This window comes from Peromyscus eremicus, chromosome 2 (genome assembly GCF_949786415.1).
Source record: "Peromyscus eremicus chromosome 2, PerEre_H2_v1, whole genome shotgun sequence".
Lineage (NCBI taxonomy): Eukaryota > Metazoa > Chordata > Mammalia > Rodentia > Cricetidae > Peromyscus > Peromyscus eremicus.
The window spans coordinates 23530543-23659436 of NC_081417.1; the positions used below are offsets into that span (position 1 = coordinate 23530543).

The 128894-nt window shown below is 39.0% G+C and overlaps 3 protein-coding genes and 1 pseudogene across 9 annotated transcripts; 1 reads left to right on the plus strand and 3 right to left on the minus strand.

Annotated features, from left to right (window-relative positions):
* Positions 1-23524: 23524 nt before the first annotated feature.
* On the plus strand, positions 23525-28243 carry Rbis (ribosomal biogenesis factor). 5 transcript variants are annotated; one of them, XM_059253923.1, is made up of 4 exons: positions 23525-23677; positions 25227-25343; positions 27745-27861; positions 28120-28243. In XM_059253923.1, the coding sequence occupies exons 2-4, from the start codon at positions 25230-25232 to the stop codon at positions 28180-28182; spliced, it is 294 nt and encodes a 97-aa protein (XP_059109906.1). In that variant the 5' UTR covers positions 23525-23677; positions 25227-25229; the 3' UTR covers positions 28183-28243. The 5 variants fall into 5 exon arrangements, with proteins under 5 accessions (XP_059109906.1, XP_059109907.1, XP_059109910.1 ...); XM_059253924.1 differs by lacking the exon at positions 23525-23677 and adding an exon at positions 23684-23805; XM_059253927.1 differs by lacking the exon at positions 23525-23677 and adding an exon at positions 23812-24018.
* Positions 28244-28735: 492 nt separating this feature from the next.
* Positions 28736-49334, minus strand: E2f5 (E2F transcription factor 5). The gene is made up of 8 exons (XM_059253921.1): positions 49125-49334; positions 36622-36731; positions 35544-35705; positions 33883-33926; positions 31969-32033; positions 30811-31078; positions 29383-29427; positions 28736-28934 (listed from the first exon to the last, which is right to left on the minus strand). Exons 1-8 carry the CDS (start codon positions 49332-49334, stop codon positions 28825-28827), a joined length of 1014 nt encoding a protein of 337 aa, XP_059109904.1. The 3' UTR covers positions 28736-28824.
* A 1781-nt stretch (positions 49335-51115) lies between these two features.
* Lrrcc1 (leucine rich repeat and coiled-coil centrosomal protein 1) lies at positions 51116-83982 on the minus strand. Of its 3 annotated transcripts, none has more exons than XM_059253929.1 (19): positions 83768-83981; positions 80260-80465; positions 79898-79963; positions 79027-79194; positions 77241-77416; positions 76928-77137; positions 75503-75696; positions 73812-73959; positions 72880-73028; positions 70214-70418; positions 68926-69065; positions 68051-68252; positions 66695-66880; positions 65658-65832; positions 64647-64810; positions 63981-64189; positions 63754-63891; positions 62711-62846; positions 51116-51367 (listed from the first exon to the last, which is right to left on the minus strand). In XM_059253929.1, the coding sequence occupies exons 1-19, from the start codon at positions 83854-83856 to the stop codon at positions 51344-51346; spliced, it is 2985 nt and encodes a 994-aa protein (XP_059109912.1). In that variant the 5' UTR covers positions 83857-83981; the 3' UTR covers positions 51116-51343. The 3 variants fall into 3 exon arrangements, with proteins under 3 accessions (XP_059109912.1, XP_059109911.1, XP_059109913.1); XM_059253928.1 differs by lacking the exon at positions 51116-51367 and adding an exon at positions 59727-60039; XM_059253930.1 differs by lacking the exons at positions 51116-51367; positions 66695-66880 and adding an exon at positions 59727-60039 and having other exon boundaries at positions 83768-83982.
* A 6160-nt stretch (positions 83983-90142) lies between these two features.
* On the minus strand, positions 90143-103431 carry LOC131904482 (solute carrier family 7 member 13-like; annotated as a pseudogene).
* Between the last annotated feature and the right edge of the window lie 25463 nt (positions 103432-128894).

The window sequence follows — 128894 nt, forward strand, 5'->3', positions numbered from 1 at the left end:
AAAACACACACCACTAAATAATAATCCATTAACTGTTGCATATTGCTACCCTCGTTAAATACCAAATACCACAGCCTGTCCCTCAGCATAAAAAGCAGCAGAACAAGTTTTCAATATAGCATTAAGTATAGTTAGCTTAACATGCTCCCTCTGTGTCAGCAGAGTGCTAGCTTCCTTTTTTCTCCATTTTCTGGAAGAATTAAGTTCAGTTGTGGTGTGCAATTTTTAAGAATAAAAGTTAACTCTTATTTAAAAATATATAAATAAAATATAAAATACTCACTTTTATCAGAGAGGAATACATAGAGTTTGTGCGGGCCTGAGAGATGGCTCAGTACTTGCCTTTCAAGCCTGATCACCTGAGTTCAATTCCTGACTCTACTCAAATGTGGAAGGAGAGAATTGATTCTACAAAGTTGTTCTCTGACATTGACATGCATGCCCTGCCATGAAAGTACACACACACAAACACACACACCAGCATACACACACCAGCACACACACACCAGCACACATACATACCAGCACATACACACCAACACACACACAATAACAACAACAACAACAATAATAATAAATACTTTAAAAATACATTAGGGCTGGAGAGATTGCTCAGTAGTTAAGGGCACCTTTTTCTCATGCAGAGGACTTGGGCTCATTTGTCAGCATCTGCAGAGTAGCTTACAAACATCCATAACTCTAGTTCCAGGGAATCTGTTACCCTCTCCTGACCTCTCTGGATACCAGGCATGCATGCACATAAGGCACATACATAGATATAGGCGAAATATTCATGCATATAAAATAAATGAATCTAAAAAAATTTAAAAGAATGTATATACATTTTCCCCTCAGTATGTATAGGACCTTTAGCAGACACATTTTCATATTTTCAAGTAGACTACACACAACCTCCCATATACTTTAAGATCATTTCTAGATTCCTTTTAATGCCTAATATATGTAAACATTTTGTAAAAGATGGTTAGGGTATTTTTTAAGGGATTAATGACAAAGGGGAAAAGTCTTTGCATGTTCTGTACAGATATGATTATTTTTTTTCTGTTTTTATATGAAATTGTTTGAATTCACACATCTCACGGATAAAGAGAACAGACTATGTGTTATATGTGCACACATATACATTATGAATGTGAATGTATTATGTGCCCTATATGTATTTAAGATTATCAACATAAAAAAGTAAACCTAGGTGTGTGGTTGTCAACTTGACACATCTGGGAAGATGGAACCTCAAACGAAAAATTGTCCCCATCAGATTGGTGATCTGACCTTGTCTGTGGTGGTATTTTCTTGATTGCTAATTGATCTAGATGAGTCCAGTTTACTGTGTGCAGTACCAACCCTAAGCTGGTGGAATTGGGCTGTTATAAGAAAAGTAGTCTGGGAGCAAGCCAGGAATCACATTTCTCCAGGGTCTCTGCTTCAAGTTTCTGCCTTGAAATCCTACTTTGTCTCTGCTCGGTGATGGGCTGCAAACTGCATGCTGAAGTTTCCTCCTTGATTTGCTTTTGGTCATGGTGTTTATCACAGCAACAAAAAGAGAAGTAGGGCACTAGGTTACCCAGATAAGTAAGTCCTCCAGTTCTGCCTCAGACCTGTGGGCACAGACTTTAATTATCGGTGACATAATTATTCATCATGTCTGTCCTCGTTTGCTTTCTCTTGCTGTGATAAACACAACTAAAGACAACTTGGAGAGGAAAGATTTATTTTTAACTTACACGTCCAGACACAGCCTACCATTGAGGGAAACTAAGGCAGGATCTCAAGTCCAGAATCTGGAGTCATGAACTGAAGCAGAGACCACAGGGAATGCTGCTTACTGGTTTGTTCTGCATTGCTCATTCAGCCTGCTGTCTTATACATCCCGGGACCACCTGCCAAAGGTTAGCACTGTCCACGATAGGCTGGGCCCTCCCACATCAATCACTAATTAAGAAATTGCCACCACAGAGTTTGCATACACAACAGTCTGGTGGAGGCATTTTCTCAGTTGAGGTTCTTTCTTCCTGTATGTCCCAAGCTTGTGTCAAGTTGTCAGAAACTAATGAGCACAGTGTCTGTGCAGTCAAAGAGGTGATAAAAACTCAATTTCCTGAAACACTCTCCCCAGTATCCTTACTTCACGTCAACTGCCTATGCCTCATAAATCCAGACAACTTCTCTAGGAGGGAACCCATGTTTGTTAACTCAAGTGATTTAACACATCATGGTGACTAGTGTTCTAATATTAGTTTCCAATACCCAATAATTGTTGTCTAATGAATGGATCAATGAATTAAAAAAAAAAAAAAGAAAACTGATTTTGAACTCTTGTGCTTTGAATTCTTCGGGCAGTCTGTTTACTTTTCCAAAACTGCAGTGTGCATAATGAGAAAAAAATCCAAAGTACCACTCACAGGAGACTGGTTAGATATCCCAAAGAACATCTGTGCAGTAGTCAGCCATCCATGAAAGGAGCAAACAACTCCATGAACAATATGGAGCAATTCCTGGGCCTTACTAGCTGAGAGAAAGAAGAGAAAAAGCAAAAGAGTGTAGTAAACATTTGTTTTATGGAAAAAGAGAAATAAAAAGGTACATACATTAGCAACTTTTTGACAAAAAACCTCATAAGATTTATTTAGTTTTATTACATGTATGAGTGTCTGCCTGCCTGCCTGCCTGCCTGCCTGTGTGTGTGGACCACATGCGTGCCTGGTGCCTGGGAAGGCTGGAAGGGGATGTTGGGTCTCCTGGAACTTCAGTTACAGGTAGTTTTGAGCTACCATGTGAGTGCTGAAAACAGAACTCAGGTCCTCTGCAAGAGCAGTAAGCGCTCTTAAACTCTGAGCCATCTCTCCAGCACTGACCAAAAACCTTTGGAAAGATAAAGCCACAAATTAGAAAAACTTGTTTCTCAGATGAAGCAGGTGTGAATGGAATGGATGATGGATTAGGAAAGAGTGCAATTGTCCAATATCTTCTTGCTATTTTATGTTTTGCATTTTTCAAATAAAATGAAATCAGTGAGGAATTGTAGCTCATGCCTGTATTTCTAGCATATGGAAGGCTGGACAAGGTGGTTCTAAATTTAAGGACATCTGGGTAAGCCAGTGAGTTCGAGGCCACTGGGAATATCATGACATTTTGCTTCAATAAAATAAAAATATACAAATAAAATGAAGGCAGGTAAGGTGTTTCAGTGGGTAAAGGAACTTGCTGCCAAGCCTGATCATCTGAGTTGAATCTCCAGAACTCACATGGTTAAAGGAAAGAATTGACTCCCTCAAGCTGACTTCACAAGTGTGCTGTGGCACAGACACACACATACACACACACACACACACACACACACACACACAAATATGTAAGTGTAAAAAATAAATAAAATGAAAGAGATTTTAAAACTCTAAAATTGACTTAAAAGAGAAACAAATAAAATGAATTTATATTGAACTGATTATAATAATACGGAAAAAATATTTTAATGTCATAGCTCTAAGTGTCCAAATCATCAGTAGAAAATACACTAAGAACACCTACAAGAACAACTGGAACATTACTATTAGGCTATTTTTGGTAGAAATATTGGTTGTGTGATCCAGAAAATATGTTTTCTCTATTATAAGAAAGAAAAAATGAACAAGAATATTGATGCAGAACTGTGATGGTCACTGTGGCTCCTAAAAACATGAAGTTGTAGAAGCTAAGAAAGGCTCGTACATGTGGAAAATTCTGTTCACTGTAAGATATCAAAAGTGAAGCAGGACAGAGAGATGCAGGAAATTAAAGGGACATAGTCAGGAACAGGAGCCGCTTACTCTGAGGTCTGATTGCAATCTCTAGCTGGGAGGAAAGAAGCAAGCCTAGCATGGCTAAACAGTCTTCACCATGAAGGTTGCCTGCATAAAGACATTCCTTTTACGTAGAGATCACAGAGAAGTCCGCTATAATAACAGTGAACCATGCTCAAAGCCTAAGTGTGTATGGCCACACACTGCCTTTTTTGCTTCCCCACTGTAAGCCTACAATTTTCTAGGAAGCTCACAAACAAAACAAGGAACTCCATTTACATAAAAGCTATGAACTAACTCCCTGGAACTTTTTGTTAAGCAACTAGACAAGTGATATAAAGTATCCCTGGTTTGTAGAAATTTTATACTATTCTCCAGCTGTAGTAATTTTATAAAATCAAAAATGATAGATATATTCTGTGTATAGACTTGTATAGTTTAAAAAAAAATAAAGCTCAACTTACATCAAGAATTTTGTAAAAGAAAATGAGACAAAAAGCCAACAAACATGAGAAGGAGATGTAGTATGTGTATACAGATATGATAAGAAGAAAATCCTTTTAGACTAGAAAGTATTTTATATGATAAAATAGAATTGTGTTCTACAAATAAAAAATTGTCCCAAACTAGAAATAGAGGCAAAGATAAAACCAGATGCTTAAAGTCTGTTAGCTTGTAAAACTGAATAAAAGTTTGTGAAAAATAAAACCTAAATATTTCATAGATATGACTAATTAACTATTAAAAATTCTTAAGGTCAAAATTAAATACAACAATGTAAAATTAAAGCCTAATTCTCTATATACAGCAATAAGATTGTCTTAAAAATGCTGATTTGTTCCTAATGACATTTACCAAAAACAGACAGACTGTCAACTACTCAAGAAACAGATGCTTCAAAGTCATGATATATTTTAAAGTCTTTGCTTTTTTTCTAAGCTTTAAGTCTATACTATCAACAATTAAAATTAAAATACTCTTCCTTCTTCAAATCTGATAACTGACCTTATGTACATTTAACACTCATTCTCAGAAGCTGAAGTCAGTGAGGATAGAGACTAAGAAGATAGCTAGCCAATATTATGGCCTTTGACTCAAGTCATTCAGGTACCAGGCCTTACAGCTCAGGGCATTTACTCCTCAGAGAGGTCATGGAGACCAAGTTGGACTCTAGCCATTCTGCAAAGAAAAGGTCACTGCAGAGAAAAATGTCCTTGGTGCTTACATGGAAGTCACATGGTTAGCAAGACCCTGACCTATCCCAGTAGATTACACAACTGGTTGTGAAAAACTAAAGGACCCCAGAGGCTCCTCATAAGTCCCTCCAACTAACCTTTAAGGAGGTGCTGCGAACTTAACAGTAAAAAAAAAAAAAAAGGTAACTTTTGACTATCTACTTGGTTTAAACACACAACAGGGAAGCAAAGTTCAAGGACTGGAGTAATTAGAAGTGACACAAAACAAACTGAGCTAGAATTTTTAAAGGACTCTGAATACTATTCTAGCTGTTATGGAATCTCTTCATGGTGTGATCATGTAGCTTCCATTTTTATGTTATCTGTAGAGCTATTATAGGGCTTCAGTTGTCATGTTAAAATTCTTACTAAATATTCTTAAAAGGCTTAATTTAAATGACACAGCCCAGGGAATTTCACATAAGTGTAAAGGAAAAATGAAATGGTACAATTATACAGAATCGTACGGCTTTAAATACCCCTGCTTTGGGGAACACTTTTAGTAATGCTAAGGTGGAATGCTGCATGTATATTCCGGATAAATTCACTAATTTCTCATCTGCTTTACACAATCTACAAAACCAAACTCAAACCTGTTAGTTTTGGATGGAATGGGCTGACTCAAAAGGACACTGAGACATTACCACAGCCTACATAGTTCATTAAAAGAGCTATTATTATCATAGACAGACAGAAGAGGAGCAACAGCCTGCAAGGGATCCAAGGAGAATTCAGGCCCCTGCACCAGAGAGAGACAGTACACGTGACAGAGGAGGTATTGTCTTCTGATACCTTTTGAGGATGAGGAGTGGGGTTCACAGCCAGACCCTGCAGCCAGGCTCTCTGATTTCTAGCCAAGATGCAGCACCTCTTTGATGTAATCCCACTCTCCAGGGGACATGTCAAGGAACCGACAAGCCAGCTGAGTCAGGACTCAGACAATGCTCCAGTAAGTGCCTGTTAACATCTCTGAGAGTAGGTCTGAGGAGGGTTTGGATGCTAACAGTACGTTCTTACAAATCCCATCAGGCACCACTATCTTTTTAATGTTAGAATTAGATCTCCATATCTTCGTGAGCAAATGTCTTACCCCTTTTGTAATCTTAGTAGTAATTCTATCAGTCTTGGAACTTTATGTGCTTAACTGCCATCCTAGTTTTATCTCTTCTCATTTATAACCTAACTACTCTCAGATGATCCTAGAGCATTCATTTCATATACCTGGGTCCATTCACTTATTCTCTGAATTCTAAAAGTCAACAAGAGTGAAACTCTATGTCCCATTTGACCCATAAATACTCAGACCAACCCAATGCCCATCTCAGAAATTATTTTAGGGTTTCATCTCTTGAGAAAGGACTGTTTGGTAACAAATTAAATATTAGCAGGCTGGGAGCTTAACTGAGACTGGGACCCTCTTTCATAATCAAAAGTATGTAAAGCTGAGAACAGAAACTTTAGGATAATGATTGCTAGTCAGTTATTTGGATCCTGAGTCCTATCTCTGGCGCTAGGCAGGGGTGAGGCAGGGGATCCTCATTTCTTTGAAGTTCATTATTAGATAATAACTATATAAACAACTATCTAAATTAGTGAATTTATCTGGAACTTCCTTTGTATTATTTCTGTGTAGCAGGATGTATTTCAATAAAGAACAAAGATCTAGCATGGTCCCCTACTAGCAAACCAAGCAGGCTTGCTGACCACCTGGACAGAGCAAGTCCCTCAGGAAAACGTGCTCCTTCTAAAGACTGGAAATAGGAAGAGGCTTGGCTAAAGTGAAGATTGGCAGAATGGTCCCTTTCGCAATTGTCCTCTTGTTCTAGCTTGCTTTCTATTGCTGTGATAGGACACCATAATCAAAATCGACTTAGGGAGGAAAGGGTTTATTTAATCTTATAACTTTATAGTCCTTCATGAAGATATGCCAGGGAAGGAATTCAAGGTAAGAACTAGAGCAGAGACAGTGGAGGAATGCTGCTTACTGGTTTGCTCTCCATGACTTGCTCAGCTTACTTTTTAGTACAACCCAAAACTACTTTTCCAGGAGTAGAACCACCCACAGTCATTAGTCAAGACAATTCTTCCAGGTTTGCCTATAGACCAATCTAATGAGGCATTTTCTCAACTGAAGGTCCTTTTTTTTTTTTTATTTCCAGAACATAGCTGATGTCAAGCTGACCAAAAACTAATACACAACTCTCACCTTTCTACAAGCAATATTTTCAAATAAAGGATGAATATTTACTGATGGCTCCAACAGAAGGGTCCCTTTGGCCATTGTGTGTTCTTGTCTCTTGAAAGTGCTTTACAGAACGTGCTGGAGGGATGGCTCAGCAGTTAAGGGCACTTGCCTGTCTTGCAGGAGACTGGATTCGGTTCCAAGAATCCACATGGCTGTAACTCCAGTCCCATCACCATCTTCTGGCCTCTATGGGCACTACATGCATGTAGAGCATATACATGTGTTCAGGCAAAGCACCCATACAAGTGAAATAAAAATAAATCTTTAAAAATAAAAAGGAGCCTTCTACTTAAATCCATGATAAATTATGCCTATCCTCTATAGTATATATTTATATGTCTCATCTGAATTCTCTTGAAGCAGATCATAAGAAATAAGGAGCAGAGAGTAGTCTAGACCAAGATCCTAGTGACACAAGGTGCCCTTCAATTTGTACCTTGTTTCCTTCACTCATTAAGACCCATGATTTATTAACCATCTATCTTATTGTTCATTTTATGGCACCAATATTGTATAGAATTTCAATTTCTTTAATTTTTACATTTCTAAAATTATCCTAAGAGTAGGATTGCAAAATGCAATCTCTCAAGGGAAAATTTAAGTCTACCAAAGTTTAAAGGCTTGCTCAAGTGACCTAGATGCCATGCCAAGATGAGGATTCTCAAGCCAGAATTGAAAGGGTAGCTTCAATGAGTCATTTATTTGTCAAGTTTAGGGTTGTAGCTTTCACAAGCTAGAGTCAAAAATTTCAACTTATAACTTAAATTCAACAATTTAAGTCTTTTATCAAATCACACAACTAATAGAAACATACCCATATCCTATTTTACAATATTTCATACCATGTATTGTAAAAGTAAGTAAAATATGAATGAGAAAAAGAGGAAGATAAGAGTGTCATAAATGGAAATTAATTCATTTAAGTGTTGAATCAAGGTTGAACAGCACAGGTAATCTAGGACAAAATAATTAGTTACCAAAAGGTAGATAATAGTCCCTTGAATCAGATCAGGTAAGTCAGTATTGCTTATTGCTATCCTTTCAAGTATGATAGAAAAAAAAATAAAGGTTGCTTTGAACGTTCTCTCATCAACTCATATAATAGTATCTACTTGTTTCTGTCCTCTAGAACAGGGTAGGCTGTTCTCTGGAGGAAGGAGATATTGCCTTCATTCCAAGAAGTTTGCCATTGGATATGACCTTCCTAGCACTGAAGACTTGCTGCACTAGCCCTAAACACCTAGCAATGCCCCAGGTTCTCACCAACATACCTACACATCTTGTGTAGCCTACATCACCAACTCGCCCCCTATGTACCACCATTCCCATTATCCTTTGTTGTGTTCTATGTTCTCCTCACTAGGGGAGAAATCACTTCCTGAAAATATATACGTCTCCCATTTGCTAACCCCCCCATTTTCCATGGCTTTCCTGGGGTTAATCCTTCTATTCAACTGTATTTGCTAAAGTTCTCTAAAGAAATGTAGTGTGAGTGAGAAAAAGGAGAAAAGAAAAGGGAGGGAGGAAAGAGGGAAATGAAGGAAAGAGAGAGGAAGTGAGGGAGAAAGAGGAGAGAGGAAGGGAGGGAATATGAGGGAGGGAGGGGAGGAGAGGGGAGAGGGAGAGGGGTGTATGTGTCTAAAGTATCAGTCCACATTATTACAGAGGCCAGCAAGTCCCAGCACATGCAGGATGAGTATTTAGGTTGGAGGCTTGATCAGGTTGGCACTCTCAAGACTTAGACAGGAGGAACCAGCATTTCAGTTTATATATATGCCAGGGTAGGAAAATGACAAAGCCCATCTTCAAAGCAACCAAGAGAAGGGATTTTCTCTTACTCAGAAGGTCATCCTTGTTAAAACAGTCATGCTTTCAACTTCAGAGGCCCATCCACACTAAGGAAAACAGCCTACTCACTCACTCTACTGAATCAAGCATCAGTTTCATCCCAACCACTCATACAAAGGTCTTTGTACCTCATGTCCCATCCAAACTGATAAATAATATCAATCATCACACCAACCATTGCATTTAGGAGATGAGAGTTGGGTCTCTTTTCTCACTGTTTCTTCTTCAGCACTGTCATCAATTTCTATGTTCACAATCTCCCTCACTTTGATATTTGTTACAGAAATACCCAAAGGAAATAACTTGTGTTATGAATGCAAGACATATATACATCTTTAAATTTTCACTAGTTACAATTTTGAAAGTAAACAGAGAGAGGAATGAAATTAGTCCTAATGGTAAGTGTTATTTAACCCAATAGATCCAAAATATTATTACTCCAACATGAATCCATATTTTAAAAACACTGACTGTGTCACCTAGCAACTCACCTCTCAGCTCAGCTCTGGCCTCACCACACATTAGTGGCTCTGTGGTGATAAAACTTGGAGACATTTTCTTCAAGCAAGCAAAATGCTCAACTTTCTTCAGCAGAAGGGGGTTGCAGGCAAAAGGAACAGCTCTTTCTGGTTGCAGAATGCTGCTGCCTTCATATTTTCTTCTTGTCCTTACCAGAGATTTTAAGATCAAAGTCTGGACCCTCATAGACTTTACAAGACAGATGCATCTTCGATATACCAGTTAAAGAGATGAGTACTAATGAAAACAGAGAAAAGACATTTCCTCATTGTCCAGTGGCCTGCTGTCTTCAAGGCAATGGCATATGATTTAGGTTTAGATACTGCACAGATTATAACACATTAGTGATTAACTCTAAATTACCAACAATGCATTCACCTCACATTAAAGAAAGAAATCAAAGCACTTCCCCTTTGAGTCATTTAACCAAGAGCAATTCCAGATTTGAATTCTCTGCTTCACTGCGTCTTTGGTCCTCTGTCTGGTGTATCAATCTGAATCTGTGCCTGCCTAAATGCCGTCACATTAATTTGTTTGTCCCTGTGTCTGTGTGTCTACCCCTATGTGGCTCTGTCTTGTGTGTGACTGCTGGGTGACTACTGTGTGACTATATGTGCATCTATGAGCATGAGTGGTTTCTGTCTGTCACGAAGGACTTCTCTCTGTATTTATTAAACAGTACAGAAGCATCACATGGGGAAGGAATGGGGTACTTTACAGAAATCTTTTCCAGGGTGTTACAAGGGATCATGTCACTGGCTCCAACTTATCTCAACTGACCCAAAAGACAAACATCATTGTTTATCAACCAATATCCATAACGTTGTTTTCAATCTGTGTGGTAGATTTTTAGGAACTTACTCTCAACTTCCGTGTTTACTGATTTCAGCAAATGATACATGTGCATTATTCTGGGTCAGGGGCATAGAAGAGTACATAACTTACGATTGCAGCTATGCATTAACTTAGGTAGTAAAAATTGATTACATGGGAAATCCAAGGCAAGTAAGGCTGGTTGTTACATTTTTTCCCTTAAAGGCAGGTTAAACAAAGTTTGAGTACACAGCAGGCTAGCTGTCTTCAGTGACTTCAAGGTGTATTATTAACTTTGAATGTGAGGCCCAGCAAAAGTTCCATTCTCTCAGAGTGTAAGAGATATTTTCAGAATATTTGCATAGCCACAAAATATAAGGATAGAAAGAAGTATGCATAGCTAAATAGTCCCATCAAGTGTAGTCCTGTCCATCACTGACTCATCATTTTCTTATTAGCTGCAGTTTCTCCTGCAAAGTGGGCTGGTATTGTCAGATCTCTGTGAAAACCTCATCCTCAGAGACAAGCTTCTCCTCTAGCTGACACCAGGCTTTATCCCTTCCCTTCCCTAGCAAGAGATTCTCAGGAGAAATTCCAATTCCTTGAGGACCATTATTGTCTGCCAGCCAACGGGAGGAGCTCAAGTGCCTCTTTACAGAATCTTTGTTATTGTAAGGACAGTTACATGGCTCCTTCTGAGTTATTATCAGCATCTGCTGCCCCCAGCACACTCATTTTGCATTAGCAGGTTCAGAACCCTACATCAAACCTCCTGGGCAGCTCTACCACTTCTCCATACAGTCCACCCTCATGCCACCATCCTGATAAGCAGATTCCTAGCCTCCCTCCACATGCTATTCACCACCTTGGCCTTCCTGACAGGGACCCTGTGTAGTCAGTGCCACATTTTACATAGCCTATGGTTTGTAGCCTTCAGCACACCTGTGTGCCGGCCCACCAGCCCTCGCCCTCCTGTTCCCCACAGTGGTACTTGCTGATTCCTTGACAAGCTGTGGGGCAGCTCTTGGCCATGCAATCCATTGGGCTACAACCACACCTTCCTCAAGAGTGTGAATCCAGCCTTTGAGAGTAGGCTAACTTCCAAATGTGCTCCTCTTTAGAAACTTCTGTAGCTACTGAATATTTATTCCCACTGTCTTTACATACTCACCATAGGTTATAGTTAATAAATCTTTACAGTGAACCTTTACTGCACCATGTAATATCTGCCTCCTCAGTGGACCTTGCAATCAATAACTATTATGTCCTTTTTCTCATACAATGTGTTTTAAAATTTAGTGTTTACTTTGATTGCATATCTCAGTTCAGACAAGAGGTTGCTGGCTCCAGTTACTGATTAACTAGCACAGTTCCGAGATTTGTCTTTATTTTGTGTGTATATGTACCACGTTCATGCATGTGCCCACAGAGAGCTGAAGAGACAGTCAGTTTCTCTGGAACTAGATTTACACACAGTTGTGAGATGTCAGTATGGGTGCTGAAAATCAAACCCAGGCCCCTTGCAATGGCAGCAAGTGTTCTTAATCACTAAACTATCCCCCCAGCTCTGGCAGCATAGTTCTAGTTCCATTGAATTCTTCTCGACTACTCCAACATAGTATATCTAAATGGAGTCTGTGGTAGTTTGAATGTGATTGGCCCCTATAAGCTCACAATTAGGAGGTATGGCTTTGTTGGAGTAGGTGTGTTGCCTTGTTGGAGGAAGTGTGTTACTGGAGGGATGGGCTTTGAGGTCTCCTATGCTCAATTGTAACACATAGTGTTACAATTCACTTCCTGTTGCCTGCAGATCAAGATGTATGACTATCCAGCACCATGTCTGCCCGTCTGCCTTTCATGTCCCATGTAATGATAATAGACTAAACCTCCGAAACTGTAAGCCATCCCATTAAATGTTTTCCTTTATAAGAGTTGTCTTATATGGTCATAGTGTCTCTTCACAGAAATAGAAACCCTAACAAAGACAGAGTTGAATTATTTCATTCATGATTTAACTTTCCTTCAGTTTTCTCTTCTTTACTACATGGTGCTGAGAAATAGAGCTATGTGGAAATGTATCAAAATAAGCTGAGTGGTGGAACTCACTCATTTGTTTAAAAAGCTTGCACACTAGTTACGTGCCAGACACTGTTTCAGCATGGTGACCTAGAAGCTGCACTGGCCAGCCTCCTACATAATTCACAATGCTCTCTTAGTTTCAGTTCTTTGTGAATCATCTTCCTCACTGAATTGGGGCTGGTACGTGTGCTGAATGAAAGAAAGGAATAGAAGTGATGGTGGTGATTCCAAGTCCCAGTCATAAAAAGGTCAGCTTTCCCTGACTCTCTTGGAACACTGGGTCTGAAGGACACCAGCTGCCCTGTCATGAGCACATGAGATAGCTCTGTAAAAAGGTTCACTTGGGAAGGGGCCTGGGGCATCATGGGTTTAGTGGGGACCAGCTTGCAGCTGTTCATGAAGATCCTTGGAAGCAAAGGCTCCAGCTGCAACCAAGCCATATCTGACTGTGACATCTAACTCAAAACTTTCAGAGGACCCTGAGCCAGAACATTTAGCCTACTGTTACTGCTCTATTGGCAGCATGAACCTGGGAGAGTGGAGCCTAAAAGTAAATCAAACTAAAGTCTCATGCAATAGTCAACTTTTTTCAGGGCATCAGACAATTTATATTCTGAGGGTATTCTGATGGTTAAGCAAGGTCATGAGCACAGTTCACATGAATTTGTCCTGTATACAGGACAACCCATGCTTGTAAACATTTTTAAATAACAAAGTAAAATGATAGAAAATCTGAAGCAAAATCTACTTGTATTTATTATACTTGGGAGGGCCACAAAAGCACATGTCAAGAGCAACCCATGCTATGGAGGAACAGAGGTTACAAGACTCTTCTCATGGTTACCTGGAGCTTTCTCGAAAGCTCTCAGAAATCTCCCCACACAGTTTTATTCATGGACTGTGTTAAGACAGCCTAGCTCTTGCCAAACTCTAGCCCAGAGACTGTAAGATAGAAAATGATGATTGGTGTTTTGAGCCACTAAATTTTTGATGATTTGCTATGCAACCTTAGAAAACTAAAATAGTATCAAACAAAACAAGATGAAAAGACATGCTTGTATAAAACATTCTAGCAAGAGACACCAACACAATTCAGCCAGGCATGGCAATTATCGCCTTTAATTCCAACACTCAAGAGACACAGACAGAAAAATCCCTCTGAGTTTGAAGCTAGTCTGGTCTACATAGAGTGTTCCAGGCCATTGTGAATGACAGTGTAATTGTGGATGACAGGGTTTTTGTTTGTTTGTTAGTTTTTGTTTGCTTGTTTGGTCAACTTACTACCCACTAGGGTCATCTGGAAAGAGAAAACCTCATTTGAGAAAATGCTCTGTAAGACTGGCCTGTAAGGAAGTCTGTGGGATGTTTTCTTGACAAATGATTGATATAAGAGGACTCAGCTTTCTGTGGGTTGTACCACCCCTGTACAGGAAGTCCTGAGCTGTAAAAACAGCAAACCAATAAAGAGCAAGCCAGGAAGCATCATTCCTCCGTGACCTCTGATTCAAGTCTTGCCTCCAGATTCTGTCTTGTTCCTACCCTGATTTCCTTTCACTATGGACTATAAACTTTGGCTAACGTAGACCCTTTCATCTCTGAGCTGCTTTTGGTGTGGTGTGGTTTGTGACTATGTCGTGAGGGAGTGTTCTAGACAGAGAGGCCAAAGAACAGAAACATATCAGGTGGATTAATGAGCAATAAGGAAGTAGCAGAGGCCAAAAGACCTTCTGAAAGGCTTGGCTGTCTTCTGGATGCTGTGAGGAGAGCAGGATGAGGAGCGATGGGTTCGGCCAGCACGTTAGCACTAATCCTTCTGTCTACTAAACTGAGCAGACCAGTTAGAAGAGATTTAATAAAAACAGAGAAAGAAATGTAGACTAGGTTAGAATGTGGTTATGGCTGGTTGCCCGTCTTCATACTCCTCTGAATTATTAAAAGTGTCAAATATTATTGAGTCTGTCTTAGCTTGAGAGTTTACTGTCTCAGCTAAACTTGGTAATTATAAAGCACTGCATGATCCCTTAAAAAAAAAAACCCTTTGGTATGCTAAAATTTAAAATGTCAAAATGTAATTTGATAGTACACTGCCTTCTTTGCTTTTGACAGTTTTCTGTTTGCAACATGTATCTGCTAAGCATTGGACAATTCCTCTAATTTTAAACCATTACCTGAATTTTAATTCAGTACCTCAAAAATATGAAAGGACTTCATCTACCTCTTGGGTATTTTCTATCATTTTTGTGATATATATTTGAGTATTCTTTTTTTGTTGTTGTTGTTTTTTGTTTTTTGAGACAGGGTTTCTCTGTGTAGCTTTGCACCTTTCCTGGATCTCGCTCTGTAGACCAGGCTGGCCTTGAACTCACAGAGATTCACCTGCCTCTGCCTCCCGAGTGCTGGGATTAAAGGCGTGCGCCACCACCGCCCGGCTATTTGAGTATTCTTAATCTTTATTTATTTTATAATCAAGCCCTTCTTAATTGTTATAGTGAGTTCAGATTCAAGATTTCTGGGCATTTGACTGGTGAACAGCTCTGGATAAAAATTTTTAGTTAAATTAGAAGTGTTGTCGCATACCTATTATTTCCAAAGGCATGCTACAATGGTGCTACAAGAAGATAAATTTTTCTTCTAGGTACGTCTTTATCATAACAATGAAAGTGCTTGAAAATAATATGTAATGTGTGGTGATACATTGTGCCCCCCAATATATTGTGTTCCCTAATAAAACCTATCTGGGGTCAGAGAACTGAACAGCCACTAGATTAGACAAAGAGGCCAGACAGTGGTGGCACACCCTTAATTCTAGCATTCTGAAGGCAGAGATCCATCTGGATCTCTTTAGTTCAAGGCCACACTGGAAGAAGAGCCAGGCATGATGGCACACACCTTTAATCCCAGGACTTGAGCTCTCATGTCTTGCTTGGGAGACACATGCCTTTAATCCTGGGAAGTGATGGCAGGAAGCAGAAAGGTGTATAAGGCGTGAGGACCAGGAGCTAGAGGCTTTTTAAGCTTTTAGGCTTCTAAGCAGTTCAGCTGAGATCCCTTCCTGATGAGGACTCAGGAGGCTTCCAGTCTGAGGAAACAGGATCAGCTGAGGAGTTGGCAAGGTGAGGTTGGTTATGACTTGTTCTGTTTCTCTGATCTTTCAGAATTCACCCCAATATCTGGCTCCAGGTTTTTTCTATTAATAAGATTGTTTAGAAATTCGTGTTACAGTCATGCATTGTCATTAAAAACTCTTTGCTTTTCACACTGCAGAGAATTTTATTTCTTTAAGCCAAAGCTCATGCCATGTGATGGAGATACAGTAATCTGAATGGAAATCTAAAAGTGAAGAGTGCAGGAGAGAGATAAATAAACACAAGTAATATGGTGTTTTAAAATAGGAAACATGAGCCAGGTGGTGGTGGTGCACACTCTTAATCCCAATACTCAGGAGGTAGAGGCAAGTAGGTGGATCTCTGTGAGTTCAAGTCCAGCTTGGTCTATAGAGCAAGTTTAGGACAGCCAATGCTACAACAGAGAAACCCTGTCTGGAAAACCAATAAATAAATAGATAAATAAAATAGGAAAGACACAGTGAGAAGTAAGCCTGTGATCTATTTCCTATGGCTTTTTATCAGTCAGCTGAAGTGTGTCACTTTACATTCAGTTACAAAATGTTAGTAAACTGGTGCAAAACGTTTGAGTTTTGCAACTCTGTGGAGTTGGTGTCCCAGGTTTCGGCACCAAAATTGTAGGTAAATTGGTTGCAACAACTCTGGGAAAGGTGTCCTGACCACCTGGGGAGTCAGGCAACACCCTGAGCTGCTTAGGACAACTCTGGTGGCTGAACTGCAAGGAGACAGTTCAGCCCTGGAGGGCGAGGTATCCTGGACACCTCGAGCTGCTCAGAACAACAGCTCGCCCTGAAGGTGTCCCGGACACCTTGAGCTGTTTAGCATAGCTATGACGGCTGGAACTGCAAAGAAGCAGCCCAACCCTGAAAGGGAAATTTTTCTGACTTCTCAGGAGAGACAGGCCTAGAACTGCTTCAGCAGGAAAAGGTATCCTGACTCTTCAGGAAAGTCAAGGTATACGTGGTGTGATGGGGGATGGTCTCCCTGCAGGATATAGCAATCCTGCTCCTCTCCTGGAGAGCCTCTACAGCTGAGCTTTACTCAGCCTCCAGTTAAGGGGACTTCCTAGCAGAGATCTGCTTCTCCGGCCTAAGATGTTGCTTCTTTTGCTTCACTCTGTGAAAGGGGAAAACCCTGCAGAAATGTAGCAATCTCCTCCGGCTCAGGAGAAAAGTGTTAATTTATTCTCTCTCATTCTCTCTCTCATTCTCTCTCTCCCCCCCCCCCTTTCTCTGTCCACCGAGTGATGTCTCAGCAAAGATCTTCTCTATGCCAGTGAATGAAGATCGTCACACCCAAAAAACTCTTTTGAGAAAGAGATTTATTTGGGAAGGAAGAGTCCAGGAGAGTAGCTGCCTCTACCAGGGTGGAGAGAACAGCCTTTTTTTCCTAACTGACTAGGCAGGACAGTTTTTCACAGGAAGTCTTGGGAGTGGAGTCAACCCTGGGTCCAGGGTTCTACTATAATGCTCTATGATTGGTTGGTTTCACAAGTCATTTGGTCAGGGCCAGAGATGGCTCTGATCTGACTGAGCCAAACTGTTTCTTTCTGCCCTGATCTGAGCCATCTTTCCCTAGTTCTGGGCTCCAGGGTCAGTGTGAGTTTCTTTAGCCAGCCCCTTTTCCCTACACAAAGAGTTAACCATCTCTTTTTATTAACTCATCTTTAACTTCCAGATATTTCTAGGAATATTTGACCTAGAATACAAGGTTGAAGATCCTATATAAATTATGTAATAAATGTTCATTCATTGACTAGAAATAAATACCTCTGTCAATGAGAACATTAAAACAAGGCTCATTATTTCCACAATAAATAATAAACCTTTTCATGCGCCAATTTCAGATTTCTAAGAGGAAGGTAGAATTTGCTGGACAGGTAGTTTTACTGTTTATTATCTCATATCTCCCCAAAACAAAACAAAACAAAAATGGATCCAAAAACCAAACAAAACATAAAACAACAAAAACTACAGAGATTAAGATTATGTACGATTTATACTGACTATTCTTCATACAATGGATACTAAGAGAAGCCATTGTTACTGCACAGTCATCCAAGGGCCTCCTTTGCCTCCTTAGGTTTCATCATTTGTGTCCTTAGCCACGATCTCCTTACCTGCAACCACAGAGTAAAACTCCCCCCACCACCACCCTGAGACAGTTTCCTCTGTGTAGCTTTGGTGCCTGTCCTAGATCTCTCTGTGTAGGCCAGGCTGGCCTCAAACTCACAACTCATAGAGATCCGCCTGGCTCTGCCTTCCGAGTGCTGGGATTAAAGGCCTGTGCCACCACCGCCCAGCTAAAGTAAAATCTTAAACTCTGCTTCTCTTCCTCCTTACTCCCTCCATCTCTTCCTTCTTTCCTTTCCCCATTCCTTCTCAACTCAGTCTACAAAACATTACTCTTAGATTAGGAAGAGAAAAAGATGGCCACAGCCCAGGGCAAGTTAGAGTCTGAACAGGGTGTGGAAATCATCTATGCTGGTGGCAGCACATGCCAATGACAGAAGCCCAGGAGCCTGATGGGAGCCTAACAGAGGTGAAGAGGCACCTGCAAGGGGTGGGATAAAGGAACTACATGGGAATAGTTAAGGAAAGGAACTAAATGGGTGTATAAATGAACAATAATGGAAACCACGCCACTTACCTGTGAAGAAGGAAATAGTAGGTCAGTTAGAAAGTTTAAACTTTATGGCATCCAATTGAAAGTGTATTGGCATGAACCCATACTTTGAACATATAGTATCAAAGACAATTGCTGAGTTGTGTTGTGTTTATTAACAAGTATACCAGAGTTTTAATATGTACACACAGGCATATATTGGCCAGCTCAATCCACTGAGATGTGGGTGTGACATACCTCTGTTCTTGGCTTTTAAATATTCTTAACTAAAGGAAGTCAGGGCTCTACAAATACATGATTGATTCTAGGATTGGGAAAGCACAGATCCGGGATGAGCCTAGAACGCTTTGTTACACTAGAAAGTAAGAGGTGGTCAAAGAATGTAGGTGAGGTCATGATGACACAGTTATTTGAATGCTTGTTTAGAGGTACACCCATTGACCCAAACTGAGCGGCTTACAGCATTAGTTATAATAAAAAGACCACAATCTACTGCATAAGACGGGAACTCACAATCCCATACTGATATAAACAAAAGGAGAAGCAATGGAATGCAGACTAGAGGAGGGTGGTAATAATTAACTTGGCATAGTCTAAGTCCATTGGAAGACAAAAGATCACTTTGTGGCTGTAATAGTGTAGAGATTTTAGGCTACTGCTCCCAAGGCAAGAGCAGTGAATGGCAGAAGACACTGAGCTTACACACTCTCATAAGGTCCTTAGCCACGTCTTTTCATTTCCCCAGTTTCCAGGGAAACTCACCTTCTTCCCTAGTTTGACATCACTCTCTAAGAAAGTGTCTTCCACTCATCTGAGATCTTCCATTTTCAGCCCAGAGCATGAACATCATCATTAATCATCAGAGGGAAGGTGACTCAAATTCATGACACAAATGTTTACCTGTCTTCATGGAATTTTGTGATGGAATATGCCTTGAGTTCTCTGAAACTGCCTATAGCTTAAAGTGCAAATTTTAAATAATTCAACCATTTATACTACCGGGCTGTTCATCCTCAACTATGGTGGTGGATGAAGGGTTTTAAAAGCTTTAAAGTTGGTGAAGGGACAGGTAGAAGGTATTTTAGGCTTTTTATGCTGTGTGGTCCTGAAGGAACTCAGCTTTATCATTATACAGTTGACCGCAGGCAGCACAATGAGCTTAGTTGTGTGCCATGAAACACTAGCTACCGACATATGAGGTTCATAGAACCCTCATATGATAGAGGGTGGTGTTCTCACTTTCACTCTGCTCCATTTGGAAATGCAAAATTATTTTTAGTGTGTGGACTGTGTAAAAATGAACACTGGTCTATATCTGTCCCTCTCGATGTAGTTGGTAAATTTCTGCTTGAAGACAATCAGATCACAATATTAACAGGCTTCCAGAATTTCTTTCATAAATGGCATACTTTTGCGCACTCATTATCGGTTTTACAGATATTACTAAGAATCATTATTCTTGTGCATCTATACTCTAGGTTATGGTGACCTCTTAAAGTGAATAAATGTGCTGTTACCTTCTTTTGAGGTCCCATAGAGCCTGGATGTTCACTATTTTAGGAGAATGAAGCTGGCGGGGAGAATAAGACTTGGTAGATTAATGGGTTTATTTTAGATTATCATTTGTACCAGGCTGGCTTTGTTCCTGCGGTAGTTGCAAGAAAATGCCCCCAAAAGGAGTGGCACTATTAGGGGGTGTGGCCTTTTTGGAGTGGGTGTGATGTTGTAGGGGGAAGTATATCATTGTGGAAGCCAACTTTGAGGTCTCATATATGCTCATGGCACCGCCCAGAGTCTCAGAGACCGCTTCCTCTTGCCTGCCTATAAAGACGTAAGGATTCCCAGCTCCAGCACCATGCCTGCCTTGTTTCCAGGCATGACGATAATGGACTAAACCTCTGAATTGTAAGCAAGCCACCCCAATCAATTTTTTTTTCTCTATAAGAGTTGCCGTGGTCATGGTGTCTCTTCACAGCAATAGAAACCTAACTAAGACATTTCCCTATAATGACTTTAGTTATAGGTAGTTATTAATTGTGTGTGGTCTCTTTTTCCTTATTTCCTTTATTTGACTCTTGAATTGCTCCCAAGATAGTTGTTTTAGAATGGGCCTGTAGGAATGAAGCATTGGTGAATCTCAGAAGGAGAACTAAAGTTTTTGAAAGATGGGACAGTCAATCTTAGTCAACTTGATACAATGTAGAATCACCATGAAAATGAACCACTGGGCATGTTTATGAGGGCTATTTTAGATTTGGTTAATTGAGGAGTCAAGGTCTACCACGAATATGAGATACTATTCCCCGACCTAGACTCTCAGACTGAATAAAATGGGGAAAGGATACGGGTGGGTGCATTCATCTCTCCTGCTTTCTTACTGTGGGTGCAATGCGATCAGCTGCTTCGAGGTCCTGCTGTGATGACTTCTCACCACATTGGACTCTGAGTGGAAATAACCCTTTCCTTGAGTTGTATTTGTCAGGTATTTTGTTGAAGCAACAAGACAAATAACTAAAATAGGCATGTATTGCATATATGGTTTTATTCATTTCTAAAGTTGCCGGAAAAAAAGTGCAAGCCAGCCAGGTGTGGTGGAATATGCCTATAATCCCAGCAACTAGGGAAGGCAAGCCAGTAAGCCTGAAAGTTTGAGCCAGATTGTGCTAACAACAAATCCTGGCAATATGATCTTTGTAAATGTTTTTAAAGACTTTCAAAAGTCACCAAGTATGTTTTTTCTATACTTAACAGGTCATATAGTTCACTGAATAAAATGGCATTTGGAAAGTTAACATGTTCCTTATCTTTATCAGAGTTATATCCCATTCTTGTTTTAGACTTAGCTGTGGTGGTATTGTGTTCCCCAAAATATTGTGTACCTTAATAAACTTATCTGGGGTCAGAGAACAGAAAAGCCACAAGATACTTAGGCTAGAAAATGTTAGCACACACCTTTAATCCTAGCATTTCAGAGACAGAAATCCCTCTGGATCTCTGTGAGTTCAAGGCCGCATTGGAAACAGCCAGGCATGGTGACTCATGCCTTTAATCCCAGAAAGCAGCCTTTAATCCCAGGGAGTGGTGATAGAAAGCAGAAAGGTTTATAAGGCGTGAGGACCAGAAACTAGAAGCATTTGCCTGGTTAAGCATTTGGCTGGTTAAGCATTCAGGCTTCTAGAGCAGTTCAGCTGAGAGCCATTGGGATGAGGACACAGAAGCTTCCAATCTGAGGAAACAAGATCAGCTGAGAAGTTGGCCAGGTGAGGTTAGCTGTGGCTTGTTCTATCTCTCTGACCTTCCAGCATTCATCCCAATAACTGGCCTCGGGTTTGATTTTATTATAAGACTCTTTAAGATTCCTGCTCCACTTAGCTAACTTGTACAATAATCCTATGAAGTAAGTAGGAGAGTCAAAACTCAGGTACAAATGGAAAAAAAAAAAAAAAGGTCCAAGTTAGGTCTGGTCTCTCCAATGTAATCTTGTACCTCTGATAATTGAGGAGGATTGTTCTTTTAGCCACGAGTGAATCCAGGGAATCAAACGGTATCTTGAGTTCTCGGGTTACAATACTTACACCAGTTGTACTGCCAGGCCGTTTTTCAAAAGCCCAGTTTCCCCTTTGTGGTCCCTTCCTTTTCTTCCCAGTTTCACAGCATTCCCAGGAAACATCACTGAGCCCAAGTAGCAACATTCCCCCTGGTCCTAGTTGGGAAGGCCTTAGAGAAGGATGTCATTACCCACCAGGACCCGTTGATGTAATAAAAGTGGTTATCCAGAAAGGGATGCTGAGCAAATAATCAATAGCCTTCTACAAAGGAGGCATAGGGAAATAAATTTTTCCTAGGTTGCACTGTTGGCTGGTAGAAAATAAAACAGAAACTAATGTCTCCTTGCCTTTGTTAATGCCTCTGTTTTTACTTGTATAACTATGCTATTTCCTTGGTAGATGTAGCCTTATGCCACCATTTTAGACTAAAAGCTACCCTCCACAGATTTTACCACTATAATGCCATTCTTTTACATATATTGCTTTGTCTTGCACAAACATGTCAATTACTTCCCATTTAAGGAACATAATTATGTCCCTCTCATTTGCGTCCGTATTTATAACTCTGGTTTTGCAAAATAATTTAATGTAGCTTTGATGTCACTCGACAAAGCAGACTTATTTGTTTTTATTTTTGCCTTGCTTGGGGAAAGGAGGCTCTGATCCAAGGGCATCATCACATACGAGCTTCACAGGTATTTTGAAATGCATTTTATGGTACTTAGAAGTGGATCTTTAGAAAGAATACAAAATACAAATAAATGTGTGTTAACAGGCAATTATGTTTCTTTTCGGAATTTATTCCTTACTTTTCTGTGACAGGTATAATATAAAATGCTGATTCGTTTTAAGGGTTGACCATCTTTCTACAAGCAGATGAAGGGCTGATTTAGTTGAAAGAGGACTTGAGAGGATGCCAGCTGTGGTGGACCGTTAGAAGTGGCATCCGCTCTGGGCCTCAGTGGTGCCCTCGCTTGTCAAAGGCGGTGGTATCTATCATTGCTTTATTTTGGTATAGAGCAAAAAGCAGTCAGAGTGCTTCTAAGATACAAAATTACATATAAATGCCAACATTTCATTTATTTGAAAACTGTTTTCCCCGTGACGTCTACGAAATAAGTAGAAACATGTGGAAACAGCTATGTAAACGGCTTCTTGGAAAATGTGAACGAATTTTTCTGAAATGCCCTAACGTGAAAAGTGCAGATCCCACAAAGAGCGACTGTGAAGAGGCTTCTCCTGAGTTTTCTCAAAGGTTCCTGATGAACTCTTTTGCACATATATACTATTGTGAATAATTTCTTGTACATCTGCAGTGTTGTAAGAAGTTTTCTTTTGGAACAAGAAAGTAACAAAGTGAAAAGAACGTGAACTTTTTCTTCCGTGTACTGCTGGCCCAGCCCGGACGCCGCCGCGGTCGCAGCGCCGCCTGCCGGACATCCCAGTCCGCAGCTAGTGACTCCGGGCTTCTCAACCTTAGGGCGAGGCCTCGTCCCCAAGCACCAGCTTAAGCCTGTGTGAAAGGTCCACCACAGCCGGTTAAAGCCAGCTCCGCGCTGGATTAACCCCTCCCCTTCGAGGGCGGCTCCTCCAGGGTGGGCGGGGCCACGGCCACGGGGGCTGGGCTCCGCTGAGAGGGCAGCGCGTGAAGGGCGTGGCTAAGAGGGACGAGGACGGTACGTGGTGGGCGTAGCCCGACTCGGGGCGGCCCTTGCCGTGGGTGGGGTTACGGCTGGAAAGCGCTCACCTAACTGGCTGCTTCTTCCCGGAACTTCCTGTGTCTTGACTTTGTGGATGGCGTCACTGGGAACCTGAGCAGCCGCGTGCGTTTTGCAGTTTGGTGAGAAGCTTACGAGGTTTTTCGGCGCGCTGGGGTGAACTGTTTGGGGCCCAGGCAGGGCGTGCTGGGACTTCTGGCTGCGGCGGCCCCGAGGGCGCTGTTGTACGGACTGCTCCGCCCGCTGCCTGGTACTCGTGGGCTATGGACCCACCCGCCCAGGCGGGCCTGAAACCTTGGGGCCACCCCTTGGCAGGTTCCCTGTATTTGAACCGTCTTCATCACAATTTTCAAGCTGTCAGCTTTCCCAATCCTGGCCTCCGTTAGGTTGTTTGTCTTCTCGAACCATTCTGTTTCTGGCTTAAGCATCTCTCTTGTCTTTGGAGTTAGAAACACCTTTGCCTGTATATGCTTTATGTTGATGTTAGTATTTGTGTATATAAAATGCCTGTTTGCTTGGCGTATGTGTACTTAAATACTTATCGATTCTTTATTACTTCAGGCTTAGTAACTGATAAGTAGATAAGAGGTTAGATAGGGATTTTAGAGAAATTGACTAACTTTTTAGTTTTGTTTACTCTTGTAATCATGTATTATCTACTGCCTATTTTATTTATTTATTCATTCATTTATTTATTTATTTATTTATTTATTTATTTATTTATTTATTTATTTATTTATTTATTCTTGTTTTTTTCGAGACAGGGTTTCTTTGTGTAGCCCTGGCTACAGGCTGGCCTTGAACTTACAGAGAAATTCCGCCTGCCTCTGCCTCTTGAGAGCTGGGATTAAAGGTGTGCACCAACACCACCGCCAGGCTTTTTTTTTTTTTTTTAAACAAACAAACAACAAAAAATAAATCTTGGCAGACTGCATCATTTCTTTCTTTAATCTGTAAAACTGGGATAATAGTACCTACCACAAAGGGATGTGGTGAGGAATAACCGAGTTAAATCACATAAAACATTAGTCTAGTGACTATATATAGTAAAAGCTCAATAAATGTTAATTATTATTATTTTAAAAATTGCTCTTTAGATGAATTATTAAATGGATTTGACAGAAATTTCTAAGGTAGAATTTAAATTTTTATTTAGCCTGAGCAAAGAAAACAAGGCTTCAATGTAAAAACCATTTGTATTGAAATATCAGGGAAGTTGTTGAAAGGCATATGAGGGAGGTAGGAAGTACAAGATTAAGGAATGTTTTTGATAGGGAGTACCAGACAAAAGAATGTACAGTAAAAAGGGAGAAGAAATCAACAAGTATTTAGTACCTAATATATAATGGGAACCAGAATCGTGTATTAGTGTGTGAACTTGCAGAATTGTTCCAGTTACTACTATAAGATGCTGAAGAGAAAAAATTGTTGCTGTGTGTGTTGATGGTACCAAATTCAACCAATAGATATTAATTAACTGGGCATCTCAGGCCTGGGCTGGGGACATTGGAAGACTGAGATATATGTGCCTCATTCATAAAGCAAAACGTCTAGGAGTGGAAGACATGGTATTTATGTAGCAACTTTTAAAATAATCAAAACTAAGATGGACATAAAAGTTAAAATTATTTGTAGTTCAAAATATAAGCAGTTTAACCCTTTCTTTTCCAGACAATGGCCAAGAACAAATTAAAAGGGCAGAAGTCCAGGAATGTATTTCACATAGCCAGCCAAAGAACCTTCAAAGCTAAAAATAAGGCAAAACCAGTTACTACTAATCTTAAGAAGGTAAGTATTCTGTCTGACTTTATTATTTACAAGCAAAATGTACTTAGAAACTACTGAATAATGGAATTTTATTATTTAAACCAGAAATTCTCAGCATTTTTTACTAGGCAAGATTAATTTTAAAATATTAAGATAAATAACCTCCCTTTTAAATTACAAATTAAAGAGGGGGGGCAAAAACAAAGAAACTGCACGTATGAGGTCCCACACAACAGCCTAATAGCTGTATGAGACCACAGAAATTACTATTAAGACAGTATGCAGGACAGAAGTTCTTATGAGCTCACTTTGAAGTGTATTCAAGATTCCACTAGCAAAGGTGTACAATGTCCACCAGCAGCTTGCTAACTAGAAACTTGGAACTTAAAAGCCTATAAAATGGAGCCAGGCTGTGGTGTTACACCCCTTTAACACCAGCACTCAGGAGGCAGAGGCAGGTGAGTCTCTGAGTTTGAGGCCAGCCTGGTCTATAGAGCGAGTTCCAGGACAGCCAGGGGTACACAAAAAAACCTGGTCTAATCCCCCCCCCCCCAAAAAAAAAAGCCTGTAAAATGAAGAAAACAAAATTTGAAAAGGTTTGTCTTTATTCTTCAAAATAGGTGCTGGAGAGATGGCTTAGCAATTAGAGCATTTATTGCTTTTGCAGAGGACTAAGGTTGAGTTCCAAGCACCCCATAAGGGCTTACACCTAATTCCAGTTCTAGGGGATCTGATATCCTTTTCTGGCTTCTGTGGCTCCCTGCATCCACATGGTGCACATAAACTTATGCAGGTGCATACACATATAAATAAAAATAGTAAATCTTTATACTTCAAAATGCCTGAGAAATTGTTTTCATGGCTAAGTAGATTATGTATACTCTTAGAAAGTTTCTTAGCTTAAGTACTAAGTGAGCCGGCTCTCCAGGATGTAATAGTTGTCATAAAAGTCCACTAAAAACTGACTTATCTCTCTTAAGAACTGGGATACACTTTCTAAAGGAGATTTGTGATTGCATAATTATAAAGGAAGTAAAGTTGGGTAAGACAGGAGTTTGGAGTTTTCCACTGGGTTTTCTTTGTAGTTGCAGAGACCTGAATGAAAAAGAGCTAATACTGCAGAGTGGGGAACCCAAGGGCAGCATGTTCATAGTCTATGAGGAATATTACTTTCTTGAGCTATAAGACAGTAGAACTTTTACATAAGTGTAGGATCAGAGAAAGGGCATATCTAAATAGGTAGTTGGAGTTAATATCAAGTAATTTCTTCAGAAAGTAGCTTTATTAAATTTTACATAAATGACAGCTTTAAATTTGTGACAATGAATTTAATGAAGCCAGTCAGTGAGTTATGACTTTAGTCAGATTAAGATCTGGACTCAGAATGGGTGCTTAGCCAGGTTACCAAGCAAATTTTGTCAAGGTATGAGAGGCGAGAGAGGTGACGGGGTGGGGGAGCGTGGGGAGGAGAAGGGGGTGGTAGAAGGAGGAGCTATGTTGTCTCATAGGGGCAGACGGTAGAGGTCCATTGTTAAAAAGATCCTGCAGAACAGGACCTTAAGACAAGAGACCATTAGACTAGATTTATTGAACTCACTGAGCAGAGATTTTTTGGTCAGAGTTTTTGAATTCACAAAGCAGCAGATAATTGTGGTATTTCTGGATGACAATAGGGAATATTGGTGTTCTCAAGAAGAATGTGGTACAAAGGAGCCAAAGGCTTTTAAGGAGACACTGGTGGCAGCATTGAATACACCATTTCTTCTCTGTGCTTAGACTGAAGAGGGCTAATGTTCATTCATTAAAAGAAGGTGTCCAGAAAAGGGCTCAAGAGTTTACTATTTGAAAGGACTAAAAGCATTTGATCCAGGTTTGTTTTTTATGAATGAGTTAAACACCATAGCCAGGATTTGTCACATAACTTTTTAAAAAAATGTATGTGTATCATATGCCACTTCTATGTAGGCCTGCAGAGTCCAGAAGAGGGTGTCAGATCCCCTAGAAATAGAGGTGGTTGAGCCACATGATGTGGTTGCTGAAAACTCAACTCCAGCTCCAGATCACACATTTTGATCTGTTTATGTCAGACTCTTTAAGCATGAGGCAAATCCATATTTTTTAAAAGTCCAAACTTTGACTAAATTTCCTTATAAGACAACAGTAGTTTTTGTGTAAAATATCTACTTGGTAGAGTCAAGAGTTTATAGATTTCTTTTTTAAAAACTTTTTTTTTTAAATTTTGTGTCTGTGCCACATGCAGACAGGAGTAGGAGAGGGTGTCTGAGGTCAGAGGACAGCTGCATGTGTTCAGGATGAAATCTAAGTTGCCACGCTTGCACAGCAAATGCCTTTACCTGCTAAGACATTTAGACAGTGCAGTACTCTAACAGTTATGAGATTCTAAGATTTTTTGTTTTTACAGATAAACATTATGAATGATGAAAAAGTCAACAGAATGAACACAGCTTTTGTAAATATACAGAAAGAACTTGCAAACTTTTCGAAAAGCCTTTCTCTTAAATCTGTGCAGAAAGAGCTGGTAAGTAGAAATTAGTTGCTTTCATGACTGATAAACTGAAGGCTAACACACTTGAATAAGTAATTTTTACCTGATGTTTTGGTATATATAGCACTGTAAGTCATATTCAGGCTCAAACACTAAGTCTGATATAGAATTTATTGTATTTCCTAAGGGACTCTAGAAGAGTTAAACTAGGTAACAGTTTGTAGTCACAGTGGTTTAGTTTGCTGTTACTTAAGTTTTTGTTTTTAAACTTTCTTCCCTTTGATTCCTCAGAAGCCCCGTGAAAATGAACCGGCTAATGTTGATGAAGCGACGAGACTAATGGCTCAGTTGTAATCTAGTGACAGAATATCACATTCCCCCAAAGGTCAATAAACCGAATGCTCATACAACTTTATTTTTTAATCTTGTTAATGTACAGGCATTGGCACATTTTAAAAACAACTACATAACAGATCTTTCCTATACTCTAGGAAAGTGGAATGTCAGAAGTCAGCAAACTGATAAGACTTAAAGTGCTAAAACAGAAGGCACTTCACAAAGTCTGTTCACGCAACAGTGATGTCCTTCACTCTCTATGTGGCAGTGAATGTCTGAAGGACACATAGATAGAACTTTGTGGCAGTAAAAACATAAAGACAAGTAAGTGATCTTCTGGGCAATCTTTTGTCGTGATGACCTGAAGCCTGCTTTAACTTTCCTCAGCAGAGGAAGCTACAGCAGAATTCAGCATTGAAAGAAACTGAATATAATCACGGGAGGGGCATGCTGGTAGACAGTTAATAATCACCTCCCCCCCCCAAAAGCAGTCAGAGCCCTTTCAAGTTTTGTGAAGTAAAAAATAAAATGTTAGGGAAGAACATTTCAGAATCAGCGAACTAAAACGGTGTTACATTCATAATTTTAAATACTTAGGTTATTAAGAATTCTACAATGTTACAGTTAGAGGTAGATAACAGTCCCAAGTTTCCATGGAATCTAATAATTTAGTATCTGAACATCAAACAAATCACAAACTCCTTCATTATCATCTAAATTAAAATTGTAGTCATCTGCTGGGGTAGGAGAAAGCCGTAAGAGAGGAAAGACTGCAAAGGAAAAACAGATTCATTGTTACAGTTGGTTTCCACAGGCGTTATGATGATTAGCATAAAATTTCTCACAATTCTGAATCCAAACTTACACAAAAGCCCAGCAAAATTATTAATTAGCATACTACAGATGATTTTTTTAATAATTATTTCATATGACACCCTGGCTAATGTTAGTAATAGTTCAAAGTGATTCAGGTGGGCAGCTTGAAATTGCCTGTGATGGAATATGTAGAAAACTTCATTGTGACATACTATTCAACTACTCCTAGGCCAGTATGTGAACAGTTTTCAATGAAAGTGGTAAGTATTCCTTTTGGGGTCTTTCCCTAAAAATGCAAGTAAATAAAAATTCTAAAAGATGCCTAGTTTAATCTTGAGTCACATGGCTTTTACACTCTAGGATAGTGATATATATCCAGTAGTAAAATCTTCAACTACTTACCATCAGAAGACATCAGTTCATCAATGATGTCTCCACTAATAGATCCTGTTGAAAACACAAATGTGATAGAGGCAATTACATTTCAATAGTGGTAGTCACATCACTAGTTTGATTGGCAGAATTAAGTTAAAGACTCCCCATTCTTCTAAAACTGAATCTGTCACAAGTGTGATATCATTCTACTCAACAACACTTCATTTCTCCTGTTCATTTCTCCATATCTTATACATCAAAATGTACCTGCTTTACCTAAACAGTATTTCTCCTATCTGCTCATTACTTCTCTTTCCTATCTCCCTGGTGGGACCCTATTCTAGTCTTACATTGTCTCTGCTGTGGCAACTGCAAACATCTCATCTTCAATCTCTGAAGCTTCTGAAAAGCTATCCTCTGCTTCCCAGAAGCACATTGTTTCCAAGTCACCCTACCCTCAAGCTCACCACTGCACAGCTAACTTCTATTTTCCCTTGTACAAATCTTAGCTGGTTTATTAGCTAACATTTTCATCTGCTACTCCAAACCTGTAATGTGGCCCCAAGTAACTTCTCTCACTTTCCCAAATGGTACACAGAAAGGAATCAATTACTATTTTTTAAAATGCTCTTTGGAAGCCAAGGTACCAATTAGGTTTAAGCTAAAGCATATACAGTTTGTTTACCTCGTGTATCCCAATTAAATTGGAATTAGTACTTTTTTAAAGACTATACTTGTGCATCTCTTCAGCTATAGTGTATAAACTTATAGGAAGAAGCAAGGCATATGTGACACAAAGCTAAAAACTAACCTATGTCCAATTAAAATCTAGCTTCACTGTTACTGATTATGAAATTTCAGTAGATGCAATGAGATATATCCCATTAGCAAACAATACAAATTATATAATACAGCTTTTTATATCTGCAGTGACTTCTGTATTTGCTTAGAAACAAAAGTTCTATATAGTCTAAACATTGTAACTGATTAGATAGATACTCCTGTAATGTGCATATACACATTCATGCATACAAATAGGGATTTCATATGACATCCTGGCTAATATTAGTAATAGTTGAGTGATTTGGGTGGTAGCTTGAAATTGCCTGTGGTGGGAGTACGTACAAAACTGTTGATTGTGACACACTGTTCAATTACTCCTGAGCCAGTGTGTAAATAGTTTTCAGTAAAAGTGGTTAAGTATTCCTTATAGGTTCTTTCCCTCAAAATTCATATACATATGCATACCCATATATGTACTATGTCTAGAAAAACATAAAGACAGAATTTGCTTTAAAATCTTCCTTTGTAATACCTATTCTAGTAACAGGTATATAGAATATAGAGGATACTAAATTAAAACATTGAATAAGCTTATTTTGCCTTTTATCTAAAGCTCTCTGATCTGTTTGAGGTAGTCACCTGAAATTTTTAGATCAAAGACTTTCTACCAACCTGAAGATATTTCTGTAGCTGGTGTCTGCTGGAAACTCTGGCTTCTTTCAGAAACTTGCTGCTCAGGCAGGTTCTGAGCAGCCATGGTGGATTTCTGTGGAGTCATTGATGTTGAGGACTGGGAGGAAGGCTGTGTGAGGTCATCAGGTGGGGGGACAGGAAAAACCACCGGCTTAGATGAACTGGACTCTTTATTTATAAGCAGCACATGGATAGGTCCTGAGTGACTCTTTAAATTTATCTGGTATTTCTTTTGTCCATTCTGACCCTTTGAAGTTATTGGGCATAAACAAATAAGTATTATCACTGCTAGCTAACTTGACACATTAAGACAAAGGCAAAGTCATTAGAATCTAACAACTAAACTCACATGAAAAAGTCACTGGGTTACAACACAGGAGAAAAGACCAAGTAGAATAGAATTCTGAGGTCTGTAAGCCACTTGCCCCTAAGAGGAACTTTGTTAAAATGGCTATCAGTTATAAAATTCTAAATAATCAATCTGCCCTGTCCTTTCCTCTTTCCTTGTCCCTGATGTTCCCTTTGTTTTCTTTCCCTTCCCTTCCACTTCTTTCCCGTCCCTCACTTTCATCTTCACTGGACAGACTTTTACTATGTAGTCCAGGTTGGTTTCCAAACGGTCTCTCACATGCTGGGATGATTACTACATGCATACACCACCATCCATTTTACTATCTGTAATGTTACCTGGTTGTGCTCAGTAATGTACAAAGTGGCCACATGCATGAACTCCAATCTCTGGAGTAAGCTACCACGACTGTGGTCATCTACATCCTATTTGAATTTACAGATTGCACAAACCAAAACTTTTCCAAGACAATTGACTTGACTTCCTACATAGATAACAAAATTCTTCCTTTTCCAAAAGGTAATTTATTTCGTAAAGCTTTAAAATAGTTATATAAATTCCTAAATGCTTTGAGAACAGGGGAGAAGGGAAGTACAGATTCATTCAGCTACTTTTACCAAAGTATTGAAGATACCCACATTTAGATATCAGTGCTTTCAGATATATAAATACCAATAACTGAAAAGTGTCCACACACTGTTTGTTCTTGTTTAGTTCAAGAAAATACATTTGTTTCTCTTGAGACAGTAGATCTATTTCTTCACTTGTATAAAAGCTATCCTACATACCATTTCTGGAATAGGTACTTCAAGCTGTGTGCCAGAAGGTGCCTGAATGGCCAATAGTGTATCACCTGGTAAAATAAAATTAATAAATACTTAACAACTGTAGAATGCTATAGATCATAAAAGACAAGGTAAGAATGAGACAAAAGTATAGAATCAAAAGTGTAGATTTAGTCACAGGCTTCCAGGTGTGGTGGTACATGGTTTTAATCCTAGCACTTGGGAAGTGAAGGCAGGAAAATTAAGAATTTCTTTGCTACAAAGTGAGTTCTAGGCCAGCATTGGCTAATTGAGAATCTATCTCAGAAGTTAAATAAACAGAGGCTAGAGGTGTAGCTGAGTTGGTAGAGTGCCAGCCTATAAAAAAGGCCCGGGTTCTATCCCCAACACTGCAAAAATCAGGGGTGATGGCACATGCCTATAATCCCAGCACCAAAGAGGAAGAGGCAGGAGGGATCAGAAGGTCATCCTTAGCTATATAGTGAGATTGAGGCCAACCTGATACCCTGTCTTAAAAACAAAAAAAAAAACCCTAGGCCAGATGACGTCAGTGTCAATAAAATGAAGGCCATAACAACATGGCTGTGCCCTGGATATTAAATAAGGACAGGGCATACATGTTATAAGTAGCTTTTATAAGTCTCAAGCATTCTCAGGGTTGGCTGCTACTCTCACTGAACAATTCAGGTCCTTAACTTTTCTTTTACTTGTGTTCTGTAAAGTCAGACTGTGCAACCCTTTAGCCTCATATAAATATTGGTTACTTAGACCAGTCAAACCATTAAAACAACAGGACACTAGAAGCTAAGTATAATAGAGTAACTGGTTATCCTTAGGCAAATTTATTTTTTGTTTGTTTGTTTTTTTTTGGTTTTTCGAGACAGGGTTTCTCTGTGTAGCTTTGCGCCTTTCCTGGAACTCACTTGGTAGCCCAGGCTGGCCTCGAACTCACAGAGATCCGCCCGGCTCTGCCTCCCGAGTGCTGGGATTAAAGGCGTGCGCCACCACCGCCCGGCGGCAAATTTATTTTTGAAGCCTATTTTGCAACAGAACTTTTATGTAATTCAGGTTAATAAAGCTCTCCCTAAACTTCACTAGAATGTATAAGAACTATGCTGGCAAAATAGGACCATAAAGTTATATGTATTTTCAACAGTCTTTACATGGAAATTCAGTTTGCATTAAAAAAGAATTTGACAAACTGATTACTCTGTGTGGGCAATACACATGCTATCCTTTTAGTAAACATGCATAATACAAATATGCACAGAATTTTAGTTTATAATTTTGGAAATAGTCTCATCCACTTTAGCTAATATATCATATTGTCATTTCAAGCTTTAAACATGGGAAGCAGAAGCTGGAACAGGATTAGGAATAAGATTCCTGGTTATAAAACAGATTTACCTAACTTTCCTCAAGAGTTCTCTGCGTTCCACCTGTGACTAGTACCTGCTGTATACAGTTGCATGAAACAATGCTTATGTTTCAAGTTCCAATGCTCCTGTGACTTTGAAAAGGCTGCTAAATCCTGCTGACTTAAGTTCCTCTTCCCTTGGCTCCTGTGCCCTAACACACATAAAGTAAAAGCTGTGAAAAAGGTTACTGCCATGAAAACAGAAATGTAAGGAGCCTATCAACACTCCACTACTGAGAAAGACAAAAATATTCACAACTCCTAAAAATACTGTCAGGCTGAGTGTGTATGGAGAATTGTGAGAAACTACAGTCAACAGGTTGCTGAGAGGAAGAATGTGATGGCTCATGCCTTTAAATCCCAGCACTTGGGAGGTAGAGGCAGGTGGATCTCTAAATTAGAGGACAGCCAGGTCTACACAGAGAAACCCTGTCTTGAAAAACCAAATTAACAGATAAACAAATAAATGGAAAAATGTAAAAAAGGCTGACAGTACTCACCATTAAAGCAATTGCAGATGTCTTCGTGAGTTACATAGGAAAACGTACTGTCATAAGAGTTAAGGAACAACATTTATATCAAGGCCTGCACACTTAAGTTAATCAAATTGAAATCAAATGAGTGAAGGTGCTGCCACTTGGTCAGACAAAAGTGCAAGTCTTTAGAAAGACAAAGCCAAAGGTCTGTAGGCAGAGTTTCTATGTTTTGCTCTAATAAGCAGCTGTTCTGATTTGTGACATCTGAGGACTTTTGGGGTATGATGGAAAATGGTACATATACTAGAGATGTGTGTGCATACAGAATGGATGGGAAAGAGCATTATCACTGTGAGTGGAGAGCAGCCATACAGGTTAAATCTTCTTGGGTAACTGTTTATCTTTAATGCATTGCATGACAATAGAAAGAAAGAGAGGAAGCTCTGGAAAACAAAATATATTACACTTATAGCTCTTAGAGACTAAAGTGTCACAGGCCACATAAAATAGAACAGTGTGTTTAGAAGGCAGGACAAAGCACTAGTCCAGAATCTTTATTTGAGTCTTAATATAAAAAGCAAGGCAGGGAAGGGAAAACACTTCAGAATTGGTTAGTCTGAATAATTTTGACCAACTCTTTTCTATAGGATCCCAGGTTGCCTTTTCCTGGCCCTGGGATGAGGAAGTCAGAGGAATATTGCCTCCTGGATGTGTGGGCCAGATGGAGGTGGTATGGTACAACTCCGTTCCTGGCTGAGCCCTTGCCACTTCTAACAATTAGCTAAATCCAGGGCAGTCATTTCCCAGACAGAAATATTTTTTGACACACCAAAATATCACAACTATGTAAGGTATACAGCATATGTACAGTCATGGTTTAAGAGAGTTGTAAATGGCCAAAATCTTGTAAAGCTATATAAAGCAGGACAACAAACTCTAGATCACTTCACTGGTTTCTGAATCTTCAGGTTCCACAGGACACAGCTTGAAAATTCCCATTGTTCTCACATGATTATGGAGCTCTGACCCCCACACAAAAGTAACAAGTAAGACAACATGATGAATGCATTGTATACATTACTCAAATATTTCTGTGAGGTGGGGAAAAACTGCGAAGTTTCTGTAAAAGTACAGGTAAACAAATACAAAAGAAATCTCCAAGGTTTCTAAGCATAGACAGTGATGTGTAAGGAACACATGGCCTGCATTATTAATATCCCTCTATGTAGTAGGAGAAACCATTCTTGGGTTAATATTAGGCAGGACTATAATACTAATATCAAGGACTATAAACTTTTGATAGTCCTTTAAACTCAAATTATTTTTTCAAAACTGAAAGCTGATAGGTTTTGATTGCCCTACAACTGGACATAATTATTTAAAGCACCCTTACATACTTAGCAATAATATTCAGACCCTCATACTAAGCTACAATGCTGCATCCTGTTAGTCAGTATGCTGAAGGAACATATATCTTTCCCCCTCACTACAACACGAGAATGTTAATAATACAACTTAAAATGATAGTATTTTTAAAATACCAGTCTAAGTTATTAGAAAATTATAAAATATTATGTTCATTTGTAAAACTTAACTGCATAAGCATCAGGTAACTGACTTGAGACTAACAAAGCACTGCATGTATACATTCTGCAGCTATGTATATAACTTACTCAGAAGGATATTTGTTATTAATGGAGTCTTCCATCACATTTTTGATGCTTTGCTGTAGCCACAATTTCTGCTGGTCGAGTTCTCTTTCCTTCAGTTCTAGATCTTCAATTTCAGCTTTAAGAAATCTTAATCTATCTATAACTTCTTTAGTATTACAGCCAGCACCTACACCCCTTAAAAGCATGAGAATAAATACCCACAGGTTCAGACACCCATTTAATATCATTTAATTTTTATAGTAATAAAATAGACTTATACATTAATCAAGATGAGTTTACACTCTTCTGAAAACCACACATTAAAATCCTTACAAAACTTAAACATCAAAGCTCTATACATACTTGCTTGGAAAATTTACTGACAGGGGCTGTAGAGATGACTCAGTACTTAAGAGCACTGGCTGCTCTTTCAGAGGACCCGAGATTCAATTCCCAGCACCTACATGGCAGCTTACAACTGTCTGTAACTCCAGTTCCAAGGAATCTAGCATCCTCACACAGACATACATACAGGCAAAATACCAATGCACATAAAAAGTAAAAACAAAACAAAACAAAAAATTAAAGAAGACAAAAAAAAAAACCCACCACCACCACCAACAAAAAAACACCTTTCAAATAACAACAACAAAAAAATTTGATGAAAAGAACCATGTTTTAGAAATGCTTAGTATGTGCTAGAGTGGCTTTTATCACTTGGAAGGCCAAGCTAGTGACCAAGGTGCCAAAATCACATAAAAGCTAAACAGTTATATTTAAGTCTCCTGGTGTACCCTGAGGTGCTGGTAAAGCTAACTTGTAAACATCTGGTTTGGGATAGAATTCTAACAAAACAAAAAACTAAGACTGAAGGAAGTACTCTAAAAACAGAACATATTTGTCAGAAGCACACAATCATGTCCTAGCTAATACATGAAAGAGTGGAGAGAGCAAGGAAAATATCCAACACATAATGAACAGATAGGCAAGCCCAGGGAGCCTGTCCGGGGGAAGAGAAGTTTGGTGTGATTGGCCAGCTAAAACTGAGCATTTAAAGAAAGGTTTAAAGCTCGATATCTGTCTAGTATTGGGTAGGGTTTGTGTGACTTACTTCCACTGGATACTGTTCTTTGATTTTTTTTCAATTAGATCAATTCCTTCTAAGACATTGGTGATATCATAAATTCTTCGCTTTTGCCTCACAGCCAAAGTATCTGCAGCCTGTTTAGGACAAAGAGAACAGAAAGCACAGTGTATATTTTAAAGTCAGAGAGAGAGTTGACTATCAAGGTCAAAACACGAGAGTCCAATCCCAAATTTGACCCACTCAGTATCTTGAGAACATTAGCTAGATATATTTGAAGCATTTCCCAGACTTTGCAAATACCAGAGAAATTATCCCATCTAAACACTAGCAGATGCTGGAGAGAAGAAAAAAATATGGACACAACATATGGCCCCCAAAATAAAACACAGTAGTAATTTCTGTCACCTTACAGACTAAGCTGAGGAGGAACTACTAATTGTTAATCTGTCACTTCCTATTTCTCATCAAAAGACAGCCTTACTCTATGTATCTGGACCTTTTGGCAATTAAGGAATAAGGGTAGTTAGAATTATATGCACAAATTATAAATCTGTTTAATAATGATCTGCATTTTTAAAGCTTTATTGCATGGATGAATTATCCCACCCAACAGTATTAATCAACAAGAAATAAAAATCTCTAACACAGTGGTGATTCTAGCAATGATTTTTAAAAAGCATGGTGGTTTCTTTCCTAGAAGGTAAGAGTAACACAAATATTATTGAATATGATAAGATAAAAAGGTCAATTTTTGAATCTACTTTTAAAAAAGGAACTACTTGTTTTATATAGGATAAGTAATGAAAATTTTTTGTCTGAGTTTATCAAATGTTACTGGACTGGACATTGTTAATATATTAATGGAGTTTTTGTCTGAATAATGGACTAGACATCTTAATGTAATCTTGACTGTGTATATTGTATATACTTATTGGATATAATTTTTCTTGTATTAGTTATAAGCTTTAATTTTAGATGAAAAAAGGGGAAATGTGGTGGTATTGTGTTCCCCAAAATATTGTGCACCCTAATAAACTTATCTGGGGTCAGAGAACAGGACAACCACTAGATACAGAGGCTAGAAAATGGTGGCACTCACACCTTTAATCCTAGCACTCCAGAGGCAGAAATCCCTCTGGATCTCTGAGTTCAAGGCCACATTGGAAACAGCCAGGCATGGTGACACACGCCTTTAATCCCAGGGAGTGATGGCAGAAAGCAGAAAGATATATAAGGCGTGAGGACCAGAAACTAGAAGCATTTGGCTGGTTAAGCTTTTAGGCTTCTAGCAGCAGTTCAGCTGAGATCCATTCGGATGAGGACACAGAGGTTTCCAGTCTGAGGAAACAGGATCAGCTGAGGAACTGGCAAGGTGAGGTAGCTGTGGCTTGTTCTGCTTCTCTGATCTTCACATTCACCCCAATATCTGGCCTCAGGTTTGATTTTATTAATAAGACCTGTTAAGATTCCTGCTACATATTATCATGTTAAGAACTGAATGAACATTATGAAGAACACCATGTAGTTCCTATGATCAGTTCCCCACTATGAAAGAACTTCAGAAAAGAGGTTACCCAACAGTTCCACTTCCAGTCCACAGCCTATATCATTAATGTAGGGTCCCACTACACAATTCATGGCACTAATGAAAAAGTAGTTAAATGGCCCTCCTGACAATTTCCAGCACATTATCTAAATTAACAAATGTGATTTACAGCTAAAGACATGGTTACCAGCTCTTGAAGTGGTAGTCAGCACTACTTGCTTGACTCACCAACCTGTCTTCATTAGGGTTTCTACTGTTGTGATAAGACACTATCACCAAAAGCAATGGGGAGGGAAGGGTTCATTTGATTTATCTGTCCCAATCCCAGTTACTCATTGAGGGAAGTCAAGCAAGAACTGAAACAGACCATGGAGGAGTGCTGCTTATGAGGTAATCCTCAGAGCTTCTGCCTGCTTTCTTATATAACCCAGGACCACCAGCCTAAGGGTGGCACCATCCAGTGGTCTGGGCCCTCCTACATTAATCATTAATCCAGAAAATGCTCTACAGATTTGCTTACAGTCCAGTCTGGTGGAGGAATTTTCTCCATTGAGGTTCCCTCTTAGGTGGTATCCCTACCTGTGCAAAGTGACAAAAAAAACCCAACCAGGATGCCCCACATCCAGGTCTCTCTGGAATGGGACTCGTGTCTCCAACAATAGACCAGGAGAACAGGATGTGCAGTGATGGGAGCAACAGGTTTTTTAGTATCGTCAACTCTGAGTTGTCACTGTCTGAATTCTACAGAATGTCTAGAATCTCCTAATCTCCAGAAGACTCTTGATTCTAGGGAATCAAAACTTAAACAGGACTGGGACTAGCCACGGTCACACAGTACTCAGCAGAATCTTTACCATCTCACTTTCCTTCACAGAATTTCTGTTCTTGAGTTTGACTTTATTCTGAAGAACAGCAGCCTACTGCAAAGTAGCCATTAAAAAAAATTCTAAAATTAAGAATGTTCTTGCTTCTTTCTGAAAAGGATCTCAAGAAGTGACCCAAGAGTTCTGCCAGCCATGGTTCCGTGTTTTCAGTATCTAAGTACACATGCACCACATCATTCACAGCCATAGCAACAGCTCCTGGTATCTGGTGTTGCACTGTACACATAGGATCCAGACCATAAGAGTGTAGCTAGAGTTTTCCTGCCTGGCCCACAGTCAGGACAAATCTCTCTCAACTGCTAGACCCACAGCCGCTCAGACCCGACCAAGTAAACAGAGACTTATATTGGTTACAAACTGTATGGCTGTGGCAGGCTTCTTGCTAACTGTTCTTACAGCTTAAATTAATCCATTTCTATAAATCTATACCTTGCCACATGGCTCGTGGCTTACCGGGATCTTCACATGCGGCTTGTCATGGTGGCGGCTGGCAGTGTCTCTCTGACTCAGCCTTCCACTTCCCAGCTTTATTCTCCTCCTTGTCCTGCCTACACTTCCTGCCTGGCCAATGGCCAATCAGTGTTTTATTTATTGACTAATCAGCAACACATTTGCCATACAGAACATTCCACAGCACTTGTGTAAAGGTTAAAACCTTCCTTTTTAAGAAAAGAAAAGGGGAAGTGCTGTGGGATGGTCTGTATGTCAAATGTGTTGCTGATTGGTCAATAAATAAATCACTGATTGGCCAGTGGCCAGGCAGGAAGTATAGGTGGGACTAACAGAGAGGAGAATTGAGAGATCAGGAAGCTGGGTGCGAGAGACACTGCCAGCCGCCACGATGAGAAACAGCATGTGAAGATGCCGGTAAGCCACGAGCCATGTGGCAAGGTATAGATTAATAGAAATGGATTAATTTAAGCTGTAAGAACAGTTAGCAAGAAGCCTGCCACGGCCATACAGTTTGTAACCAATGTAAGTCTCTGTGTTTACTTGGTTGGGTGTGAGAGGCTGTGGGACTGGCGGGTGAGAGAGATTTGTCCTGACTGTGGGCCAGGCAGGAAAACTCTAGCTACATAAGAGCTGTCTTTTTATGACAGATTATACTTACATTTCTTCCTTCCTTTTCTCTTTTCTTCCCTCCAAACCCTCCCATGTGTCCCTCCCACTTGCCTTCAAATTCATGACCTCTTTATTCACTGTTATTGCATGTATGTATGTATGTGTCAGTATGTATATATATTCCTAAATATAACCTGTTCAGAGCTCACCACTTGGCACTGGATAACCAACTGGTGTGCTCTTCCCTAGGGAGGACCAACTCTCCTATTCCCAACTTTCCTCAGTTGCCTATAGTTCTTTGTGTAGGGCTGAATCCTAGTGGGCTTTTTCTTGTCCACTCTGGAATATTCACTGGTGTCCTCCTTGTTCAGCTCATGTTTGAGCATTCATGTATGTGAGACTTTATGGGTTCTGATATCACTAGGAGAGAGACAGCAGACCTTCTCGGTCATTGTGAAGGTTTCAAGGTTTCAGCTTTTAATTTTAGTGACATGGAAAGCCACCAGGCAGCTTTAAGCACAGGGATGATGTGACTTCATGTTTCAAAATGTCCTCTCTGTTTGCTATAAGGAGAATCTTGTTGAGAAGAAAACAGAAGAAAGGAGATCAATGAGAAAGGCAATGGCAACAATCCACTATAGGTAGGAATACAGATGGAGTAAACTAAGAAGGTGATGATCAGCAGGGACAGTCTGAGTAGAATCTGAAGGCTCTGCAAGGAGCAGTTCCTGGCAGAGAGGAGCCAAGGATCACTCAAGGTTTTGTTTGTTTTTTAAAGTTATATTTATTGGGGGGTGGAGCATATGTGCCACAGCTCATGCATGTAAGACGGGACAGTTTTGTAGAGCTGGTGTTCTTCTTCCATAGGCCTGGCAACAAATGCCTTTGTCATCTCCTTGGCTCAAAAAAGAGTTTTTGACTTGAACAGCTGCAAGTGAGGAACACCACTGTAGGAACAGGTTTGAAGCAATGGAAGTCAGGAACTTAACCTTGGAGACTGTGACATCCCAAAGGAGATCACTGGGCATGAGAATGTAGGCCATGAAGGAGACGCCAAAGCTAGAAGGGAGGCACGGGCTAGACATCAATTTGATTGTCCTCAGGAGACAGACATCTCAGGAACAGTGGAATCCACAAGATCCACCTAGCAAGGGAACAAAGAGTGTGAGAAATGAAGAACAACCTGACACTAACACATGGGGCACGAACGCAGGAGTTGTGGGATCCAAAGGAAAGGAGTGTAAGGAGAGGCCGAACTTGCCATGCACTGCAGTGAGAGAAGGTTCAGAGATGCCCAGGCACCTGGGAAAGAACTAGTTTGGCAGGGGAGGAGGGATCTCCTGGAGGAACAGAAGGAAAGCTAGCATAGACAGCGTATTTGAAGTGGCATGCTTATAAGGAGGAACACAGACAGAAGACCATATCTGTAAGAGCTATGGGGTTTTCAAGAATTTTTTTCTTCTTCCTCTTTCTTTTTTCTTTTGAAGATAAGTGCTATTTCAACCTGTAAGTATGCTGATAGGAATGATCTGGCAAACATAAATAATTAACAACACAGAAGAGCATTAAAGAGACCGTTAGGACCAGCGGGAAGGCATATTAGGAACTGAAGTCCAGCACTGGGTGAGTGCAAATACTGTTACATTAGTAGACAAAACAGCAGATGTTTCCTTCCTAGTATGTTTGATTTTCTCATCAGCTTTGGGGTAGACGCATGGAAGGAGAAAAGAAAAATACTGACATAAAATAGTGGACAGTACAGAAGGTGTTGTGCAAATCCTAAATGGTCTTATTAATGAGAAACCCGGAGCCAGATACTGGAGTAAATACTGAAAGATCAGACAGACAAAGGAACAAGCCACTAGAGAAACTTCTCATCACCACCAAATCCTCAGGCTGAATGGAAGGCGAGATCCTATCTCCAGGAATCCTGACTGAAAGCCTGAGTCCTCAGCCGAAAAGGCTTTAGTTCCTGTCTCCTCACACCTTATATACCTTTCTCCACCCAGCCATTTCACTTCCTTCCTAGTGCTGGGATTAATGGCTTGTGTGCTTCCCAAATATTGGTAGCAAAGGCATGAGATCTCACGTGCTAGGGTTAAAGGCATGTGACTCCCAAGTACTGAGGTTAAAGGTGTGTGCCACCACTGCCTGGCTCTGCTTCTCTCCTAGACTGGATCAATCTCATGTAGCCCAGTGTGGCTTTGAACTCACAGAGATCCAGACAGATCTCTGCCTCCAAAGTGCTAGGATTAAAGGTGTGTGTCACCACTGCCTGGCCTCTTTGTTTAATCTAGTGGCTGGCTCTGTCCTCTGATCTTCAGGCAAATTTTATTAATAAGTAAAACAAAATATCACCACATGAGGAGTGTAGATAGTACTTTCAAAGTTAGTGGTCATGAATTTGAAGGGAGACTCAATATATTAGTTATTTTTCTGATGCTGAGATAAAACACTATGACCAAAGCAACTTAAGGAAGAATTTATTTTGTCTTATGGTTCCAAAGGAATAAGATCTATCATGGCAAGAAGACAGGGTAGCAGACAGGCACACTGACCAGCACAGAAAGCTGAGGGCTCACATCTTGAAACACAAGCACAAAGTAGAGAGCATCTGCCACTGGAAGTGGCAGAGGCCTTGTACTCTCATATGCAGTAATATACTTCCTCCAGCAAGGCCACTCCCCCTAAACTTCCCAAACAGTGCCACCAACTTGGGCCCACATGTTCAACTCTTTGAGCCTGTGGAGGGCATTCTCATTCAAACAACTATATGCAACAGCACTGCATTTTTCTCCAGCCCTTGAACTGCTCAGGTATACCAAGGAGGTGGGCAGGGATTAGAATCACCACCCTCATCTCAAGCTTTCTACTGTGACTAGTAGATAGGGCATCAAGTTTATTTTTAAAATATTGCAATTCTATAGTGTGAAAGTCAATAAAGGGAACTATAAAGAAATCCATAAAAGTTGCATCTAACTATCATACAACCAGTTTATAGCAAAAATAAGCAAACCTTAAGAAAATCCCCTGGGGGGAAAAACTATCTCCCAGATAAGTATTAGATGTTTTCCACTCACAAATGGGAGATAATGTCTACAGGCAGAACAGTATTCAAGCTTCAGATGCTGTTACCAGGTGGGCAAGCCAAATGAATTATAAACTAGGACCAAGGAGGCAGGATCTAAGTGCCACAATGTTGCATTTAAAGAGGTAACATAAAAACAAGTTCAGATAACTTCCTGTACTTCAAAGCAAGTTCTTTATTCTCTTCCAGGTCACAACAGTTAACATACAAGTATTCAGTATTCTAGTGACAGAGATTTAGAAATTTACATTAAGACAGGAGTCAGAATCCAAAGTCAAAGCAGTGTAACAGCAACGCTAGCTATATAAAACCAAAGAAATTCCACCTAAAATCAAGGTTGAGGAGGGCTGAAGTAATGGCTCAGCTGTTAAAGAGTGCTGGAGGACCTGAGTTCAATACCCAGCACCCATGTGGAGCAATTCACAATGCCCTCTTCTGATCTCCAAAGGCACCTGTATAAACAGGGCAGACACCCACAAAACCACGCAGACATATAAAGAAGAAAGGAAAAATATATCTCAAAGTATTAAGGGGGAAGGTTCTCAAGTGATGCACCAAGGTAGTCTAGAAAATATTTTAATGAGAGTAAAAAAAACTTCAGATGTGACACATGGTATGGTGGTTTGAAAGAAAATGGCCCCTAAAGGGAGTGGCACTATTAGGAGTTTTGGTCTTGTGGAGTAGGTGAGGTCTTGTTGGAGGAAATGTGTCATTGTAGAGGCAGGCTTTGAGGTCTCATACATGCTCAAGATACTGCCTAGTGTCTTATACCACTTCCTGCAAGATGTAGAACTCTCAGCTACCTCTCCCGCACCATGTCTGCCTACATGCTGCCATGTCCCACCATGATGATAATGGACTGAACCTCTAAACTGTAAGCCACCCAAGAACATGCTTTTCTTTATAAGAGTTGTCATTGTCATGATGTCTCACAGCAATAGAAACCCTAAGACACATGGCATTTCATGCTAACCCATTTCCTTAAGTTAATTATTACCTAATTTGAAACACAACTCATTATAATTAACATGTAAAATGCTTGATTTTAACCTACAGCAATAGGGTAACTGAGGACTTTACAGATGTTATCTAATGTAAAGCTCACAATAACTCTGCAAAGTAAGTGTTCTCATTTCATAGAGAAGCCCAGAAAGCTAAAGAATAAAAAATAAGGACAGCATTTGACATTAGTCCTATATTCATGAAACAAAACTGTGACAAAACATTTTATACAACTTAAAAGATTTTAAATAATTTGGGCATACGAATTCAGTATATGCTTGTACTGAACAGGGAATTCAAGTAAAACTTGAGTATAGGTTCCATAAAGGGTAGATAAAAATGGCAGAAAAGCAGAAATTTAAATTTCCACTTATTTGCTTACTGAAAATAAAAAAACTCATAGATATTTAAGTCTATGCCTATGCAGATAGTATCTCATAAAATGGTGCTTAAAACATCAAACTGTAGGGGCTGAAGAAATGGCTTAGCTGTTAAGAGCACTTGTTGCTCTTTCAGAGGACCTGGGTTTGGTTCCTAGCACCCACATGGAGGCTCATAAGCATGAGTAACTCCAGTTCCAAGGGATCCAAGCACCTCTTTGGACTTCCACTGGCTCTGCATGCAGGTGGTGCACATAGATACACATGAGGCAAAGCAGCAGTGCAAATAAATAAATCTTAAAAAAAAAAAAAAAAGAGTAACTTGTGCAAATCCCTAGTTAAATCCCTAGCACAAAAAAGAGAGGATCATTTGCCCTAGAGATGTTTGTTAAAATGCTATAAACCTTTGAAGAAGTGGGAGTACTTAAGGGCAACAAAGAAAATTCCTGGGAGAGGCTGACCTGTTTTCAGTGGGTCTGGAGGGGCCATAAATCAACAAGGAAATGAAATACCAAAGAACTGCTGACTCTAAGAACAGAAGGGCCCCTCCAGAAGCAGCCCCGTTTATTTATACAGTAAGTGTTTCAATCCCACATCAATGCTCTGCCTCAAAGAAACTGCACCTAAACATACCCTCTGTGTTTGGTTACTCTGACTGCTACTGTACTTATGTATTTTGAAATAGATAAGCTTTGAATATTTTTCTGATGCTATTTTTAGTAAACTCTGTACAAGTTTTTTTTTTAAAAAAGTTTATTTCTATTTTTCTTACACAGGTCACTAAAGAATAATCAAAAGAGGAGGAAAAAAGGTATTTGATAGGGTCTAGGAAAATCAGTGATCTTCTGAAATCTATAAACGGAAATCTCTAGAGATTGTGTGCCTGCATCCACCAGCTGTATAGTTTGAAAATCCTTTTCTAGAACTATTATTATTTTGGCTGGCATACAGAGATTTCACTGTGACATCTGTCATTATAGTTAATCTGTTCCTAACTGACACCCCCGCCCCACTGCCCTCCCTCATCTCCCATCTCTTGCCCTCTTGCTGTGTTCTCACATGGTCTTTTTATGTGTGAACTGCCCTGCTGGTTCTGTGTCTCCAAATTTGCTGTCACAAGGAAACTGATGAGATTTCCTTAGGCCACATCCTGATAGTGTCATTTAACTCAGCCTTCCTTTTAAGAAACTACCTTCAAATGTAGTTCCATATTAATGAATGAGGTGGAGGGCACTAGTTTTGACAATTCAGCCTATATCCCCATTAACCAATTTTTGTTCTATATTACCATATCTTCTGGCAGACATTTTCCTGCCTTGTTTCTAAGAATCTGAGTACTCTTAAATACTTCAAATAAAAATCATATAATAGGGTCTGGGGAGATAGATCAGCAGTTAATAAGAGTACTGGCTGCTCTTCCAGAGGACCTAGGTTCAATCCCCAGGACCCACATGATGGCTTTCAACCATCTGTAACTCCAATTCCAGGGGTCTGATGCCCTCTTCTGGCCTCTGCAGGCTCCAGGCACACATGTAGTGCAGACATACATGCAGGCAAAACACTCATACACATAAAATAAAAAAATTAAAAAAAAAAAAAAAAGAATTGTATAGCATGTTTGTTTACTCATGTAAAATCTTCAAGGATCATCTCCGCAGTACAGAATTTCTTTCTAAAACAGAAAAACTCCCCACTGTGCCATCTGAGTTGCCCATCTTTTGACTATTTGAGTAATACCGACATGAACATGGATTTTACAAATACCTCCTATTCCAGACCTCACTTTCAATTCTGCAGGCATATACTCAGGAGTGATGCTGTCCTAAAGCAAGTACCGAAACCTCCCTTGCTCCATACATACCTCCCTATGTCAATTACCTCAAACTCTAGTTACCTACTGAAGCCTGAGGTTGAATATGTCCCATCTGGGTGTGTGTGTATCAGTTAGGTCCTTTTTTTGTGTCTGGATCTGGGAGAGAAGAGGCACCAATACTTAGGTGTCATTCAGGTAATTGTAACTTAAGTAACCATAATGCACAACATACACAATCCAGATTATGTTTGCAAAGTTCAAGATGGCAGCAAAATGGTAAATAAAATATTGTAAAGTATACTGAACAGGAATTTTCAGAACACACACCCACACTCTTTAACAGTTCAGTTATTAAGCTACAGAAAAATAAAACACTATTTCTACAGACTCTGCCATCAGTGTCCTCCTTTTTAGACAGATGCCCACTGCCTACCATGTTAGTTTTATTCCAGAGAAGTAAAATTTTGTATTTTTCTTTACAAAAAGGAATCCATGATACAGAGAGTCACATGAAAACTTAAATTTTTAAGGACTACTAAAACGACAGTACAGCACAGAAAATAAGTCTACCCTCTAATGACCAATCTCACTCGACAGACCTAACCCAGAACTTTCCTAAATTTAGTGTATCAGGCTCACAACAGGGTGAGAATATTATGCTTACCATCTACACAGTCCTGATTATTTTACAGCCACTCAGGATATTTCATGGGAAAGTTAATATATTTTTATATTTGTGATTTTCACAAAATTGGATTCTTTTATTAAAAAAATTAGGTGCAAAACCTGTATCAGTAGCTTATACAGAAAAATGTTCTTTCTTCAGAGTTAGAATAAAAAAATAATGAATGAGTTTTTTAATTTTCAGATAGAAATGTATTATTATCAGAATAAGTCGATCTTCAACATATATTATCAGGATATCTTAATGATATTTCATAATAATGTACTATGAGAAACATCACTAGGAATGCCTCACTGTAAGTTGTTTTATATATAAGATTTTATTTTTTATTAAGAAATTTTTTATTCATTTTACATAACCAATCACAGATCCCCCTCTTCCCGCCCCCATATATAAGACTTTATGTGTATTTATATATGTGTGTATTTATGTGTATGTATAAATAAAATGTTCTTCTACTTAGGAAATAGAATACTACACTTGTCTCTATAAGTCATCAACCCTTATTAGTACAGAAATCTATGAACTTTTCTTTAGGACAGATCCAAGATAACCGAAATAAGACTCTTGAATATCAAACTTGTGCTATTGGATGCCTGAGCCTGCTGCCACACAGGGGAAGGAAGCCACATGACAAAGTCTGGAAGGGCAGACAGAGTTCATCTTATTCTGAGTTTTGAGCATGTTTCAGGACCAAATCATCAAACCCCAGCTTTACTCGGAAAGCCCCGGAATTCCCTGATTTTTTTTTTTTTCATTGACAATCACTGGCTACAGCTGAATTTAATTCTGAACAGCAGATTTCAATGGATGTTTTGTAACATCAGGGGTTTCTCTGCTGACCTCATTACTCCTGGTGAAATTGGAAACCATACCGTTTGAATTCATTACAATTTGAATACTGTAGAAGCCCATTAAAGTACTTTTAAGGAGGTAAAGAGGTTGAGAGAGGGGAAGGGGGAGGGAGAAGGAAGGCAGAGAGAGACTATATGAATGAGAATACAAGTAATTTCAAAAGTGGCAAAAAAAAAAGTCCCAGGAATAACATTTCCAAGTAAAAACGGACACTCATAGGCATCTATACTCAGGAAGAGGGGGAGGGGGCAATCCCAATGCCACCAAGCCAGTGCCTCCCACTGGGCCACCAAGAGGAGGACACTCAACATGAAAGTTCTGGAAGGCAGGCTTCTCGAGCTCAGACACTATTCCCATTGCCTTGGGCACACAAGTGAGGATGGTAATGGCTTCAAGCCAGGAAGGTGACATGGTACTTAGTCCCTGGGTGCTACGAGTTTTCCCAGGACAGCCAGGTAAAGGAGTCACAGAGGCGATCCGCTGTGATTGTAGACTCCTTAGTAATTTTGTTTTTTAAAGTATTGGCTCGCTCTTAACTTCAGTGGCTGATTTTTAATTCACATGATCACATGCTTCTTTTTCCCCCTCTGTGCTGTGGATACAAATCCTGCCAGGAACGGTTAAATCACTGTATGACTGAACAGCTTCTGGTGAACGTTGTTTGAAAAAACCTGAACCGAAGCAAACATTCTTATAAAACCAGATTATGTTTACTAAGCAATTCCACCGCTTAGTCTGGAAGTCACAAAACTCTTCGTGCGACTGCAAATCTCCCATCTAGAAACCCGTAAGATTCCAAATTAAGTCAACAAATCGCCTGTCGATGTAGAGTTTTCCCTTCTAAAAACTATGATTTTAGCGGGGAAGTGTGGGAAGTTTTCCTTTCCTTCAGAAGAACTGGCACTAAGTTCTTCAAACAGTAATAAAGTCCTACAAAGCCGTCCATTAACGCATCAGTTTCCAACACCAAACCAACCCTGAGTGAGTCCAGAGCAAAGCGCGAATTTCTGGGTGCTCGGGCCTCGGCCGCCGCGCTCAGGGTGCTCCTTTGTGGCCAGGGCCGCGCGGCTACCCGCCGGTGGGGGCCCCGCGTCCAGCCCCCCTCTTCCACGCTTCCCGGAGGGCCCCGACGCCTGTCCGCGTCCGGGTCGGCGTGTGGGCGGTGGACCCAGCTCCCCGAGGCCTCGCCCCCCCATCTCCGCCCCCGCTCACCGCTTTGAGATCCAGGACGCCGTCCTGCGCCTCCTGCAGCAACGACACGAACTTGGTGGTGAGCAGCCCCAGGCTCTTCTCGTGCCGGCTGCTGCCCGCCGAGAGCGCCGCGGGCGGCTGCGAGGATGGCGCCCCAGGCGGCGGCGGCGGCGGCTGGGCCTGGGCCTGCGGCGTGGGCTGAGCAGAGCTCGCGGGCTCCGCCGCCGCCATCGCCGCCGCCCGCCCGCCGGGAGCCGCGGGGCCGCAGCGCAGACGAGGGGCGCGGACTCCGCTCCCGGCCCTCGGCGCCCCTCGCGTCCACCAGCCGCCCGCCCGGAGCCGCGAAGAAGGCGCGCGGGACCACAGAGCGCGCGGACTCGGGCGAGCGCCGCGAGGGTGGGCCTGAGTTTAAATGGCAGGAAGTGACGCCGCCCGGCGTTGCCTAGAAACGCACTCTCCGCGGAGGGGTGTCCAGCGAGCGGTGCCCAGGACTGTGGTCCCGCCGACTCCCGCGCCCGCAGTCAGGCCTGCGGCTCTCGCGTCCCTGGTGTCTCTTTGGCACCTACATCAGGTGCAAGTGTTGTTAAGGCTCGTCTTCGCGGGAATAGGAGAACGCGGCGGGCGTCAATCCTCAGTCCTTTGCAAAGCCTGTTGAAGGCGGTAGATTCCCAACTCTTGCCTTACCTGCCTTTAATAGTGTTCTTTACCCAATTATATTGCTTTGTTTCCCAGTAATCGCATTATTTAGGCACTCGCAGCCCCATCGTGTGCTTAGTGATATCCTAAACTACGGATGGTTAGTGAAATCACACAGGTATGACAGGAGGAAATGTGTTCCCACCCTTCATTTTACTTGCAAACTTGAGAATCAGGATAAAAAAAAAACTTTGACAACTTGGGGTTAGCACACATTTGAATAGTGTTCACACTTAACAAATACTAGGTGACTAAAAACATCATTTGTCAGGAAATAATGGAGGATCCCACATGAAAGAATGTCTAATTTAACAGTAGAGAGAAAAAAAATCACCAAAATGAGAGGGAAAACTGACAGCATCAACTAGTAAATCTTGGAAACCATTTCAAACAAAAATGCTGTTTTCTCTTCACAGACATTAGTTTATTAGCCAATATTTTAGTCCGAAGAACACAACAAAATTTGGGATAAAGAATCTAAAATAAATTGAAAACAGTTAATACAACTGCTTAGGTAATTTTATATTAAGCAAATCAACAAATTTTATGAATTAATATTATAATAGAAAGTGTTTTTTGAGATTTTGATTAAGGAACTTGTGTGCTAGGTCAAATTGATGTGAAATAAAATTATTACTATTTCTAAAACAATTTATGTGTGTCTTATTTAGCTCAGGCTGCCATAATACATCAGAAACTGGTTATTTAAACTATAGAAATTTATATTCTGACAGTTTTGAAGGCTGCAAGTCTAAGAATCAAGGCATAGGAATTGCTGAGTTCTAGGCAGGAGCCTCTTCCTAGCTTGTGGATGCTGAATTTTTGCACCGCTTTTTGAGCGGCTACTGAACAGCTTTGGATTTCTCTTGCTACAAAGACACTAATGTCACCCTGAAAATCTCACCCTTAGGAAGACTTACTAGTAATGATCTCCTAGTCTCCAAAGAGCATAAGAGGGGAGGGAGTTGGAGCTTAGAGTTTCAAAAGGTTAGTTTTGGGGAAGCCAGCATACAATATTACTGTTACCACAACTATCTGGGTGATTTTGTAACACATTTTAATATATTAGTTTAGATGTTTTAAAAAGACCAATAAGACTATTGACTCTAAACTTTTGATTAATAGTTGTGTTTTTCACAGTGAGATTTTTCATTTGTTTGAATTTGCTGGGTTTCAAATACTAAAGTATTAACAAATTAGCAAACATTTCAGTTAGCCATAAAAATATTTTGGTTTTTGTTGCCTGATATTCTAAAATTAAAAAAAACAACAACAACAATTACACTACTGTTTCCCAAATTTCAGAGAGAAAACTGTTATAAATGTAGACCTTTGCCTTTATTTTTTGTTGTAAAAACATCTGATAGATGTAAAATTTATACACAATCCAGTCTCTTGATTTGTGTTGTAATATATAGAGCTGTGCAACTGTCATCACCATAATCAAACACAGAGCACTAAATGTCGGTGCTTATGTCCGAGCCCTCAGGAGCACATCCACAATTGAGGTGAGAACGTGACCTGCAGGGCGGTGCTTTTCAGTCTCAGTCCTCGCGTGCCCAGTCACCCTGCGAACAATGAACAGCACAGTGAAAAATAATGATGTTTCTTTTTCCCCAAACATTGCTGAAAAGGAGATTGATGGTGAAAAAGTCTTTTTTATTACTGCTGGATCTTTTGGAAATTTCTGCTCATTAAAAACCAGAGTACAAATAACCTTTAAGATGCTACTGGTCACTTACTGCATACTGTTCACTTAGCAGTTATTAGGTGACCAAGAACATCATGCTTCTTGTTTCAGTCTGACTTCAATTTCCATGTCTTTTGGCTATAAAAAGACAGTTCTCAAAAAAGGATCAATTACTGCATGTCTGTCTGCCATTTTGGAGAAAAGCCTCAAAGCTCTTTACCTCAAGTCAGTGTTCAAACCAGGTTGGCAAGCTCCGAGAAAGATTTTGTGTACTTGCTAGTTCAGTGGAACTAACTTGTATTTCACTGTGAAGTAATATTTCCATGCCAACAATCTTTCAACAAATTTAGGTTAGCCACATAGATTTGTAGGACAGATATTATGGTGTAATGTAATATTATTGAATAAGTTTTAATACATTTTAGAAAATTAACTATCAATTCAGGAATGGACTGAGGGATGAAGGGCAAGTATTTGATGGTGAAAAGAATAATTTATTAGGCCACAGCTTATTGGATTTAAAGTATGTGACATTTGTGGAAAACAACATATGCTATTTTTCATGTATACAGGATAAATTAAAAATATGTGCTATTTTGTCGTAATATAGTAAATATTTAAGAAAAAAAAGGTTTTTAAAATCAATGATGGCAGTAAACTGTTTTTCTTTCTTCTTTTACAGCCCCTGTGAGATAGGGCAGTGCTTTGGATTGAATCCAGGCCCTGTGAATGCTAAATAAGTGCCTCAGCACTGAGTTATGTCCTCAGATGTAACTGAATGAGTTTTAAATGAATAATCCTACTCAATGGTCATGGATAATTACAACTTTCAATTGTTAGATCTCCTTTGAGCTAACAGTCCATCAAAGCTTCTATATCAGTTGTATTACCTCTTTTTCGTAATTTTCCAAAACCAGATTTGGTTATTTTTCCTTTCAAATGCTTATAACATACAAACATCTACCTTCTGCATTTTCTACATTAAAACGTGTAGTTAAAATATGCTCCAAGGATAGCTAATCCTCTTATGATAAATGACACTGCTCATAGCATACATGGCACAGCAATATGACAGGTAAAGCAAAGGCCTTTTGAAAGTTTGTATCCTGTAACTACAAACAGCAAGTACAGATTGTATTTAAACACACACTTGGCACACAGCAGAATGATTTTCAGTCTTATACTCTTCTGTTTTGTCAAAGAGCATACATAATAATATGTAATATAAAAAATGTTGTCCTTGAAGAGTGGTACCAAGACTGTTTTCCATTTTGCCATCAATTTTAAAGGTAGCATTCCAAGCAACGGTTTTCATCAAGACATCCACATCCGTATGAGTGCCTACTCTGCTCTCACTTCACTCTCTCTCACTGCTTTTCCTTGTCCCTCCCCCTCTACAGTTCTTTCTTCCCCTTAGTCCTTCTGTTTTCCTATTACATGTATTCTATTACTTTATTTCTTGACCCCTGTAAGAGCTCTTCATTACCCTCATCTTGATACATGGCCTATAAATATACATGCACACACATAAACATATATATGTATATATAGTTTCACATTTAGGTCTTGCATATGAGAGGGAATAGGATATTTTTCTTCAAGTCTGTCCTATTTTGCTTAACAATGATTCTAATCACACCTATTTCACCACAAATGTCATTTTTTCTTTCTTTAGTTGTATAAAATTCCACTGTGTTTATGTACCACATTTTCTTCATCCTTTATCTGTTGATGGGCAATTAGACTGGTTCCATTTCCTAGTTATAGTGAGTAATGCAGCAATAATCACCTCTATGGTATGTTCATTTAGAGTCCTTTGGGTATAGATCCAGGAGTGCATAGCTGTGTTATGTGGCAAGCATCTCTATGATTGACTTCCAAAGTGCTTGCATGAGATTACATTCCCTACCATCAGTAACGTAAAGGTTCCTCTTTCCAGCATCCTTCTCTTTCCCACATCACCAGCGTTTACCTTTTATTTTCTTGAGGATCACATTCTGACTGGGGTGGTATGGACTAGCAAAGTAGTTTTAATTTGTAATTATTTGAAGGTGAAGATGTTGAACACATTTTCAGGTACGTATTGGCTGTTTAGCCCATTTATTGATTGGATGATTTGAATTTTTTGGTGCTAAACTTTTGTTCTTCATTTATCTTTCATCTTAACCTCCTGCCTAATATGTAGTTGGCAAAGCTTTTATTTTCTAGTTTATAATCTTTCACTCACTTTGATGGTTGTCTTTGGCTGCGATGAAGCTTAATTTCACATAATTCCTTTTTATTAATAAACCTTGGCATTATTTCTTGTGTTATCGGAGTCTTTCAGAAATCCTTGCCTTTATACCTTGAGATGAGTTAGCTTTGTTTTCCTTTGGAAGTTTTAGAGTTGTAGATCCTACATTAAGGTCTTGATCCATTTTTTAATTGTTTTCATGTACGGTAGTTGATGTTGACATACTTTCTTCTACATTTGTAAACCCAATTTCTACAGCATCATTTGTTAAAGGGGCTGTTTCTTCTCTAATGTTTATTCTTGAGAGCTTTCTCAATTGTTAGGTGGTTCTAGCTCTGTGGACTTACTTCTGAGTCCTCTGTCCTGTTCCTTTGGTCTCCATGTTTATTTTTATGCCAGTGCTATGCTGTTTTGTTACTAGGCTCCGTAATGTAAAGACATCAGGTATTATGCTACTTGCATTGTTCCTGCTAAGGACTGCTTTAACTATTAATAGCCTTTTGTGCTTCCATATGCATTTTAGGATTGTTTCTAGTTCTATGAGAAATGTCATTGGGATTTGATGGGGGTTGCGTTGAATCTGTAGACTGTTTTTGGTAGTATAGTCATTTTCACAGTATTAGTTCTTCCAATCCTTGAGCATGGATGGTCTTTCGATCTTCTAGTGTCTTCAACCATTTCTTTAGTATCTTAGTTTTAGTTGTATAGGTATTTATACAATTAAACCTGATTCACATTAATTTTTATTCCCTACTATATCACAGAGATTTTAAAAATTGTATTATATTTGTGTGCATGCATATATTTATGTGGAGGTCCAGGAACAACTTGTAAGTCAACTCTCTTCTTCCACTATGTGAGTCCCAGGGATCAAGCTCAGGTACTCAGGTTTAGCACCAAGTGCCTTTACTAGCTGACTCATCTCACCAGCTCAGCAAGGAGAATTTTAATTCTCACCTTCACTAGGATAGTGTTTGTGATCTGATTAAGTGAACCTGAAGTCACACATATTCATTTATAGACATCATATATATTGAAATATAAAGAAATGTTTGTTATAACAAAAAAAAATCAACAAGAATACACTGGAGGGGCTGGGGCAATGGGCTTGGCAGTTAAGAGCACTAGCTGCTCTTCCAGAGTCCCTGGGCTCAATTCCTAGCACCCACATGGCAGCTCACACACCTTCTGTAACTCTAATTCCAGGGCATGTAATACCCTTTTCTGATCTCCATTGGTACCAGGCACACACGGTGCACAGACATACATGTAGGCTAAACATTCATACACATAAAATTAAAATATAGGAAATAATATACTGGAAACATCCACTTAAGCTCCAGCAGCCCTTAAATCTATTTTTGTGGTGGATAAAATGAAAAACCAGATTGTGGTCACTTACTGAAGCTGGTGCTATTGAGACCCATCTCTTGTCCCTAACAGTATGGCTACTGGGCAGCAGAAAAAGATTTCCAGCAAAAGGAAATTCTACAGATAATTAGGACCACCTTATCATTCCCATTCATCTGTATCCTCTTCTAGCATGATATGCCCATATATGGTAACTCAGATGACTTATCCAGACTTCTTGATAAAGTCTGCCAACTGAATTACCAGTGTTGCAACTTAGCTTTTTACCACACTATATGTCCATTTCTCATTATTTGTCATAGAATTTATTTACTTGTCTTATAATAATAATATTAACCTAAAGACACTTAGCATTAGCCCCATCAATGATATGTAAATGGTACTAGAGGAGGTTGAACTGCCCTGTATTCCCAGACACCTTGACAAAATGTGAGGAGTTAAGCTGTTTTCCTTGAAAACATTCAGGACCTTGCCCCATGTACACGTGTATTGGGATTCCCAAGGATAACAATGAGTTATCTTTACTAGTTATTACCCAAATTATTCCACTAGTCCTCTGAATCTGACACTCTCAGTTTGGGAGCTCAGCAGTCTTAAAGAGTAAATCATGGCTTCAGGAATTTGGTTAGTTGTACATATAACTTGTAAGTTGGGATGTAAGTACATACTAGAACCCAAGTTCATAGCACAGCATGTAAGTTCAAAGATCACTAAGTTTAGTTGAGGTACTTTTAAGTCAAGAATTTAGATCCAAAGATAAATTGCTAGAGAATTATTGGAGAATCCCCTAGATTCAGAAAACCAAATGATTGCTAAAACTTCTGGTATTTCAGTGAATGTATGAATTATCTAACACTGCCCCCCTCCAACCAATGGGTGGTTGATACTGTCTGTTTTTAATCATACCATGATCTATATTCCTATTATGAACTTAAGCATTCCATTCTTCTTTCTCACAGATAGAGGAGCCCAGTACTCTGTCAACAAGCAGAAATGGTGTACTCAGGATTACATATGTGGTAATAACTCAGCAGGGTTCATGGGATGTTTGCCTCCATAGAGCACACCACGTGTTCCAAAGCCTCCCTGGAACATCCTCCATATTATAGCACCTGTGTTGATAAATCTAAGCCAACCCAATTCGGAGCTTACCACCAGACAGAAAACTTATGAAGGCATGAAATTGGAAGTGTCAGGCATTGGTTCAGATAAGAATTAGACTGTCAGCTACCATTTGAATTCATAGATTATATTTAATTGAATATCATAGAAAAACACAAAAATTGCATATAATACCTTCCTTCTGGCATATCCAAATTCACATGAACAGACCTTAAACCGAAGCAGAAATTATGTTTACTTGACATTGAAGAAGTAGCAAAAGTAGTCAAAAGGATGAGCTACATTATACTGCAATAACAAACTACAAGCCTTAAACATCATTTACACTAAAATCTTCCTGAACAGAACCAGATGTATAGCCTACCCAACTATAACTGAATCACAAAAATAGACCAAGACTTGATTTGACAAACAGCACTAATGACATTTGTGATCTGGGGTGGCAGAAATTGCTCTACCAAAAAAAGAAGTTATATCTGAAGAATATATCTGAGGTGAAAACAGGCAAGTTAGTAAGACACTTATATAGAAACTCCAGCAGAGATGTAAAGGCTCTACTCAGGGCAGATACTTAAAAACTTGAAGTTTCACAAAGCAGTGATAGGAACAGAGCTGAAGTAAACTGCAGAGCTCTGGGCCAGCCAATGCTTCCTAAATTATATATATAATTTAGGAATATAAATATAAACTCCTATCATCCAGTGCTCCTGTTTAAAAGGTGGGTGTAAGCAGAGGGGAGCTGGGTAGGAGAGGGTGTGCTTAGAATGTGAGGCTGACCTGGGGCCTGAAAATATGTATGGTTAAGAAGTTGCCAAGTTATAGATTCTCTTACTTTTCTGATAACATGCTGAACAGCCAAATTCTAAGCTATAATGACTCAATTATGCTATTTTCCAGAACACAATTAAAAGAGCATTTGGAGAGAAGTACAGCCAACAGAATATCAGTTTGCAATGTCTTTATACATAATACAGACACATGAAGAAAACCATAAAGATCAACACCAGAAGGTGACGTCACACACTATAAGCAGTGTATTAGTAAAGTCAAGAACACTTAACATGTTAATTCCTCTGGAGCCAACTGTAAGTGGTGTCCCTTTTCATCTCCCTAGATGCCATTCTCATTCCCGAGTGGATAAGTGAGAACCCGAGTGTTTTAAACTACCAACACACTGTAGAAAAATGACTCAATCTGGCCATACAATAAAGAACGAGAATTTTCTAATAATATAGATGATTTTAAAATAAAACAGGAAATTTCTGAGCAAGATGCCTCCCGTCTGTATAGTATCAGGAGATACAAGAACATATTTATGAAATTTTCAAGTATCTGCCTGCTGCTTTGCAGAGTCACCCACAGCAACGCATCGACTGAGAGCTACAGTCCAGCCTGATTTCCAGTCACTAACTGGTTTTCTCTGACAAACTAATAGTTTAGTTTACTGTACCTATAAGGAAGTTTTCTTAGAGAGTGGTTAGCTTGAACTTCTCCACATTGTTTCAAATAAACTCAATCCCTTTGGGGAGAGCTTTGGGCCTGGCTCCATGCAAACCCAAAAGATTTTACTTCAGGTGCTAGATGAAGACAGGAAACCTTGGTCTGGGTCTTCTAGGTCTACCTCTCCCAGGAGATAACTTCTGATTTGACCTGGTAAACGTTAGTAAGTAGACTCCTAATTAATACTTTTGATGTCATGAATGGGAACTGGATGGATGGAGTCTCCTCCCTTCTTAGCTGTGGTTACCATAATATAGCCTAGGAAGTTTCAGAAGTGATGCATAACCCTAACATCTTGTCCACTCTGGTGAGACTACATCCCTTGGTTAGATGCAAAGGGGAGAAGAAAGCTGACTTGCCCACACCCACAACCATCTAGTGGAGTTTAACTGGGCTAAAGTGATGGTGCTGGGAATGCCGTGTCTCTGTACATCACTGAGGGTTTGCTATTGTTACTGAGGTTTGTTGAATAAATACTTCAATTGCTGTATCTAATTAGGACAAGTTCTAGAAGTCTTAAAACACTTTTACCATCAGGATTCTTTTTCTGGGAAGCAGGTCAGTAAACCCCTTGTTGCCATTCAAATGTGGAGTCTCCAATGTGGCCCAGGCTGGCTTTTGGGTTGCTCCACTTGAGTCTCCTGGTGGTGACTGTATATCATCATGCTTAGCTTTGGCATTTTAATGATTTGGGGCATTATTTTCCTAGTTGATACTCTAGTGGTTATACTATGCATCTGAGCACTAATCATCTTCAGTTTGATACTAATATGATACTATAATATGAACAAAACATACACTATAGCTACCAAGCTCCTGGTGTTTTCTGCTATCTTCTATGGTATAAATTTAACATGAGTAATTTATGTCAGTTAGTCAAAATTCTAATCTTTTATATAAAAATTTACCCACATAATTACCTTTCATAGTAAATTATTTCCTTTAGTGGGTTTTTGAGTTGTCAGGTATAATTTCCTGTCCGCCTTAGTTTCTTTAGCAACTTTCTTAAAGCAGATTGACTGACAATGTAGATTAAACTTCATCAGTGTCTTTCAGTTATTTTAATAGAATTCTTTCCAATTGGTACTGTTTACGATAAGAACTTTCTTGTTCCTTCTCAAACTGATCGAAGTTTGGCTGACATTTCTAAGGGTAAAATCTTTTTATCATGATTTTTATTAAAAATTTATCTGTAGGTTAACTATTTAAAATCAAATTTAGTAGGTTTGCAGCTATTCTTTATCTTGTTTCCAAGATGCCTATTACATGTGTTGGTGGATCTGATATTGGCTCACAGACTGCAGTATGTAGCTCAGCTATAAGAATAACACAAGACCTTCCCTTTAGGAATAAAGATTATTTGGGTTCTATTTACTTTTTAAAATTTAATTTACTAATGATATGAGTTTTCAAATGTGTTGTATTTTCTTCCTCTCAGAAATGGCAGAGGGGTGGAGACATCTATTTTCTAATGTAAGAGGTGACAACAGTGAGGTAGCAGTACAAGACATGTCTGGAAGTGAAGTGAATATGTCCAGTTGCAAAGTCACTCTTCATGCAGTGACTCAAAGTGTGAATGACGGTAGGACTGCAGTGCTCTTCTAGATCAGACAATATTTATAAAACTATAAATGTCACCTTTAATGAAATAAATGCACCAGAAAGACGAAACTGTCATGTGGAGATAGCTATACCTGCTTTTTGAATGACAACACATTTTTTGGTTTTAATCATATAGACGTTAAATATTTTTGGCTACATCTTATAGATTCTTTAAAAGAACAGAGCTACATCAACTAAAAGACAACCTATAAATATAATTAGTTCTGCACTAGCACAAGATTAACAACAATGATTACTTTCTCTCATTTCTCTCCTGTAGTCAAATTCTAACCTTCCTTTACAAGTCTACAAATAAATGAATGTGTAATTACCAACAAAGTACATACAGCACAGCAACAAGAAAAAGTCCTTTAAGTCTAGTTATTATGATAGGTCCTTCTAATATATATATAGTTATCAATAGTTTATTATAAAAAATCTACACATACAATTATTTCATCAAGTCTCTTAAAATATATTCATAATGAAATGTGTAGAAAGAGACATTTCAAAGTCATAGCAGTTGCTACTGTTACAGTATTTAATCATTTTTACAATAGGTCTGTTGGTCCATTTCAATTAAATTGGTTCCTACCAACATCACATTCTTTCTGAATTTCACTTAGAGCACAAACAAGTTGCTTAATTTTTCCTTCCATTACTTTTTTGTTCTTGGATGTTTCTTCCAGAAGTCCTCGCATTTCTTCTTCAACTTGTTGAACCTAAACCAATGTATACATTTTACATTTTAATTTTCTAAAAAAAAAATATAAGTGCATTTTGAAAAGTCAATGATGTATTTTATGTACTCTATAATTTGTGATTATTTAAATGAAGTTAGTAAGATACAACTTTTTCAAACGATAAAATGGAAAACTATATAAAGTACTTTCATGTGTGTTACCTATTTAATCCTCGGAACATTCTCCTGAAAAAGATAGAGCAATGGGTTTTAACTGCATTTTGAGCTTAGAAAATGTGAAATTCCTGTTTTACAGAGAGAACAGAAACCCAGTCTTCTGACTGCCCTGAGCTGCCTATCAATGCTGAGTTCAACTTAAGACACCCACCCCTTAAGGATTTCCAACTCACACAACTTCCCACCCAAAGCAATCCTTCAATTTGGTCCCTCCAGAGTGTGTAAAAGTTCTGTCTTTCACATTTAAAATAAAATTTTATCATTCACTCTTAGCCCACATTCCCCTAGAACTCCTGCATTGCATATTACAGACTTCTGCTTGGTACTTTCTGTACTGCATATTACAGACTTCTGCTTGGTACTTCTACGTATCTCAACATGTCCAACACAGCTACTATGACCACCTTTTTCCACCACTTCATTCCTCATCCTCTTAATACAGATCTCCTAATTTCTTTCCCCTTAGAAAATGACTTTTCCTAATTTATTTTGAAGTTTTAGATTTATTTTATTATTTTATGTGTTTGAGTGTTTTGTCTGCATATATGTATATTTACCACAATCATGCCTAATACCCATGGAGGTCAGAAGAGGGCACTGATTCCCTTGGGACTAGAGTTACAGCTGGTTGTGAGGTACCATGTGGGTGCTGGGGATCAAGATTGGGTCCTCTCCAAGAGCCTAGTGCTCTCAACCTCAGAACCAACTCTTCAGCCCCAACTTTTCCTAATTTAAATTGTTACCTGTCTGTGATGCCTCAGGATCTGTACATTTCCTGTGCCTGATTATTTTAAGCTCTGGTTCTATTTTTCTAGCTTTTTTTAAATTTAATTTTGTTGCTTTAGTACACAAGACAAATTTATGCCGTTAGAGCAGAGACTGTGGATGACTTATATTTCCAGTTGGATGGAAGGACCCACTTAATTTTATAAGGAGCCAACCGGTGAATCCAGTCTATCAGAATCAGGTAGAATTTAGCATCCATGTCCTTTCTGTTCATTTCAGAGGCTTGGGAACAGCAACTGCTTTCTTAGTTAAATGGTAGAGATCTTCGGGATGATCAGGAGCAAGGCCTTTGGACTTAAGAATTCTCAAGAACTTATTACATCATGAAACAGACTTGTGCAGCACCAGGGAGTCCCTCAGGATCTTCCTGAAAAGAGAGGCTTGTAACTTCTAATACAACACAAACTTGAACATCTGATAAACCTCAGGTAGCGAGACTCTCCTGAGTTTTCCTGTCTGTCAAAAACCAACATAAGAAAGCGTTTCTTCAACTCTTTACCAAATCATGTTGGTAGCAGGTCCAACATTATACTCGGTACTTTCAGCCAAAAGCCGAGTTCATGTTTTATTTGGTATCGTCCACAGTACTTTAGTATCATGTTAAATAAAATACTGGAAATTGCCACTTACTCCAAGTAAAATAACTTGGTCATTATGTCCTTAACTATTAATTATCTAAGACCGTTCTCTCTCTTTAGAGTCCTAAGGGTAATTCTACTTTAATCACATTCTAATTGAGAATGACTTTGCCTCTGTCTCTAACTAAGACTTACTTATGTATGCATGTGTTGGTACGTGTCTGTATGAGTATGAGAATGTATGTTGAGGCCAGATTAGGGCACTGGATCCCTCAGACCTGGAGTTACTGGCATTTAGAGGCTATGGCAATCTGGCTTTTGTTGTGTGGGTGATAGTATGTGAACTCTGGGCCTCATGATTGCTCAGTGCTCTTAACAGCTGAGCCATCTTTTCAGCCCCTCTCCCTACTTTTGGAGAGATGTCTTTCTGTTTAGCCCAGTCTGGCATGAACATTTCATCTTCTTGCTTCATCCTGAGTAGAGATTATATGATAAGCATGGACCACTGTGCTTTCTGTTCCGGAATGCTTTTTGGTTACTCATTTCTGAATTTTAGATACCTTAGTTTTTGTTTGTTTTTTCATTACTACTTGAAAAATAATGAAAAGTTCCCAAGTAACTTGGAATCTCATGTATCTCAACAGAGCAGTCATATCAGAATATTTGTGTGATTGTTAAAATACCTTGGTCTGACTCTGAGGTAAAAAGTATCTGATGTCTGATTTGGCACCATCAGAAACTCATTCTTATCAAAATGACAGAGCAGACTGACGTCAGCCCCAATGAATAGGGAAGTGATCACTGAGAACTTTCTCAAGGCAGTGGTAGACTGCATTATATTATTTCCCTTGCCATGACCAAAGGGATATTCGTGGAGACTGCCAGGATTGTGGACAGATGCAAACGGAGATCTAACTACTCATTTCACTGGAGTTATTAACTATGAATGACCCAAGTGTTGCCTAGATTCATGATAGCTTTGAAAACATGTTCTTTAATAGTTATATCATTAAAATGTGCAGTCTCTTCTCTTTTAATTTCCAAAAATATAATTTGTTTAACCATAACTATTTAATATTGATTATTAAAGTAAATCTTAACTCACAGTACCTTTAAATTTGCACAATCAATGTATTTCTGCTTCTCATTTGTTAGTTGTGTTATCTCAGCTTGATGAGCTTCAACAATTGCATCAACTTGTTTTTTAAAGGCATCGTCCATGCTCTGAAGCTTTTCTACTGCATCCCTTAAAAAAAAAAAAAAGCAGAAAACACCCCTATGTATATGGGTATACGGAGAGATTAGGTGGGCTTTTTCTTGGGTGCAGTGAGAAGCTATCTGCAGACTGTTATTAATTAATAATACTCTGCATCTTGAAATCAAAACCAGCATTAAATTGTAATACCTATTTTTCATGGAGATTTCAATTTTACAAAGTATTTAAAAAATAGATTTATAAGTTACAAGGGTAAATCCTTATTTCCTACTGAGTATTTTTTACAATGAAACCAAAAATGGCAGTTAGCTACACATTCCCTTTGATCTCTTTTAAAATCATTTCTATTCCTCAGTTTGTGCAGGATAATAGCAGTTTAAATCTACATTGCTCTTGGCAGTCAAGTGACTGGTCTGAGTTTCATTTATATCAAGCAAGATTTTATTCAGATAGTGCCAGTAATGTTAGCAATAAAATGCTCATATAGAAATTACTATGTTTCAGGCACTATTCTATAAGGAGAAATATGTATATATACACACACATACACACACATATATATGTATATATATTCATTTCAAGTTACTAAGGGGAAATTAATATTACTATTTTATAAATGGTATGAAAATAACTTCTTAGCAGATTAATCAGGCCCTCTATACTTTTGGCATTTTTCTTTCTTTACATGTATTTCACTCATGCCAGCGTAGTATACATGTTTAAAGGGATCCCACACTGGGGGGTGGGGGGTGGCGCACGCCTTTAATCCCAGAACTCATGAGTCAGAGGCAGGTGGATCTCTGTGAGTTCGAGGCTAGCCTGGTCTACAGAGTGAATTCCAGGAAAGGCGCAAAGCTACACAGAGAAACCCTGTCTTGAAAAACCAAATAAATAAATAAATAAAGGGATCCCACTTCCTTCATGACTTAATGCTTACTTTTGTAGCTCAAGACTTTTGTCTCTCTCTGCTTTAAGTTTCTTTTCCTTGTTTTCAAATTTTTCTTTTACGTCTTTTACTTGTGTTTCAAGATGATAGAGTAGTTCTCCTTTATCATGCCATTTCTGATTTAGTGTGCTAAAAAGACAAGAAATAACTTTAAAAGTGAGGAACATGGAATCATTAATCTAGAACTTTCTCAGTGGCAAGTATTAATTATACAATACCTATAAGCTTTTCTGATTTCTTCCAGTTCTAGTTCCTTTGTTTTCAACTGTTGTTTTAGTTTTTCCTTTCTCTCATTGTGTCTTTCTAATTTTTCAATCACATTATCTAGTTGTGAACATTTTTCATTAAGTTGTTCTTGAGTACATTTTTCTATAAAAGCGATCTTTTCTTGTAGTAATTTGATTTGCTCATCTTTTTCTTGTAAACACTTTTAAAGAAAGCATAATTTATTTTAGATGTTGCATATGGTACAAATTAAGACCTAAAAGGATACTGAACATAAAATATTAAATTTTCTTGTGATTCCTAATCTTTTACTGATACCTCACATTTTGTTATTTCAAAGGCAATAATAAGCCAGGCATGGTGCCACAGGCCTTTAATCCCAGAACTCAAGGCAGTGGCAGGCGGATCTCTGTGAGTTTAAGGCCAGCTTGATTCCTAGCCAGCCTGTCTCAGGAAAAAAAAAAAAAGTAAAAACAACAACAAAACAACCCCAAAGATTCAAGTTAATAACTATCAGATAGTACTTTTAAGAGCAAGGGTGAGAAACTTCAAAAGGAAACATGATATTCTTTCTCCCTTTAAAATCTACAACAGTTGAGGATTACAGTTATAAATTATTATTTTTCAAATCTGCCCCCCCCCCAAAAGGTTAATCTTACATCTTTTAATTGTCTGATGGTTTCAGTTTGGTCCTCAATGATTTTGCATTTTATTCTCAATGCATCACAGTCACTTTCGTGGGCTTTTTTCAGAGATTCATTCTCTCTACATAAACTTTCAATTTGGGCTTCTAATTTCCCGCGACTCAGAGCTAGTGACGAGCCTAAGAAATAATTACCAGTTAGAAACAATACAACTTGGGGATTTTTGTACTCTATGAAAACCTAACCTAATAAGGTGAAAAACAAAAAATTTATTTATAACCCAAAGCATACAATAATGCAAATCAACAGGCGAGAGAAAGCCTTCTAAATATTTCAGCTATTGTAAACACTACATAGTTAAAAGGAAGCAAACACAATCACATTAGAAATTACCATAGAATAAATAAACAATGCTTTATTTTGACCAATAACTATTCATAATTTTTAAGCTATCTGTATATGTCAAGACAGAGTATTACTTTTCTTTTGCTATATGACAATCAAAATGGGAACAAGACTAAGGATTTACCTAAAATCTACAGTGGTTTCATTCATGCACAATTTTACTTCTATCCATGCAAAATACTGTAAATGTCACAAATATGAATACTCATTTTAGATGCTTTTACTATTAATATAAAGCAGTATCACCACAGTGTCCTGTGAAAATATCTAATTTTAATGTTTTTATATAATTTGTGAAAAACAAGCTCAAACAGAAAACTAAAAGTATCAAAGCTACCGTTCCCTCAGCTGCTCGAGTGACCCTCTTTCTCGGCCTCCAGAGAAGCAGCAGATATAGGCATGTACCTCTACGCCTGGCCACTTTAACAACTTAACTGCTGCAATGATTTCTTTCTGAGAGGGGTGTGTTCCTGTCTGGCTAGTAAATGCATATGTATTATACCAGATAAAACACTGCTTTTATCTTAGCATTGGGAGGCAGGGAAGCACCTTTTTACTCTAACATCCAGATGTACTGCTTTCTAACAATGACAATTTTCCATTTAACAACTCGAGACTTACCCTGATGTGCCAGTTCATGGCCCCATACTTTTCGTTCTGTCCTTAAACCATAAATCAGCGACTCCTTGGCTGCTAGCTCAGAAATAAGCTGGGTTTTCTCATGCTTAAGAATTTCTATTTGAATGCTCTTCTGCTTGTCATCTTCAATCAAGATTTCAAGAGTGTTGATTTGATTCTGTACACCCCGAAACACAAAACCACCAATTATTTCACTTAATTATAAACATTAAAATTATATACACTATAAATTTTTATTAAAGTACCTTCTTTACATCTTATGAAAAAGTGCTCTTTAAGCAAATAAAAAGTAAAGATTACCAAAATTTATACCAAAAGTTTTAAGATACACTCTATAAAATAAAATGCCAACATCTAAAGGGCTACTTTCTAAAGCTAAGTTTTACTTCATAACTGTTAAGAGAAAAATTGAACCTATAATTGTCAAAATTTCTCATGAAATATTTGAATTAACAGTCTATAGCTTCCTTTCCAGAAGTTGATTTCTTAGGTAAAATAGCACAAATATTAATGTAAATGAATTTAAAAGCTATTGCGGTGAAGTGTATCTGAAACTACCACTACTGTCCAATTAATAGCAGTAATACAAGTGGCATTTCTCAAACCTTAACACCTTTTGAGTATCACTTTATCAATTTGTGTTATATCACTGTACAACTGGTACACCTTTACAAAAATAATTTACTTAAGTAATTTATTTACATATTTTTATTTATTATTGAGACAGAGTCTCACTATGTTAACCTGATAGATTTAGAACTCAAATGTAGATCAGGAGGGACTCCATTCAGAGATCCCTTTGCCTGCCTCTGCCTTCCAAGAGCTGTGGCTGAAGGTGCTGGCATACTTGGATACTTTGATGAAAGCAATATCATCTCTGAACTCATTAATTTCATTAGGTATACTTTCAACATGAACCTCACAATGAATGATTAGTATAGTCTCCAAACTCCTAAAATCCACTGCTCACACTTGAGGTGATGCGAAAGCTCCAAGGAAATGACACTGCAGACTCTTGCCTGTAAATTGGCTGCTGCTTCTTGTTTCAATTTGGAGACCTCCGAGAGTTTTGTCTTTTGTTCTTTCACCATACAGGTCAGATCTTTAATTAAACAGGAGGATTCATTTTCTTTGCGTTGGGCCCAAATAAGAGCATGTTTGCTCTTGGCTAACTCAGTTGCAACATCTTCAAAACCATCTTGAACCTGTATTTCAAAATCATATAAACAGCATCTTCCCAAACAGAAAATATTGCTTCTAGAAACAGTTTACATTTTTCATTTTAAAACCTTGAGTTTTAGCAAAACAGAATTCAAAGGTAGTTTGTTTCAATCTACTAATTCCCAGAAGATAAAACACAGACCCAAGGAGTTTGCTACTCATTGGTCTAGTTACCCAGGGAGTTAACTAGACAAATTTGTACAACAGCCATTCACTGAGCAATTGCTGTATGTCAGCCACTGTTTGGCACTACAGTGTACCAATGGACAAAACAGACTAATCTGTCTTCTAGTAGTTAGGGACTAATAAGATACCAATAGGAAGAAACTATGTATAATGAAACTATATAGAAAGCATAAGCTTAGAGGGATGTACAGTATTGTAAGAGGAACATTCAATTTTAAATGACACTGCTATTGAGAGGTTAACAGGAGATAACAAAGGATGTAAGTATGTATGTAGGGAAGGTGTTCTAGGCAGGAAGGTGCTTCAAGGAATAGCCCAGGGGCTGATGATGTGAGTGGCATGGGTGAAGGGGAGGATGACAGAGTATGCAACCAGCTAGAATACAGAGAGTTCTGATTGTCATTCTGAATAAAATAGAGGGGCAAAAGAGTTGAGGAGTAGCATAACATCTAACTTACATTTTAATACAAAGGTGGAAAGAAAGACTACATTCTAAAAGTAACATTACAAAAAAGCTCTTGAGATACTACTGGTTATGGAATATCAGAGAAAGAGGAGTCAATGTTGGCATTAATTTTTGGCATAAGCATCTAGAAGGCTGGGAATAGCATTAATGGAGATGGAAAGACTGCTGAAGTAAATGCAGAGGAATTTCAGTTCAATAGAAATGCTAACTAAGCATTGGCCTAGAAGTGAGGGTATGGGGGGTGGGGGTGGGTAGGAGAACTGTCAGCTTTGCTGGCCCCTGCAGTACAAGTTCAGGTTACCCATTCATATTCTGATTCTCACTTTATTTCACCACTTACTACCATAATTATTTTTCCAACAGCAATAAAAAAGTTATTATTTACATGAGGAAATGCAAGCTCTAAAAATTCAATTTTTTAAACATTATACAGTCATCTAAATAGGGGTAGGATTCTAAAATGTGGTACTCTTATCAATGGAGCTATATTATCAAGTCTTACATCTTTAAATCTTCTGGCTTCAACAGTTAAAGCAATACGGAATTCGTTTTCTAAATCCAAATACTGCTGGTTTAATATATCAATTTTTTCTTGGTATTCTTTTACTTCTTGCTCATGCTTTCTTTCTTCTTTGGACATTTCTTTAGCCAATGCCTCCTGGAGCTCAGCATCACTGAAAAACTCCCTAGTTTCAATTTCTTTCCTGAAATGAAAACCAAAGCAATGCAGTTCATGTCCATAAAAATTCAAAGGTCTTTAAATAGTTACCTTTAACATTTTGTATCACCTAAGGTTAATGGAAGATCAGTTCTTTGCTTTAAAACAGAGAAATGTCGAGAAAGTTAATAGTGTACTGCTTTAGAGAATAAATATTGATTAATTTTACAAATAGTTATTTGGAAGTTAATTAGCATAGCTTCCTCTCTGTATGATGAGCAATTTTTGTCAAGCTTGAAGAAATATAGAAATTATTAGAAGACTTCTTTTCATGCTGACACTAAAGTCACACATTTGTTTTTTTAGCTCCTAGCTATTTCTATGGGACTGAATCTAACCAAGGCACAAACATGGTATTTTCTATGAATTAATTCTGATTTTAATATTTTTTTTCACTACATTGATTGGTTGATTACATGTAGGTGTGTCATGCATAGCAGTCAGAGGACAACCTGCAGGAGTTGGTTTTCCTTCTATCATGTAGATCCCAGGAACTACATTTGTCAGGCTTTCTAAGCCATCTTGCTGGCCCTCTATGAGTTAATTCTGTCAGACTTCACTAATGGTCAGTCGCTGGGTGAGAAGGAGCAGGGACAGAACCAGAAACTTCCTTTTATACTTTTGAATGTCAGTATTGTCTTCATACATGTTTCATTCACCTGTGTTCCTGTTCTTTCAATGCCAGAAGTTCATGAAGTTGCTGCACTTGCTCCTTTTCTTGGTGAAGAGAAGTTCTTAGTAAGTTTATTTCTCGATCAGCAGCCGAGGCTTTGAGCTCCACCTCTTGGATAAGTCTCATCTGAGTGAAGCACAGTCACACAATTATCCTCGTGCTTCTGTGTCTTAAAGTCAGTTAGCAGTCTCATTTGAGTAAGGTACGCATGGCTCCAGCACTCACACAATCATCTCCCTGCTTCCACTTTATATCTGGTCAGTTTGTTTAAAGGCCAATGGCAGCCGGGCGGTGGTGGCGCACGCCTTTAATCCCAGCACTCGGGAGGCAGAGCCAGGCGGATCTCTGTGAGTTCGAGGCCAGCCTGGGCTACCAAGTGAGTTCCAGGAAAGGCGCAAAGCTACACAGAGAAACCCTGTCTCGAGAAAAAAAAAAAAGGGCCAACGGCAGTTCCCTTACTTTAAAAGAAAAGCCACAGGGCAGGCAAACTGTAGACATTGGCAGCTGCCTTGAGGAGGAAGATGGAGAAGAGGAAGAGAAAAAAACATGCCTTTTTGATTTAGGCATGGAGGAGAAGAGAAGTAAGCATGCTGCCAGCCACATGGTGAGTGACAGAGAGCTTTGGGGAGTGCTGAAGTTCAGCATGTTAGGGAGAGCATGACTAAAGCCAGTATCAAAAAAAAAAAAAAAAGGAAAAAAAAAAAAAAAGGCCAGAAAGAAAAGAGAAAGTCCTTATGCAGAAAAGCTGGCAGACCTAAGAGCTTACAGACCTAAGTGCTTTATGGCCAACCCAGTAACTACCCCTGATTGTACTGTATTTTATACCAGCTCCTCTAAACACTGACTAAATGGTATGACCTAAAACTGAGCTGTTTTCAAACTTTACTGACATAAGAATGATACTGTTAGACAAAGTTGAAGCATCAAATATACTGGCATCAATCACTATTGATTTGCATCACATTTTTTTGACAGGGTTCCATGCCAAAAGCATGAAAGTGAAAATCCTTCAAGTACCCCACAGATTGGAAAGCTATCCCTCAAAAATATGAGCCTAACTACCTGCAGTATTTCTACCAACTCTTATGAATGCTTTACGTAAGTGATGGTAGAATAAAGACACAATCCACAGGCTGTACAATTGCTCTATTAAAAACAACAGTGACTTAATTTCTGCATAGAGCCTGGCATCTTTGGAGCTTACTATGTATGTAATTAGTTTTAGGGAGGAAGCCATCAATCTGTTCATCCACAACCCTGATCCATTCAGATACCTGTGCCTGCTGCTGCTGTGCTTTCTGCTTCTCCATTTTTTCCAAGGCCTTTTCCAGAGTTCTCAAGTGTCTGAGGTGCTCTTCCTGTTGACCTCGTGCCTTCATTAATTCAATAGTTAGTTTTTTAACTTCATTTTGAAGTCTGTGAACTATCATTTCAAGTTGAGCCTTGGAATGTCTCTCCTTAAAAATAACATCCTTTAGCCTAAAGCATAAGTTATATATGCAATGGTAAGAATGTTACATGTACAAAAATAATGAAAGTTGTAATCAATGTTAAGGCTTAAAATACTGATCAGTATCTGAATATACGCATTTGTCCTGATCTTGAAACTAATGTTTTACTGTAAGGAGAAAACATTCATCATAATTTAAAGAAACTTAGATAAATTTTAATATTTCCACAGCAATATTTTACCCCAAGTGTGTTTCAGCTTAGGGCTAGATGTGAACTTTTTAAAGCATTCAGTATTGACTAAGGTATGGTCACTGCCCACAAGGAGCTCAGTATCAGGAGATACAAATATATCTATCTATCTATCTATCTATCTATCTATCTATCTATCTATCTATCTATCTATAGATATATAGATCCAGAATCAAGAAGATATTAATACCAACTGGCTTTGAGATATAAGAAAGAAATGGCAGAACAATTATTTCTAGTTTTGGTAGCTGGCAGAATATTAATGGCACACCATTTACTAAGGCAAAAGACTACAGAAGCAAGATGCTTCTTTCTCAGGATGGGCTAACCTGAAAACACTTATGAGAAATACAGAAATACAGCACTTCTGGTAACCATTAGATCAACAAGTCTATTGTCCAAGGAGGTCAAAACAACGAAGATACTATACTAAATGAGATTCCCTTGTTGACCTAACATTATTCATAGGGTGGCACCTAGTCATCAGACTTCATATTAAAGGCAATGGATACAAGGTACACAAAAGAATATCAAGAGCTGTGAGGTATTAATCTCAAGATACCAAACAAATATGGGTGTAGATAAAAGTAGAATCAGAACAACCGAGACTTACTTCTCAAGAGAACAATGAACATGGACACTGGACAACAGGTACAAAAATAGATTGTATAAAAGCTAAAGAGGAAGTGTGTTCCAAACACCCCAAATTCAATGGACTCTGGAGAGCAGTTGAGAAATAGTTTTAATACACCACAATTAATACTTATACTATGAAATAAAGCAAAAATTAATCACAAATAGCCCAAAAGAAGAGATTAAGAATGCCAAACTAGGCATGGTGGTGCACACCTGTAATTCCAAGCACCTGGGAGGCAGACAGGTGGCGCTCTTTTGAGTTCAAGGCCAGACTGCTCTACTTAATGATTTCCAGGCCAGCCAGAGCTACATAGTGAGATGCTGCCTCAAAAACTCAATACAACACAACAAAAAGAATGCCAAAACTAAAAGGAATTTCAATTATAATGCAAAAGGAAACACAATTTAATAAAACAACTCCTAAAACAAGCTTTGCTTCATTCTGAAGAGAAATCCTGTCTTCTACAGTCTCCTCGTGACTCATCCTGAGGTCTTTATAAACCTGTCATGTAACAGGGCTCTTTTTTGTTTTAAGGATGTCCGAGCCCTATTCCCTTTCCATGCCATTCTCTCATTTCCTGACATAGATTTTTCTTCTATCTATTCAGACAGTGATCCCTCAAACACAAAGAAGGCAGGATGTTGATATAAGTAATCACATAAGAGCAGAATACACCAAAATGTATAGTTATGGTGATTCTCACAGTAAACACATTCAGTGTACATGTTTAGCATGATTTCTTGTTTCATATCACACAGGTACAACATATAAAAGAAGCAGGTAGGACAGGTTTTGTTTGTTTGTTTGTTTCTTTAAGCATCACTATTATACAGCCAAATGTCTAAAATAAATTAGGGATCAGGTTGGAAACTGTGTACCTCAATTTAATATTCAGAGGAGATCTTCTAAGAGGAATTATCCTCTCTACAGACACAAAACTGAACTAGCAGCAACTTCTAAATCCTACTTATGGCCAGTAGCAAGTCTAGAGACCTAGTGTTCTTTTAGAGATAAGAAAAATATACAACCCGAAAAGAACTCTCAGAAAGAAATTTAATAACTATTTGGAGGGATAACTTCAGAATTAACTATAGAAATCAAAGGAGGGGTTACTACAATGTATTTTCACATAATGGAATAAGATAGATTTTATATTAAAGAAAGTACTGGGGTGGAAAAAAAAACCCTCAGGCAAATAGGAGACTGAATAGACAAGAAATAAAAAGAAAAGAATTAAGAAACTTGGGCTATGTGGTACCAAAGCTAACAGAAAATGAGTACATGATAAGAGACTAGGATTCATAAACCTTAAAGAGAAATTTGCCAATGCCAGCCCCTGACAAACATGGCACTCTACAAAGCATGTCACCCCCTACTCCACCCTGTCTTATCTTATTACTTATAATACTCACCCACTTGACACTTCCTCGTACAAGTGGTCAACTACATGTACTCCAAATTCCTCATTTATTTAACAAGAAAGCACTAAATCCTCAAATGACATGAAAGTCACATATATTCATTTTCTCCTCTAACTTTTCCTGTGCCAAGTCCAGTAATCTTGATGTTCTGAGGACACCTCTGGGTCATATTTTGCCTTACCTATTTGTAGTGATGAGAGCCAGGCTGTGAACATCTTTTTTCTCACTCGCTTGCTTATGCAGCTCATCGATATAATCTATAAGTTTCTTTTCAGCTTGCTCAGCTTTCCACCTCATCTCTCTCTCTTGGTCTAACTGTTCCAAGAGGGACTTTAAAAAAAAAAAAAAAAAAAGCAATGCTTCATGAATTTGGAAAAAGTTACCTAACTTCTCACTGCCTCAGTCTTTTCATTTATTATTATTATTATTCAATAATAACAATTATTATATTGTAATTATTATAAATTACCTACTGTAAAAAGCTATAGCGAGAATTAAATTAATGGACTTAAAGCACAAAGAATAGTGCAGAATAGTGCTGGGTTCATAACCAGAATGTTAGCTGCTACTGTCATGACAATTATAGAAGGCAATCCAACTATTAGAGTATACTTTTTACAGTGCATAGTAGAATAACCAGTACTCCAACATGTAAAATGTGGACAAGTTAACTAGTACATTCAGCAAGTCTTAAATTTTTAAAATTACTTGAGCATCTCTAAATCCTTTTCCAAAACTGGGTTTCAAGACAACCAACAAGACAGTTATGCAGAATACTTCTTTGAGAAAACATGGAGATTTCTTTTGATATTTGAAAGGATACAGTATCTCCCTCAAGTTAGGAACTATTTCTTTGAGAAATAGGAACTGGAACATTCCTAATGGTTTCTCCTTCTACAAGAATGTAACATCATTTCAACTGATTTGATCTTTAGAAAATGTAAAAGCAGTAATATTACACAAGGTCTGGAAATCAGAAAGAGTAAAAGTAGCCAATTCCCATCTCTGATAAAACTACAAACATTTACTGTTCATAAAAAAAGTGGTTAACTTTCTAGTTCTTTGTATTTAAAATTAAGATTATTAAGCTTTTCTTAACTTTCTAATCTGTACCCGATAAGTGTTGTCGTCCGAGATACTTTTGTCTACTTTAATTATGTCAGTCTTCTGCTCGTCTGAGTCTCTTAAAATATTACAGTTTACTAAAGATGATCTTACATATAAATCTTTAAGGTAAGGCTGTCTCATTTTGCGATTACAACTGCAAAGATAAAACGCAGAAAATAATCCAAAGTACAGTTTATAATGCTTTCCAATACAATCATCCATAGCCACACATGTAAGTAATATTTTTAAAAAACATATTGAGGGGCTGAAGAGATGGCTCGGTAGTTAAGAGCATTGGCTCCCCTTGCAGAGAACCCTGATTCAATTCCCAGTACCCATGCGCAGCTCCAAACATTTGCAACCCTAGTGGCAGGGGAGCTGATGCTCACTTCTGTTCCTTAGCGGGCATCAGGACATGGTACAGACATACATGCAGGTAAAACACCAATACCTATACAATAAATATTTTTTAACAAAAAATGTATTAAGTAATAGTTACTTGGACAAGCTAATTTATAAATTTTATAATGGATATGCTTTGCTGACTATTTAGTCAAGATTTTTTAAAAAGATGATTTTATATGTGTAGTGTTCAACATATTCAAAATGAAAACAGACTATGATCATATAATACAAAAATTTGAAAACATGATTTAAATACCCTATGGAACTTAAAAGTTCAAAATTGGTACAATATAACGGAATAAACAGTTTCTATCAGAAGCCAGAGTAATAAGAAGTATATCCTTATTATTAAGAGGGCTGAGTGAGTTTTATACACGAAAGTACAATTGGATCACTATGAAGAATTGAAATAACAAAGAGGACATTTAAAAAACAGAATGGCACAGGCAAAAGGTATATGTAGTCTTTTCTGAATAACTATCATGGTTGATACCCCTGCTATGAAAACACAGACATCAGATTTCTACATCCTTATGTCAAAAACATAATCATTTCATTTGCCACTGATCATAGCTTAGTTGGTACTGTTTAGCTAGGCCTTGGCCTCTCGGCTAGATTTGCCTACAATATAGAGTAGAAACTAGTCAGGAAAACTCAAGTGTATCAGCCTTACTTCCCACTGTAAATAATACAGTGGCATTTTGGTATTATATATTAATTTCTCAACTTTGGTAATGACAAAGAGAAAGCAATCTTTTATATGAATATACAATTCTTAAGTTTCTGCAGGGATTGGTTCCAGAATTACCCACAAACACCAAAATATCTAAATGCTCAAGTACATTACATAAAATGGCAAGGCATTTTTATATATAACATGCATATGAGTATACATTAAATTGTCTAACTTTAATATCCAATACAATATCCACTATAATACCTAATATCATCAATTCATTATACTATATTATTTAGGAAATAAATGACAAGAAAAAAGTTTGTGAATGTTCAATCAGGAGCAGTAATTTTAAACCTAGTGAATGATTCATGTCAGTAAAGATGTAATTCTTTTGTTTGATTTTATTTGTTCACTAGTGGGTTGAATTCATGGATGCAGAAACTGTAGGATATGAGGGGCAAATAGTTTAACCGAACCTTAAGTGTCTAGGCTGAAAAGAAAAAAATGTCTGGTGTCAGTAAACTGACAGGTTTATCATCATGAAACAGTAAGAAGCCAGTCAGTTACTCCTGCCTGTGTACCTTATTTGGATTACTAAGACCAAAGGATGTACCTTACAAAAGCACCATTGTTTTTATTGTGGTGCTTAATAGTTTGAATAGTTCTGGCATAATACGGGATTTTTGTTCTTCTAGGAGCTTTTCGGATGTACTCTTTTCTGTTTCCGTAGTCACTTTCAGAAGTTATATCTGTGTCTCTTTTTGGGCTGTCTTTCTCAGGAACATTATCTATTATAGAATTAGAAGTCTAAGAATATAAAAAAAAGAAACAAAGAAATAAAGCCTGTTAAAAGTTCTGCTCAGTATAATTAAAATTTATTTAAGCCTTCTTAAATATTAAGACATTTTGTAAGATTAAAGATTTATAAATTACATATCTTTGAAACTGAAGGCAAGTAATCCAGCTCTCAAATAGACGAAAAAAAAAAAAAAAAAAGAACTTTCAGTCGCTCAAATCTCTTACAGACAATTATAAACTCTGGGAAAATGAAAAAAAAAATAAAACAAAAACAAAAGATAAAATTATTTAAAGATACTAGAAGTGGAAAAAAGCTAAGACTAGTCTAGATGGAAGCTGATAATTGCAAAACGGACCAGAATGAGACCATGTTTTAATCTAAGACTATCAGTTTTCTACAGAGAAACTACAACAGCCAGGTATAAAAAGTAAAGACTTTTGGGCTGAAAGCCAGAGGTAATAAAAGGCAATTTCTAAAAAAAATTGAAATATAAACTGATACTTAATAGACAAAATTAGAGTTTAAGTCAAATCAATGTTAAATACAAGAATGCCAACATTTTTTAGAAGACTCTAACAGAATCTAAGAGTCTCTACATATAACATTCAGTGTCCAGGATATATTCCAAAAGTGTTCACTAGGAAGATATACAATGAAAATGCACAGGAGAGCAGGGTATATTGGTGCATTCCTGTAATCCCAGAACTCCAGAAGCAGATGCAAGACATCAAGGTCAGTCTGTTATACAGTAACACTTCATCTTAAAAAACTAAATCAAAGGAGAAAAAACTAGAACCCTCATGAACTGCTGTTAGGTACATAGAATGTTCTAGCAACTCTTACCCAAAAGGTAGGATAGGGATGAGCAACTGAACATGTAGGTACACAGTAAAGAGAAATCAAAAGTTGACTATCATGTTCATAATCCTATCAGTTGCCAGAGGAAAACTAGTCAAATGTCTATGAACTGATGCCACATACACAAAATAATAAAATATTATTGGCAATACAAGTACTGACACTCATGAAGTCAACAAAGAAAATGAGTGAAAAAAACATATCCCATTTTTTCTGCCACTGTTACTATGTATTATCCTATTTCTGTAAACAAAACAAAAATACAGATATAGTCAATATGATGTTTTTGGTTGGTCAACTTTGGTATAATTTCTGCTTCACACTTTCTTAACTATTTTTTCTGTAATAAACATATATTGGCCTTCAAAAAAAATAAATTACTTCATTGAGAAGCTGTAAGATTTGATCATCCAATTTCTGAAGTTTCATTTCATTCTGAAAATCGTTTTCATGATTAATTTTTTCTGGTTCAGAAGATGGACACACAGATAAAAGCGAGGTCAAAACATTATCTTCTGGTGTAGTGGTAAACTGCTCCAAAGGAGGCAGTACATCCATGGGTGGTGCTGCCATCGGCAAATTGTCAATGACCTAAAAATGACACAGAAACAAACCCAAATCCTTTAAAGTTCATATTCTGATACATTAACACTTGAAGATATCTTTCTTCCTAGAAAAATCACCAATACACTACCTCATCTTCACTTATATTCAGGGGGGAATCAGAAGAAACTAAGTTATCCAAAAGTCCTTCAAAGCATTGTAGGCGTGTTGAGTTGATTTCTTCCAAATTTACTGGTTCACCAAATATGTTCTTGCAATCTAAGATTCTCAGTTGTGGCAAAGTCTGGAGGATGATTGCTCGGTACCCTTGGAAACAGAGTTAAAAACCAATGCATAAATATTTTAAGAGATTAATTCTAAAACAAACCAAGCTACTATATATTGCCTGAATGATATCAGTCAGTTCCATGCAGCACTAACTAGGAAAAAACATTACGTACTCAGCATTTTCAACAGCAATCAGTAAATAAAGAAGAGACAAAGCATGTCCCCATCCCATTTCCAATAAAGTCAAACCACTGAAACCACCTGGTCTGAAAAATTATCTCAAGATTATAAATGCATGAAACCAGCATCATTTTACTCTGAGAAGGAAGATAAGCAAGACTTTTGCTTATTTTAATATGACCATCATAAAATGAAAAAAAAAAAAAAAAGGAATTAGAGTGGCAGATTCCCCATAGTGAGACATTAGTGAAATATCCCACCTTCTCTTCTTAATGACACATAATCAGTATTAGGATATGCTATATGAAGTATTCAGGAAAAAAATATTCACTCTAATTAAATGAGAAACTTGACAAATTACATTACTTTGGTATGCAACCCAATAGAAACATTCAATTTTGTTCAAGTAATTTCTTTCCTTTTTTTTTTTATTTTTAAAAAACGTGTATAGGTATTTTGGCTGTATGATGTCTGTGCACATGTGTGCCTGGTTCCTACCATAAAGGGAGTCAGAAATGAAAGTACAGATGGTTGTGAGTCACCATGTGGGTACTGGCATTGAACCCAGATCTTCTGGAAGAGCAGCCAGTGCTCTTAGCCACTAAGCCATCTTTCTAATCCCTCAACCAATCTCTCTCTCCTTCTTTTTTAACATGAGTAGGTCAAGGGACAACTCGTGGGAGTCATTTCTCTTCTTTTACCATGTGGGTCTTAGGAAGTAAACTCAGGTCATCAGGCTTGGTGGCAAATTATACCATCTCACTATTACTTGAAATCCTTCAAGTAATTTCAATACTAAATATTTCTCAGAAGGATCAATTAAGTGGTTGGAAAGAAAATAGAGAGAGGTCTAGCAAATCAGTGTTAGAACTTTTTTTTATAAGATTTCTTTTATGCATCTGAGCATTGCCTTTATGTATGTATATGCCATATGCATGCCTGATAACCACAGAGGTGAATAGAGGGTATTGTATCACCTGAACTGGAGTTATGGATGGTTGTGGGCCACCATGTGGGTGCTGTGCAGTGAACATGTAAGTTTAAGCTTTCAAAAGACATAATTAATAATGCAATAAATTCATGTGGTACACAACTATAACCCCAGCACTCACAGAGTGAGGAAGGGTTCATGGTTATCCTCCACTACACATCAAGTTTCAAGTCAACCTGGGCTACAAGAGATACTATCTCAGGAGGGGGAAGGAAGGAAGGAAGGAAGAAAGGAACCATGGAAGGAGGTCTGTTCATCCTTTATACTTTTAACAAAGAAGAAATTTTGTTCTTTTCTCAATAAATTCTTTATAATTGTTCTCCTAAACATACTAAAAACAAACAAAAAACCCCAATACCCCCAAACTGCAAAGCTAAAGACTGAAATGAAAGGGGGTCATGAACACCAATTTCAAGAAAAAAAATGCTTTTACATTTAAGTGTCAGAAAAGTATCATGTTAAATGAACTGTTTCCTACCTGGTACAAGACAGACAGGATTGCCTTCTCCATCTTTCTCTAAAATAAGATTGGTTAGGAAGTGCAAGCCTACTGTACACTGAAGTAAGTGATGGATACTATCTATACAATTACTATGTAGGTCAATATATCTAAGTTTATACTTCAGTCCATGAAGAGGCATCAACCCTGCAACAGGAAGAAAAATCTTTTAAGGCAAAGGAGCAGCATATGGGAGTAATTAGTAAAAATTTGTTAGTTCTAACAGGTAATTCTAAGAATTTTGAAACTTTGTATCTTATTATAATTTTATCAACTGTATCACTTTAATAAGAAATAGGTAACAATTTCAAAATCTTCTTAGACATGCTGACCACATGAAAAAATGATTTTAACTTTTAAGATACAAGTCCCTGCAATCCTCCATATCTATACTGTGCAATGTAGTAGTCACTACTTGCTTTTATATTTAAATTAAAACAATTAAATATTTAGTCCCTTGCCCAACCACTCATATTTCACATCAATAATCACATCTGGCTCCTGGCAGCCACACAAGAGGACACCAGATACAGAAATTCTCTATCAGTGTCTGAGGTTTTACTGGAACTACCCCTTTCTATGTGAGTATAGTGGTTAATTATTTAAGATTAAGCATCACCCTCCTAAAGTAGGTTTTCCTCACGTTAGCTTCTTCTGCTAATGATCATCCTTGTCTTTATCTCCACTTTTTACTCAGGTATTGTCTTGGCAGCAACACAGATAGAAGTACATCATTTGGATAAAACTCTTGGTCAAAACATCATTATTCTTTGGAGTTTCCCAACACTGAGCTAAGTCCTCACACACTGCAAAGCTTCAGCATTATAGAAATATAAGCAAATCTACTTACCACTAAGATCATTTATGTGATTATAAGATAAATTCAGTCTAGTCAGATTAACCAGTGCTTCAAGTCCTAAAAAACAAGGTGTGTAGGGGGGAGATAGAATATAGCTTTTATAAGGTTTAAATAATGAAACACAGTATCATTTCACACTGATAGCAGTGAAATCAACTGCTGTTTTTTGAAGTATTTAGCTATTTAAAAAGACGGTTTTATAGAAAAATAAAACATTTTTCACAGTGGATCTTATGGCCAATTTTCAAAAATTTATGGTTTTATTAACTCCATTCTTTGGAAGAAAACAGAGAGACATAATTTTTTTTTTCATTTTCGTTTACACAAAATACCACATGTAATAGTTTACAAACCTTCCACTCTTGTGATCAAATTGCAGGACAAGTTTAAAGTGCATAGTTTTGTCAGTGTGTTTAGTCCTTCAATTTGACTTATTTGATTAGATGACAGATCTAAATGTCGTAGGTTCCAAATATGATCAATGGATGTGATCTTGGAGATGTTATTACAATGCAGATTGATGGCATGAAGTGTTGAATTTAAAGATAACTCTGATATACTATAAAAGAAAATGTTATAAAAACATATTTAAAAAGCATGACCAAATAGTTAAAATTAATCAAGTAGCATGATTATAATGAATGTCTTCTATTCATTTTAGAAAAAAATCCTTCCTATTTTGCCTTGCAATATTTCATTACTTACCATGCAAACTAATATTTTGGTCCATTTATACAATCACATAAAGATGGGTAACTCTGGGTACTTTCAGCTTGCATGTGCAAAGTCACTGTCATATATAGTAAAGGCAGAATTCAACAGTCAGTAATTATAAAGGTTCCTGAATGCTAACACACCATTTGACATCTCTGCTCGCTCTTTTCGAGATGTTGAGCTACTGCAACCTCCTGTGCCTCTATACATATGTTTTTTGAGAACTTCATACATGTTCTTCATACATATGTATTTTGAACACATTTACTCTGTCACCTCTTCCTAGATCCATTCTCCCTTCCTTTCCTACTCAACTTTGTGTCCTTTTTGGTTTGTTCGTTTTCACAATCAAGGCCAATTTGTGCTATCCAAATATCCTTGGATGGACAGCCTTCCACTCGAGTAGAAGTGGACTTATTAAGGGGCAATGACATTCTTAAGAGAAAATTGACTCTTTCTCTTCTAGTAGCTAAGAATGAGCTGCTGTAACCTTTAAAGCTGTTTCTTTTCCTCACTTAATCTGCACAACTCTTAGGCAGATGGTGCATGTTTATGGCAATTAAACAGACTAATAGAGATCTGACATAAATCCAGATCTTATGCATGAGTTTATAACTTTACTTTCTTTACCATCTGTGTTAGCTAGTTAGTCCAGAATGCAGCTGATTTCTAAGAAAATCACTAATTATTGCTCTTTCTGGTGGAAAGGCTCTTGTCCTCTGTAACTGTAGGCTGGAATGCATTTCCACTAAACAGAAATCATCTCTCTACTCCCTCAAATACCACTTGTAAGTGGAACTTGCCTAGTAGGACATAATAGTAGTTCCACCGAACTACAGTGCACAGTTCAGAGGTGCTAGATGAATGCAGTTAGGAACAGCACACACAACAGTCAGGGGCATCTGTGCTACATTTTGTGCTGGCTACTATAAAGTTGCAGGGAACATACTAACTGGCAGCAAGGAAACTTCAAACCACCAATTCTAAAGGTACCTGTTTGAGTATTTGCCAATTATCTAGTTCCTATCATTTACAGAATTATTTAGGGCCAGATCTTGTGCTATTACCATATGCTCTTAATAGCCAACTGTTTTCTAACACATTAGGAATTAATACTGCTGAATTTAATTGCTCATTAGTTGAACTGTCAGACAAATTATATAATGTATCTAAAACAGAAAGTCCCAAATTCATTGCTTATTAGAAAAACAACCTTGCAGACTTGCTGTGGGCATTAGTAATAATGCATATAACATTCACATACACAACATCCTGGAAATGATAACCACATTATTAAATATAAATGCAAGCATTCCTTTGAAAAAACGTCTTCCCTGGCAAACCTCAGATCAGGGCTGAGACTAAGCTGTTTTATTATATTATAAATACCAAGGTTCAGATAGAGTAGGGCACCTCCACAAAGACAGGGAGGCTCTTGCAATGGAAATGGCTACAACAGGATATCCAAGAAGCATCTCAGTGAGGGCCCGGCATCTATGATGTAGTAGAAACCAGAGGCCTCAATGACTCTTTGCAAGAAAACTTGCAAGTAAAGATATATGGACAAAAGGGTTTACTGGGTGACTCAGTGCAGCTTCCATGACGAGATTTTTTTTTTAATTTTTTTCCTTTTTTTCTCTTAAATTTTGTTTTATTTTGGGGGGTGCGGGGGAGTTGCATGGGTGGGTGCAAAGGGAAGGGGAAATGGATGGGATCAAAATGCATGATGTGAAATGCACATTGAATAAATAAAAATAAAGTAAAAAAAGAAAGAAAAAAAGCTAGGAGTCTGGACAAAAGCACTGAATGGTGTGGGCAGCATGAAACAGGATCAGCTAAAAGCATTACATGTGGTACTTTCAACAAGTATATGGATGTGTGTCTGACGGTGCCTTGTGCAGAAGGAATTATAAACTCGTGAGAACCATGGCAAGAGCTGCGAGCAGGGAACAGAGCAGGCTTGCCAAGCAGCTGGCCCGGGATGCAAGCCCCAGCCGCCACTTTTCAGGCTCTGAGAAAGGAAACCAGAAAAAGCAACAGGTAGTGGGAACGGAAAGGGAGCGAAGAAGAGGGAACAGAAGGAGCCCCGGCTCGGCAGGGAGGATAGGGAGGGACCCGGGGCTGTGCTGGGAGGATGGAGAGGACCCCAGGGCTGTGCTGGGAGGATGGAGAGGAACCCGGGGCTGTGCTGGGAGGATGGAGAGGAACCCGGGGCTGTGCTGGGAGGACTGAGAGGACCCCGGGGCTGTGCTGGGAGGATGGAGAGGAACCCGGGGCTGTGCTGGGAGGATGGAGAGGAACCCGGGGCTGTGCTGGGAGGATGGAGAGGAACCTGGGGCTGTGCTGGGAGGACGGGGAGGACCCCGGGGCTGTGCTGGGAGGATGGAGAGGAACCCGGGGCTGTGCTGGGAGGATGGAGAGGAACCCGGGGCTGTGCTGGGAGGACCGAGAGGACCCCGGGGCTGTGCTGGGAGGATGGAGAGGAACCCGGGGCTGTGCTGGGAGGACGAGGAGGACCCCGGGGCTGTGCTGGGAGGACGAGGAGGACCCCGGGGCTGTGCTGGGAGGACCGAGAGGACCCCGGGGCTGTGCTGGGAGGACGGAGAGGACCCCGGGGCTGTGCTGGGAGGACGGAGAGGACCCCGGGGCTGTGCTGGGAGGACGGAGAGGACCCCGGGGCTGTGCTGGGAGGACGGAGAGGACCCCGGGGCTGTGCTGGGAGGACGGAGAGGACCCCGGGGCTGTGCTGGGAGGACGGAGAGGACCCCGGGGCTGTGCTGGGAGGACGGGGAGGACCCCGGGGCTGTGCTGGGAGGACGGAGAGGACCCCGGGACTGTGCTGGGAGGACGGAGAGGACCCCGGGACTGTGCTGGGAGGACGGAGAGGACCCCGGGACTGTGCTGGGAGGACAGAGAGGACCCCGGGGCTGTGCTGGGAGGACGGAGAGGACCCCGGGGCTGTGCTGGGAGGACGGAGAGGACCCCGGGGCTGTGCTGGGAGGACGGAGAGGACCCCGGGGCTGTGCTGGGAGGACGGAGAGGACCCCGGGGCTGTGCTGGGAGGACGGAGGGAACTCCCTACCCGTCTCCCCCCACCCCAGCCCCCCAGCCGACCGACCCGAGGTCCCGCCGGGTGGCGGCAGCTACCTCTGCAGGCCTTTGTCCATGAAGCACACGTCTCCGCAGCTGCTGTCGCCATCCTCAGGTTCGACTTCGGCATCCACCGCCGCCTCCATGGTACCGGCGACGGGGAGTGGGTGTTAAGCGGCGCCCAGCGCTGGGTCCCAGCCTGCTCCCGCCTCCAGAGTACCGGAAAGCAGGCGGGGGCGGGGCGAGGACTCTCCAACCGCCCGCCGCACTTTCCCGCCTGGCGCCGCCGCAAAGCACGCCCGGGGGCCGGAGGTAGCCTTTTACGGCATCTGCTTTAAAGCTATTGGTTTGACAATGAGTGTGCATGAACTTTATACTGCCTTATGAAGGCTTATCTATCTATCTATCTATCTATCTATCTATCTATCTATCTATCTATCTATCTATCTATCTATCTATCTATCTATCTATCTATCTATCTATCTATCTAAATAACCACAGTCTGGTTTTATACTTCCTGATATGATCTCACAGTCATAGTACCGTTTCCAGTTTTGGTTACTGCCTTTCCTGGTAATTCGTTAAATACTTGTGCAGTGTGTTTGTGTATGTTGGTCCCTATGCCAAAAAAAGGAGGGGGGCTTAGTTTTTCTTCATAAAAAATTCATTCAAGGGACACCCTTTATGCCTCTGCAAAGCAAGCACCCCAAAGATACTTAACTGGGCTGTTCCAAGGTAGGGTTGGCAATACAATGGGTTTGCATTGTGGATTTAAAAGAAAAATATTTATGAGGTGATTACAATCATGGAATAAGTTGACACCCTTTTCCTTCCCATATCATGGATTGATCTCCTTTCAGGGTATTTATTTCCACAGTCCTTCATAAAAGTTCACTAAATGGGAGGGAAGCTGAGAGCACAGTGGCATGATAGTCTAATAGTGCCAAGGCATTTAGTGACAGTTATGGGAAAATGTACTGATAGGTTTTGGTGCAGCGGGGGAAACCTATCCACAGCCTCAAGGATGTTTAACCACAAAGGGGCATTGCAAAGGTAAGAAGAGAGAGCCATCAAAATACAGTTTTCTTGGCTACCACACATGAAACTCATTCTGAGACTGCTCAAGGCCTCATGATTGATTTCATGACAGATTGTTCATTAAATTATTTTGTTATTTTTAAAACATAAGTTTTAAGGCTGTAGAGGTGGCACAGTAGTTAAGAATATTACCCATGGAAGCAATTCAGCTTGAACTGAAAACTCAGAACACTGATAAAAATTGGATCATGGTTAGGAATGGCTTGTAATTCCAGCACTGTTGGAAGGCTGAAACAGGAAAATCTCTGGGACCTGATGGCTGCCAACCTAGCTCCAGGTTCAGGGAAAGACCTTTTCTCAAGGATATAAGATAAACAGTGTAGAGTAGGACACTCAAAGTCCTCCTCAGTATTATATGTGTGAACATATCTGCACATGTCCATGTGTACACCACACATATGCACCAAGCTTACATTTTTTATTTATTTTAAAACGTTATTTTTTCATTTTTCATACCAATCCCAGTTCCCCCTCCCTCCACTTCTCCACTTCCCATCCCCCCCCCCTTCACTACTCCGAGAAGGTAAGCCCTCCTTTGGGGAGTCAGCAAAGTCTGGCATACTAAGTTGAAGCAGGACCAAGCCCCTCCCCGCTGTGTCAAGGCTGAGCAAGGTATCCCACCTTAGGGAATGTGTTCCAAAAAGCCATTTCATGCACCTGGGACAAGTCTGGGTCCCACTGCCAGGGGCTCCCCAAACAGATCTAGCTATATGATTGTCACCCACATTCAGAGGACCTAGTTCAGGCCCATGCATGTCCCCAACACAGGCCAGAGTCCATGAGCTCCCACCAGCTTGGGTCAGCTGTCTCTGTAGTTTTCCCCATCATGATCTTGACCTCACTTGCTCCTGTGATCCCTCCTCCCTCCTCTCCAACTGAAGTCTAGGAGCTCAGCCCAGTGCTTAGTTGTGGATCACTGCATCTGCTTCCATCAGTTACTGGATGTAGGTTCTATGATGACAGTTAGGGTAGTCACTAATATAATTATAGGGGAAGGGAAGTTCAGGCACCCTCTCCATTATTGCTAGGAGTCTTAGCTAGTGTCATCCTTGTGGATTTCCCTAGCACCAGGTTTCTCCTTAACCCCATAATGGTTCCCTCTACCAAGATATCTCTTTCATTGCTATCCCTTTCCATCCCTCCCTCCACTTGGCCATTTCAGTTCCTCCTGTTCCCATCCCCATCCCTTCCCTTCTACCCCCCCTCCCGTTTACGCAGAAGATCTTAACTATTTTCCCTTCCTGGGGCCGTCCATATGTGTCCCTCTTAGGGTCCTCCTTTTTACCTAGCTTCTCTGAGGTCATGGATTGTACTCTGGTTATCCTTTGCCACACTCACATTTTCACACATACACATAAGTACACACAGAGGAAGAAAGACATTTTTAAAATTGAGGTTTTATGTTGACACGTGAGGTAAAGTTCTGCAGTGCATTGACAGGCTGTACAAACAGGAAATAACACTTAGGCTGCCTTCATTCCCCTCCACTTACCTAACTGAAAGGGCCAATGATACATTTAAAACCCCAATGACTGATTCCCTGGCCAGCTAAGTAGGTAGACTAACTGCAGTTCTTCACCACCCCTTCCTCTCTTCCAAATCCAACCCCCTGACTCCCACCCCCAAATCAGCTATGGCCTCCTTCTCTCTGTTCCCATCCACAATGAGTCACCTAGAACTTTCCCTCCAAACTTCCTCCCCGCTCATCATGTTATCCCATGCTATAAGTCCAGCAGACATTTCAATTTAAGTCAGAAAAGTAATCCTCACACATTGATCTTGGGAGACTTCAATACCCCTCTCTCACCAATAGACAGGCCATCTAGACAAAAACTAAACAGAAATACTGGATCTAACATGTTATAAACCAAATGAACCTAACAGATATTTACAGAATATTTCACCCAAATGTAAAGGAATACATCTTTTCTGCACCTCATGGAACATCCTCCAAAATTGATCAGATGTTCTGACACAAAGCAAGTCTCAACAGATACAAGAACACTGAAATAACACCCTCTATCCTATCTGACACTACAGATTACAGCTGGATATCACCAACAACAGAAAGCTTAAAATGTCATGAAAACCGAACAACTCACTACTAAATGAAAAATGGGTCAAGACAGAAATGAAAAGTCTTTCTATAACTGAATGAATACAAAACATACCCAAATTTTTGGGACACAGGGAAAGTGGTTCTAAAAGGCAAGTTCATTGCACTAAGTGCCTACATAAAATAATTGGAAAGATCTCATACTAGTAACTTAAATGCACACCTAAAGCCCTAGAACAGAAAGAAAAAAATCACATCTAAAATGAGTAGACCACAAGAAACAATCAAACACAGGGCTGAAATCAATAAAATAGAAACAAACAAAAATATAAAGAATCAGTGAAACAAAGAATTGGTTCATTGAGAAAATTAGTAACATTAATAAATGCTTATCCAAAACAACTCAAAGGTGGAGAGAGATGATAAAATTTAAAAACAAATTAGAAATTAAAAGGGAGATATAACAACAGAAATCAAGGAAGTTTAGAGAATTATAAGAGCATACTTTAATGACCTTTACTCAAACAAATTGGAAAGTCTAAAAGAAATGGATAATTTTCTTGATACATATCACTTACTAAAGTTAACTAAGGATCAGATAAGCAATTGAAAGAGACATATACATCCTAGTGAAATAACAGCAGTTATTAAAAGTCTCCCAACCAAAAAAGCTCTGGGCCAGATGGTTTTAGTACAGAACTCTAACAGACTTCCAAAGAAGAGTTAACAACAATACTCAAATTGTTCTACAAAATAGAAACAGAAGGAACATTGCCAAATTCATTTTATGAGGTCACACTGACCCTGATACTCAAACCACACAAAAACCTAAGAAAGAAAGAGAATTACACACCAATTTCCCTTATGAACATAGATGTAAAGATTATCAATAAAATACTTGCAAACTGAATCCAATAACACATCTAAAAGATCACCTGCCACAGTCAAGTAGGCTTATTCCAGAGATGCAGGAATGTTTCAACATATGTAAACAGATAAATGTAATCCAACATATAAACAAACTGAAAGAAAAAACCCACATGATCATTTCACTAGATGCAGAAAAGGCCTTTGACAAAATCTAATTCTCCTTTATGATGAAAGTCCTGGAGAGATTAGGAATACAGGGGACATACCTAAACATAATAATGGCAGTTTACAGTTGGCCCATAGCCAACACCTTAAATGGAGAGAAACTCAAAGCAATTCCACTAAGATCGGGAACAAGACAAAGTTGTTCACTTTTTCCATATCTATTCAATATAGTAACTGAAGTCTTAGCTAGAGCAATAAGATAACTGAAGGAGATCAATGGACACAAATTGGAAAGGAAGAAGTCAACACATCTTTATTTGCAAATGAGGTAACCCAATCCAGAAAGACAATTACAGTATGTATTGGATCACGTGTGTGTGGTGGTTTGAATAAGAATGCCCACACAGGTTCATATATTTGAATACTTAGTCACCAAGGAGTGGCATCATTTGAACAGATTAAAAGGATTAGGAGGCATGGCCTTCTTGGAGTAGGTGTGCCCTTGTTGGTGGAAGTGTTTCACTTGAGGTAGGCTTTGAGGTTTCAAAATCCCATGCCAGGCCCAGGCTCTCTCTCTTTCTGCCCACAGCATAGGATGTAGTTCTTAGCTATTTTCCCAGCACCAGCCTGCATGTAGCCATGCTGTACACCACAATGATAATGAATCTCTGAAACTGTAAGCAAGTCCCCAATTAAATGCCTTGTTTCATAAGAGTTGCCTTTATCAAGGTGTCTCTTCATAGCAATAAAACAGTGACTAAGACAAATTGGTACCAGGGACTGGGATATTGGTGTGACAGGCCTGACCATACTATTTGTTGGAGGAATATAAACGATTTGGGGACTTTGGAATAGAAAAACGATGGAACACTTTAAGCAGGTCTGAATGGACCATACTAGTAGGAGCTTGGAAAACAGTTCTGAGGGTGATTTGAACTGTGGAGCCCAGCTAAAGAAGTGTCAGAGGGGAAGGAGTGGCCTAGAGACAACTCTTGTGATATTTTGCCAAGGATGTGGCTACTTTTGCACTTGTGCTAAAAAATCTGCCTAAGTGTGCTGGATAGTTTTATGTCAACCTTACATAAGCTAAAATCATCTGAGAGGAGGGAACCTTAATTAAGGCAAAAATGCCTCCATAAAATTGGGCTATAGGCAAGTCTGTAGGCGATTTTCTTAATTAGTGATTGATGGGGAGAGAGGGGAAGGGGACAGGAAGGGAGGGGAGGGATGAGGAGAGGAGATATCCCGAACTGACAGATCACTACTCTGCCTAGGCGATTGGGGCTCCAAAGAGCTCACAGAATCCAAAAACCTTTTAATCTCTCTAAAGAAGGTGATATCCATCAATACATTATCAGAGAGCCCTTAAACAAAGATAATGAAAAGCTCAGGATAAATGCACCCAAGATTCAGCATCATGTTATTCTGCATGTCCTGCAATACAAATGCTGATGTTTTGCTCTGAAAAACCGCACACTAAGGAAAATAAGGAGGAGGGTGCAGAATATGCTAAACTTCTGGCCTAGAGAATGAAAGAAGCCAAAGAAAAATGCCAGGAACAGATTGCCAAGAGATGTAGTCTGTCCTCACTACTAAGAGCTCCTACTTCTAAGTCTGAGTCCACTCAAAAATAAGTCTTTAGGAGGAACAAATAAATGATCAGACCTTGAATCTCAAAAATAAAAATCATGAACTGTAAATTAACAGGGTAAAATGTGATAATTTGGTATATCTACATTGTGTGTGATGATCAATCGGTATTGTTAACATTCAATGATCTTAAACATTACACTTTTTATTTATGTGTAACAATAAGTATTATTTATGGAGTATATTGTGATACTCCAATGGAAGTTGTCATAGAAATTACATTTTCATGTCATTTAATTTTGTGTTTACAACCTTTGAGTTTCTTTCTTCTTGCTAGTCACAGAAATCTACACAGCTAAGAGGGTAAGTTAATGTCACACAATTTTGAGGTAGGTGGGAGATGGATGTTTATGTATGTAATAAGTGATTACATAAAATATACTAATTCACAAAACTTGCATATTATTTCAGCTTTTCCCCTAATGCATAAAAAAGTTATCTCTGTCTTCAGACGGGGAAACGTTAAATAGCAATTGCAAATAGCAAGTTATTTTTATCAAAAAACTCAGAATGTTGCATAAGGTAAAAGCCAGTAACACAGAAATCGACTTAAAAGAAAGCTGGCCTGGTGGATAAGCTCTATTGTGGTAGTCTTAATCATTGGTAAGACCAACAGAAACAAAGACGATACTGACCCTAACAGAAATGGTGACCACACCTAAAATAAAGACGAAAATTAACATTAGAAATGAGTCTATTCTCAAAATCTTCTATGATTGAGGAAGAACATTTATGAATTGTTCTAGAAGTAGAAGGAGATGACTGCAAACATGGCCTGAAGGTAGAGTAAAGCAATGTTTTCTCTGTGTACTTGACTCTTCATCTTCCACAACAAGCACTCTCCACTTCCTGAGGGTGGATGCAATGTGACAAGCTGTCTCAAACTCCTGCCTCCATGATAAACTAACCATATCTTCCAATTGTGAGCCAAAATAAACCCCACCTATCTGAACTTGCATTTGTCATATATTTATCATAGCAACAAGAAAAATAACTATTAAAATTAACATCTGCATTAAAGCTGATTCTGTTCTCTACAAGAATGTGGAGTCTTCTAATCCAAAAAATTTCATTATACCTTTCCAACTACTTCATCGCATTGCACCCGAATACCTTCACTGGTGGTTATAAATCAATTGTTTTAATATAAGTTTTGCCTCACTTGATGGTACAAGAGCTCAAGGAACTGAAGGAAGAGGTCTGTATCACAATGCACCACTGAATGGATCTGGCTATCACACTAGCAGTGCATTAACGTTGATTATAATGTAATTCATGGAGTTAGAATCTTATGGATTATGCAGTAGTCCTCCGGCAAATTTTAACTGGTCATGCGTCAATAAAATTAATGCTATATGTCTAGATTGTTAGGTTGGAGGGACAGCATAGAGTTCTAACTATCACTGTACTTTGTTTAGACCCATGACTGACTTTAGCCAGGCTATATATTGGTCTCTGAGCCATCACTGTATCCATTTCAGTTACAGGAAGCAAGTACCCAGAGAAGTCTGTTGTGACAGAACTCCCATTACCAGAATTTTATTCACTCTTCAGTAGCAGGATCAAATTCTTCTGTTTCCCTGATATGATTAGGGAAGACTTTCACTAACTTACATACTTTTATTTTTAGTACAGGATTACAGAAAATACCAACTTTTGGGGAAAAATATGTGTTACACAAAAGCAGAATCAAAGCAAGCAAATGAAGAGGCAATGAGGCACCCGTCCCTAAATTCTGCCCCCTGTGACCCTTCCTTAAGACCACTCTATCCCAGCTAGTCTCCAACCCCATAACTTGGCTTTCCCCACAACCCATGACCCTTCACCAGGCCTATTTCAGTCATCCCAGTTTTGTCCCTGGCCCTGCTGCTGTTGGGCCCTACCCATAGCCCCAGGGGACTTTTGCCACTGAAGTACAGACCACATAAGCCACAGATGCCCTCATCAGTCCACAAGTGGCCCTTCTCCAGACCTCACAGACTCCATAGACCCAGATACAGTCCACACCAGTTGGAAGAACAGACACCATAGGCTCACGTACAGTCCACACCAGTCTGAAGGACAGCCCCGGCAACTCTACCATAGACCAGGCTGCTCCAGAAAAAGACTCAAGCTTTACTGGAGGGCAGGCCAGATCTAGAAATCCAAAAAGACTTCAGCTTTACTGGAGGCCAGACCGGATCAAGGGACTCAAAGCCCCAAAACCCCAGCAGAGGTACTCTACTGGACCTGAAGACTCATCAGTGACCAAAACACTTGGCCACTTGGTCCAGAAGACCAGAAAAGAATCAGAAACCAAGGAACAAAACACTCATCCAATAAATACAAACACAGGAATCAACACCTAGAGTTATAATCACCCCAAATCCAGATGCTTAAATGTCAGTTGCAGTGGGATGTTCTGTGTGGCAAATGTGTTGCTCTGATTGGTTGGAAAATAAAACACTGATTGGCTAGTAGTCAGGCAAGAAGAAGTGTGGGCGGGACAAGGAGGAGAATAAAGCTGGGAAGTGGAAGGCTGAGTGAGAGACACTGCCAGCCACCACGATGACAAACAGCATGTGAAGATGCCAGTAAGCCACGAGCCACGTGGCAAGGTATAGATTTATAGAAATGGATTAATTTAAGGTGTAAGAACAGTTAGCAAGAAGCCTGGTACGGCCATACAATTTGTAAGTAATATAAGTCTCTGTGTTTACTTGGTCGGGTCTGAGCAGCTGTGGGACTGGCAGGTGAGAGAGATTTGTCCTGACTGTGGGCCAGGCAGGAAAACTCTAGCTACAGTCAGTGTAAGAACACAATCAATAACAAAAAGGTCAATATGTCATCACCAACCCAGCTATCCTATGACAGTGAAACCTGAACATTCCAATGCAGCTGAAGTACAAGAAAATGACAATAAAAATAACTTTATATAGATGATAAGAGTTCCTTAAAGTAGAAATGGAAAAAAATCCCTTAAAAAATGGAGGAAAAGACAAGCAAAAAAATTGGAGGAAATCAATAAATCTCTTAAAGGATGTGAAGAAAAAACAAACAGCTGACAGAAACAAATAAAACTGTTCAAGACCAGAAAATGGAAATAGAAGCAATAAAGAAAACACAAACTGGGGGAATTCCAGACAGGAACTACAGACACAAGCATCGCCAATGGAATACAAGAGATGGAAGAAAGACTCTCAGGTGTTGAAGAGCCAATGGAGAAAATAGATTCATTGGTTCACTGGTCAAAGAAAATGTTAAATCTAAAAAATTCCTAACACAAAACATCCAGGAAATATGGGACACTAGGAAAAGATCAAAACTTAAGAATAATAGGAATAGAAGAAGGAGAAGAATGCCTGCTCAAAGGCCCAGAAAATATATTCAGCAAAATCATAGAAGAAAATTTCCCAACCTAAAGAAGGATATAACTATAAAAGCACAAGAAGTTTCAAGAACACCAAATAGACTGAGCCAGGAAAAAAATTTCCCCTTACCACATAATAACCAAAACACTAAACATGCAGACTAAAGAAAGAATATTAAAAGCTGCAAAGGAAAAAGACCAAGTAATATATAAAGGCAGATGTATCAGAATTATATCTAACTTTTCAATGGAAACCCTAAGAACCAGAAAAACCTGGACAGACCTCTTGCAGACTCTAAGAGACCATGGATGCCAGCCTAGACTACTATGCCCAGCAAAACTTTTAATCACCATAGATGGAGAAAACAAGATATTTCATGACAGAGTCAAATTTAATCAATATCTATCCAAAAAACCCAGCTCTACAGAAGTTTCTAGAAGGAAAAGCCCAACCCAAGGAAGTTAGTTACTCCCACAAAATCATAGGCAATATAGATAATCCCACACTAGAGGGAAACACACACATACAACCACCACTAACAACAAAATAACAGGAATTGACAGTCACTGGCCATTAATATCTCTCAATATCAATGGACTCAAATCACCAATAAAAAGACACAGGCTAATAGAAAAGAAAAGAATTTTCCTAGAGATCAGATAATTCAGAGTGAAATTAGTTACGGCATTTATACCAAAACCATGTTCCCTCATCCAATGACTTTGTGTACAGGCACTTGAAACCTCATTTATCTCACATCTGTCTTTTTCCTGCTAAAAGACTCCCTGTGAATTTTTCATTCATTCTTCATGGGTATTAGTCAGTTTTTTATCTGCTATCTATTCCTTTTTGCTGGGGTTCTGATATATATTATGGTCCATGCCTCTCCCATTGTCTATCTAGCTTTCTTCTTTTTTTTCCAATATAAATATTTACCTGAATATAGTCACAATACATATAATGCTAGTAGTTTGGGATTTGCTTCTGCAAAGAACCAGAACTAACTACTAGAGGAGACTCCAAGGTCCATGTACAGCCTGAGGACAATAGTCTTCTAAACTGAGCATGCTACATACATGTGAATGATCCTACAGATAACAGAAGTGCTCAGCTGGACCTACCCTACAGAGCCAATCTCAAGGCATGTAGACTGAATGCATGGTTGACTTATGCCCAGAAATACCTAGAGGTCTGTCAAGAACCAATAGGTAAGTGAAGTTGTCGTTAAAGTACTTATGACATAATTTAAAGATGGGCAATTCTTTTCAGTAGAGCTAAATATAATCTTAAGTGCTATGCCTGGTGTAAGGAAGGTAAGAAAATTCCAATATGCTGTAAAATTGACATAAATCCTGTTCCTAAATATTCTTTATAAACTGTAGTTAAAATAGTGATAATACATTTAATTTATGTCAGGCTAGTATTTTTGTATGGCTCTTCGATGAGCTAACAGTTTGACTACTCTCCATATTTCCAACACAAGTGGTTAAACACCTAGTATTTTCTTCTGTGTCTTGCAAAAGTCAAGTGTTACATTTTGTTTCTATTGGATATTTCCAATTTAAAACTCAAAGAGCATATTTTTCAGAGGGTTCATTACTATTAGATTTTGAGTTAAGTCATTCCATTCCATTTCAAAATTTTAAACTATATTTAGTGCTGTTCAGGACAAGGTAGATTTATATTTTACAAAGCATTTGGACTCAATGAATATGGCATTAGAATCACTACTACTACAGGCAGCAGACAGGCTTGTAATTGAGGCTAAGGTCATCCAGGTGACATGGCTGACAGGCAGAGGGCAAGAGAATCTGTTTTGAAAATGGCAAATTCTTTAGAGCCTGATGTGTCTGTGTATAGGAGAATGCAAAGTTCATTCTGAGTAGGAAGATCACATTGTTTCCTTTGTTTGTGTATATTTGCACATGCACCTTTGTATGTGTGTGTGTGCATGAATTCATTTGTGTGTGTGTGTGTGTGTGTGTGTGCATGAATTCATTTGTGTGTGTGTGTGTTTGTGTGTGTGTATGCCCATGACGAATTGTGTGGGTACACACATGTGAATGTGTGTGTACATATTCAATATCATGAATGTGTGTGTGTTTGTGTGTGTGTGACTATATACAAACCCATTCTCTTGTGTGTACAGGCTTGTGCATATGTGTAGGTACAGATGCATGCACAAGTATATGTGCGTGTGTGTATGCTTGGGATTATGTGCACAAATGCTGCTGTATGTGTGCATGTGTATGTGTACATGTGGGAGCATGTGTGTGTGTGTGTGTGTGTGCGCGCGCGCGCGCGCGCGCGCGTGTGCGTGCATGCATGTGTATGTGTGTGTGTGCATGTGTATGTGTGCATGTGTGTGTGTTATACTTACACATAACTGAAGAGGTAATTTTCTGAGGTGACAAAGTTGCCAAGTAGAATGCAGTCGTCAATATGTATAACTCAGCCATGGTAGAAATACCAGAAATCAAAGATTTTGGAATTGTCTCAACAGAAATTTTTATTTCTCCTACAAAACAAATTCATTAATAGAAGGACACATCATTGTACAAATCGAATGTTTCTTTGTAAAAAAAAAAAAAGTAGTCCAGTATCATTGCCTCTTCATTTGCTTGTTTTGATTCTTGTTTTGTCTGTTTTTTTTTTTCCCTGAAAGCTGGTATTTTCTAAAATCCACTAAAAATAAAAGCATGTAATTTTGTGAAAGTCACCCCTAAACATATCAGAGGAACAGAAGAATTTGGTCCACTTACTGAAGAGCAAATAAAACTGTGGTAATGATAGTTCTTTCACAATAGACCCCTCTGAGTATTCGCTTCCTGTTGCAGAAATAGATACAATGATGGCTCAGAGACCAGTAGACAGCCTGGCTAAAGTCAGCCACAAGTCTAAACAAAGTAGAGTGGTGCTTGGAACTCTATGCTGTTCCTTCAATGTAAGGATCTAGACAATAATTTTATTGACACATGACCAGTTAAATTTGTCAAAAGACGACTGCATAATACATAAGACTCAAAATCCATGAAGATTCACGAATTATCTTATAAACAATGTAATGCATGGCTAGTATGACAGCGAGTTCCGTCTAGTGAGGCATTGTGATACAGACCTCTTTTTTCTGTTCCTTGACTTCACATGGCAAACCTTGCGTTAAAATAATTGATTTATATCCAGCAGTGATCACAGAATGTCAAGGTATTCTGGTGCTATTTGATGAAGCTGGTTAGGGTGGAAAGTTATAATGAAATTTTATAGACTGACAGAATCCACATATCCACATTCTTTCTATCTGTCATCTATCTATCTATCTATCTATCTATCTATCTATCTATCTATCTATTTTTTCTTTTTTTTTAAATTTTATTTTATTTTACAATACAATTCAGTTCTACATATCAGCCACGGATTCCTTTGTTCTCCCTCCTCCTGCCCCCCTCCCCTTCCCCCCAGCCTACCCCCTATTCCCACCTCATCCAGGGCAAAGCCTCCCCCAAGGACTGAGATCAACCTGGTAGACTCAGTCCAGGCAGGTCCAGTCCCCTCCTCCCAGGCCGAGCCAAGCGACCCTGTATAAGCCCCAGGTTTCAAACAGCCAACTCATGCAATGAGCACAGGACCTGGTCCCACTGCCTGGATGCCTCCCAAACAGATCAAGCCAATCGACTATCTCACCCATTCAAAGGGCCTGATCCAGTTGGGGGCCCCTCAGCCATTGGTTCATAGTTCATGTGTTTCCATTTGTTTGGCTATTTGTCCCTGTGCTTTATCCAACCTTGATCTCAACAATTCTCACTCATATAAACCCTCCTCTTTCTGGCTAATTGGACTCCCAGAGCTCCACCCGGGGCCTAGCCGTGGATCTCTGCATCCAGTTCCCTCAGTCATTGGATGGGGTTTCTAGCACGACAATTAGGGTGTTTGGCCATCCCATCACTAGAGTAGGTCAGTTCAGGGTGTCTTTTGACCATTGCCAGCAGTCTATTGTGGGGGTATCTTTGTGGATTTCTGTGGGCCTCTCTAGCACTTCTATCTATATTTTTTAGAGGCATTGTTTCTCTGGGTAACCTCCTTGTCCTGGATTTTGTTCTGTAGGCTAGGCTTGCCTCAATTCACAGAGATCTGCCTGTCTCTGCCTCCCAAGTGCTAAAATTAAAGGTGTGTACCATTACCATAACTGCACAGCTAAGAATTTGGGTTCTTGTAGAGTACCTGGTCAGCTTTAATGTAGCTGTTGATTTTATTAGTTATTTTTCTTGTTACTATGATAAATATATAAAAAGAAAGTTTAGGAAGGTGGGGTTTATTTTGGTGCACAATTGGAAGATACAGTTAGTTTATCATGGAGGCAGGAGTTTGAGACAGATTGTCACATTGCATCCACCCTCAGGAAGCAGAGAGTGCTTGTTGTGGAAGATGAGGAGTCAAGTAGCACTAAGAGAGTCTGAGAAAACACTGCTTAATTTTATCTTCAGTCCAGCTGGAAGACAGGGAAAGACAATGCTCTCAGAATCTGGGTCCAGATCCAATTTTTTAAATTGATGCACAGCAACATTTTTCACCTTTTCTGTTATTGGTGGGTTAGGTGTTGGGATGTTTGCTGACAGCACTAAGGACCATGAGAAAGCATAGTTACAGAAGTGGAACAGATAAGGTGAGAACAGATATTTTCTTTTTTTTTTCTTTATTAAGAAATTTTCTACTCACTCCACATACTATCCACAGATACCCCCTCCTCCTTCCTTCCACTCCCAGCCCTCTTTCCCAAGCCACCCGGCATCCCCACATCCCCCAAATCGAGGTCTCCCATGGGGAGTCAGCAGAGCACAGCACACTGAGCCTAGGCAGGTCCAAGCCCCTTCCCACTGCACCAAAGCTGTGCAAGGTGTCACACCACAGGTACCAGGTTCCAGAAGCCTGCCCATAGACCAGGGACAGACCCCGATCCCCCTGCTTGGGTGCCCCCCAAACAGTTGGAGCCAAACAACCTTCTTCCATATCCAGAGGGCCTAGTCCAGTCCCATGGGGGCTCCACAGCCACCAGTCCACAGTTCATGGGCTTCCACTAGTGTGGCTGGTCATCTCTGCACATCCTCCCATCATGATCTTGACATCCCTTGCCTGCATTATCTCTCCTCTCTCTCATCAATTGAATTCCCAGAACTCCGCCTGGTGCCTGGCCATGGATCTCTGTATCTGCCTCCATCAGTCACTGGACAAAGGCTCTATGATGACAGCTAGGTTATTTGCTAGGCTGATCACTAGAGTAGACCGGTCCAGGCACCCTCTGGACCACTGCCAGTGGACCAAGGTGGGGTCATCCTTGTGGATTCCTGAGAACCTCCCCAGAACCCTGCCTCTTCCTATTCCCATGATGTCCTCATCTATCATGGTATCTTCCTCTCTGCCCTGCTACTCTGTCCCTGTTCCAGCTCAACCCTCCCATTTACCTATGAGAATAGATATTTTCTATTTGTTTCTCCTGACAAGGGAAGAGGGGCTTTAGCAGAGGGAGGATTTACAGATGAAGAACATAGTGTGCACCATTCTTAGCCGAAAGTACTCTTCTGGTCTTCCTTATCAGGATGAATGCCAGTCCTTAGATTCCTTCCTCCTTTGTATTCATTCATGGACCCTAACCTATTGGATGATGTCATCCATGGATAAGGTGAACCTTCCCATTTGATTAACCTAATCTATGTAAGTCTTCACAGATCTGGCCAGAGGATTGCCTCCTAGATGACTCTAGATCCTGCCAGTCGACAGTATTAACTACCATACTGATCAATATCTTATTCTCTATTGTTGCTAGAAGAATGGCACCCTAGGGAATACTTGCAAACTAAGTATCTTTCAAGAGAATGGAGTACACTCCTTCTTCTAGTGAAAGTATTAAGCTCTGTCCAGATTAGAGCTATATCTAGGAGATCCACAATGGAAACAGCACCCAGAAAAAAACAGAGGAAGAATAACTGTAGTGAAATGAAAGTATAAAAATACTCTAAGAAAAATGTATAATTTTTATTTTATTGAGTTCGTAATATATTTCTTAGGATTAAGAGAAAATTGGAACCTCAAAGTTTTATATATTGTTTAGAATTTTTGAGGTTTATTTTTATTTTACATCTATCAGTGTTTTGCCTGTATGTATATCTGTGTGCCATGTGCATCCCATGTCTGTGGAGGCTAGAAAAGGGTGTCACACTCCCTGAAACTGGAGTTACAGTCCATTGTATGCCACCATGGAGGTGCTGTATATTGAGCATGGATCCTCTGGAAGAGCAGCCAGTCTCTCAACTGCTGAGTCATTTCTCCAGCCCTAAATCTTAATAGATTCTGATAAGTAAGTATATGCAACTTCTCATTAACACATTACATAAAGTTATAAAAGATGAATATAAAAGATGTTTTTAATACATAACAACAAAGGACAGTTTTGTAAGAATTATTGATCTATAGGAAAAAAATGTATATAGGATTAAAAAGACAATTTCTTAGCAGTCAGCATTTGGCAACAAATGAAAACTACTTATAGTTTTAGGTGTGTGTGTGTGTGTGTGTGTGTGTGTGTGTGTGTGTGTGTGTCTATGTACACTTCATGTGTGATATTAGGATATTATCCCCTAAATGCAGAATTCTATAGAACAGGAGAAATAAACACGTTAGAAATGTTAGTAGAGTATAGGGGGTGGGTAGTTACATGTATGTTCAACCCATTTTCAAGTTTCTGAAAGTCAAATATTACAAAATATTCAAATCTACTCTTAAAACGAGACTCCATATTGAATCCTTCAAATATTGACAATTATATTAAAGCTTGAACCTAAATCAAAACTGTAGCTCATAATCTTCCTGGCTAGTGTCCCTGAACATGGTACAAAAGTCACAGTGAACATTCAGAGTAGAAGAAAAAAATATGAATCCCTAATATTCAAGCAGAATGCAGGCAGTCTTCCAAGGATTTTCAATCTCAGTAATGAGAAGAAAAATAAATAATTCACAGCCACACATTGGAGTCTAAAGCTCATAATGATTTGAACTTGTTCACTACTGTTTGTACTGTTTAGATTAATCACATGATGGCATGTAACAGATTCTCAGTGAATATGTTTGTTGAATTATAATTGACTGAATACCATAAACCTACTGTGGACTTCACAACAAAACAGAAAAACCAGATGAATAGATTAGAAAAGAAGGGCTCCAGAAAATTGTTAATTCCTTAGTTTGACATAATAGGACATGCTTCAACATAAAAGAAATTGACTATACTCAATGGGAACTCAACATTTTAAATACTTCAAATTTCACACTTAAGTTACCAGAAGAAAACAGTTAACTTAGAAAACAGTGAATTATTGAGCAATATTCTTATACTGGAATGCTTGAGAGTACAACACAGAGGTCTAGCATAAAAGAGCAGATGAAGAAAAGCACATGGAACAGTTCCTGCTCAGTGGCACTAAGAACATAAGATAAAATTGGGAAAATTTAAAAATAATGGCAAGATAAAGAGTGTCTTTATAGTGCAACATGAAACATGCAGTTATTAAGGAGTAAAACTTTAGTAAAAAATAAAAGGCTGAAATAGGCAAGGAAGTCCTTAAAAAAAGCACAAGAAATAATTATCCTTGATATTTGCCATGTTTCAATATAAATACTAGATTTTGTGAGTAATGACAAGATAAAGAAAAAATTTTAATCAAAGTTGGCTCAACTTTTTCTTTTGAAAATGGGTCTATTGTGTATTTCTTATTTAATTAATTCCTTTAAAATACTTAAAATACTGAAATCAAATGCAATAAAATTTGAGAATACAGAAAATGTTAATTTACTTTTGTAAACTTAAAATTCTAAATATAAGAGAATATGAAGAACATGTAATCTGTTCCATTTACCTGAAAGACAACATATGAATGTTTAATGATGAACATGCAATACAGAGAAATTTAAATTTAATTACAGTATAAGAATAAGAAACAATCACTGTTATCATTCCATAAAAATTCTGAACAAACTCTTTTGCATGCTACCAGATATTTTTATGAATAGATTTACCTGCCGTGGAGAAAAGGAGTGATAATCCCGAACATGCATAAGGCCCTTGGAGAATGGCTTCTGTAATTTGTGAGGTATGGTGATACTTTATTTGTGCTGAAATGTGGTGATATTTTATTTGTATGTTAGTAAATAAAATTTGCCTGGAGATCAGAGATAATAGCAAGCTATTAACACAAAAGTCAGGCAGTGGTAACACAGGCCCTTAATCCATTCACTTGGCAGGCAAGGTCTCTATGTGTTCAAGGACACACTAGGGAACAGCCAAGTGTGGTGACACATGCCTTTAATCCCATTACCAACCATAGAGACCTGGAGGTCTGTACAGACAGGCAGTGACAAGGAAGTGAGGTGGCTGGGCTAAGAGCCAATGAGAGGGCAGAATAGCAAGGCAATAAAAGCCTGGGTAGACAGGAAGTAGCTCTCTTGGGAAGCTATGGCAGCATGGTGAGTTAAGGTTAGCTGTTGGCTCTCACTATTTCCCTCATCTCTAAGGCTTTCACCCCTATATTTGGCTCTGTATTTCTTGTTTAATAAGACTGTTTAGAAATTCATCTTCAGTGAGGCATCAGGAAATTCAGCATCCAAAGCATTCTCAAACCTGGACACATTCTCCCTTTTCACAATCACTAACAGCACAAGCTCAGTTAGAGAAATGAAACAAAGAAGTGCCATCTTCATTAAACTTCTGATAGTATTAAACCAAGACACTGTAGTCACCCCTTGAGCACTGAGAATTTCAAGTGACTACAAGACAGCCAAACCCAGACATTTCTTTGGTAGCTCTGGAGTTGGGCACTTAGAATAGAAAGGTTGGATTAGACAATTTGCTATTAGTAAGCTTTGAGTACTTAGTCCCAAGGAATACCCAAATATACTTATCCAAAGATTGAGCAAAGCAGCAGAGGATCCAAAAAAAATCTTTTCAGGAAATAATAAGGTGCTGCACTCACAGGAAAAGTGGTTGCCAGCTCTGCAAGACAGTGAGAATTTTTAGCAGAGCAGCAGTTGCCCAAATACTCAGGGAAACTGGGGTGTTCAGTGAAGACTATTTTAAAAACCCCTTTAGAAGACACAAAGATTCCTGTCTCTATCATGACACCAAATAAGAACATGTTTCCATGGAAAAATCCTACTGCCCTCAAGAGTCCATGTTTTTCTATTTCTTTTTTTAAATCCTCCAAAATGGATCTAAAATCTCCTACGTGATACTACTACTATTACAGCTCCTCCCAACTCATGCAAGGCTCCCCAAACTAGGATATTCTCTTAACTAATCTGTATCATTTGTTTTACAAAATGTTTATTTTTGAGATTGAGTTGAAAATAATTAGCTTGTGAATTGTCCACACATTTTATGACTTCTTGAGACCACAGTTAATGTATTTCATGTTAATAATTATTTTGGTGATGTTGGAAATTAAATCAAAGTCCTCATCCATGCTAAGCAAACATTTAATCACTGAGCTGCATCTCCAGCCCTGTTAATAGTTTTTGAAGACACAGATGCCATTGGTTAAATTAGTAACTCCTAATTTAAAATGTAAGGTTTTAGCCATTCTGGATAGAGAAATTACCTTTGGGGAGGAGTAGTAATGTTCTAGGCTAAAGTTCATCTACTTCCTGCTCCAGTGCCAGCATAGCTGAGGAGAGCCACTGAGAAGGACATCAGGTTTATTGAAGGACCAACACTCTGAAATACCTAGCCAACTTTTATCTCATTGTGAAAAAAAAGTATGTATACCTTTGGGAATTACTGAATGTGAATAAGAATATTACATATAATGAAACAAGGTTCAGGGGAACCAGGTGGTCCTCCTATTCCACCTTCATTCCCCTGGGACTCAGCCAACACTCCTGATGCAGACTCATTTGCATCCCCCTAGTTCTTTTTCCACTGTATTCTTCAGCCATTTCTCCTAGCCTATCCCTATTGCTTTGTGGCTACATGCTGACTACAAACCTGCTCTCTTCCAGGGACTTCACATCACTATACTTGGTATGAACTTAGGTAGGACACTGGCATGCTCCTCTCTCTCCCCCATCTGGCATCTGTAGGGTACTCCTAGACCTGCTGTCATCTCCCACTTGAACCCATCTTCCCAGCCAACATCATCACCTGGGACTTGCCACTACATGGGGCAGGGACTCAATGTTACTCTACATATACTTTTGCTACCCTCTTCAGCCACTCCTTCCAGCCCATCTCCATTCCTTTGTAACTACTCACTGACCACAGATTTTTTCCCCCCTCTCTCTGGAATCCGAGAGCCAAAACAGTTTATGTGGGCCAAAGTAAGCTACTCTTCCCTTGTTTCCCTCCTCCATTTTGGTCTCTCTAGTATTACCACCCCTGCTCACCTCTGCCAGTCAGTCCTTCCTCCCTGCTTATCTCCAATTACTTGAGACTCTCCACTATCTATGGCTAGACCCAGGTCACCCCTAGTTCTGCCTCTGCCACCCTTCATGGTGTTAGGTCACAAAACGTATTTAACAGAGCTCCAGGTCCAGCCCCATTCCCTTTCTTGCAAGCCGATCACCCACCCCTGGCCCAGTGCACTGATTCGGGGCTTCTTGGAGTCTCAACCCAGAGTTACAATCAGAACTTCACATGTGGAACTAGTCAGAGTCTAAAACCTAAAACTCAGATTGTCCTCAAGACTAAAAACAAAGAATCATTCTTCTGCTGGTCAATAATTTGTTAGATTGGGTACCACCAATCAAAGAACTTGAAACTGACTAACAAAGGAAAAAACAGATAACCACACTAAAGAGTACTACAAACTTGTCAAATCCAGATGCCTAGATTCCAAGGACAAACCTGAAAACATGAACAACCAATACAATGTGACTCCTCCAAAAACAAGCACCTGTACTGTAACATATCCTAAGGAAAATAGTATAGATGAAATAGAAGACAAGGACTTCAAAAAAGCAGTTACAAATATGTTCAAGGACTTTAGAGAGGTTATGAATAAATGCTCAAAATAAAGACCATGAAAACACAAAAAATTGGATGAAACGATGAAAATAATTCAAGATATGAAAGTTGTATTTAATAAAAAAATAGAATCACCAAGGAAACACCAAACTGAAATAAACTTGAAATGAAACTCAAACAAAAAGTTCAGAGGAGAGTGTCATCAATAGACTGAATGAATTGGAAGATAAATTTTCAAATCCCAAGGAAAAGGTAGAAGAAACAGAGAGTTTCAGTTCAAGAAAATATGAAAACAAACCAACATAAAGAAAAGGCCACCAGACATAAAACACCCAGGAAATTTGGGACATCATGAAAGACTAAGCCTATTAATAACAAGTATAAAGAAATCCAGATCAAAAGCACAGAAAATATTTTTAACAATATCATAGAAGAAACCTCCCCAAATTTAAGAAAAGAGATGCCTATCAAAGTGCCAAAAGCAAACAAAATACAAAATAGACAGGAACAGAAAAAAACAAAAAACTGTCAAGGACACATAATAATCAAAACACTAAAACATTAAATGTACATACAGAATAAAAGAGGATATTAAAAGTTGCAAGAGAAAAGACCAAGTCACATAGAAAGACTTTTTGTTTTGGTTTTATTTGTTTGCTTGTTTTTCTTTTTTTGAGACAGGGTTTCTCTGTGTATCATTGGCTGTCCTGGAACTCACTACGTAGAACAGGTTTTCCTCAAATGCGTAGAAATCCAACTGCCTCTGCCTCCTGATTACTGGGATTAAAGGCATGCAGCAGTACAGCCCACCAGGTGACTTTCCTTTTTTATAACCATTTTATGAAACATTTTATCATACAATATAAAGGTTGATCATGTTTTCTCATCCCCTACTCCCTTCCACATGCTTCCTACCTCATTATTCACCCAACTTTATGTTCTTTCTCTCAATATCTTTCAAACACACATGCGCGCCCGTGCGCATACACACACACACACACACACACACACACACACACACATGCATACACACACAAATTAAAAATAAAAGAAAACCAACCAAAGAAACAGGAAAAAATACCACAAAAATGAGAATCAAGATGAACAAGTAAAGACCAATAAAGCAACAACAAAAGCCAAAACAAGCAAAATGAAACAAAAACTCCATGAAAATATTTTTGAGTTCATTTTGTATTGTTCAACTATCTCTTACCATCAGGCCTGCCCTGAAGTCTGGTTCATATACTCAGTGAGACATCGTTTAAAAAACTGATTTTCTCTTTGCCAACCAGTAACAGATGCAGATAATTTCTTGGTTATGGGTGTGACTCTGTGTGAACTGCCCATTCCCTGTGTTAAAACTTTAACTGGATTGAATTTGTGCATGTCTTCTGCATGACTCTAGGAGTTATGAGGGCAGCAGTCAGTCCTGTTTGTCTTGAAGATAGTTTTTTAAGACTCATCTATCTTAGTTAGAGTTTCTATTGCTGTGATGAAACACCATGACCAAAAGGCAAGTTTCAGACAACAGGGTTTATTTGGCTTACACTTCAATATTGTTTATCATTGAAGGAAGTCAGGACATGTAGTAGGACAGACCCATTGGGTTGAGGAAATTGGCTCAAACCAGTTGCCAAGGCATGCACATAATGTACTTCCTTATAAGCCAACCTGGAGTGTGCCTACTGGTCTAGCAACAGGCACTGTCAGAGTTCCTGATCACGCTCAGATTTCCTGATTATGCCCAGTCAATAAGGAATTACCATGAAATGCCCCCAGATTGGGACACAGACTGGGTGCTGGGAGGAGAGTATATAAGGTCTCCCCAATTTTGAATAAACAAGTCTGTTGTTTGCCCCCAACTGACTCCCAGTGTCTTTATCATTGATGCTGTGCCTCCTCACCCCATCCCATAGGGAGCTGATAGGATCCAGAAATATCTGGTGCCCAATGTGGTACTCAAACCCATGACCCCGAGATTAAGAGTCTCATGTTTTACCAACTGAGCTAACCATCCACAAGTAAACAAAATACTCCCATTTTTGTTATCCCCGATAAATCAGGATGCTATTGCCTCCTGCAGAATCTTCATGTAGTTAGTGGTCTAATATAAAAAATGAGATCTACAAAGCCAGGCCTTCTCCATCCTAGCACTATTTCTCTGTCTTATTATATATTAGTTTTAGATATTAAGGACTGCTTTTTTAAAATTCCTCTGGTACCACAGAATTGAGATCATTTTGCCTTTACTGTGTGGGAACCTAATATGCATAAACCATCTAAGAGATATCAATGGACTCTTTTGCCCCAAGGAATGAAGAATAGCCCTACTATTTTTCAATTATATGTTTCTCAAGCTTTGGTCAATGTTCCCAGGGATGTTCTTTTGTTCCATTATATGGATGATCTCCTCCTGGCACACCCAGATGCAGCTTACCTACAAAAGACTGCCAAGGGAGTATTAGAAGATCTTGCATCCTTACATCTGATGGTGGCTCCAGATTAAAGTCCAAAGTCCCTTTGCCTTTTTAGGCTTTTTCATTGTTAAGCAGATCTGCCTCCTTTCCTTTAAATTGGAAATGAAAGAATTATACTCACTCTCAGAATTACAACAATTATTTGGCACAGTTAATTGGCTTAAACCTTTCTTACCCATCCCTGCCCGAGAGATGAGACACCTCTTTTCATTGTTGGAAGGCCTCAGCTGTCCTTCCACTAGGGTTAGGCTTACCTGAGAAGCCAAAGCTTTGCTTCAAAAGGGTTTGGCCATTCTAGCCGCCTCCAGCCTGCAATGCCATGATTCCCATGGACCCTTATTGGCACTGGTCCTCTGGACACCCAGGGGATTTGAATGAGTATTATGACAATGTGGGCCACTTCTATGAATACATCAAGCACATTCTGACCTTCAGAAGGTCACCTCTAAGTTTGACCAGTCCTTCCAACTCAGCCTTAAGGCACAGATGCTGGCACAGAGAACATATAAACAAGAGCCAGATAAGCTTGTCTTCCCCTTTTTATTAAAGAACACCCAGTCCCTCTGGGCAGATTTTATCTCATTCTAGAAAATGGTTGCAGGATTCACAGAAACGATGGACAATCATTTGACAAAACAAAAACAAAAAACAAAACAAAAAAACCTCCCAAAAAACCAAAACCAAAAACCAAGATCTTAGCAGAACTCCCCACACTTCCAATAAAGATAGAGCCCCATGAACTCCCCTCCTCCTCTCTTACTCCTCACACCACCCTGGCCTTTTCAGAGTCTAATAAAAATAGATACTGTGCTCTTATCCAGCATCCTGCCTCCAAAGATGTTACATATGTTATCCCTAATCCTGGTTCTGTTCAATTGGGTGAGCTATTGGCCTCCTCAAGGTTCTAGTGAAGTGCCAGATTGAGCTCATTAAATAATATTTTTTTTCTGCTTGCCAATATACTGTACAGGCAGTTCATGTGCTATCCTTTTCTTGAGTCAAAGACTCACTGACCTGCATTGCCAGCACCATGTTGCTCATACAAGATGTCCTAAATCAGAGGACTGAGAATTTGTACTTCTCACATATTAGATCTCATTCCATGTTACCCAGAATATTGGCTCAAAGAAATGAGGTCATCACAGACATCATCATATTAACAATCAGCAATTCCATCTATTGCCACAGAATTTGCATAGACTTCTTCCAGAATTAACAGTTTCCCAGTGCAAACATTTGTCCCAGGCATGTGCCACTTGCACTCTTCTTGCCCCCTTAGGACCACTTCAATGTGCAGGGGTTAATCCTTGGGGCTTGTTGCCTAACGCTATCTGGCAGATGGATGTCATGCATCATGCCCCCTTTGGCAATCTTAAATATGTTCATGTGACAATAGATGCCTGTTCCTCATTTGTTTATGTCCTTGCTCTATCTAGGGAGAAGGCCATCAATGCTATCAAGGCCCTTAAGTCAGCCATGGTAGTTATGTGGGTACCTTGGGCACTTAAGACTAACAATGGCCCTGCTTATGCCTCTCAACAATTTAACTACTTTCTGGTGTCCTGGAAGATTTCCCATACCACTGGCATCCCCTGCTATCTACAGAAACAAGCCATTGTGGAGAGGACCAACAGAGTTCTTAAGGAGCTGTTGACAAGGACTATCTCACCAGAGGCAAAGACACATCCTCATCTGGCCTTAACAGAGGTCCTTTTCCATATGAACTTTCTCAATTTTGATGACAAGGGGCTCAGCCTGACCTACAAGCACTGGGTGTCTCTACCAAAGAACATTCCCCTACCCCTGGTGAGATGAAGAGATCCTATCTCTCTTCAGTTGCAGCTGCCAGCCCCCCCGCTAATCTTTGGGGGAGAGTATGCTTGTGTTTTTCCCTGGAGTGCCACTATGCCAGTATGGGTCCCAGCAAGAGATATGTACCCGGCCACAGATCAGCCTGCTTCCATCAAGGAGGAAATAGCCCAGGATGAGTAATGTGTATACTCCCCTCTCTTGCTCTCATTGCCCCTCTAAAGGCTGAAGACTTGTGGACCCTCACTTTTCCTCATTTTGTATGACACTTTTTGAGATGAGAAATGCTAGTTTAACACACTGAGAGCTAGCTAAATATATTAAGGGCCCATGGTCAGCTAAGTTTCTATATTAGTTGTTACTACTAACACATGAAATTTTCCAATAAAATCAGACAAGAGCAGAGGTTATGACCTTTGACTCTTTACTTTTTGAAAAGGTTTGGCATGATATAAAAAGGCTCTTTGATCTGGGGTGGTACTTTTAATCTTTCTCCTTTTTAAGTGTCTCCTACAGCACATCTGGCAACAGCAGGTGGCCACTAAGGCGACTCTACAGGTGTTAATGGCTCTTAGACATTCAACTCATAGCCCTCCACAGGAGGTTATGTATACCTGGTTTTCTGAAATTCAAAAGGCTACTGCATGACCTGCCCCACCTGTGGTGACTACTCAGGGATGGACACTCTTCAGGGGCTGATAGTCAATGACTGGTAAGAGCTTGTTTGGCAAGCCAACATAAGACAGGCACAGTCCAGTTGCTGAGCCCTGCCTGAGGCAAGGCCAGAGGAAAAAACTCTGACTCCCTCTGTGTACCCATGTAATAAAATAAAAGGGTGGATGTGTAGTAGGACATGCCAATAGGGTCAAGGAAATTGGCTCAAACCAGTTGCCAAGGTATGCACATAATGTACTTCCTTATTAGCCAACCTGGAGTCTGCCTGTGGGCCTATCAACAGGAAATGTCAGAGTTCCTGATCACTGTCAGAGTTCCTAATTATGCCTAGTCAATGAGGTTCGACCTTGCAATGCCCCAGATTGGGACACAGACTGAGTGCTGGAAGGAGGATACATAAGGCCTTCCCCATTATTTAATAAGTGAGTCTACTTTTTGCCCCCAACTGACTCCTGGTGTCTGTATTGTTAATGGTCTGCCTCCTCACTCCTTTCTTTGAGGCAACTATTAGGACCCAGCCACAAGGACTGGAACTTAAACAGGGCATAGACCTGGAGGCAGAACCTGATGCAGAAGCCATGGAGAAGTGCTGTTTACTGACATGTTTCTCATTGCTAGCTCAGGCTTCTTTCTTTTAGAACTCACAACTTCAAGCCCAGGGATGACACCACCCAAAATGACCTGGACCCTCTCCCATCAATCACTAGCTAAGAACATGTCTTTCAGCTGGATATGATGGGGGCATTTTCTGCATTGAAGTTCCCTCCTTTCAAATAACTCTAGTTTGTTTGTCAAGTTGACATAGTACTAGCCAGCACATCATCCATCCCCTCTGACATTGAAAATATTTCTGCCTCCTCTTCCTCATAGATCTATGAGCTTTGAGAGGAAGGGTTTGATTAAAATATCCCATTTTGCTTAGACTACTTTAAAGTCTATTTGTACATTGTTTTGTTGTCTGTCTCTGCATTAATTTCTATCCAATGCAGTAAAAAGCTCCTCAAATATGAGTTGTATGAGGCACTGATCTGTGGATATAGCAGTATATTGTTAGAAGTTATTTTATTATTCTTTCTCCTTAGCAGAACAGTAGTAGTTGGTTTTCTTTTAGGCTGATGACTTGTCTAGGCTCAGGTTCTTGGTCATTTTAGCAGTTACAGATACAGCTTATATCTTTTGGAGACAGCCTTAAATCCACTTCAATCAAAATGTGATTTGTTATTCTTGTAACATTTATAACACTATTGAACCAGCATATCTTGCATGCAGGTAACCGTGTAATTCATAGGGTTTGTAGTGGAGTGATATTGATGATTACCTTTCCCTCTGGTAGCAGGTAATATACCTTCTGTTACCATGAACACTAATCTGTAGGAGATAAAGCATCTATTTAGGCTCTGGCTCAATTTCTCCGTGTTTGCTGATGTATGTTAAATGTTTTCACCAATAGGGCCTTACCACCAGATTATGGAGAGTAACCAAAAGCCTATACAACAGCTTATGATGTTTGGCAGTTCCCAAGGTATCCACCTTGGCAACAACGCAACAAGATGAAACCCATTCCTGGCACAAAAGGTTTTACTTGTTGGTATATTGTATCTAGTTGGGAAATTCTTTTCCCCCAATAGTTGGTGACTAGATTTAGAATCCTTCCATATGCATGTATATTTTAGGAAGTATCTAAAGAAATTGGTTTCAAAAATCCTTTAGTGTTAGTTATTTCTCCTCATATCTCCTCCTTTACACCTCTCTTCCATCCCCTCCCTATTTAATCCCTCTATTCAAGTTTCCATTTTGTCTCCTCACAGCTGTATATTTTATTTTCCCTTTCTTGGGAGATTCTACCCTCACCCTGATCAAACCAGTAGTAGCTAACACCTAGCCTCTGTGGTTATGTGGATTTTAGCATAACCATTGAAGGTGTAAAAGTTAACATCCATATATAAAAGAACACATACAATATTTAACTTTTTAAATTTGGTTTACCTCAGTCACTATAATTTTTTCTAGCTACATCCATCTGCTTCTGAATTTCATTTTTCTTAGTATCTGAATAATGATTCACTAAACCCAACATTTTAATGGCATCTCTGAAAGCCAGAAAGGCACAGATTGGTGTCCCACAAGCTTTGAAAGAGTCCAGATGCCAACCTAGACTAGTATACCCAGCAAAACTATTAATAACAATCTAAGGAGAAAGAAAAATATTTCATGATATAAACAAGTTTACTGAATTTCTGTCCAATGGTCCAGTTCTGCAGAAGTTACTAAAAGAAAAAAATTTAATCTAAAAAGAAGATTAATTACATTTAAGAGGATACAAGAAATAATTCCAGAAGAGTTAACTAATCAGTCTTGAAAAGTACTAAGAACCAAAAAACAACAATATCACCACAACAAAATAACAAAAATTGATAAAATACTGCTCATTACTAACTCTTAAAATCAGCAATCTCAATTCCAAAATATAAAGACATAGATTAACAGACTGGATTAGGAAGTAGGATCCATCTCTTTACTGCCTCCAGAAAACACACCGCACCAAGTATAGCCACACCAGGATAAAAGGATGGAAAAAGGTATACCAAGTGAATGGACCCATGAAGCAAACAGGAATAGCTATTTTAATATCTCAATATATGGACTTCAAAATAAAACTGATCAGAAGAGTTAAGGGAAAGTATTAGGTATCAATTAAAGGAAAAATCTAGAAAAAGATGTTAAAAATTCAAAGCATTTATATAACAAATGCAAGGGTAACCAAGTTCATAAAAAAAAACTTTACTACAGCTAAAATCACATATTGGCCCTCATACAATGATTGTGGGTGACTTTAGTATCCCACTTTCAAAGATATACAGGCCATCTAGACAAAAACTAAACAGAAAAACTGGAGTTAACATCATGAATCAAATGGATCTAACAGACATCTACAGAACATTCTGCCCAAACAATGAACACACTTTCCTCTCAGCATCCCCTGGAACTTTCTCAAAAAATGATTACATATTAAGACACAAAGTCTTAAAAAATATAAGAAAATTGAAATAAAACACTATGTTATCAGACAACTATGGGTTAGAACTAGATATCAACAATCATATGTGATGATATTTTATTTGTGCTGAAATGTGGTGATATTTGTATGTTAGTAAATAAAGTTTACCTGGAGATCAGAGGTAATAACAAGCTATTGACACAAAAGTCAGGCAGTGATAGCACAGGCCCTTAATCCATTCACTTGGCAGGTAGGGTTCTCTGTGTGTTCAGGGTCACACTAGGGAACAGAGCCAAGTGTGGTGACAGATGTCATTAATCCCAGTACCAACCACAGAGACCTGGAGGTCTGTACAGACAGGCAGTGACAAGGAAGTGAGGTAGCTGTGCTAAGAGCCAATGAGAGGGCAGAATAGCAAGGCAATAAAAGCCTGGGTAGACAGAAACTAGCTCTTTTGGGAAGCTATAGAAGTATGGTGAGTTAAGGCTAGCTGGTGGCTATTTCCTCACTATTTCCTGGATCTCTAAGGCTTTCACCCCTATACTTGGCTCCGAGTTTTTATTTAATAAGACCACTTAGAAATTCAGCTACAATTGGCACCCATGTGGCATGAATTCATTAAAAAACCATTGGTGGCCCTACAGGCCAGGGCTGACAGGTCCCCAGGCTCAAGTGATCCAGGCTACATGTGGCAAGAGCTGCATTCAGCTGTAGCTGCAAGGAGACTGGTTTTGTGGATACAGAGCCCCTGGCTCAGGCCTGGTACAGTTCAGGCTAGAACACATGGCTGGACTTTTTTAATTTTTTTTTTTTTACTCCTGGTGGCTAGTAGTCTCTCTCTCTCTCTCTCTCTCTCTCTCTCTCTCTCTCTCTCTCTCTTGCTCTTTCTCTCTCTGGATTCTCACTTTGGACTGCCACCACAATAGATAGCTGCTTTGAATTTCCCTTGGACTTCTACTGTTCTACAAGACTTGGAAAGTCAATTACACTTAAAGGGAGAAACTAGTTAGCCAAAGATTCAATTATTATCTGTCTAGCTACTGAATTTGGTATCATTCTATTTACTGCTGAAGACAGCCTTTGTAAGAAATCCATGAAGGAAGCTTTCATTGGACCAAGAGGTGAGTAACTTTTTTCATAATCCTGCTCCTAGGACCCAGGCCCCGGGACACAGCCAGTCCTTGGGAACCTCCATCCAACTCTGCCCCAGTTGCTGGCCAGCAGGGAAAACTCATGCTGAAGCCCCCCAAACCTCCCATAGGACCTGCAATCTACAAGTTCCACACACTGCCCTGATACCCATCTACCTGTGACCCCAGTAACTTCCTGAGGCATGGAAACCAAACCACCAGCTCCCATTAGACTAAGAGCTCTCATTGGACCAAGAGTAACTTTCCAAGATAGGGAATCTGTGGGCCCTCATTGGACCAAGAGTGGCTTTCTGAGATATAGAATCTTCCAGCTCTCATTGGACCAAGAGAGGCTTGCTGAGACACAGAATCTGTTAGCTCTTACTGGACAAAGAGCCCCAATAAGACCAAGAGTGGACCCATGAGTCACAGAATGAACTAGCATGGGTTGGGCCAAGAGCAGCTCCCTGGGATACAGAATCTGCCAGGCCCAATTAGACCAAGAGCCAAGACTGGACCCAGACACAAAAGCAAAGAGAAGACCAATAGCAACTTGCTCAGATACAGGCACCTCTTACACCTATTAGAGGAGGAAATGGGCAGATATCAAGGCAATAATGCATACAACAATGAAGAACAATATGGTATCACCAGAACCTAGCCATCCTCCAACTGCAAGATCTGAATATCACAAGGTAGAAGAAGCAGAAGAAAGTAACCTTAAGAATAGCATCATGAAGATGCTAGAGGCCTTTCAAGAAAAAATGAATTTGAGAAAAAGACAAACAAAAAAGTGGAAGAAATCAAGAAAGAAATTGAGAAAAGACAAATAAAAAATTGGAAGAAATCAATAAATCCCGCAAGGAAAGCCAAGAAAACCATGAAAAAGCAATTGAAGAGGTGAAGAAAATACTTCAAGACCTGAAAAGTGAAATAGAAACAATGAAGACATAAACAGAGGGAATGCTGGAAATAGAAAATCTGAGTAAATGAACAGGAAACACAGATGCAAGGATAACCAATAGAATTCAAGAGATGGAAGAGAGAATCTCTGGTGTAGAGGATATAAGAGAGGAAATAGTTTCACCGGTCAAAGAAAATACCAAAGCCAAAAAAAAGTCATAACACAAAATGCCCAGGAAATCAGGGACACCATGAAAAGGCCAAACCCAAGAATAATAGGGATAGAAGAAGGAGAAGAATACCAACTCAAAGGCACAGAAAACATATTCATCAAGATCATAGAGGAAAACTTTCTTAACTTAAAGAATAAAATACCTATGATGATATGAGAAGCCTATAGAACACCAAACAAACTAGACCCTCCCAAAAGTCCCCTCGACACATAATAATTAAACAACTAAACCTACAGAATAAAGAAAGAATATTAAAAGCAGCAAATCAAAAAGGCCAAGTGACTTATAAAGGCAGACCCATTAGAACAACACCCGATTTCTTGAATGGAGACTTGGAAAGCCAGAAGATACTGGACAGATGTAATGCAGACACTAAAAGACCATGGATGCCGGCCTAGACTAATAAAAATACTCAGCAAAACTTTCAATCACCATAGACGAAGTGAAGAAGACATTCCAAGACAAAACCAGATTTAAACAATACCTATCCACAAATCCAGCCCTACAGAAAGCACTAGAAGGAAAATTCCAACCTAAGGAAGTCAGATACACCCACAAAAACACAACAATAGATAACCCCACAGTAGTAAATCACAAAGAAGAGAAATGCACACACTACCACCAAAAGATAACAGGAACTAACAATCACTGGTCATTAATATCCCTTAATATCAATGGATTTAATTGACCTATAAAAAGACACAGGCTAACAGAATGGATATAAAAGCAGGACCCATCTTTCTGCTGCATCACTGGTCTTAAGAAGCAAGCTGGTATAGCTATCCTAATATCCAACAAAATAGACTTCAAACTAAAATCAATCAAAAGAGACCAAGAAGGACATTACATAATCATGACAGGAAAGATACACCAAGACGAAGTTTCAATTCTGAACATTTATGCCCCAAACACAAGGGCACCCACATATGTAAAAGAAACATTACTAAAGCTTAAATCACACATAAAACTCCACACATTAATAGTGGAAGTCTTCAACAGCCCACTATCACCACTGGACAGATCCACCAGACTGAAACTTAAAAGAGAAATAAGGGGCTTAACTGATGTTATGACTCAAATGGACTTAATTGATATCTACAGAACATTCTACCCTAACAAAAAAGAATATACCTTTTTCTCAGTACCCCATGGAACCTTCTCTAAAATCGACCACATACTCAGTCACAAAGCAAATCTCAACAGTTACAAAAAAATTGGAATAATCTACTGTATTTTATCAGATCACCGTGGCTTAAAGTTAAATTTCAACAATAACAAAAATTACAGAAACCCTACAATCTCATGAAAACTGAATAATGCCCAACTGAATCACCAATGGGTCAAGAAAGAAATAAAGAAAGATATTAAAGCCTTCTTAGAGACCAATGAAAATGAATGTACTACACACCTAAACTGATGGGATACTAGGAAAGTAGTGCTAAGAGGAAAATTCATAGCACTAAATGCTCACATAAAGAAGTTACAGAAATCTCACACTAGTAACTTAACAGCACACTTGAAAGCTCTAGAACAAGAAGAGGCAAAGTCACCCATGAGGAATAGATGCCTGGAAATAATCAAATTGAGAGCTGAAATCAATAAAATAGAAACAAAGAGAACAATACAAAGAATCAATAAAACAAAGAGTTGGTTATTTGAGAAAATCAACAAGATAGACAAGCCCTTTCCAGACTAATCAAAAGGCAGAAAGAGAGAGAGAGAGAGAGAGAGAGAGAGAGAGAGAGAGAGAGAGAGAGAGAGAATCCAAATTAGCAAAATCAGAAATGAAAAGGGAGACATAACAACTGACAATGAGGAAATCTAGAGAATCATCAAGTCATATTTCAAAGACCTGTACTCCACAAAATTGGAAAACCTAAAACAAATGGACAATTTTCTGGATAGGTACCACATACCTAAGTTAAATCAAGACCAGATGAGCTATTTAAATAGACCATAACTCCTAAGGAAATAGAAACAGTCATTCAAAGTCTCCCAAGCAAAAAAGGCCCAGAACCAGATGGTTTCAACGCAGAATTCTACCAGATCTTCAAAGAAGAGTTAATACCATTACTCTTTAAATTGTTCCATACAATAGAAACAGAAGGAACGCTACCAAACTCCTTCTATGAGGCTACAGTTACTCTGATTTCCAAGCCAAACAAAGATGCAACAAAGAAAGACAATTACAGACCAATCCCTCACAAACATCGATGAAGACATATTCAATAAAATATTGGCAGACAGACTCCAAGAACACATCAAAAAATTATCCACCATGATCAAGTAGGCTTCATACCAGAGATGCAAAATTGGTTCATCATATGAACAAACTGAAAAGAAAAAAACTGCATGATCATTTCATTAGATGCTGAAAATGCCTTTGACAAAATCCAACACCCCTTCATGATAAAGGACTTGGAGAGATCAGGAATACAGGGAACATACCTTATCCATTACTATGAGTCTGGCTACAGACTTTATAGCTAGTCCTATTGAGACTTAACCATTTAGGTTTCTTACAGGATCCTACAAAGATACTGTTGCCCCATGAACAGCAGAAAGCAATTTTAAGAAAATGATACGCCTTTCCCAAAGGTTTCATTTTCTCAGGGTTATGGATAAGCTGTTATAGGGTTGGGTGGAAAAATAAAATTTAGAGTCAGAATTCTCTTTAAGAAAAGAGAAAAAGGGAATAGATAAGTATAGGATATTAAGGTAGATTATTGTATCTACTAGTAAACTAATTTAGCAAACTATCAGACTTAGATAATTTTCACTGATATGGATTCTTATATTGACAAAAATGTAAACTATTATTCTATTCCTATATAAGATAAGTTGTATATTAATACAAATTCAAAGTTATAATAGTCATATTATACATATGTTCCTACTCCCATTTGAAATGTTTTGTATATTGATACATATTAAGGATATTGTTGTCATGTTGCACTATACATTTCTACATCCATTTTAGATAATTTATATATTGTCAGAACTTTGAGGTAATTATCCTGATACTGTACATCTGTTTACAGACTCTTTACAGTATTGATATGTGAATCCTTAGGCTATTTAGATGGAGAAGGCTTATAGATTAATAGTCACCCATGCTTGTCATATCTATAGTTATGTTAGTTAGATTTTATGAGACTACAGTTACCCTGATACCCAAACACACAAAGATACAACAAAGAAAGAAAATTACAGACCAATCTCCCTCATGAACATGATGCAAAAATACTCAATTTAATACTGGCAAACTGAATCCAAGAACACATCAAAAAGATTTTCCACCATGATCAAGTAGGCTTCAAACCACAGGTGTAGGGACAGATCAACATATGAAAATCTGTCAATGTAATACACCACATAAACAAACTGAAAGAAAAAAAAACACATGATCATCTCATTAGATGCTGAAAAAACCTTTAACAAAATCCAACACCCCTTTCTAATAAAGGTCTTGGAGAGATCAGGAATACAAGGAACATACCTAAACATAATAAAGGCAGTTTACAGCAAGCTGACAGCCTACATCACATTAAATGGAGAGAAACCCAAAGTGATTCCACTAAAATCAGGAACAAGACAAGGCTGTCCACTATCCCCATATCTATTCAATTTTGTACTCAAAGTCCTACGTAGAGCAATAAGACAACAAAAGGAGATCAAAGGGATACAAGTTGGAAAGAAAGAAGTCAAACTTTCACTATTTGCAGATGATATGATAGTATACATAAGTGACCCCCAAAATTCTACCAGGGAACTCCTACAGCTGATGTACTCCTTCAGTAATGTGGCAGGATACAAGGTTAACTCAAAAAATCAGTAGCCTTCCTATATACAAATGATAAACAGGTTGCGAAAGAAATTAGAGAAACATCACCCTTTACAATAGCCACAAATAACATAAAATACCTTGGGGTAACTCTAACTAAGCAAATGAAAGACCTGTAAGACAAGAACTTTAAGTCTCTGAAGAAGGAAATTGAAGAAAATATCAGAAAATTGAAAGATCTCCCATGCTCAAGGATAGGTATAAGTAACATAGTAAACACGGCATTATTACCAAAAGCAATCTACAGATTTAGTGAAATCACCATCAAAATCCCAACACAATAATCAATAATCAACTTCATATGGAAAACAAAAACCCAATATGGCTAAAATACTCCTGTAGAATAAAGCAACTTCTGAAGGCATCACCATCCCTGACCTCAAGCTCTACTGTAGGGCTATAGTAACAAAACAGCTTGGTATTGACACAAACACCAACATATGGCCCAATAGAATCTAACTGAAGATGCTGGTATTAATCTGCACACTTATGAACACCTGATTTTTGGCAAATAAACCTAAATTGTATAATGGGAAAAAGAAAGCATCTTCAACAAATGGTGCTGGCATAACTGGATGTGAACATGTAGAAGACTGCAAATAGATCCATATTTATTGCCATTCACAAAATACAAATTCAAGTGCATCAGAACCTTAACATAAATCTAGATACACTGAACCTGATAGAAGAGAAAGTAGAAAGTAGCCTTGAATGCATTGGCACAGACATTGTTTAGGTATTTATTGCTTGTATATATGGTATATAGTTATTGTACTTCTGTATGTAGTTTTTCTTATATTACTTATAACTTTTTTCCTTTTTTCTTTTTATTAAAATAGAAAGGGGGAAATATGGTGATATTTTATTTGTACTGAAATGTAATTTTATTTGTATGTTAATAAATAAAGTTGTCTGGGGGTCAGAGCTAATAGCAAGCCATAGCAGAAGCCAGGCAGTGGTGGCACACGCCTTTAATCCTATCACTTGGCAAGCAGAGATCTATTCAGATCTTTGTGAGTTTAAAGTTACACTGGAAACAGCCATGCATGTGACTCTGTGACTCATGCTTTTAATTCCAGGAAGTGAACCTTTAATCCTAGGAAGTAATGGCAGAAAGCAGAAAGGTATTTAAGGCGTGAGGACAAGGAACTAGAGTCAGTTAAGCTTTTAGAATTTTGAGTAGCATAGTTCAGCTGAGAGGCATCCAATCTGAGGAAACAGCATCAGCTCAGGAATTGGTCAGGTGAGGAAGCTGTGGCTTGTTCTGCTTCTCTGATCTTCCAGCATTCACCCCAATACTTGGCTCCAGTATTTGTTTTTATTAATAAGACCTCCTAAGATTCCTGCTACAGCACAGGAGACCACTTCCTAAATATAAAACCAGTAGCATAGACACTGAGAGCAACAATCAATAAATGGGACCTCCTAAAACTGAGAAACTTCTGTAAGGCAAAGGATATAGTAAATAAGACAAAATGACAGCCTATAGAATGGGAAATGATCTTCACCAAACCCACAGCTGACAGAGGGCTTATCTCAAAAATATATAAAGGTTTCAAGAAATTAGACAACAAAATACCAAACAATATATTTAAAAAATGGGCTAAAGAGCCAAATAGAGAATTTTCAATAGAAGCATCTCAAATGGCAAAAAACCTTAAGGAATTCCTCAACATCCTTAGTCATTAGGGTAATGCAAATCAAAATGACTCTGAGATATCATCTTACACCTGTCAGAATGAATAAGTTCAAAAACACTGATGACAGTTTATGTTGGAGACAATGTGCAGAAAGGGGAACACTCCTCCACTGTTGGTGGGAGTACATACTTGTACAGCCACTTTGAAAATCAGCATGGTGGTTTCTCAGAAAATTGGGAATCAATCTACCTCAAGATGCAATGATACCACTCTTAGGCATATACACAAGGGATGTTCAATCAAGGAGACTTGCTCAACTATGTTCAGAGCAGCTTTATTTGTAATAGCCAGAACCCGGAAACAACCTAGATGTCCCTCAACCGAAGAATGGATTAAAAAAATATATATACTACATATACACAATGGAATAAAAACAATGACATCATGAAATATGCAGGCAAATGGATTGAGCTAGAAAATATCATTTTGAGTGAGGGAATCCAGACTCAGAAAGACAAACATGGTATGTATTCACTCAGAAGTGGATATTGGATTAGAACTAAGAATAATCGGCCTACAACCCACAGCTTCAGAGAAGCTAGGAAATAAGGAGGCTTCTAAGAGGGATGAATGGGTCACCTTGAGAAAGGGAAGCAGAGGACATCTCCATGAGTAAACTGGGGATGAGGGAGGGCAATGGAGGAGAGGGAATGAGGAATGAGAACATGAGGGAACAGGATGGCCAAGCTGGGAGAACAGAGTGGGAGAGCAATAAATGAGATGTCTTGATAAAGGGAGACATTATAGGGTAAGAAAGAAACATGGTGCTAGGGAAATTCCCAAGAATCCACAAGGATGACACCATCTTAGACTACTAGCAATAGTGGAGAGGGTGCCTGAATTGGCCTACCCTGGTAATTAGATTGGTGAATACCCTAACTGTCATCATAGAGCCTTTATCCAGCACAAGGCTGAGCTCCTGGAGTCCAGTTGAAGAGAGGGAAGGAGGATTACCTGAGCCATGTATGCCAAGATCATGATGGGGAAATCTACTGAGACAACTGAATCAAGCTTGTAGGAACTCACGAACTTTAGACTGACAGCTGTGGAACCTGCATAGGACAGGACTAGGCCCTCTGAATATAGGTGACAGTTATGTAACTTGATCTGTTTGAGGGACCCCTGGCAGTGGGATCAGGGACTATCCCTGGTGCATGACCTGGCTTTTTGGAACCGATTACATATTGTAGGATGGCTTACTCATCCCTGATGCAGGGGGGAGGGGTTTGTTCCTGCCTCAACTGAATGTACCAGGCTTTGCTGAGTCTCCATGGGATGCCTTACCATTTTGGAGGAGGCGAAGGGGTGGGGTGGGGAGGAAGCCTCAGAGAGAGTGAGATGAGTAATAAGTGGAGGATCTGTGGTTGGTATGTAAAATAAATTAAAAAGGAACTCTCCTTTTCAAGAAACCTAACTTATTTTTCAAGTGGGTCATTTGTTTCCTTGACCATTTTTTAGTTCTTTGTATATTGTGGATATTAATCCTCTGTCAGATGCATATTGGTAAAGATTCTCTCCTATCCTGTGGTTCTTTTAACTCAATTGATTAAGCTGTTCATAAGTCTTTTAGTTATATGAGGTCCCAGTTGTTGACTGTACACCTTAATTTCCTGGCAAGTGGAGTATTCTTTAAAAAGTCTTTTCCTATACCTGTATCTTTTATCATACTGCCTACATTTTCTACTAGAAGTTTGAGCGTTCCAGATTTCAAATTGAAGTCTTTAATCTACTTGGATCTCATTGTGCAGAATGATAGATATGAATCTAATTTCATTGTTCTGTTTGTAAACATCCAATTTTAAATGTTCTTCAATAGATAAGTGGATACTGTAAATATGGCAAATATACATTCAACTATAAAGAAAAATGAAATCATGAAATTTTCAGGTAAATGATGGACTTAGAGAAGATTATATTATGTGATTTAATACAAACAGACTTAGAAAGATAAATGGTGTGGAATATTATTTTAAGATATGTTACATTCATTTAGGCTGTGGAATATTTGCTTAATGCTGCAAAGGTATATTATAGTCTTATGTTGCATTTTTTTTAACTCTGTGAAGCTGTATTACTTTGACTATTTAAAACACCTGCATGGTCAATTGCAAGGCTGTAGAAAGGACAGGCAGGGCAGGCAGGCAGAGGGAAAAATAGGAGAAATCTGGGAGGAGAGATTAACTAGCAAGAAAGAGGAGGAGAGTATGATGTCTAATTGTAGACGAATTTCTAAACAGTTTTATTAAATAAGAAACACAAAGCCAAATACAGGGATGCAAGCCATGGAGATCAGAGCAATAGTGATAGCCACCAAACTAATCTTAACTCACCACACTGCTGTCGCTTCCCAAAAGAACCAAACCAGCTTCTTCCCGTCTAACCTGCACCTTTATTGCCTTGCTGTTCTGCCTTCTCATTGGCTCTAATCCTCTAGGCACCCAGCTACACAGCAAGACATAGAGAAAGAAGTAAAAAAAGGTACAGTAAACAGTACTTTCCCATGAATTTTTACTCAGAAAATTAAATATAGTATATAGAAAAATGTATGCAATTTTGTATGATGATCTTTACATCCTGCTACTTTGCTGATAGTATGTATTGGGATCAATGGCTTTCTTTGTAGTCTTTGTGTGTTTTACATACAGGATCATTTGTCTGAAAATAGAATAATTGGACTTCTTTCCTGTGCTCTTTATTGTAGCAGAAGTTTTCCTGTGTCCTGCCCACTTCTGCAGCTGCTAGGTCCCAAGTGAACACACAGAGGCTTATATTAATTACAAACTGTATGGCCTATGGCTTAGGCTTCTGGCTGGCTACCTTACAACTTAACTCAACCCAATCCTATTAATCTATATTTTGTCACCTGGCTTTGTGGAATTACCTGTTCTCTCACATCTTGCTTCTCCTGATGGCACCTTGAAAATTCTGCCTAAATCCACCCTTCATCTCTGTCTTCAGTTTGAATGCACTGCCTAGCCTTATTCTGCCTCACCACTGGCCAAATAACTTTGTTTATTTATCAACCAATGAAAGCAACACATATTCACAGCATACAGAAAGACATTCCACAGCAATGATAAACTGAGCTATCCACTGGAATCTGCTTAATGGGTAAAAGGAATTTATTAGAAACAAAACTCAAGAAACAGAAAAGGAGAGTCATTGCAGTGTCCTGGAAGTCTGAGGTACAGTCCCATGCTATTCTGCTACCTGAGTCAGTCCACACAGAGGGAAGAGAGCTGCCTACATGCATCTCAGGTTTTAAGGGTAGCCCCGAGGTCATGCCCCAGGGGCAGGTACCTTATTGGTTGTCAAATGCATATGGCCAGCCTTGCATCCACATACACACTAGCAACAGAAAAAGATCAGCAGGTTGTATTTACATATAAATGTATATATATATATGTACATATATACAGTATATAAAATAATAAATATAGGAAAAGAGGCTATCAACATGAGAGATTGAAAACACATTCCAGGAGTTTGGAGAAAAGGTATCTTTGAGGAGATAGAGGAGGAAAGGATGGGAAAAATTTAGATAATTTGATTTCAATTAAAACAAAAATAAAATTATATGTGTACATATATATTTATGCATTTATGTAAGCCATTTGTAATGTATGCATTTGTAAGTGGAAGTATACTGAAGAGGGGATTAAGAAAAGATAACAGAACTATATGCGATAAGAAACAGAAGGACAACTATACGGAAGAAGAAAAGGAAACATCCAAAAGGTGGCAGAGAGAGTGGAAGAAAGGTAGTGTCATCATATTGATGACGAAATATAATGGTACACTGAAGCACAGGTGAGTGCCCTAGCTTGCCCCCGACCCCATCCCTGGGCACCAGCCACTCCGGGGAAGACCTGTCCAACTTGGCTCCAGGTTCTGGCCACCGGGCAGGTTCACTTCTAGCCCCACCGGGAAGGATCCCCTTCTCCAAGACCCCTGGCAGACCCTGCAGTCTCCACGCCCTGCCCCCACGCTCATCCGCCCCAGTCTCAAGCCTCTTCCTGAGACTTAGAGGCCGGCCCCCAGCTCCCATCTTGCCCCAGACTTCCCGTCTGGAGGAGAGAGAGAGAGAGAGAGAGAGAGAGAGAGAGAGAGAGAGAGAGAGAGAAGAGAGCTCCCATCCTCCCCCGGACTTCCCTTCTGGACAAGAGCTCCCATCCTGCCCCGGACTTCCAATTTGGACAAGAGAGCTCCCATCTGGACAAGAGAGAAAGACTTCCTGAATCTGTCAGCTCTGTCTGAACCAAGTGTGCGGAGAAGGCCAAGAACGAACCACAAGGAGATGGGCAGACGTCAAGGCAGAAACACATACAACAAAATGAATAACAATACAGCATCACCAGGCCCTAGCCCTCCTCCAACACCTAGACCTGAACATCAGAAATTGGAAAAAGCAGAAGAAAATAGCCTTATGAATGTCATCATGAAGAAGCTAGAGGCTCATGTAGAGGAAAAGACAAAAAAATGTGAAGAACATTGTAAACAACTAGAGGAAAGGGCAAACAAATTAGAAGAAATCAATAAAGTCCTGGAAGAGAACAATAAAATACTGAAAGAAAATCAAGAAAAATCAATGAAACAAATGAAGGAAACAGTCCAAGACCTGAAAAGGGAAATAGAAAAAATGAAGAAGACACAAACAGAGGGAATGCTGGAAATAGAAAATCTGAGAAAACGATTGAGAACTTCAGATGCAAGCATAATCAACAGAATGCAAGAGATGGAAGAGAGGATCTCTAGCGTTGAAGATACAATAGAAGAAATAGATTCATCAGTCAAAGAAAACACTAAAGCCAACAAAGTCATGAACCAAAATGTCCAAGAAATTTGGGACACCATGAAAAGACCAAACCTACGAATAATAGGGGTAGAAGAAGGAGAAAAATAGCAACTCAAGGGCACAGAAAATATATTCAACAAGATCATAGAAGAAAACTTTCCCAACTTAAAGAAGGAAATGCCTATGAAGATACAGGAAGCCTATAGAACACCAAACAGACTAGACCCCCCAAAAAAGTCCCCTCGCCACATAATAATTAAACAGTTAAACGTACAGAATAAAGAAAGAATATTAAGAGCAGCAAAGGAAAAAGGCCAAGTGACATATAAAGGCAAACCTATCAGAATAACACCCGATTTCTCAATGGAAACTTTGAAAGCCAGAAGGACCTGGACAGATGTAATGCAGACACTAAGAGACCATGGATGTCAGCCTAGACTAATATACCCAGCAAAACTTTCAATCATCATAGATGGAGTGAACAAGACATTCCATGGCAAAGCCAGATTTAAACAATATTTATCCACAAACCCAGCCCTACAGAAAGCACTAGAAGGAAAATTCCAACCTAAGGAAGTCAGAAACACCCTCGAAAACACAGGCAATAGATAAAGCCACAGCAGTAAACCCCAACGAAGAAAAGTACACACACATCACCACCAAAAAATAACAGGAATGAACAATCACTGGACATTAATATCCCTCAATATCAATGGACTTAATTCACCTATAAAAAGACATAGGCTTACAGGATGGATACGAAAGCAGAACCCATCTTTCTGCTGCATACAAGAAACACATCTCAAATTCAAAGATAGACACTACCTAAAAATAAAAGGCTGGGAAAAGACTTTCCAATCAAACGGTCTTAAGAAACAAGCGGGTGTAGCCATCCTGATATGCAGCAAAATAGACTTCAAACTAAAATCAATCAAAAGAGATCAAGAAGGGCATTACATACTCATCACAGGAAAGATCCACCAAGATGAAGTCTCAATTCTGAACATTTATGCCCCAAACACAAGGGCACCCACATATGTAAGAGAAACATTATTAAAGCTTAAATCACATATAAAACCCCACACATTAATATTGGGAGACCTCAACACCCCACTTTCACCACTGGACAGATCTCCCAAATCGAAACTTAACAGAGAAATAAAGGACTTAATTGATGTCATGACTCAAATGGACTTAATCAACATCTACAGAACATTCCATCCTAACAAAAAAGAATATACCTTCTTCTCAGCACCCCATGGAACCTTCTCAAAAATTGACCACATACTTCGTCACAAAACAAATCTAAACAGATACAAAACAATTGGAATAACCTCCTGTGTTCTATCAGACCACCATGGTCTAAAGTTGGATTTCAACAACAACAAAAACTACAGAAAACCTACAATCTCATGGAAACTGAATAATACCCTACTGAATCACCAATGGGTTAAGGAAGAAATAAAGAAAGAAATTAAAGACTTCCTAGAGATCAACGAAAATGAAGACACCACATATCCAAACCTATGGGACACTATGAAAGCAGTACTAAGAGGGAAATTCATAGCACTAAACGCCCACATAAATAAGCTGGAGAAATCTCACACTAGTGACTTAACAACACACCTGAAAGTTCTAGAACAGGAAGAAGCAAAGTCTCCCAGGAAAAATAGATGCCAGGAAATTATCAAAGTGAGAGCTGAAATCAATAAAATAGAAACAAAGAGAACAATACAAAAAATTAATGAAACAAAGAGTTGGTTCTTTGAGAAAATTAACAAGATAGACAAGCCCTTATCCAATCTAACCAAAAGACAGAGAGAGAGCATCCAAATCAACAAAATCAGAAATGAAAAGGGGGACATAACAACAGACATTGAGGAAATCCAGAGAATCATCAGGTCATACTTCAAAAACCTCTATTCCACAAAACTGGAAAACCTAAAAAAATGCATAATTTTCTGGATAGGTACCACATACCTAAATTAAATCAAGACCAGATAAACTATTTAAATAGTCCAATAACCCCTAATGAAATAGAAACAGTCATTAAAAGTCTCCCAACCAAAAAAAGCCCAGGACCAGATGGTTTCAGTGCAGAATTCTACCAGATCTTCAAAGAAGAGTTAATACCAATACTCTCTAAATTGTTCCACACAATAGAAACAGAAGGAACATTACCAAACTCCTTCTATGAGGCTACAAGTACCCTGATTCCTAAACCAAACAAGAATACAACAAAGAAAGAGAACTACAGACTGATCTCCCTCATGAACATTGATGCAAAAATACTCAATAAAATACTGGCAAACAGACTCCAAGAACACATCAAAACAATTATCCACCATGATCAAGTAGGATTCATTCCAGGGATGCAAGGATGGTTCAACATACAAAAGTCCATCAATGTAATACACCACATAAACAAACTCAAAGAAAAAAACCACATGATCATCTCACTAGAGGCAGAAAAGGCATTTAACAAAATCCAACACCCCTTCATGATAAAGGTCTTGGAGAGATCAGGAATACAGGGAACATACATAAACATAATAAAGGCAGTTTACAGCAAGCCAACAGCCAACATCAAATTAAATGGAAAGAATCTCAAAGTGATTCCACTAAGACAGGAACAAGGCAAGGCTGTCTGCTCTCTCCATACTTATTCAATATAATACTTAAAGTTCTAGCCAGAGTAATAAGACAACATAAGGAGATTAAGGGAATACAAATATGAAAGGAAGAAGTCAAGCTTTCCCTATTTACAGATGACATGATAGTATACTTGAGTGACCCCAAAGATTCCACCAAGGAACTGATAAAGCTTATAAACACCTTCAGCAACATAGCAACATACAAGATCATCTCAAAAAAATCAGTAGCCCTCCTATATACAATGGACAAAGAAGCTGAGAAGGAAATCAGAATAGTTCACCCTTTACAATAGCCACAAATGACATAATATACCTTGGAGTAACACTAACCAAGCAAGTGAAGGACCTATATGACAAGAACTTTAAGTCCCTGAAAAAAGAAATTGAAGAAGATGTCAGAAAATGGAAAGATCTCCCATACTCATGGATAGGCATGACTAACATAGTAAAAATGGCAATCTTACCAAAAGCAATCTACAGATTCAATGCAATCCCCATCAAAATACCAACACAATTCTTCACAGACCTGGAAAGAATAATACTCAACTTCATATGGAAAAACAAAAAACCCAGGATAGCCAAAAGAATCCTGTACAATAACACAACATCTGGAGGCATCACGATCCCTGACTTCAAGCTGTACTATAGAGCTACAGTAATAAAAACAGCTTGGTACTGGCATAAAAACTGACATGTGGACCAATGGAATCGAATTGAAGACCCTGACATTAATCTGCACACCTATGAACAAATAATTTTTGACAAAGAAGCCAAAAGTGCACAATGAAAAAAAGAAAGCATCTTCAACAAATGGTGCTGGCAAAACTGGATATCAACATGTAGAAGGCTGCAAATAGATCCATATCTATCACCGTGCACAAAACTTAAGTCCAAGTGGATCAAGGACCTCAGCATAAATCCAGCTACTCTGAACCTGCTAGAAGAGAAAGTAGGAAGTAGTCTTGAACACATTGGCATAGGAGACCATTTCCTAAATACAATACCAGTAGCACAGACACTGAGAGAAACAATCAATAAATGGGACCTCTTGAAACTGAGAAGCTTTTGTAGGGCAAAGGATATGGTCAACAAAGCAAAGCGACAGCCTACAGAATGGGAAAAGATCTTCACCAACCCCACATCTGACAGAGGACTGATATCCAGAATATATAAGGAACTCAAGAAATTAGACATCAAAATGCCCAACAGTCCAATTAAGAAATGGGCTATAGAACTAAACAGAGAATTCTCAACAGAGGAAACTCAAATGGCTGAAAGACATTTAAGGAATTGCTCAACATCCCTAATCATCAGGGAAATGCAAATCAAAACAACTCTGAGATACCACCTTACGCCTGTCAGAATGGCTAAGATCAAAAACACTGAAGACACCTTATGCTGGAGAGGATGTGGAGCTAGGGGAACTCTCCTCCACTGCTGGTGAGAATGCAAGCTTGTACAACCACTTTGGAAATCAATATGGCACTTTCTTACAAAATTGGGAATCAATCTCCCCCAAGATCCAGCTATACCACTCCAAGGAATGCTCAACCACACCACAAGAGCACTTGTTCAGCTATGTTCATATCAGCATTGTTTGTAATAGCCAGAACATGGAAACAACCTAGATGCCCTTCAACTGAATAATGGATAAACAAAATGTGGTACATATACACAATGGAATACTACTCAGCAGAGAAAAACAATGACATCATGAAGTTTGCAGACAAATGGATGGATCTTGAAAAAATCATCCTGAGTGAGGTATCCCA

Excerpts from the sequence above, each read along its gene's own strand:
- E2f5 (XM_059253921.1), bottom strand. The coding sequence starts at position 49,334 with ATGGCGGCGGCGGAGCCCGCGAGCTCTGCTCAGCCCACGCCGCAGGCC. Across the intron at positions 36,732-49,124 it reads GCGTCCTGGATCTCAAAGCG|GCTGCAGATACTTTGGCTGT; the intron begins GTGAGCGGGGGC and ends TGTCCTAAACAG. Across the intron at positions 33,927-35,543 it reads GAAGACTCCATTAATAACAA|GTTTTCCTATGTAACTCACG; the intron begins ATATCCTTCTGA and ends TTATGACAGTAC.
- Rbis (XM_059253922.1), top strand. Across the intron at positions 25,344-27,744 it reads TTACTACTAATCTTAAGAAG|ATAAACATTATGAATGATGA; the intron begins GTAAGTATTCTG and ends TTGTTTTTACAG. Across the intron at positions 27,862-28,119 it reads AATCTGTGCAGAAAGAGCTG|AAGCCCCGTGAAAATGAACC; the intron begins GTAAGTAGAAAT and ends TTGATTCCTCAG.
- Lrrcc1 (XM_059253928.1), bottom strand. The coding sequence starts at position 83,856 with ATGGAGGCGGCGGTGGATGCCGAAGTCGAACCTGAGGATGGCGACAGC. Across the intron at positions 80,466-83,767 it reads ATGGACAAAGGCCTGCAGAG|TATATCAGAGTTATCTTTAA; the intron begins GTAGCTGCCGCC and ends TTTCTTTTATAG. Across the intron at positions 79,964-80,259 it reads TTTGATCACAAGAGTGGAAG|GACTTGAAGCACTGGTTAAT; the intron begins GTTTGTAAACTA and ends CTTGTTTTTTAG.